This window comes from Mustela nigripes, chromosome 12 (assembly GCF_022355385.1).
Source record: "Mustela nigripes isolate SB6536 chromosome 12, MUSNIG.SB6536, whole genome shotgun sequence".
NCBI classification, from domain to species: Eukaryota; Metazoa; Chordata; class Mammalia; order Carnivora; family Mustelidae; genus Mustela; species Mustela nigripes.
Window position 1 is genome coordinate 72,865,852 of NC_081568.1, and position 143,313 is coordinate 73,009,164.

Genomic DNA, 143,313 nt, shown 5'->3' on the forward strand with positions numbered 1-143,313 from the left:
ACTTAGTGGAGTGCAAACACGTTAAAAGTTCACTTTCTCCTTTATAGGAGTCTATAAAAAGGCTCTTAAACTGGAGTCTCAGGGCTTGAGCGAGACAAATGTAGGATTGGGCCTTGGGGAGGGTGCCGTCCGTCCCCCGGCCTTCAGCACAGAGGCGTGAGCCCATTTTGGCCATTTCTTCAGCTTGGAGTCTGGAAGCCCTGGCTTGGCTGGCCCAGCCGCAGAGGACTCGTGCCCGCGGGCGCAGGGCTCCAGATGTTTGGCTTCTGGTGAGTTCCTGCGGAGGACTGGCTGCCCTCGTGGCCCACTGGGGTGTAAGAGCCAGAGAGGTGGCTTGCCCGGGGCCTGTGGGGGTGCCTGAGATCCTGGGGTCTCTAAGTGAGCACAGGAGAGGAAATGTCCCAGGTCCTCAGTGACTGGCTAAGTGAGCTTGGTGATAATTGTCCCTGGTGACTTGGATCCCAGGGATGGCCTGCTGGGGTGAGGGAGAGGGTGGAGATCCAGGATGGAGTTGTGCCTCTGGAACCACAGAGCCCATGGCACACCTGTCCATGTAAAATGTCCCCTCTAAAGAGTGACTTGGTAACCAGGTCAAAAGCCCTGGGGTCAAGCCTTGGGGGGTGATTTGCAGGCTTTGGGAAGTGACTTTTGCTTCTCAGTCCTTACAGTTTCCATCTGTCAAGTTGGGAGCCTGTCCCTGCTCCACCTGCCTGCCTCTTGGGGCGGCCGTGGGGCTGCAGTGGGAGAGGAGTGTTTGGGAATGGTGGGAGAGATCTGTAGAAGGTGGCCCTGGCGTGGGGTTCAGCACCTGGCACTCCTTTCTTCGGTGTACAGCTCATGGATGGGTCAGTGAATGATGCTGGAGCATGTACTGGTGCTCACCCCAAGAGCCTAGCTGGTCACCCTGTCTGGCTCACTGGGTCTCAGTGACTTCCATAGCCACGGCTTTGGGCAGGAACTCGGGAGCTGGTCCTGCTCACAGGCACACACCCTGGGGTGTCCCCCTGACACCTGCCGTCCCTTTGGTCCTTGCTGACCTGATCCCTGCCTAGGGCTGTGCTCACTGACGGCACTTGGTGGCACAGCTGAGGTGTCCACCCGTTATCTCCCTACCCGGTGCCTAGGCCTGGTGAGAAGGTCCCTTTGGGCACTGAGGGTGGTGAGGGTGGAGTGAGGGCAGCCCCAGTGGTCAGCAGCAGCCTTCACAGGCCTGTCCTGTGCAAGGAATTCCATACAACAACCAAGAGCGAGAATGAGCCTCGACCCAGGCTCAGAGAGGTCAGAGCTTTCCTGAGAGCAGAAAGTGTTCAAAGCCAAGGGAAAGGCAGAAGGGAGATAGAAACCTTCTGGAAAGAATAGCCAAACCTCTGGGTGCAAATCTCATCAAGGCATAGGAGGTTAGCATGGGTTCTGCCCCTGAGGGTCAGGCTGGCTTTGAAGTCCGAGCTGGTCTTGTCTCTCTACCTTGCGTCAATTCCTTAGTCTCCCTGAGACCATTTTGTCATGAGTAAATTGGGGATATGTCACTAACTGTAGAATATCTGGGGGGCTTCAATGCAAGAATGTGAGGCAGCCAGCACGAGGCCTAAAACAGAACTATCCTGTACATGGATATTACTATTTCTACCACCATGATTAGCAATCACTGTCTTTATCACTTTTGGTAGCCTAGAACCATTTGCTGGTGGCCATGCCCTGGCCATGCTTTTTGCTCCATACACTAAAATAAATGGTATGAAAAACTTGGGGTGTCTTTCTGGAGAGCTTCACAGACAGGTTCTAGAACACTGTTACCCAATACACAAGCCACCCACCATGCTGAGCACTTAAAATGTGACAAGTGAAAATGAGGAACTGAATTTTATATTTTACTTCATTTTAATTTAAACAGCCTTATGTGGTGAGTAGCTATCATATTGGATAGCACAGTTCTAGAAGGTTTCCTGCGAACTTGCCTAGCTCTTCTCTGAGCCGTGTTAGTAGCAGATGGAGAAGTGTTTATCAATAATTCCTGCACCTTCCGCTACATACAGTAAAGGCTGGGTTAGAATTGTACATGGTATCAATAACCACCTGGCCAGAGTCCTTTGAACTTGGCCCACATAGAGATCAGCTGGCTAACTCTCAAACATGGACCACAGCCCAAGTTTGGGTGTGGACCTGCCATGGCTTCTAACATTTATGGGAATCTGAGCATTAGAAAGAAGTAGTTCACATTTTTGTCCCGGACACTATGCTGCCAGCTCTCTTTTACAGACAAGGAGACCACATCTCCAAGAGGTGGGGTGACTCACATAGTCCCTGATCCCCTTCGTGTTCCTCAACCCACAGAAACAGAGGGCCAGCCAGTTTTCACACTGGTGGAATGCCATAGTACAGCTCAAGGTCATGGGTTGCGGAGCTGTTCTCCCGGGCAGAACAGGGAGTAGCTTCCCATTTTATAGCTGTGAGAATGGAGGCTCAGAGGGGCCAGAGGACCTGCCCAGAGTCCCCAGAGCCTTGGTCCGTCTGCCAGGGGCAGGGATGGTGCTCAGGGCCTGCTGGTCTCCAAGCCGGCTTCTCCCGTCACCTAAATCCTTGCCGCCGTGTTCCAACTTCCTGCGGCCGCTGCCAGAGTGGACAGTCCACACCGCAGGGCAAGTCTGCACCAATGGGAGCCCAGGCTGGGCCCTGAGTGGGGTGGTCCTGCCTCAGCAGGGCGGGTGTATTGGTAGGGGGGGTGGCTGACAGCTGACAGCCTTAATAGGCACATTGTCCCCTTGCTGCCGAGTGCCGCCCGGCCACTTCCTCACACGCGGCGCGCTGATGAGCTCATGTCTGAGGCTGCGGGCGGCACAGGGCAGCCGGGCTTGGCTACAAGGAGGCCCGGGGCTGGAGAAGCCTGCGCGGGCTGGGGCCGGCAGGGTCGTGAAGCAGAACGTTGTAATGAGCGACGCCGGCTGGATTTATGGGGCTGCGCACGTGCGCCTGGCCTTCCTGCGAGGGCCTCCGCACAGGAACAAAAACAAGTCCTGGCTCGAGCTCGGCGCGACTGGGTCTTAACAAGAGCCCACTAATTACTGGAAGGCCCCGGCCGGGTCCCCAGCCTGTGGTGGAGCAGAGCTCAGGGCTGGTTCCTGTGTCAGCGGTGGCTGTGCAGGGTCCTGGGTCTCTACTAGGGAGGCCCAGCCGGAAGCCCAAGGCCCCTACCACTTACTGACAATGGCCTTGCATAAGCCGCCGACCTCCTCCTCGCTTCTCCTCATCTATAGAATGGGGAGTGTCCCCTTGGAGGCCCCTGGGAGACAGCACTGGAGGACGAGCGAGAGCTGACGTCACAGTTTTCCATTCCTAGTTCCGAATCCTGGGTCTGCTAGCTTCTGCTGTGCGGCGTGGCCAAGTAACTTGACCTCTCTGAGCCTCGCTCCCTCACCTAGGAAACAGGGATCAGAATGCTCATTTTGTGGGGTTGTGAGGAGGATTTGACCGGTGAATGCACATTGACTCCTTAGTGAACCGGGCGCTCACGCCACTGCAGCTTCTCCGTGCATGGTCCCATCTGGCTGTGTGTTGTGTCTCTTGTTTTCTGCCCTGATCGTGGAAGCGGCAGATGGGTTCTTGAAGGCCCTTTGTTGTTGTGACTCTGCTCCTGTCCCATGGTGTCTGGGCAGCAGAGGGTCAGACCCATTCTGTCAGGGACCTGTGTGTCCCTGGTGCTCTTTCTGGTGGTACAAGGGCCCAATGATGCTTGAATCCAGGCCTTGGGCATAGCAGGCAGCAAGACTTTGCTCTCCTCTCCTGGGGCTGGAGCTGTGAGAAGAGGATTCCTGACTTGGGCTTGTGTACTGGGCCACAAATGCCGCAAGGGGCCCACCAAGGACACCTGTCCTGGGGCCAGTACTCTTGCCTGGAAATTCTATGCGTCCATGCTCACTGGCATGAAGGCAAGGAGCCCTTGGCTGCAGGAACTCAGGGGTCTCTCCTGAAAGCATTTTCTGCCATTTTCCCTGTTTATTGATATCGTGGATTTAGCATCTAGCCAGAATGTTCAAGAGCCAAAGAAAGCAGAAACACCAGATGCCATGAGATCCGGGCTGTGGTTAGCAGTGTGGCAAGAGTGTGCTGAGCTGGGGCCTGGTGCCAACATCAGACTCCACTCTGAAGCCACCGTGTGCCCACATGAAGCCAGAGAGCCTGCGGGGTGGTACCCCTGGCTGACTCGTATAGGGCTGGAGTGTCAGCAGTGATCATGTTCTCCCCAGTCTCCTCACTGCCTTCTCTGGGTCAGGCGCTCTGTCTGGTGACTGGTCTTCATGGTCCTGCGTGGTCCTTCGTGGACTCTGTTGGAGCTGTGATTCATGTAACCACTGAGAGCATGCCCCTTCCCGCCCTAGGCCCTCAGGGCAAGGAGCTGAGGGTGCCATAGAGGGCAAAGGTCCTGATCCCTAGCCTCATGGAGGGCAGGGTTTCCTTCACTTACTGCTGCGTGCCCGGGACCTTATATAGTGCTCAAGGGATCTGTGCGGATGAGTGATACTCCCTGTGTGTTGGGGAGACAGGCTTGTCAGCACAGGACAGCTGTCCAGGAGACACAGGGCTATGGCTTCTAGCCCTCCTAGAGGGCATCTAGCCCAGAGTGCGACGGGGTCCAGGAAAGCCCCCTGGAGGAGGTGGCAGGGAGGTCTAAGAGCAGAGACATGAAGGGTTGAGCAGGATTACAGATAAAAGGTGGCAGGGCTGTTTCCAGCCTGAGGAACTGGCATACACAGAGTCCTGAAAGGAAGATGAGAGTGGCCCGAAACAGAATCCGTATCGGTGGAAAGAGAGGCAGAGGTAGGCAGGTGAGGCAGGCGAGGCTGAGCTGCCTTCCTCGGAATCTAAGCCTGCAGCAACTTTGGACAGCAGCTTCTGAACTTGCATGGGTCCCTCTTCTCTTATCCATTCTGCAGATGGAGATGCTGCAGGGGATGGTGAGGACTGAGCCAACTGTGTGCACGCCCGTGTCTTGCAGGCTACAAAGGGCTGAACAGGTGAAGGCTTTGGGTGCTGGGGTGACTGGGGCCCCTTGAGGCCAGGGAGGGTTCAGGTGAGGGCCCCCTGCCAAGCGATGTCCCTCAGGTGTCACATCACCTCAAGGTAAGCTGTGAGCATCACCACAGTTATTTGGGTTTGCCCGTAATTACATTCTATATGCACTGTCCGTGGCTGTGGACAAGTGTATCCTACGCACTTTGGCCAAGGGCAAGTTCCCCACCATTGGCCCACCCCCTGCCCACGGTGGCATTGACCCTCTCCAGGATGGGCCAGAGGGCCTGGTGAGCTCTCTCTGGGGCTTGGGAGGTTGCATCAAGATGGGCACCAGAGGCAGGACCTCCGTGGGACGTAACAAGGAGCTGCCGGGGTTCAATTATGCGCCAGCCCCGGTGCTGGGCCGTGTGACTGACAGCTCATTACCCTGCTGCCATTTTGGGCGGTGGAATTTAATCTCCCAGATGGGAAGCAAATCAATTTGTCCATCCACTGCAGCTGAGCCTGCTTGAAGTCTACCCTAATTTATTCTCTTAAGCTTCAGAAGCCTGGCCGTGTTAAGGCAGAGAAATAGCGGCTTTCCCGGCCAGCCCAGGCATGGAGTGCACAGGCGGGCATGGTGAGATGCCGGAGCCTGGGGCCTGACCAGACAGCCATGGTGGCCGGCGGGGGCCGTGCCATCAGCCACGGTTCTGGTGTGGGTGGCTGGGCTCATCACTGGAAGAGGCGTATGTGGGGATGGGACTGGCATTGACAGCCAACTCATCGAGACCAAAGTCGCCTGTTCCCTGGGCTCAGGGCCAGAGGGGACTCCCACCAGCAAGGCACGTATGATGCACTTTCGTGTGTTCAAGGGCTGGGTTACCCTACACTGTGGTCATGGGTCTCATTCTAAGGCTTTGGACACAAGATTTGGCAGGTGTCATTCTGGGACTCTGAGCTTTCTGCCCTCAGTCAACTGTGGCCAGATGCTCGTAGCCACGGTGGTGACCTTCACCCTGTGAGGCTGGGACAGTTTTCAGGGCAATTGGAGGCCTCTTCCCTGGTGATTACATTACCTGTGGCATGTGCTCTGGGACCTGTCATGGTTCCCTTTCCACTTTGGGTGCAGGGCCCCAGCAGACCTCGGAGGGCAGTCTGGTGGTCCCTCCGGAAGGTACTCAAGGGGACTGTGAGCAGAGGTCTGCATTTACATGGTAAAACTGGCCTCTCTGAGGAGAAACTTTGGCAGCTTTGTGGGAGACAGATTTCGGGGTGCTCCCGTTAAAGGCGGATGTTTCTCTGCACATCCTTCAGTGCTGTATTCTGCTGACACAGGACTCTAGAATCTTCTAGATGTGTGTGAGCGTGTGAGAGAGAGTGTGGGTGTCAGGGGTGTGGGAGGGGTGATCCTCCCTTTGGTGGGAGTAGGGTGTGAGCAGGATGGTGGCTTCCACGGAGAGAGCACTTTTTTTCTGGAGTTGGACAAAGCAGCCCGGCTGAGTTGATTTTTAGAGGTCAGAGAAAGGCCAGTCTATTTACACACCTTTGCTGAGGAGCATGGCGGGGCAATGATGGGGGCCGGGATTAATGAGCAGGTTTATTACCTCCCTGTCAGGAGGGTCATGGGATATTATTTTGATATCAGGGGGCCCCCAGAAGCAAACACAACAGGTTAGATTCTCAATAGAAGAAATGCTGGAGAAAAAGGGAGCCTCACCCCTGGCCATTGAGTGTTTCCCTTTCTTCTCAGCCAGGGCTGGGCCCAGGACCCTCCTCCCACCCCAGTGCTTTCAGGGGGATCCCTCCAGGGCCGCACCAAGGCCAGCTCCCAAGATAACGTTGGACGGTGGCGCCAGGCCTGGAAAATTAAACATCACGGTTGCTAGTGAAGGAAGCAGTCACGCCAGCCCCCAGCCACTGCGGCCTCTGATGGGGGGGAGCTGGCCTGGCCAGGGGCACTGACAACACAGCCCGAGTGCCAAGTGAGGAAACTGCCTGAGGACTACCTGCCCCCAGCCCCGACGGGCCCAGGCGGGTCTTCCAGCCTCAAACCCCAGGACTGGACTGGGATTGGCGAGACTGCAGGACAGACCCAAATGACTGTGCATCTCTTGTTTTTCAGTCTTCGCTTCCCGCCTTTACTCTGCCAGGGCAGACTGTGGCTGTGACCAAAGGTAGCCGGCTAACCCCTCAACAGGAAGGAGGAATTCTGCCAGATGGACAGAGGCACAGACAGAAAGCCCCACATGCCAGGGATAGGGACGGGGAGCAGAGGCTGCATGTGCAGTTCAGGTCTGGGCTTCTCAATCCCCAGCAGACCCCATGGCTCCCCTAGCTGGGCCTGTAGACCTATGTGCCATCTGGCTACTTACCACCCATCCCCTCGCTCCCTTGGCCTAGGAGACCGTGGCCCATCCTAGGAAACCCTGGTGTCTAGGTCATCTGCTGCACAGAACCTTCCCTGCACACTGGGCCAGTGAGCACGACTCCCTCCTGAGTCCGTGCCTGTCCGGCAAGCATGGCTCCGGGTCTCCCACTCTGCTGGACAGAGGCACTGTCTAATCTGCCTTTGCAAGAGGCCTCAATTTGGGGGCTCTTTTATAGTATGTACCCAGCAAATCTCGCTGGCCCCTAGATGCTTTAATTACATATTTCTCTTCATCTGTTCTCAAACACGTCTGTTTATACTGCCAGGGCTGGCCACAAAGGACCTGTCAGTGTATAGGCAAGAAGGCCTGCCTAACCCGGGTGAAACTTCGTGGTGCATATCAAAGGAAAGGCCACCTTTAGGGGTTCAGATAACATAGAGTGGGGAGAGCTTTGTAAAGTCTGACAGCTGGGTTCGAATTCCAGCTCCAGCCCTGAGGGTTGTGTGGCTTTGGGGGAATATGCCTTGCCTGGAGAGAGGTGTGTTGTATTTCTCTCATCTATAAAATAGTGATAGTGTTACACTGTTGCGGGGTTGCGGTGGGAAGTAGCAGGTATGGGTGTAGAGGACCGGTGTGCCTGGGGTACACACACAGGAGTTATCATTTTGGGTCCCCTGGGTCCCAGTGGGAGCCCTGGAGCTGTGTGAGATCTCAGATGCGGGAGGTTGAGGGAAATGTCTGGGTTAGGCAGGGCAGAGCTCAGCTGCCGAGGGCTGGGACTGCTCCTCAGGAACAAAGTGGGGGGTGTTGTCTGGCTGGTGCCGCCACCAGATCGCAGGGCTGCGTGGCCCCCAGGTTGCAGAATAATTTCATTTTTGGTAAATTTCATAACTGCCAACCAGTCTTGTGAATAGAGGCGCATGCACACTTCGAGTTTCCCTCCCAGTCACACCAACCTCTTTTTAAAGTAATGAGCTGTTTTCTTTTTTCCCTGTAAACATGAGGCTGACATCAGAGAACAATTTTTGATCCTGGTTTTAAAAGCTAACTGGGTGGTTTGGACATGATGGGAATCCCAGGCAGTTGGCTGACCTCTTTCCTCCGTTTCACTGAAAAGAATTTCTTCAATGAGAAATGCATCTCAGGGGCGAGATGCACTTTGGATTAGTGAAAGTTTAGAAACATTTAGGTGATTATGGTAAATAATTCACGCAAATCCTGACAAATGCAACCTACTCTTTTGTGCATGTAGAAGGGCGAGCAGAAACCAGCCCCCTTCCTCTAATTGTTTCCCAGTCCTTTTAGCGCCATCTAGTGGAGGATCCCCACTAAACACAGGATTGGCTTCTGTGGTCCGTCCTTCAAAGTTGAGGAAATGCAGTTCACATCTAGAAGATTTTTAACCCTGAGTTTGTTCTGTGTTTCAGTCTCTGAGTTAGAAATACCACCCAAACTGCCAAGGAAATGTAGAAAAAGAAAAACAAAGCTTGGGGCATCACGTTGCCTGATTTCAAGCTCTATTACAAGGCCGTGATCACCAAGACAGCATGGTACTGGCACAAAAACAGACACATAGATCAATGGAACAGAGTAGAGAGCCCAGATATGGCCCCTCAACTCTGTGGTAAACTAACCTTCGACAAAGCAGGAAATAATGTTCAATGGGGAAAAAAAAATCTCTTCAATATATGGTGCTTGGAAAATTGGACAGCTATATACAGAAGAATGAAATTCGACCATTCTCTTACACTATACACAAAGATAAACTCTAAATGGATGCAAGACCTCAGTGTGAGACAGGAATCCATCAATGTCCTACAGAATATTGGCAGTAACCTCTTCAACATCGGCCACAGCAACTTTTTTCAAGACATGTCTCCAAAAGCAAGTGAAACAAAATCAAAATGAATTTTTGGGACTTCATCAAGATAAAAAGCTTTTGCACAGCAAAGGAGACAGTCAATAAAACAAAGAGGCAACCCACAGAATGGGAGAAGATACTCACAAATGACCCTATGGATAAAGGGCTGGTATCTAAGATCCATAAAGAACTCCTCAAACTCAACACTCAAAAAACAAATAATCTAGTCAAAGAAGGGGCAGAAGACATGAGCAGATACTTCTCCAAAGACACACGAATGACTAACAGACAATGAAAAAATGTTCAACATCACTAGCCATCAGAGCAATTCAAATCAAAACCACACTGAGATACCACCTTACAGCAGTTAGAATGGCCAAAATTGACAAGGCAGGAAATGGCAGGTGTTGGAGAGGATGTAGAGAAAGAGAAACCCTCTTACACTGTTGGTGGGAATGCGAGCTGGTGTAGCCCCTCTGGAAGACAGCACGGAGGTTCCTCAGGAAGTTAAAAATAGAGCTACCCTACGACCCGGCAATTGCACTACTGGGTATTTACCCTGAAGGTACAGATGTAGTAAAAAGAAGGGGCATGTGCACCCCAATATTCATAGCAACAATGTCCATAATAGTCAAACTGTAGAAGGAGCTGAGATGCCCTTCAACAGATGAATGGATAAAGAAGATGTGGTCCATATATACAATGGAGTATTATGCCTCCCAAGGATGAATACCCAACTTTTATATCAACATGGACAGGACTGGAGAACCTTATGCTGAGTGAAATAAATCAAGCAGAGAGAGTCGATTATCATATGGTTTCACTTACCTGTGGAACATACAGAATAGCATGGAGGATATTAGGAGAAGGAGGGAAAAAATGAAGGAGGGGAAATCAGAGAGGGAGAGGAACCATGAGAGACTCTGGACTCCGGGAATCCAACTGAGGGTTTGGGGGAGGGGGTATTAGGGAGGGTGCATATTGCATGGAGCACTGGGTGTTGTCTGCAAACAATGCATCACAAAACACGACATCAAAAACTGAGGTACTGTATGGTGACTAACATAACATAATGAAGGAAGAGAAGGGGGAGGGAGGAAGCAAGAAAAAGGAAAGAAAGAGAGAAAGGGAGGAAGGAGAGAAAGAAGAAAGGAAGAAAGGGAGAAAGAAAAAAGAGAAGAGAAAAGAAAAGAAATGAAATACCATCAGAGCAACCCGGATTCTCTCTAGTTGCTGATTATTACAGCGAGTCCTGGATGGCAGTGCTCGGCATCTTTGCATTTGAATCTGGTTGTGCCTTACAAGCAGTGTGATCATTGGCAGGTTCCGTAACTCCTCCCAGCCTCAGTGTTCTTAGCTGCAAAATGGCTCTGATAACAGACACTGCCCACAGAACGATCCCTAGGACAGAAAGGAATGATGCCCACATGGGCCTCAAGACGGTGCGTGGCACACGGTGAAGGACTGCTCTTTCCAGCTCCCGTTAGCCCTGCTTATTTCTCGTGCCGCTGCGCGCCGCGGGCTCTCCCTGCAGCAGTGACGCTCTTGGGTGAATGGCTGCGGTCAGGCTTGTCCACGCACTCTCATCAAGAAGTGGGAAATCTAGACTCGGTAGAGATCTTGGGGAAGAAAGGTAAAGGTTTTTTTTTTTTTTTTTTTTAAAGATTTTTAATTTTTATTTATTTATTTGAGAGAGAGACAGTGAGAGAGAGCATGAGCGAGGAGAAGGTCAGAGAGAGAAGCAGACTCCCCGTGGAGCTGGGAGCCCGATGCGGGACTCAATCCCGGGACTCCAGGATCATGACCTGAGCCGAAGGCAGTCGTCCAACCAACTGAGCCACCCAGGTGTCCCGAGGTAAAGGTTTTAATAACACCTTACTTTTAGGAGAAACTTGGGAAAAAATCATCTTTCAGGTTTTCATTAGCGGTAGTGTCTTTTCACTGAAAAGCGTGGTTCTGTGATGGCTCAGAAAGTCTATTTTGATTTCATTAGGCACAGTTTGGAAAGGAAAAATGGTCCTTTACCTCCGTCCATTATATGCGGTGTGCTGCATATTTTCTCTTGGTTAAAGTCTGTTTTAGAAGCAGGCACGTCTTTTTAAAGAGAAATAGTCTTCTGCATTGTAGGCAAATTTAGATAAAGGCAAACTTACCTTTAGAAGGAAATAGTGTCTGTGTTTTGCTGACCGAATTTAGGTAAAGTGTAGCTACTTTGGTCCAGCTGGGATCTAACTACAGCTGACCCTTGAACAAGATGGGCTTGAAGTGTGTGGGTCTAACTTAGGCAAAAAAAAATTTTTTTTTGATAAATGCAGTACAGTACTATAAATGTGGTTTCTCTTCCCTATTTTTTTTTTAAGATTTTATTTATTTATTTGACAGACAGAGATCACAGGCAGGCAGAGAGAGAGGAGGAAGCAGGCTCCCTGCCGAGCATAGAGCCCAATGCGGGGCTCGATCCCAGGATCCTGGGATCATGACCTGAGCCGAAGGCAGAGGCTTTAACCCACTGAGCCACCCAGGCGCCCCCCCTATTTTTCTACTAACATTTTTTTCTCCTGCTTTCTGTATTGTAGCAATACAGTAGATACTACATATACAGTATACGCTCATCGGCTCTGTTATCAGCAAGGCTTCTAGCCGACGGGAGGCTACTGGTAGGTAAGTCTGGGGGAACTCATAAATATGAGGATTTTTGACTGTATGGGGGTTGGTGTCCCTGACCCCCATATTGTTCAAGGATCAGCTGTCACCTGTATCACTAAACGATAACCCATGACCTTGAGAAAGCGTTACAAGGTGGCAGCACATCTTGGGGACCTTGGTGGTGGCACCTTTCCCTTAGAAGGTCCTCAACAGCAGGTCCAACACAGCCCCAGCAGAAGGCTTGAGGCTTCGGCAGCTCTATTTGGCAAGTGGCCCAGGGACACTGGGCCCATCCATGAGCTGGGGAGACCATCCATGGGGGGCGGGGGGGTGGGGGGGCAGATGGCAGGAGAAAGCCGGGCTTAGAGTTTAAAGACCTGACTCGAACACTAGTGCCATTGCTGTCCGCATGGCGTTCAGTATATCTGTTTCCTTATCCATGAACTGGGGACAATACCCCTCCCCAGGTATCACAAGGCTGGAAGGAGAGACTTCACAGGAGCTCCCCCTCCAGCCATCGGGGACTGAAGATGCCCGTGTCTGGGCAGTAGTGGCCTGTGGTGCTTCGGTGGAGGCAGGGGGAGGGGGGAGAATTAGAGAGGTGGGAGGGGGGGGAGCAGCTGCCTCGCGCTAGCCCCCCATCCTGTGATGAGAGGAGCCCACCTAGGGCTCAGGGGCACAGTAACTTGAAACAAGCCAGTCAAAACAGCAGTTTAACATTTTACTAAATCAATTCACACAAATTCCAAATTGCAAATATAATTAAGGACAACAGATTCTGTTCTGCCTTTTAAATCTTTCATTTTCAAATCCATCATTAAGACAAAAAGTAAACAAAAATTAAGTCGGCTGCAAATTCATGATTTTTCTTCTTGAGGAAAAAAAAAGAACATTATTGTAAAAAGAACGCCACTGGGTGTACAATAAAGCACCACGACACACGGTTACAAAACAGGCTTCCTGGATTCGGCCACAGATAGAAGACACTGCTCTCCCCGCTGCTCTGCGTCAAGCAGGATTTCATTAAAATAAAACTATAAAATCTCCTAGGTTACACTAAAGTCAGACACGGTCTGGAACACAGTGCTTAACAACAGTAATGCCAACTATCAGTGCTAACGTAAAAACATTTTAGAAGGTCAAAAACAATTAAACTGGAAACCAAAACCTTATTTTCCCTAGATGAGCAAAATTGGAAATTAAAGGGTCCCGCCTCCCAACAGGAGTGATGGGGAGTTTTCGTTCTTTGTTTCAGATTGGAGGCAGGGGCACGGCTCGGGCTGGCTCTGTTGCTCCTCAGCCTAGTTGGCGTCCAGCTTGGCCATTTCCTGTACGTAGATGCCTATACTCTCGCTGTCAAAAAGCACGAAATACACCGTCTTGATGGAAGAGGACATTGTTGATACGAAGTAGCTGGAGATGGCCTTCAGGATCAGCTGAGCTGCTGTCTGCTTTGGAAAACCATTCCTGCAGGAGAGAAAAGCGCTCAGCAACCAGAAAGATGATGACTGCCATGGCCCTGCCTCATGCTCCCTCCCTCCCAGAGGCCCCTGAGGCCGAGGCCATGTGCCCTGCTTTGCCTCCTGTTGCCTTAATGCCCCTGGCAGAGACAGAGGGCTGTGGGATCCTGTGGCTGCTCGTACACAGGCCTGAGAAAGGCCCATGCCTGCCACACCCCGGAGCGACAAGTGTGCAGAGAACTGTGACCTTCAGGAGGATGTCCCATGTGCCCTCAGAAGGGACACACCAGGCTTTCTGAGAGCAACCAGCTGATGGGCAGGATCTGCGTGTCAGGCATTAAGTCTCCCAAGGGTAGGTCGAGCTCCTGTTTCTCCTCGCAGCATCACCGTGACTAGCATGGGGCCTGGCGCATAGCTGTGGGTCACAGTCCGTGGGACAGTGGGACGCTGGAGCTTCTCTGGGGTGAGTGTGTGTGTGTGTGGGGGGGGACTGTTCTTCATGCCCACAGGCAGAAGGACTCCATCCCTCACATGGGCCTGAGACCTCACAGTGCCAGGGCTACTGGCCCGGAATGCCTCCCAGGACACACCAGCTCATACCACCCAAAGGCCAAGGCCCAGGGGAGCTGCAGGTGCAGGGAACAACTCCTGGCCCAGGAGGCCTCTGCATCTTGAGGGGCAGCATCCAAGTCTCCAAGCCAAATGGCTGTGAATTCACACCTATTTCCGCTTGTGACGAATGCCCAGTGGCAACTGCAGGGATAGGTGTGCAGAATTCTCAAGAATTGCAAATGAGGTCTAAAAAGACTGACACCACTTGCTCCAAGAGTGCCTTAGGCTGTTTCTGGTCAACTCTGCAGGCACAGGTCCCAGGTGACCCGGGACAGCAGCAGGAACGGAGCAGCTTGCCGAGTCTGGCAGAAATCAAGTCTGGCAGAAATCATGCAGGCTTTGGAGCCGGGGGCCCTGGGCCCAGATCCTCAGCAAAGAGTACTTGGGGTGAGTCTGGGGCCCATTTTCATGGGATTTCTTTGTTCTTTAGCAGGTCTACAACCTTCAAATGCCCCTGAGTGTGGGCACTGTTGGTAGCCTGAGTGCTGGGCCGGCCTGCCAGCTCTGGCTGCACTTCTTCAGATGAGGAACCTGCTGCCAGGTAAGAAGTTCTCTACTGCATAAGGTACGGGATCTCTTGTAGTACTCTGAGCCTTCCTCACTCAGTGTCTGGGAGTTCTGAACCACCTTAGGACCCCGAGCAGCTCAGAGCTACTGGTGAAAATCACTCTGGTGACCCACTTTGCATCAAACAGGGCTTTGCCCAGCTTTGAAGATGAATCCCCAGTAACTTCTAGATGCTTCACAATGAAGCTTGTTCTTAGCAGAGAAGGGCTGTCACCCAGGGCACGTTCCCAGCCTGTGCAGAGTGGCCTTTCGTGGTAGTGGGGTGTGAGCAATCCCTCACAGCAGGGCCCCCCTTCCTCAGCCCCACGACGCGCCCACAGGAGAGCCCGCACACGCCATCCTGCCTGCGAGGCTGAGGGAAGAGCGGCACAGGCGTGCCAGCCAGGGTGGTGCTGTCAGGCCCAGGTTGCTCTGGAGCTGACCCCGGTGCTTGGTCTACCAGCACAGGAGGAAGGGCGACCAGCAGGTGGGCGGGGATGGAGGGTGGTGGAGACCATGCGGAATGAAGGGTTTTGCTGGGAGTGGGGACAACTGGGACCCCCACGGCAGGTCATTCCCCTGCCACCCGTCATCCCCTCTCAGATCTGCAGACTCATCTGGGGAGGGAGCTGTTCTCGCACCTGACAGGCCCTGACAGTTGAGTTTTTGCAGCATAGGTTGTCCCCAACAAGGCACATGTTGGCAAGTGCTTGAGGACCTAAACTTAAGCTTCCGTTTGAGGGAGGGGGTGCTGGGGGCAGGCGTCTGCAGTGAGGACATTCCCAGGGTCCTGTGTTGACATGAGTGTTGGGGCAAGTCCACCTCGCACCTGCTGGGGGTGCATGACTGCTTACGGGCTGCCCTTCACCTGGTCCTGCCGGCTTTTGTGCAGATATAGGGTCATGGGGTCACTGGAATAAGGGCTTACCCTTCTGAGTATCTCCCAAAGAGCAAATATTTATTTTCCTGTTGTAAATTCAGCTGCTGCACAAAGGGGATGCCAAATGACAGCCCCTCCGTTCATCCCTGGTGAGAAAAGCCTGAGGCAGCGGCAGCCTGCGGCCGGTTCTGCAGGAGTGGGGAGTTCGAGGAAGCTGCGGCAGCAGCACAGGGAGGAGCCGGGCTCCAGCCAGGGGAACGCTGAGGGCTGCTGGACCATGCAGAGCTTCGTGTGTGGACATGGCTGGTGGGGGTGAACAGGGCCATGAGGAGTTGATCTCAGCCCTGGAAGTCCGGCTCCCCACAGCGAGGGCTCCCTTCTGTCTGTCTCTGCATCACAGCCGCAGGGGATGCTGGGCTCCAGTGAGGATCTGTAGAATGTCCCTGCAGTCTGCTGAGGGGCTGGATGGCTGCAGCCGCCCTCCTCTCGCGCTGGCCCAGCCTGCTGGCCCGGGGGCACAGTTCTGTCGGCTGCCCTCACCCACACTGTGGCTGCTGTGTCCGAGCTGGGTGACAGATGGGGCCGTGCAGATACTCTGGCTCCTCGGCTCTTGCTGACCAAAAGCACGTCTGTCACTCCTGCCAGACTCCCGCCCTTTCCCCTTTCAGACACAGGCCTTCTCCTCTAGCTTTCCATCCCCTTCCTCTCTAGACTCCTGAGAAGGGCTGTGTGACGGTCAGTGAGGGAACATTCTTTTTCGTCCCCCTGTATCAACCGTTCTCCATTTTTGCCGGTCTCAGCATCGCAATGGGCTTGTCCACACGCAGGGTGCTGGGCTCCCCCTGGCGAGTTCGACTCAGCAGGTCCAGGGAACGCGTTCTCCTCCTGTAGCCTGCATAGGCATTTTAATCTGAGCTCACATGGTGGGCCCCATGGTGAAGATCCTCTAAGTGGGGGAGAAAGGGGGGGGGTCCAAGTTGTCAGGCCTGGCAGGCCCTACAGCTAACAGAACAGGGGCTGCTGTCCACTCTGAAGCTCACTGCTGGGTACGGGGGAATCGCAGTTGTTTCCAGAAACACCTCCCATTGACAAGCCTGTCTCTGTCGCAGGCAGCCACAGCCTCTAGAAGGACGCTAGCCACAGGACTGCTGCTGCTCCAGACTGCACAGGGCACTGGTAAGAGCTTTCCTTATGTTCTCATAAGGTGGTGAGAACATAAGGACTTTATGCACAGTGGCTTTGCAGAGCCACAGTTCAAAGTATTTGTGGCAAAACAGAATGTCAAAGTGGGTGCTCCCACAGGACCGCCATAGGTGCCAGATCCTGTGCCCACACGTTGGGGGCAGCTGTGGCACATGCAGTGGCCCCCCACTCTTCTGGGCCGAGCAGCTGCCCAGGGTGTGAGTCCAGGCCCTGCCCCCGGAGCTCGCTGACCATCCAGGGCAGTGGGCTGGGGCATCCATGCACCTGCTGGCCCAGGAGTCTGGGAGTGGTGAGCAAGAACCACGCAGGAGATCCTCTTTCACTCCCCGTATCTAACCAGCGGGAAGTCTTGCAGGGGCTTCAGGAAGGCTCATGGTATGGGAAGCTGCCTTCCCCCCAGGCCCCGCAACAGTGCTGGTCTCTGCACCTTCCTGGGCTGATGGGGCAGCCTTAGGCCCTCAGAAAGCTGCTGGCAGGTCTGCGATGCCTAGTCATTCTAGAGAGAGGAGGGGCCGCTGGCACGCACAGTGTGGTAGGGGCCAGCTTCAGGAGACCAACAGCCTGTGGGGTCTTGTTCCTCTCCTGGCTTCCTGGCTGCTTGTGTTCCCTACTGGTTGTTTTTCTGTAATAGCCCTCCCAGCCTGGCCAAACCTTTGGCCTCCTCCCCAGCTCTGGCCTGTTGCCCCTGTTGACAATCACTTTATCTGTCTTCTGGAAAAGACCAGAGACCATCCCCCTCACCCCAAGATACAGCAGAACAAGAGGGGGTTGGGGCTTCTGTTCTGGTGTCAGATTGGGGTGTGAATCCCAGCTGCCCTGGGGCATTAACCTCTCCAAGCATTGTGGGTACTTGGGTGCCAGCTGGTGATGCCCGGGGTGCTGCTGCTCCCCACAGGCAGCTGTAGCCTCCGGGCACCACTCGAGCCCTATGGGGCCTGTTAGGGGCTGCGAGTCCAGCAAGGTCCTTAAGTTACTCTGCAGCCAGTGCTTTCGACCTGGAGCAGACTAAGGAGACGGCTGAGCTTCCCCTGAAGTCATTCCGATTGTCTCGGACAGCCCTTCCCAGGGTCCTGGGCATCAGCTTCCCTAGACTGGGGCAAGTGGACCACAGGGGCTGCTGTGATCTGGCACCCTTTGGGCCAGCCTGGTCAGGGATGGAGGGGGCTCCGTACTGGTTGTCTTTCCATCCCACCTGGATGGCAGAGGTTCTGGGCTCACCAGGGCCACATCAGAGAAGAGGGTTTATTTCTCCAGCACTGCTGAGCCCCCACCTTTGATGGGGGATCGCCAAGCATCCCTGTTATTGGGAAGCTCCCTTGTGGGGCTGGCAGGCATACAGGAGGGATTCTAGGCCAGGAGCAGTGTTGAGCAGGTTGATCAGGGACGCTGGAGACTCTTGTGCAGAGAGGCTGTGTCCTGGGAGATGGAAAAGTCCAGGCCAACTTTCTGGAGGAGACCGTCTGGGAGCTTGCCTTGGAAGGCAGGGTAGGATCAAAGGTGGATTCTAGATGGATTCTGTGCTGGACCAGTCCACCCGTCTATCTTGGCAGTCTAGAAGAGGGTAGGGCTGGATGGCACGGAAGGTTTGGTGATGCTGGGAAAGTGTGTGTGCCCACGTGTGGTCACTCTGCTGCCAGGATTAGGTCTCCTGCACCCTGTGCTACTGGGTCTTTCTAGGCATGGAGATGGGCCAGGGAGCACAGCCAGCCCGCTGTGGCCTGTTACTTCTCTCTCTCCAGGGTATTTTTTCTTGAGGCTACTAAGTAATTCTCCCCATTTGGTTTGGTTCTGTCCTATTGATCTTCTAAGGTTGGTGGTTCCTAGGGTGGAAGGAGACTGATGTGTAGGCCCAGGCAGGTCAGGGAATTCCAAAGTGGGGTTTCCAAAGTTCCCTAAAATCCAATCCTGTAGAGAGTGCTCAAGCAGTGGGACAATCATCTGCTGACCAACTGGAACAGAAGGAAGGGGTTCCATGTGCCTCATTTCAGCAGCACTGATGCAAAGAACTTCCCCTCAAATTCTGGCTCTACCCAGTCTAAGCTGTGGCACCTCAGGTACGTGTGTTAACCCCTCTCAGCTTCTGTTTTTTTCATTTGGTTTTGTTTGTATGGACTTAATGCCAGTGCTCACTGGGTTGGGTTGTGGGGAGATAATGTAGATCAGGAGTTTTGCACAGGGCCTGGGACTCAAGCAATGCCCATAAGTGGGAGCTTGAGAAAAACAAACTGGTGGTTCTTTTAAGCTCATAAACCTAAGCAGAGTTTAATCAAGGCCCCAAAGTATCTCTTCTCTTTATACTATGCCCCCCAGAGATGGGTCGCCCTCAAATGTCCAACAGAGTTGGGGTATCCATAAATACTGTGACCGCAGTGCCCAGGGACCAGATGTCCAGAGGCCAGAGGTGGTGACTCTGAGGCCAGCCATGGCCTCCAGTGGGCTCAACTGCTTGGCAGTGGGGCCAGTGGGCTGAGGGTGGGCATTCACGGCTTCAGTCATCCTGCGCAGGCTGAGAGAAAGGGCTCCTGCTGCTCTTTACCAATGTATTTACATTTCTATACTGTGGGGGTTTTTAAATGTGTCTTTCTTTTTTTAATTTTTTAAATTTATTTTCAGCGTAACAGTATTGTTTTTGCACCACACCCAGTGCTCCATGCATTCTGTGCCCTCTCCAATACCCACCACCTGGTTCCCCCAACCTCCCACCCCCTGCCTCTTGAAACCCCTCAGATTATTTTTCAGAGTCCATAGTCTCTCATGGTTCACCTCCCCTTCCAATTTCCCTCAACTCCCTTCTCCTCTGTAACTCCCCATGTCCTCCATGCTATTTGTTATGCTCCATAAATAAGTGAAAACCATATGATAATTGACTCTCTCTGCTTGACTTATTTCACTCAGCATAATCTCTTCCAGTCCCGTCCATGTTGCTACAAAAGTTGGGTATTCATCCTTTCTGATGGAGGCATAATACTCCATAGTGTGTATGGACCACATCTTCCTTATCTATTCGTCCGCTGAAGGGCATCTTGGTTCTTTCCACAGTTTGGCAACCATGGCCATTGCTGCTATAAACACTGGGGTACAGATGGCCCTTCTTTTCACTACATCTGTATCTTTGGGGTAAATACCCAGTAGTACAATTGCAGGGTCATAGGGAAGCTCTATTTTTAATTTCTTGAGGAATCTCCACACTGTTCTCCAAAGTGGCTGCACCAACTTGCATTCCCACCAACAGTGGAAGAGGGTTCCCCTTTCTCCACATCTCCTCCAACACATGTTGTTTCCTGTCTTACTAATTTTGGCCATTCTAACTGGTATAAGGTGGTATCTCAGTGTGGTTTTAATTGGAATCTCCCTGATGGCTACTGAAGATGAACATTTTTTCATGTGTCTGATAGCCATTTGTATGTCTTCATTGGAGAAGTGTCTGTTCTTATCTTCTGCCCATTTTTTGATATGATTGTGTGTGTTGAGTTTGAGGAGTTCTTTATAGATCCTGGATATCAACCTTTTGTCTGTACTGTCATTTGCAAATATCTTCTCCCATTCCATGGGTTGCCTCTTTTTTGTTGTTGTTGACTGTTTCCTTTGCTGTGCAGAAGCTTTTGATTTTGATGAAGGAGACAAAAGCGAAAATGAACTTTTGGGACTTCATCAAAATCAAAAGCTTCTGCATTTCTATACTGTTTTAATTCTGCCATGATTTTTCTGCCAGAGACTGTGAATGCCAAAAACAAAGTGTTTTATTTCCCTTCCTGAAACCCACGATTTATGGGCCAGCTCTGGTGTAATCCCAGTCTCTGTTCAGGAAAGAGAGGGCTGCCATCTATGCGGCTCCGTGGGGCCAGGGGCTGCACACACGTGTTCACCTTGGGCATTCTGCCCTCTTGAAAGCTTTCAATTGATTATTTTTAAAAACTTTTTACTCTGTGAAAATTGTAGAGAATTATTTTAGGCTTCAATTAAAAGTTCCCAATACCCACATGAAAGAACATGAAATCACTGCCTCCAATAAAGGCTCCTATTGCTGCTTTCTTCGGAAGCACCTTTCATCAGTGGAGATCCAAGTGCATCTGAAGCACTAATTGAGCCTCGGAGCTGTCTGTGAGGAAAGGCCGTCCCCAGAGCCCCCTCCCTGATAAGGCAGGCCAGAGAGGCTAACTCATTCAGCAAAGGTCCCACAGTGGCACAGTGCCCAAGAACAGACCATTTGTCAGAGGGAGACACAGGGGGTCCCAGTCTGAGAACACAGGAAGCCTGTCTCAGGCTAGCAAGCTCTGTCACTGGTGGTGTGGGACCCTGGTGAGGAGAGTGCCATTACAAGGCCTGCCCAAGGTGGAAACAGCAAACTGCTCTCTCTGTCCTCCTCGTGGGTTGGGAAGAGGAGTGCTCTGAAATGAGGAGCTTCCTAGAAAAGTGAGGAAGGAGTCTGAGGAGCAATAATCAGGCTCTCCCAGCACAGCCTGTGGGGCTCAGGGAAGTCAGCGTGGTGTCGTCACACAGTCCTGCCTTCCTGGGGCACTCGGAGGAGCTGATGGCAGACACCCAGGGAGCTGCACAGTCTGGATGGGATGCCCTAGGTGCAGCCATGGCCAAGACAGAGCCCGAGGTTGGGGTCTCTGTTGGGCCCAAGATGTCCACACTTCAGCCTCTGCAGGCCCGTTTCCCTTGGCTTCGGTGCCCAATCCAGACTGTGAGCCTTCCAGGACGACCCCGTGACAGGCTCTGCAGCCTGCTGTTACATTCCCAAAGCCCTCTCCCTTCTCAGAGTGCCTCGGATGCTACTAGTGCACACAGCATCTGTCGGGGCTTGCTCAGGGCTGGGAGGTCGGCTGGGCCCAGCCCTGTTTCATGGTTACTTAAGTGCCCACTCTAGTGCACCCCTCCTGAGCTTGACAGCAAGACGGGGAGACAGAGGCAGAGTGCGCAGGTCTGGGGGAGGGGAAGGACGCTTGGGAAAAAAGGTGAGAGGCCGAGAATAGTGCAGTGTGGGAGAGCACCCTCCGCACAAGCATCCCAGCATTCATACCTGCCCTGTCCGCCCCACTCACTCCACACCTGGGCCTCTGTCCTGCACAGTTCACTGTCTCAGCACACCCTGAGCTCGCTTCCCATGCATCTACTGTGATACTGAAAATTTTCTGCTGGCTTCAGGCTTTCTGTCTCACTGCATCTCTTCAATTGCTGTTCACCATTGCTTCACGTTCATGTTATTCCCTTCAGATCTACTCGACACATCAGGTGGCCCGAGGACAGCCTCAGCAGACCTTGCACAAGCCAGAGTTCCATGAGGATGGGCCACATATGCAAATCAGCACATCCACTAACGACATCACAAGCCAAGTGTCCTTACCTGCCACTGCCAATAGATGGGAACGCGATGGACTTGAGCTTCTTATCATCGGCCAGGGCCAAGCAGTTCTTCACTGTCTTTTCCAGAAGTTCCTCACACTTGTCTGCACCCCAGACTGGACTGTTACAGTGGATCACAAACTTGGCCGGCAGGCCATGGCCTGCGCTGACAGCAGCTGGAGAGAACGAAACAGAAACAGTGAGGTCCATCCCTCTGCAAGGCTCACGGCACCTGATGCCCAACCTAGAGCCCTCTGGAGGCTGCTCCCCAACTAGACGTTTTAGGCGAGACATTGGGCCATGGCCCACCCTTGGAAAGTTGGCGTCAGTATCCATCACCACCAGGTATTTTAGCCAAGATGACAGCGAGCTCTCTCTGTACCCTCCCAGAGACAGAGCCTGGAGCACCTCACTCAACCGAGTATGTCAGCAGCCTCAAATGTGCCTTTTGGGGTCTCCAAGCCCCAGTCAGTCAGGGGACTCATGTACAGATAATGACATCGTAGCTAGATTGCCCCGGCACAGTTTAGGAAAAAAGCAACAGGAAAGCAGCTCTGGTCCATGAACCACTAAGCACCATGACAGACAGCTCTAGAGCTGCCTCTTTTCCCTCACTGACCCCCTCAATGTGGACAGAACTCAGCTCTTCTTCCACGATGCTATTTTCCAGTCCTGCAAGAGCCACTTTGTCTACCTTTCCATGTCCACACCACAGCCAGCTCTTGCCCTCAGGCTCTCCCCCTTGTCAGATCCAGAGAGCCTGGCCTCCAGTGTGTTCCCCACCCCAGCCAGGGTGGCATGTCAGCGCGGGGTCTCCCAGAGCAGGTTCTGCAACTCCCATCCCCCAAGACACACCACAGAGCCGGTAGTTCTGGGTCCACGGGTACAGTGAGTACTGCCTGCTCTGTTTCCGCACGGGAGCAAAGGGAGGCCTCCACATGCTGAGGGACAACCGTCCTCATGGCTGATACAACCTGTCACGGTAGGTTGTGACACTACTAGAGACCAGGAGAGCATGATGTGTGGGTGGAGTCTCACAGAGCAGTAGCAACAGCCCAGCAAAGTTACAGGTCTGCATCTGAGTCTTGGCTCTGCTCCCTGACTGACGGGAGAACTCTGGGAGGAAGTGCTGATCTCTGGCAATGAGAGACTGGGGTCTGTCCCTGGGAGAAGTCACAGCCACATGTCATGCGGGAAAAGACTGAAGAAAACATCCTTACAGGGATCACCTTTGGACAGTGGGGAAGGGCTGTGTTTTATACTACCTTTCTATGTTTCAAAGTGCCTTAAAACATCTTGTAAAATAGATGCTAATACCAAGAACAAAAGGAGTTATTAAAACAGACAGACATGTTGTTAGCCTTGCTAAATGTAGTGGGTTTGCCTCTGCTGTGTGTCAGGTGTACTAGCTGACCTGGGTGAGTGGTAGCACCAGGACTGCCCCTTGTCACAGCTCTACCCAAGGGTCACCCAAGGGAAGGACCTCCAGGCTGGTGCAGAGAAGGGCCAGGAAGGGACTGAGGAGAGGCCAGGAGCCCCTGGCTGGGTAGTTAATAATGCAAGCTCCTCCCTTGTCCCATATGGCATTTTGGTGGCAATACCTAGAAGGGCTTGGAAATGCCCTGTACCCTGATGCCATCCCCCTTTGACCACCTCACGCACCAGAATCCAGGCCAGCAGCAGGAAGAAGGACCTGATTCTAGCTCTTAGCAATCCTTCTCCCTACACCAGATTCCAAGTCATTTTCTTATCCCACCTTTTCTTAGAGGTGGGACTGGCAAATGGAGAATGTCTCTTGTCTTGCCTGTCAGAAACACAGATGGCTGAATGGAAAGGACTCATTTGCATGTCTCCCTCGCACTTCTGCAGATGGCTCAGCATCACTGTCGACAAGTCTCGACTCTTAGCTTTGCCAAACTCGGCTGCTCTAATTCCTTAAAATGTGAGGTCTAGGCATCAAACATTCAAAAGCTATTTTGAGCAATAAGGAAAAAAGTGGAAGGGCACATTGTACAACCCTTAAGCTCCTCCTGACAGTTTGCATGTGCTAAGCCCAAGTCATAAAGCTGACAGGTGTCCCTGTGCCTCCGGCTCGGAGACAGGTGCCTGTGGTCATGCACTTCTCAATTCCAAGACGCCTCAGAACCCTGTTCTCCTGATGTGGCATGAACCACACCCGGATAAGTAGGGCGCTTCCCCAGCTCACCTCCAGCAACTTCCAAAGGCCCGTTCTTTTTTCGGAGCTCCAGAACCGCTTCCACAAACTCCTTGCCACCCTTCTTCTCCAGCGTGTTTCCTAGACAAGGACAGGGTGAGGTCAGACAATCATCCTTGCATCTTGGGGCACAGACAGACACTCAGCATGTCAGGTGATTACAGACTTCAAATGATCTGACCAGCTAAATCTCCATATGGCTGCAAAACACGAACTAAGCCTTGGTGAGGTTATCAAAGTGACACTTGCAAAGGACCCACCACTGGCCAATTGCCCGAGTGGTCATTGCTGTCCCACATTTTGACTTGGAGTCAACGGAGATGGGCTGGAGATGGGAGGGACGTGGGACAAGCCTGTTGCTTGCAAGCGTGCCTGTCCTACATGCTTTTCCTTGCTGTGAGAAACCAGATGGTGCTGGCTTTGGAGGCTCAGGCCTCCACTAGATTTTCCTGTCCCTGGGGAGAACCCCCAAATAGGGAGGCTATAGGGAAAGCATACCATGCTCCTATGAGGGAGCCAGGTCTGCCCTTGGCAGCAGGCCCAGAAGAAAGCATTCAGATTTGGTCACCTCTGGACCGGCATTATTACCATGCTTCGTTCCTATTTTGCAGCTTTAGCTTCATATGTGAATATAAAAAAAAAAGAAAAAAGAAAAAAGAAAAAAAAAGAAAAGGAAAAAAAATGGCCTCAGACAGTATTTCCTTCATCACACTCATGACTCAGAATCACTTTAGGTAAAGGAAGGCAACATCAGAAGCAGAGCTTAAAGGCGAGCTTGTACCCCATGGAAGGTGACCGACTGTTCGGGGCCAGATTGCCAGGATTAAATCCAGTGGAGGTAGGCAGCCCCTCTTCTTGAGCTGGGGGTCCTGCTGAGCGTTCAGTTCCTGCTGCGAAGGCGGGTGCCCACATGAGATGGCCAGCGTCTACGTGGCCTGCAGCTTATAGGCCCACAGCATTCTGAACGAGTGACCACATCCTCCTCTCAGGTTTGGCCAGAATGGGGTCTCAGTCTTCCTTAAGCTCTGATTCGTCAGTTTTGCACATTTTAAAGTACTTTTCCTCACAAGAGGATGAAATACTCCCCTTAAGATTCACCGTTTATCTTGGTAAATTCTCAGTTGCACTTGGCACGCTGTGATACGTGTCACTCAGCACATCAGAGCACACCAGCCCAAATTCTCTTTGGATTCTTCACCCTCTCGTGACTAGGTCTGTTTATCTGAGACGGACCTGCCTCCCAGGCAGACTGGCCATGGAGGAGCGAACTAATCCCAGGAAGTATTGGGAAGGGAGAGCACGCAGCCTGGGCACCATCCCCCATCAGCACCGGGGCCAATGGCAGGCACTGACCAGCTGGCAGCAGGTCTGGGGGTTGTGAATGCATATGACCAGCAGGCCGTCACCACCCCACCCCGCCCAGAGCACTCTCAGATGTCCAGAAGAAGGGAGAGATTAGCATGTGGGATACTGGGGAGGGGGCCAGCATCCCACATTAGCTAAGATGATACCCTCACACCTGCACTGGTCTTGGAAAGCAGTCACGGACACTTTAAATGGCAGAGGAATCAGGAAGGAAAATACATCCATTCCAAAGATTTCCATCCTCTGGCTGCGGCAGCTGCTGCGCATTTCTGACCAAGACCAGCATCACGGAAGGTGGAGCAACAGGCATGAGGGAGCAGGGTCGGGCCTCACAGTCCCATCCACCCTGCAGGAAGTGCAGGCTCTGAGGATACCCCCAGGGAAGTGAGGCCCAATTAGGGGGTCACTCAGAAGATCATGCAACAGAGAAAAAGGAATCTTTAAGTCTGAATCTGCTGGGTCCCAAACACTGCTGCCCACTGCACCTGGTCTGGCCTTCCCTGCTGACCTGTTCTCCAGCTCCAGGGAGGGAAAACAAAGCTGCTCCAAGCGGAGCTATGTTAGGTCTGCATTCTCTATCAGACATACTCTTTGGGGGAAAACTGAGAAATTTGGAAGGTAAAATAAAATCCGTTCTATGTTCAAACTAACAACTCCTTTCTAAAGCATATAGTATTAAGAAAATGGGCTGATGTATTATTAAAGGTGCTGTATCTTAGGAAGAGCGTTTACTTTAAAATTTTTACTTGTAATTAAATCTGGCTTTAATTAGAAGTGAAACTTGCAAGTTAAAAATACACTCAATGCAATTCCCAAACTTAAAGATTGAAACCCTAGGTTGCAGGCATTCACCGCGGTCAGGACCGGACCCCTACACACACATAGGTATGCACATGTTCATGTAGACACACGTGTACTTTGTAACAAGAAACAGGCCCATTTCAAGTGTATTGTCAACACTCATCATGGAAGACTCTTGCTTTTTTAGGCTCCACTTCAGGGTTAATCATAGTAAAGCAATTGGTTTCTTTGCCCCCAAGCATAAACATGTGTTACTCCCATGAGAACAAGAACATTATTTCATGCTCAGAAAGCAGGCATAAGTATCAGTGTTCAAAACAGCCTAAGCGAAAATTTAGGCTTGGACAAATGTCAGGCTAAGCCTGTGGTCTATTTCACTGTTAGAAAGAACTGTGATGGGTAAGAGTTAATCACGGGGCTAAGCATTCCTGCACTGGCATTCCTTCTTCCAGCAGTCTCGGGTCTCAGGAATTCACACCCAGGGAAGAAATGGAGCGACCGTGTCCTAGCTTCTGCTTTTCCCCTCTCACACATCAAAGTGGGAGCTGGTACCAATTGAGACCATGGATGAATCTGGTTTGTCATTATTTTTGGAAATGTCAAAGGTAGATGGGTTCAATACTAGTCTGGACTGGTTCACTAGAAACAGCACTGAGATGGGCTTTGGAAGACCTGGGTTCTGGCACAGTCACTTGGGGTCCTCCTCAGCCAGTAAAGCTGTCTGGACCTGGTGAGGTGCCTGCCAGCTGTGACAGTGTTCATGAGTGATGTGCCACATGACCTTGGCTGAGCTCTGGGGGCCAGGTGACGGATAGGTCACCGAGGCTAACAGTGCCTCCCCTGCCCGTCTCAGTGGGCTGACGGCAAGTACCTCACAGGGCAAAGTATTAGCACGGTCACGATTCCAAAGACACCAGTTGTGATCACGGTTCTGGCAGGATTAGGTTCCTTGCATGTTACCCCAGAACTGGCTCCTGCCCCCACCTCAAAGCCTCCAGCTGTACCTCTGGGCATCATGAATCTTGCTGACCACACAACTTCCACATCAAAGAAAGTCCCTTTCCCTTCTCCTTGGGACTGGGGGAGATACTTTTGCAGGGGAAGCTTGCTTATTTCCATCTCGTCCCAAGTCCTGGATGGCAGGGTGAACCCAGGTCTTAGTCACTCCTGGCAGAAAGATAAGCTCTTCTCTTTACTGTTTATTTTCCTCCAAATAAGTACTTCCCTCCCATCGAGTTTTCATTTGGTTAAGAAAAGGAGTATCTTTCTCTTAAGCTGCTTGACTTAGGAGCTCTTAAACTCCTCCAACATCTTATGAAAGTGGAGTTTATTGCCTGCAGCCTGATTTCATTTTGGCCTGGAGGCCTTGGCGAATCCCGACTTCCCGGCCAGTGTGTCTTTTCCATCCATGTTCCAGATCCAAAATGCCCAGGAGAGTAATCAGCCCAAATCACAGAGGCTAGGGCAGACCGGGAACGGCAGGCTTTGCTCGTGACGCTTAACAGAGCTGGACAGCCTCAGGCTGCTAACACTGTTTGCACTTCAGTGTCTGGGACACTCGGGAAAATCCCGGGAGCCTCAGCCTGCAGGCTGACTGCACTTTTGCCCTGTATTAGAAAGGGCACTGCTTTAGGAAGTGATGTTCAAATCTACCACCAGCATGCTGTGCTCTGCTGGGAACAAGCACAGCTAGCTACTGGCCAAATCCTAGGTGCATGTGAGGGTGAGACCAGACAGGAAGCACCCATCATAGGGCAGGCACAGACCCAGGTGCCTCTCATCGTGATCACTGTTTCATCAATAGGGAAACTGAGGCACTGAGGACTTAAGTTCCTTGCCCAGTCCTCCTAACCACGAAACGGCAAGGCTGGGATTCAAGCCCCTTCCACCTAGCTCTAACCCTGTGCCTTCCTGCCAAAACATCCAGATGCCCGGACCTCACCAAAGTAGGCTTGGCAGCCGCTCGGCCCATCCCCCTGGCAGCTGAAATCCAGGGTGAACCCAGTCTCCAACAAAGCTGCGCCTCGTGAAGCAAATGCAGAAAGGACGCTGCTGAACCAGTTTCCAAACCAGAAGTGTGCCCATCTGTCTGGGAGCTGTGGGAGGCACCCTGGCGGACAGCTAGCTGTCGATTTCTCGTGGTCACAGCCCAGGGACAGGAGACCTCGGGAAGGTCAGGACGGCTGGAAGTGTGAAATGAATGCAGCCCTGCATAGCTGTCAAAGGATCAAGCTGTCTGCGGCGGCCGACTGACCATGCACACACACACTCGGCAGCACCCGGCTAGGCATTACCTACTTCACCACCGGTGTAGAAGTCAGTGTTTGTCGGGTGAACGACAGCATCACTGTCGATCGAGGCAATGTCAGCCTGTACAACTTGCAACTATAACAGGTAAACAAATGTATATCAACTGTGTTGGACCGAGACCCACGCACAGGCACATTTACTAAGGCCCAATGGCAGGGCTGGCCTACCTGGTCGATTCCAACATATGAGCCCAAGGGGCAATCAGTCCACGAAGTGTGCGCACATGTGGATGGGGGTGAGGAAGAGGAGGAGGAGGAGGAGGAATATCAAATGTGACATGTTTAAATTAAACATTTGAATGACATGTCCAAAAAAAGAGAAACACACACATGAGATCATTTCCAAAGATTAAAAGAAAGAACAAAACAACGAATGCCCCATTTCACTTCGCAAAAGCCTCTAAAACTGGCACCCCATTGAGAAGACTACTAAAAACATGGCATCTGTTTTAAAAAAAATGTGGACTATCAGGCCAACCACAATGACAAGTTTCTCCATTTTGTCGGCAGCAACATTCAGAGCAGGGGTTTTAGTCTTAGGGCACGCATAGTTTTATCCGCCTTTGAGGGCCATCTCTTGAAAACCAAGAAAACAGTATGTGTGCATAGAAAACTGCCTTTATCTTCCCCCTCAATGGGTAAAAATATTTTTTCAGGTTTGCCATTTATTCTAGCCAATCTTATTTTCATGTATTTTACACATAAAAACATACTTTAGGTTTGATCCCTGCCTTTTCTAGTTTATGGCCTTTTTTTTTTTTCCTTAAAGAAAATATCTGCATGAAGAAAGTATATGGGTGGAAAATAAGTTTGGGCAGGGCATTCTTGAGTCCCTGTTCCCATGTTTCCAGCCCACAATTATATCTGGTTTGCGAGGATTGGGCCCAGGCTCTAGAATGAGCATCTCTGCTGGTAAGAGATGCTGCTACCTGACACAGTGGAAACTGGAAACAAGGTGGAAACAAAAGGCTTCAAAAAGATACCTAGGTCAGCATCAGGCAAGAGGCTGCCTCAGTGGGCATTAGCTCATCTGCTGCGCCTGGCAAGGCTCACAGCTAGGAAGACAGGAGCCTTCACTGAGCCCCTGAGTGGAAAGTTCCTCTGTGCAAACATCAAGCCACAGACTGGGACACCTGAGCAGTACCTCTTCCCTTGCCCTGAGCTGGGCAGACACCATAGCTCTGGGACAGAGCTTTCCTCCATTGGAACTCCCTCAGAGATGTTCAATATTATCCTCTAATCAAATAATTCACGAAGTTGGCATGTAGTCATATACTGTTTTCGGTCATAGGAAACGCTGAGTAGGTGGTAAATTTGGGGGAAACCAATTTGCTGGTGGATTAAAGCCAATGATGAACCAATGCAGTTTAATTGGCTCTTCAAGTACGTCTAAGCTTTGTCATTTCTAATTAAGGCTTAAATGGAGAAACTATCATTTTGTAGCAACCTGAGATTTTTCAGTTCTAAAAAAAAAAAAAAAAAAACAAACACATTTTTTAAAAATCCCTCCCAGGTAACCAGCAGTCAGTATGATCATTATGGAAGAGAATTTAGATAGCAGTATATTGACCAACCAGGGAAAGTAGCCAATTGCACTTAATGAAACATCATCAGATCACTTCCATTTGAAATGGCTTGGTGTGAGTAAACATTTGGGGTTTACCCTCAAATGTCCATCTTGGATTTGGGAATTTGGCTTGCCCCCCTGAAGTTTGAGAAGATGAAAAGCCTAAATTCTGGGCTCCATAACTTTTCATCTGACAGCTGGCGGTGCCAAACCCCATCCCCAATTACCTAGGTCATCTTTAAGGTCAATGTCAGCATTGGTAGGATTGATTATGGCCTCCACCTCAAAGCCGGCTAAATTACTGATTTCACTGTGAATAAGGTTCAGCTGAAAAGAAAAGCATGAGGTGGGAAATAACAGGACAGCCGGGAAGTCACAGAGAAGTGAGCCTTGGGATACAGATGGAGGACAGGGAACACTCCAGCTGTCTTGGGTACAGAGGGGAATGGGGAGTCGCTGGCTAAAACGAATCCGTTTCAGACAAGACTCAAGTGCTGCTCAGGATGCTGGAAGGAAGCAAGCTAGGCTGAGGGTCCAGGACCCGCTGGGTGAGGCTCGGGGTAAAAGGGAGGCATAAGCCATGTGGACTGGTAGATCCACTTCCCCTTGAAGAAACAAAGTAACAGCAGCTATCAGGACCCAGAATCAGAGTGTTCACTGCCGGGGGTGGGAGGGCGGTATATGTGACCTCCTCTTTGAGCCCCAGGATGGTACACAAGTCCTAGCTGGTTTGGGAAAGCCCTAGGAGCTCTGCCATTCTCCTCCAAGTGGTCATGGTCTTTCAGTGTGTCTCCCTCACCCTGCCTCCTGGCCGGCCCGTGCCCTGCTCAGAGGTGGCCAAGAGCGAGATGGTCTATGGTTTAGTAACATCTAATTTTACGTGTCTATTAGTCACGTAATACCGAAGTTCTAGTAAAGGACAGGACGAGAAAGAGCTGCTCTCCTGCGAGACAGTGGCCCTTCAAGAGTTGCACTTTGCTGAGCCCCTCTGGGTCAAGTATTTCCTCTAGTTTCATGAGCACAAAACCAACTGGTTTTTTTTTTTTGAAAAGCCACTGAATGGGTTCCCTCCTCACAGATAGCCCATTGCTATAGGAACCCTCTGGCTGAAGAGAAGCCCTGAATTCTAGATTCAGCTGTCAGAAGGGGAAGAGGACTTAGCTGGCCCAGGACCACTGTGCAAGGTCCTACTCTCTCCCCTCCTGTTCTTACATACCAGTGCCTGAAGCAAAGTGCGCTCGCTGGCTTGCTCTCTCTCTCTCTGTAACGATGCTTATCTTTCAGTGACATGAATTCCCCTCAGCTGCAGCAAAGAGCGATGCCTAAGCAGCCCCCAGAGGAGCCGGCGCCTGGGATCAACTGTGCCTAGGGCTGGACGAGCAGCCCGCAGCCGCAGGGCCCAGCAGGGCAGGAGCTGAGGCGCACACTTGGACGAGAGGGCCATATGCAGACGCTTGGCAGGGAGGCTCCTGGCAACTTCGCTTCAAGGCACTGAACTGCTGGGGCCAAATGTTTTGTTGAAAACAAAACCAAACAGAAAACCTGACACTCTCTAAGCACCAGAAATATAAACCCACATTTCTCATTCCCAGAAGCACTCAGTAGATTATCAAAAAAAAAAAAAAAAAAAAAAAAAGGACCCACTTAAGCCAAAACTCGTCCTCTGTGAGAAAGCACTTGGGGAAATAAATCTAGTCCTACGCTGGGCTGGGGAAAGACTCAGCCAGGCCCTGCCACAGGGCAATCGGCTCCCTTTCTAGTTAGGCCTGGAAGGTAGAAGAGGAACAGGTTTTCTCCACAGGGACTTCCTGGGGTCTGGGGGCTTTAGTGGACTGCCAACATCCCCAAAGCTGGAGGAAGCCCACCGGTGGGGGGGAGGTCTCACAGAGCACAGCTGTCTGCACTACAGGCTCTGGGGCTGGGACAGTGGCAGAGAAGAGACCAGCATCAGGGTGAGGGCTAAGTGCTGTGTTCAGGAAGAAGGTGTGTGGGTGGGCACAGACAGAAGAGGGAGGGGGCGCTCCAGGAAGGCAAGTGAATGGGTCAGGATTCAGGATAAGTTAGAGGGTTTGATCATGATATGTAAGTACTGCATCTTTGTATCTAACTTTAAGCAAATGCTGTTTACAAAAACTCAAGCTAATATTCCCTGCCTCCCACCCAAAAAAATCCCACCCCAAAATCCTACACTATGAAGTAGCAGGAGGTTGTTGAGGATGAAGGGAAAGGAGGAAAAAGGGAAAGCAACACTTGATTTGGTGTGGTATGGAGGAGGATACTTGGAAAGGATCTATCAGTTTGCTTTCCTGTTTGTTTAAAAATATGTATGTTCAAATCCTTAAAATTCACACTACTTTTTCCCAACTGTGTAGATGCTCCTGAACTTAATTTGTAATCACCTCATTGGAAAACCAGCTATTTCCATGGGCTCTGATTCAGCTAGCAGAGAAGACCCCAGAAGACTATCTCTGACTCTGCCTGGGGAATGGGATCTCTGGAGAAACTTGGGGGGGTGGGGGGAGAGGGGTGGCAGGGAGCTTCCGAACAAATTCCTTGGAGAATCCCCAGTTCTCTCTGGACTCCTCACCTTCCTGACAAGAGGGGCCCCACTCTTGGAAGTCCAGACCGCTGCACCACAGGGAGCCACTACCACCAGCCAGGAGAACTCATGGCTAAGGGAGTACTGTCTCACTCTCCCCTATGCCTGACTCTTGCTTTTCTGCCTATGCTGGGCACCAGGCTCAGCACTGGTCCAGGCTGAGGGTCTGAGTCGCAGAACAGTTTTGTTGCGGTTAAATATATTGAAGTATTTGTTAAAAACCACCTCTGGACTATAAAGCATGTGTTTCGGGTGGGGGGATTTCTCTGTGTATATCTGCGAGAGGAAGGGGGTGGGGAAAGGACAAGCCGGGGCAGGCACTCTGGAAAGACAAATGGGTAACCAGCTTGGCTTGGGCAGGCAGGCCCATGGACAGAAGCCAACAGTGAAATGGTCAAGAACAAAGGCCACAGCTCCCATGGACAGGAGAAGAAACCCCATGAGCATGACATACAAATAGGCCATGCGTGCAGCGGACTGACAAGGATCCTGTGGCTATGCACAGATCGGCCTGGCAGGACCAGGAAAGATGGCCTGTCCTAGGAAGTCCTATCCCCTCCTCCCCTAGAGACAAGATCTCTGCACAGCTGCGCATATTCTCATATTAAGTCTGATTCTCTGAGAGGTGGGGCGTGGGGAGGAGGGTTACTGATGATTTCAGAATTTGAATAAGGTCACTACTTCCCTGTCTCATCACTGGAAATTATGGAAAAACAAGTTTTAATCCACAGTATGGGGAATTTAAAATATCCGAAGATTACTGGCCACTGTTGAGAGTGACCAAGGGGGACTTCCAGTTACAGAGCAGGAGAGGGTCCTACGTGACTGTGGGACTGGAAGAAGGGGACTTAGCCCGTGTCCTACAAGACCCTTCCACTTCTGGGCCCTGATTACTCTCCACTGGCTCTACTACAGCCAGTGTCCCCCTCTATTATGCCCACTTCTTCCCTCTACTGCTTATGTCCATGTCAGTCCTTGTTTTCTACTCATGACTGAACTCATTACTAGAAGCTCCTAGAAGGCAGAGTGTGGCTGACTCTTAGCCCCGAGTGCCACACAATGCCTGAGATGGTGCTCAGGTTGCTAGAGGGACACGGAGTTGAACTTGAATGTCAAGCCTCCCAACAACTCTGAGGTGAAATGGCCATCTCCCTTCTCTTAAAGTAGGGCTAACAGAAATGTCAGAGCTCGGGACCTGGGCCCTTGGACTGGCTTGGACCTGAGGTAGCTCAGGGCCAACCTAGCCTTCTGGAAGGGAAGGCTGGCCCCCATCACTTACAGCAGGTCAGGTGGCCTGCCAGTGATAGGGAAGGAGCCATGGCTTGGAACTACTAGACAGACATGTGGGCTATGCCTTGACATGACCTACTTGGCTACAGGAACCCTATTTATATATACATATATTGTCAAAAACTCAATTTTAGGAAATGAAGGTATTTGATAAACAGTATCTGAGTGACACGTTGGATCTAGCCTATAATTTTCAATTTTGGTGTCTCTCATGGCCTCATGATGGGCAAGGAAGGGAGAAGAATGACCAGCTGCATTTCCTTGTGCTAGCCTACAAAATGTCACTCTTGTCTTGTCCCCAAAGTCCATTTCAACCAAGGTAGATGGAAAGGGTGAGGTGTTCCACAAAACTCTTTGTAGCCCCTGATGGAGAACAATGTTTTCTCCATGGCCCACGCCTGACCTGCCTCTGGGATGAAGGGGCTTCTTTATCTGTGCTCTGCTGCCTACCCTGCACACATCCCCAGCTTCAGGTCTCTCAAAGGCCTCAGGTCTGGAGGTGGCATCTGGTGCGTCTCTGGCTAGAACCTGTCACACAAAGAGAAGGACAGAGGCAGGCCCTGCTGGAGGCCCAGGAGCTAAGCCAGCACTGTTCAGCCATAGGGTAGAAAGAGCATGTCAACCCCTCCGTCCTCACTGCTGCTTTCTTCGCTCCCTCTCTCTTGACACTGTGCCAGCCCCTGCGAGTCAGGTGTATATGTCTGGGAGGAAGAACACCCATGGTACCCCGCCCCCCACCTTCAGTGGCCTACGGGGCTGTGGCTCCGATCCTAACGGTCTGGGGGTGCCTGGAGACTCACTTGTAGCCTCCTCATGCTGCCTTCCCTACTCCTTCAAATAATAATGACCCTTCCAAGAAAGCCTTACATCATTTACTGCCACTGACCCAGATTTCTAGAAGTACACCCTGGAAGAAAATTTGGCAATAAAACCGCAGGTTTTTAAATCTCTGAAAGGAAGCTGTGAATCTCTGTTGAACCACAAAGCAAAAACATGTGGTGGATTCAGATTCACAGAACCATCTCCTTTTTTAAAACAACTCAGCAACAATGTGTGTGAACATTGGATAAAAGCAGAGTCACGAGGATGATTACTCCTGAGACTTGATCATCAACAATAACAAGATCCCAGCCTCCTCAGCCCTGGGCTGGCTTCTCCTGAGAGTAGCTTAGCAACCGGGCCGGCAGGGCCATGCAGGGCACCCTATTACCTTTCTCTACTGTCACTTGCTTGCAAGAGTCAAGCCTTGGTTTCACTGTCACAGATGGAAAAACAAGATTCAAAGAATACCGGGCACTCTATGGTCTTCGTTCTGGGGTACCCTTCTTAGGACATTTCCAAAAGTCTAAGTCAAAACTGTCATCTGTAAGAATGATATTTTAAAATGTGCTTTGTGGGAAAAGTCACGTCAGTTTTAGGACTCTTGCCCCTGTTGCATTATATGCCATGACTTTCACCCCATGGTAACAGCCAATCAAGGGCCAGAAAGTACTGCTTGCAAAAAGCACTCCGGACAACCAACACTAGCTGCATGTCACCCCTCAGGCGCCAGGGTTCTAGGAAGGGCCGCCGGCACACTGCTGATGCTGGGGCCCAGGCTGACCTGAAGTGCCACCTTATTCTGCAATGCCACAATTGGGGAGAAGGGCATGTGCGGCCCTGGATTTGGGGGTGCCCTGTCCTGGATGTGTGGATCTCAGGTCATTAATCTGGAAGCACACTAACGTGGAGTGCAGCCTTGTGGGAGCTGGTGCCCCTTTTCCCTGCTGACCTCTGACTGTGGGACGTGGGAAAGCCGGTCGGTAGTCTTTCTAGGTCTGCACTCTGCTCCCTCTCTGACAGCAGGCCATTCTACCCTGTGTTCAGCTCAACCCGTCCTCTCAGATCTCCCTTCCAAAGCCAGGACATCAGTAATGGGCACATGAGTTTCTCAGTCAAGTCTCCTCTTCCATTTTCCTGTTCTTAAAAAACACTAAAGGACCCCCTCCCCCGCCCCCATAAGTTATTAGACAGTATCAGTACTTCTCCAGAGCTGTCTAGTCCCCCCGCCCTGGAATGGAGTACTGTCAGTATTTGTGGAACTGGCGTGGCTGAGTGTGGCTATTCTGGAAACACCTGACTTCATCCGGTCAGGGGGTGCGAGGAGGTCTGAGAGGAGGTGGCTTTGGAGAAGGCAGCAAGAACCAAGAGGGAAGGGAGAGGCCAGGGTCGGGGCACCCAAAGGTGGGGTGGACGAAAGGGTGAGGGATGGTGGGGACGGCGGGAGGGACTGAACGGCTCTACCGGCATAGCAGGCTTGCCAGCCCAGCAGACGGTCTACACTGGGGATCTAAAGCACACCGGAGTGCCTCCTGAGCAGCACCAAACCCCAGCAAATGGGACGACGGTTCACGTTAACGTCCAATATATGACCCAAAGGACACATTAAAGGGCGTGAAAGCAGACCCAGGTGCCTTCGCTGCTGAGTTGAAACTTTTAAAATAAATAAAAAATATCTTAAACGAAAACTTGCAAAGCCCCAGACCTTAAGATGATAAGCGCTGCTGCTTTTTTTTTTCCTTTGAAAAATGCATACAAAATACAGATAATGGTTATAAAATGTCAGCGGCGATGGTTATTTGCTGGAACACAGGGTCCACCACCGGAAATGCATCATGAGAGCCTGAGTGCAATCAGGACAGGAAGGAGGGGGAAGGGGAGGAGGAGCACTTGCAAGGCAGGAGCAGGAGGGCTGTGTCACTTGAGATGCGAAAGAAAATTGACAGTGAGGTTGTAAAAATGATGCAGCTTCAGAACCAAACTGTTAGCCACAAAGCAATTTACACGGAAGGTCAAATTCATGCCTTTCATTTTCTTTCATGAAGGATTAAAAAAATTAAGAGAAGTGGAATTCCCTCTCTCTCCACCCCCCCCCTTTTTTGGGTGTTAATAGAGAAATATTAATTAACTCTTACTCTCAGGTCTTAAAAGCCTTTGCATCATTTTTATTTTCAACAAAAGTGAATCATCTTTTTACAAAACCATGGCGTCCTGGCAAAGCTGCATCACTGGGATGGCTGAAAATACAGTGCCCACGGTTAAAACAAACAAAAGATTGGCTTGAGGAAAGTCGAGAGGTGGCTCAGTGTCCCGTTACCTAAGGACCTCTAGAAACAATCCCGCCCCTATCGGAGGCTCTGCCTGCAGGGCCCTCCACAGCAAGCGAGGGAGCCAGCAGGCTGCCTGCTAGACCTTTCCTTTTCCAAGACCCAACTTTGACTTCAGGCTGTTTTTCTGGCCGGAGCTACATGACCCATTTATCCCACATTAGCAGCTCCTTCCACAGACTAATCCCAGGCTGTCACTGTCCCCCTCCCCTCCCAACTCCCACCACAGGAGCGGCCTTCCCTCTTTTTAGCCCTATCTCCTCTTCCCACCCTGGAGACAGTCTCCCCCAGCGCTCCTGCGGAGGCCCTCCCTGAGACCATCCCGCAAGTCCCCGCCGCCCGCTCTTCCACCCACACCCACCAGGCCAGGAGCGGCCTTCGGGAATCCCCAGGCCTTCCTGCAGCAGAGGTGGCCTCCACCTGAATGTCCCAGGGCCACGAGCCAACTGAGGCCGCGCATCTGCCTACCTTCTGTCCGAGGAAGAGGCTCTTCGTGGAGAGGACCGTGAAGCCGTCGGCCGGCGTACCCTCGGTGGTGCTATCAGCGCTGGCGGCCTTGCTGACTTCCCCCTGCTTCTTCTTGCACAAATACAAGAGTCACTGTGAGGCCCCACAGCAGATACCCAAGGAATCTGGGCTTCTCTAACAGGGAGGTGGCTCCCAGGCCCTGCCCATCATCCTGCAGAAAACAGGCAACTACAGCACCACGTTTCTGGCCTTTCTCAAAGTAGGAGCCACAGGCTCTGTGAAGTCCAGTAGTTCTACCAAGAGTAGTTTCATCACTGTGTAATCTCAAAATATTGCTAATTGAAGGCACAACTGTATTGCAGAGTGATCATCTACAACAATTACTTTCATTAACTCAGACCAATTAAAAGTCTCTTAAATAAGGGTCTTCATTTTCTAGATGTGGACACACTGTGCAAGTTTGAGAGGGGAAAGCGAATTGTTTCTGATCATGAGTTCTCAAAGAGCCAAATGTCAGACCGAGGACCATAACTCTCCACCTTTTCCCAGCCCAGGAGGTAAGACACTCCCTGACTGTCCTTTGAGAAACCAGCTGTGGAGAAGGATCCCTGAGGTGGGGTGTTGGTGAGCCCTGCTATTCCCAGGGATTCCCTGCCCTCCTGGTAGGCACAGCTATCAGCACGCTCATGGTGGGTGACACTAGTCCCCATCCCAACTAGACTTAAGTATGTATACCCTGGGGTTCCCAAGAGCCCTGTAAGCTACGTTGTACCCAGAGGTTTAATTTCAAGACCCTCAACTTTCTAATGGACTTTTCCTGAAACTCATAGGCCCTGAGTGATATGCACTTATGAGAGAAGTCTCATGCCCCATCTCCTTGTACCACCACCCTGGTCCCACTTCCCATTACTGGCCTGGCAGCCCCCATCCCCAGAAGTAGGGATACAGGGCTTTACAGAGTCTTTCATGCATTTCTGTTAAGTAGGAGGACAGTATCAGAAATGGGTATTTTGTCTCACTGGAGGATATCCGCCTTCAGATATATCATGGACTGAGGATGGTGGGAACCATAGTAGTTTGTGTTTAGACACTCCACCTTTTCCCTTCCCCCCAGTTGCTATGAAAAAGTACATCATTTGGGGTGCCTGGGTGGCTCAGTGGGTTAAAGCCTCTGCTTTCAGCTCAGGTCATGATCTCAGGGTCCTGGGATTGAGCCTCACATCAGGCTCTCTGCTCAGCAGGGAGCCTGCTTCCCCCTCTCTCTCTGCCTGCCTCTCTGCCTAATGTGATCTCTCTGTGTCAAATAAATAAATAAATAAAATCTTTAAAAAAAAAAAAAAGTACATCAGGGGCACCTGTGTGGCTCAGTGGGTTAAAGCCTCTGCCTTCAGCTCAGGTCATGATCCCAGGGTCCTGGGATCAAGCCCCACATCGGGCTCTCTGCTCAGCAGGGAGGAGCCTGCTTCCTCCTCTCTGCCTGCTTCTCTGTGATCTCCGTCTGTCAAATAAATAAATAAAATCTTACAAAAAACAAAAACAAAAACAAGTACATCACTCTTAAGGGGATGCTCCTGTGCGAGCACACCAAGAAGGCAGAGGCTGAGAGGTATACCAGAGCCTTCCTAAAGGAAGGCTCTGGACCCACAAACTCAGGGCAAAGTCTGTGCCTGTTTAGGAATTCACATTCATTCACACATTAACATTTTTGCTTACACTGAAAAAATAGTCTAGTTTTATGGTCTGCTTTAACAAGAAGGGCTGCTTTAACATTTAAGGTCTACAGCCAAGCTGGAACATGTTCTGTGAATTCAGTGAGCTAAATCTAAAGCTCCAAGGTTTGGATATAAATGCTGAGACAAAAGACATCTTATCAAGAAACAGGGCATTAACAAAGCTAGGTTAAAATGATAGCATTCTGGTTGTCCTAATTCTTTCAGCATACCAGATCTGACCAGTAAAAGGGAACCCAAGAGTGCAAGGTATAACCTACAGGGACGTTGTAAGTCTTAGTAAGCCTTTGTTGATACACTTTCCAGGAAACAAGAAAGGGAAAGGCTGGATGACAAATGCTTTTGCTACTCAGATGTTTCTAATTCTGTACTTTCACCAAAATGGGAGAAATACCAAACTGACTGAACAGCTGAGAGACCATTAAAGAAAAGGCCGATGGACCTCACAGTAATGGACCACGGCCAATTTCTTAGTTGTGACCAGTGTACTGGGGCGATGGAAGATGTTATGATGGGGAACGTGGTGAGGGGTATTGAGGAACTCTCTGTACTGTCTGTACTGTCTCTGTAACTTTTCTGTCAATCTAAAACAACTGTAAAATAAAACATGCATTAAAATGAATTGGTGACAGATTACTAGGTGACTGTTGGCACTTAAGAGCTCAGAGGATGGAGCGATGTTGCTTTAACAGAATCCTTTCCATTTCCACTTACTTTTGGTGAACAAGATGTTCCCAGTACTTATGCCTATAAATTTACAAATATGGGATGCTAAACACTGCCTCATTTTAACAGTAAGTCACTATCTTATAAACTTGAGTTAATTGTAAAAATGCTATCTCGATCTCCATCTATCCCATAGAAGGGATACAGTTCCCAAAATACAGTATCCATAGATACAGTTCCAAGAACACTTTCTCCTTAATAGTTATTAAATTTGTAAAATATTTATTGGTTTGATCAACTATATATTAATAAGTGTGATAACTGTCCAATCCTGTAAAATCCATAACATTTAGTCCCTTTATAAAGATCACAAGAAATTTTTTCCAAGAACATTTAAATTTATATACATTATTTTTGTTGGGAAGATCATTATAATATCAACACCAGCATTAAATGTGTGGCATTAGGATAAAATTTTGTGGGACAAGTGAAAGGGACATACAGGGTCAGGGAGAAAAGTGATGTAAATTTTCTACTTGTTAAAAAAGAGCTTATCTACATTTTTTAAATAATGATGACAGTATTCCAAATCAATGCAGGGTTTTGATTTCTTTGGATACATTTAAATGAGTGATGAAACAATTTTTATACAAATTCTAAATGTGTGAGATACAAAGATTTTCAAAATTCTTATAAGAGGTAGGCAAGCAAAAAAGTTTGAGAATCACTACTCTACCCAGTGAATACCATGCATACAGGAGGTGCTCAATAAATGCTTGGGAATGGGATGCAGTTTTTAAGTAGATAAGGATTTAGTGCTTATGCCAAAAACACTTAGACTTTTTTTTAAAGGTAGAATAGCCTTAACTAACAGAATTTCAAGGATTCAACAAATGGAGCTGGTTGTATTGGGAGGAGGGGGCTGTGACAGCTTCCCTGTGCCCCTGGTACAAGTCAGCAGCTGCCTATGAATCCAAGCTATAAGGCTTAGCCTGTGTTGTTTAATACTGGAGATTTTCAGCAATGGCTCATTTGCTCATGGCCTCCTCCATTAAAGCTGATGCCCACACTGTAAACTGGTACAACCACTATGAAAAACAGTATGAAGCTTCCTCAAACATTTAAAAAAGTAGAATCCAAATGATCCAGCAGTTCCACTTCTAGGAATATAATCAAAGGAAACAAAAAGCACTATGTCAAAGAGGTAACTGCACCTCAGGATCCCAGCAGCCTTATTTATGACAGCCAACACAAACAATCTATGTTTCCACAGTCAGATGAATGGATAAAGAACTGTGGAAACATTCAGCCATAAAAACATCAGTAAATCCTGACAGGAAACCCACAGAGATCCAAAAAAGATGAACCTAAAGAGAGCCATGGCAAGACACATTATAATTAAAATGTCAAAAATTAAAGAAAAGGAGAGAATCTTAAAAGCAGCAAGAGAAAAACAACTTGTTAAGTACAAGGGAACTCCCATTAGACTATCAGCAGATTTTTCAGCAGAAATTTGCAGGCCATAAGAGAGTGGCACAATATATTCGAAGTACTGAAAGTAAAAAAAACGTCCAACCAAGAATATTCTACCTGGCAACAGTGTTCTTTGAAATTGAGAGAGAAACATTTTTCCAGACACACAAAAAGCCAAAGGCTTCTAAACTGGCCATACCAGAAATGTTAAAGGGACTTGTTTATTCTAAAAACAAGGAGTGCTATTTAGTAATAGGAAAACATATGAAAGTATAATTCTCACTAGTAAAGGTAAGTGTATACTAAAGGTAGTGACTTAATCCCTTATAAAGCTAATATGACGGTTAAAAGACAAAGGTGGAATAAAAATTAGTACAATAATTAATTAATGGACACATGAGATTAAAAGACAAAGTGCGACACCAATAACATGAGGGGAGGGTAAAAATGCAGAGTTTTAGAATGTGTTCAAACTTGCACTATCAACTTGAAACAAACTGAATAGGTTGTTATAAATCAACCTCACAAACTGAATTCAACAATACATTAAAAGGATCATATACCATGATCAGGTGGGATTTATTCTGGGGATGTAAGGGTAGTTTAATAACCATCAGAGTGATATACTATATCAACAGATGAAAGATAAAAAGCATATGATCACTCCAACAAATGCAGAAAAAGCATATGACAAAATTCAACATCCATTTATGATAAAAAGCTCTCAAAAACTGGGTATAGAAGGCACATAACTAAACATAATAAAGGCCATAAAAGCTAACATTATACTCATTAGTAAAAAGTTCAAAGTGTTTCCTCTAAGATCATGAACAACACAACAATACCCATTCTTGACACTTTTATTCAATAGTATTAGAAGTCCTAGCCAGAGCAATTAGGTAATAAAAAGAAATAAAAGGCATCAAAATCAGAAGGGAAGTAAAGCTGTCACTATTTGCAAACAGCATGATATTATATAAACAAAACCCTACACTCCTCCAAAAACCTGTTAGAATAACTGAATTCAATAAAGTTGCTGGATATCAGATTAGTATATAGAAATCTGTTGCCTTTGTATATGCTAATAACAAGTTGTAAGAGAGAAATTAAGAAAATCCCATCTACAATGGCATCAAAGAAATAAAATGCTTAGGAATTTAACCATAAAGGCAAAAAAACCACACATTGAAAACTATATATTGTACACTGAAAACTATAATACATTAATGAAAGAAACTTAAGAAGACACAAATAAATGGAGAGAGCTCCTTTGCTCATGGATTGGAAAGATTAAAATTGTAAAAATGTCCAGACCAACCAAAGCACTCTAAAGATTCAATATAATCTCTATTAAAATTCCAATGGCATTTCTCAAGGAAATAGAACACTCCTAAGATTTATATGACATCACAAGAGACTCTGAAAGCCAAAGCAATCCTGGCAAAAAATGAAGGAGAACGCATCATGCTCCCTGATTTCAAATTATATTACAAAGATATAATAATCCAAACAGTATGGTATCAACATGAAAACAGACACATAGACCAATGGAACAGAACAGAGAGCCCAGAAATGAACCCACATATATATTATCAATTCCTGACAAAAGAGCTAAGAATATACAATGGGGAAAGAACAGTCTCTTCAATTAAATGGGAAAATGGGACAGCCATATGCAAATGAATAAAGCTGTACCAACATTTTACATCTTATACAAAAATTAACTTAAAATGGATTACACATATGAATGTAAGTCCTGAACCCAGAAACTCCTAGGAAAACAGATGGACCTTGTTATTGGTCTCGGTAATGATTTTTTGGATATGGTATCACAAAAAGGCAACAAAAGCAAAATAAACAGTGGGACTACACCAAACTGAAAAAAATTCTGCAGAGCAAAGGAACCATCAACAAAATGAAAAGTCAACCTTTAGAGAAACTTGCAAATCATATACAGATAGTCCCTGACATCCAATGATTTGACTTTGAATTTTTCAGCTTTCCAATGGTGCAAAAGCTACACACACGTCAGCAGAATCCATACTTTGAGTTTAAATTTTGACTTTTTCCCCTAGGATAGCAAAGTGATGCTAGGCAGCAAGAGCTAGTCACAGCACCCAATCAGCCACACAACCATGAGGATAAATGATTAATATACTTATAAAACCATTCTGTACCCTCAGAATCATTCTGTTTTTCACTTTCAGTAAAGTATTCAATAAGTTACTTGAAATATTCCAAACTTTCTTACAAAATAAGTGAAATGGCTTTGTGTGTGATGATTTTGTCCAACAGTAAGCAAATTAGTGTTCTCAGCACATTTACAGTAGGCTAAGCTATGATGTTTGGTAGGTTAGGTGTATTAAATGTTGTTTTCAACTTAATAATATTTTCAACTTACAGTGGGTTTACCAGGACACAACCCGATCATAAGGCAAAGATGATCTATATCTGATAAGGGGTTAATATCTAAAATATATAAAGAACTCATACAACTCCTACAACTCAATAGCAAAAGGAAAAATTTCTTGATTAAAAAATGGTCAGAAGAGAGAAGGACAGAAGGTATATTGCAGCAAATTATAACAGAGAATTTCCCTAATATGGCAAACAAGCATCAAAATCCAGTAGGCAGAGAGAACTCCCCCTCAAAATCAATAAAAATAGGTCCACACTTCATCATCTAATAATAACACTTACAATCTTAGAGAAAAAGAGAAAATCCTGAAAGCTGCTTGGGACAAGAGGTCTATAACATACAATGGTAGAAATACTAGATTGGCAGCAGACTTATCCACAGAGACCTGGCAGGCCAGAAAGGACTGGCATGATATATTCAGAGCACTAAACAAGAAAAATATGCAGTCAAGAATACTACACCCAGCTAGGCTTTCATTGAAAATGGAAGGAGAAATAAAAAGCTTCCAGAACAAACAAAAATTAAAAGAATTTGCAAACACCAAACCATCCCTACAGGAAATGTTGAAAGGGGGTCATCTAAGCAAAGAGAAAGCCTAAAAGTAACAGGTCAGAAAGGAACAGAGACAATATACAGTAACAGTCACTTTATAGGCAATACAATGGCACTAAATTCATACCTTTCAATAGTTACCCTGAATGTAAGTGGGCTAAATGCCCCATTCAAAAGACACAGCGTATCAGAATGGATTAAAAACACAAGACCCAACAATATGCTGTCTACAAGAAACTCATTTTAGACCCAAAGACATCTCCAGATTTAAAGTGAGGGAGTAGAAAAAAATTTACCATGCTAATGGAAATCAAAAGAAAGCTGGGGTGGCAATCCTTATATCAGTTACATTAGATTTTAAGCTAAAGACTATAATAAGAGATGAGGAAGGCCACTATATCATACTTAAAGGATCTGTCCAACAAGAAGATATAACAATTATAAATATCTATGCCCCTAGCATGGGAGCAGTCAATTATATAAATAAATTAATAACAAAATCAAAGAAACACATTGACAATAAAACTTAAAACTTTAACACACCCTCACTGAAATGGACAGATCAGCTAAGCAAAAGATCAACAAGGAAATAAAGGCTTTAAATGACACACTGGAAAAGAAGGACATCACAGATATATTCAGAACATTCCATCCCAAAGCAATAGAATACACATTCTTCTCGAGTGCACATGCAACATTCTCCAAAAGAGATCACATCCTGGGTCACAAATCAGGTCTCAACCAGTACCCAAAGAGTGGGATCATTCCCTGCATATTTTCAGATTACAATGCTTTGAAACTAGAACTCAACCACAAAAGGAAAGATGGAAAGAAAAATACATGGAGGCTAAAGAGCATCCTACTAAAGAATGAATGGGCCTACCAGGAAATTAAAGAAGAATTGAAAAAAATTCATAGAAACAAATGAAAATGAAAACACAATTGTTCAAATCTTTAGGACACAGCAAAGGCGGCCCTGAAAGAAAAGTATATAGCTACACAAGAGTTTCTCAAGAAACAAGAAAGGTCTCAAGTACACAACCTAACCCTATACCTAATGGGGTTAGAGGAAGAACAGCAAACAAAGCCTAAACCCAGCAGGAGAAGAGAAATCATAAACATCAGAGCAGAAATCAATGAAATAGAAACCAAAAGAACAGTAGAACAGATCAATGAAACTATGAGCTGGTTCTTGGAAAGAATTAATAAGCTGGATAAACCCCTGGCCAGACTTACCAAAAAGAAAAGAGAGAGGACCCAAATTATTAAAATCATGAATGAAAGAGGAGAGATCACAACCAACACCAAATAAATACAATTATTAGAACATATTATGAGCAACAACACACCAGCAAATTTGACAATCTGGAAGAAATGGATGCATTCCTAGAGACATAAAAACGACCAAAACTGAACCAGGAAGAAACAGAAAACCTGAACAGACCCATAAACAGTAAGGAGATTGAAGCAGTCATCAAAAATCTCCCAACAAGAACCCAGGGCCAGACGGCTTCCCAGGAGAATTCTACCAAACATTTAAAGAAGAATTAATACCTATTCTTCTAAAACTGTTCCAAAAAATAGAAATGGGAGGAAAACTTCCAAACTCACTTTAGGAGGCCAGCATTACCTTGATCCCCAAACCAGACAAAGACCCCTCAAAAAGGAGAAGTACAGACCAATATCCTTGATGAACATGGATGCAAGGATTCTCACCAAAAAACTAGCCAATAGGATCCAACGGTACATTAAAAGGATTATTCACCACAATCAAGTGGGATTTATTCCTGGGCTACAAGGATGTTTCAATATCCACAAATCAATCAATGTGATGCAATACATTAATAAAAGAAAGAACAAGAACCATACAATACTCTCAAACAGTGATGAAAAAGAATTTGACAAAGTACAGCATCCTTTCTTGATCAAAACTCTTCAAAGTGCAGGGATAGAGGGTACAAACCTCTATGAAAAACCCACAGCAAAGATCAGTCTCAACGGGGAAAAACTGAGAGCTTTTCCACTAAGGTCAGGAACACAGTTAGGGCTATCCACTAACACCACTGCTATTCAACGTAGTACTAGAAGTTCTAGCCTCAGCAATCAGACAACAAAAAGAAATAAAAGGCATCCTAATAGGCAAAGAAGAAGTCAAACCCTCCCTCTTTGCAGATGATAGTTTATGTGGAAAACCCAAAAGACTCCATTCTAAAAATGCTAGAACTCACACAAGAATTCAGTTAAGTGTCAGGATATAAAATCAATGCTCAGAAATCAGTTGCATTTCCAAACACCAACACGAAGACAGAAGAAAGAGAAATTAAGGAGCTGATCCCATTTACAATTGCACCCAAAACCATAAGATACCTAGAAATAAACATAACCAAAGAGGCAAAAAAATACGTACTCAGAAACTATAAAATACTCACAAAAGAAACTGAGGAAGACACAAAGAAATGGAAAAATGTTCCATGCTCAAGGATTGGAAGAACAAATATTGTGAAAATGTCTATGCTACCTAAAGCAATCTACACATTTAATGCAATCCCTATCAAAATACCATCAATTTTTTTCAGAGCAATATAACAAATAATCCTAAAATTTATATGGAACCAGAGAAGAACCCGAATAGCCAGAGGAATGTTGAAAAAGAAAGCTATAGTTGGTGGCATCACAATTCCAGACTTCAACCTCTATTGCAAAGCTGTAATCAAAAACACACACATAGATCAATGGAACAGAATAGAGAGCCCAGAAATAGACTCTCAACTCTATGGTCAACCGATCTTTGACAAAGCAGGAAAGAATGTCCAATGGAAAAAAGACAGTCTCTTCAACAACTGACACTGAGAAAGTTGGACAGCCACATGCAGAAGAATGAAACTGAACCACTTCCTTACATCACACACAAAAATAGACTCAAAATGGATGAAAGACCTCAATATGAGACAGGAATCCATCAAAATCCTTGAGAAGAACAGCACCCTCTTCAACCTCAGCTGCAGTAACTTCTTCCCAGAAACATCACCAAAGGCAAGGGATGCAAGGGCAAAAATGAACTATTGGGACTTCATCAAGATCAAAAGCTTTTGCACAGCAAAGGAAACAGTCAACAAAACCAAAAGACAACTGACAGAATGGGCAAAGATATTCACAAACGACATATCAGATAAAGGGCTAGTATCCAAAATCTATTAAGAACTTATCAAGCTCAATACCCAAAGAATAATCCAATCAAGAAATGGGCAGAAGACATGAAGAGACATTTCTGCAAAGAAGACATGGCAAACACACACAAGAAAAAGTGCTCAACATCACTCGGCATCATGGAAATACAAATCAAAATCACAGTGAGATACCACCTCACACCAATCAGAATGGTTAAAGTAAATCAGGAAATGGCAGATGTTGGCAAGGATGTGGAGAAAGGGGAACTCTCCTTCACTGTTGGTGGGAATGCAAGCTGATGCATACACTCTGGAAAACAGTATGGAGGTTCCTCAAAAAGTCGAAAACAGAGCTACCCTACAACCCAGCAATTGCACTACTGGGTATTTACCCTAAAGATACAAATGTAGTGGGACACCTGGGTGGCTCAGTCAGTTAAGTCCCTGCCTTCAGCTTGGGTCATGATCCCAGGGTCCTGGGATCGAGTCCTGTGTCAGGCTCCTTGCTCGGCGGGGAGCGTGCTTCTCTCTCCACCTCTGCCTGCCACTCTGTCATAAAATCTTTAAAAAAAAAAATGTAGTGATCCGAAGGGGCACATGCACCCGAATACTTATAACAGCAATGTCCACAACAGCCAAACTATGGAAAGAAACTCCATGTCCATCAACAGATGAATGGATAAAGAAGATGTGATACACACACACACACACACACACACACACACACACACACACACACACACCATGGAATACTATGCAGCTATCAAAAAAGAAAGCTTGCCATTTGCAACAACATGGATGGAACTAGAAGGTATGCTAAGCGAAATAAATCAATCAGAGAAAGCCAATTATCATATGATCTCTCTGATATGAGGAATTTGAGAGGCAGGGCAGGGGGTCATGGGGGATAGGGAGGGAAAATAATGAAACAAGATGGGACCGGGGAGGGAGACAAATCATAAGAGACTCTTAATCTCAGGAAACAAATAGAGTTGCTGGAGGGTAGGGTGGGTGGGAGGGATAGAGTGGTTGGGTGATGGGACACTGGGGAGGGTATGTGCTTGGTGAGTACTGGGAATTGTGTAAGACTGATGATTCAGCCTGTGCCCCTCAAGCAAATAATACATATATGCTAATAAAAAATACAGTTACCATATGATCCAGTAATTCCACCACTCGTTATGTACCCAAAGAAAAGGAAAACGCTAATTTGGAAAGATGTATGCACCTCTATGTTTATTTCAGTATTATTTATAATACCCAAGACAGAGAAGCAACCCAAGTGTCCATCAAGAGATGAACACACACAGAAGTGGCATATGCATATATTATACACATGCACACATGATGGAATATTACTCAGTCATATAGAAGGATGAGATCTTATCATATGCAACATGGATGGACTTAGAGGATATTACGCTAAGTGCAATATGTCAGAGAAGATAAATACCGTATGATTTCACTTACACGTGCAATCTAAAACTCAGAAGAGATGAAGAAAACAAAAAGCAGAAACTGAATCATAAATACAGAGAACATCAGGCTGCCAGAGGAGAGGTGGGCAGCATGGTGGGCAAAATGGGTGAAGAGGTGTAGGAGGTTTAGGCTTCTAGTTATAGAGTGAGGCACAAGGATAAAGGTTTAGCACAGGGAATAAAATCCATGATATTATAGTAAGGTTGCAGGGTGACAGATGGTAGCTACATTGGCACTGAGTGCCTTGAAATATACAGAAAAAACAAACTGCTATGTTGTATGCCCTGAAACTAACATTGTAGGTCAACTATACTTTTAAAAAATACTACGAAAATAGATACAAGCTTCCAGTTATGAGATAAGGAAGTAGAGGGGATGTAATTCACAGCTCCCAGCTACAGTTAATGATGCTGCATGGTATATCTGAAAGTTATTAAGAGTAAATCCTAAGAGTTCTCATCATGAAGAGAAATGAACTTTTTTTTCCTAGTCACATGAGATAATGAATGATCTGAATTTACTGTGGTAACCACTTCACAACTGATCTAAGTCCTTGTGCCGTACACCTTAAATATATGTAGTGCTGTATGTCAAAGATATCTGGATAAAACTGGGAAACAGTGCTAGAGAGGAGAGGAGGTGGAAATTTTAAGCAGAGTATGTATCAGGAATGCACAAATCTATTCAATGAGAGTCCAGGATGTGTTATTTAAAACAAAAATGTTTGTAAGCTGTTGGCCCCACTTGCCTCCAGCAGAGAGCTGTCGGCCCTCCACCTACAGAACAGGGGGGCTCTGCCAAGGTAAGTAAAGGGTCTGTGGTCACAGGACACATGAGGGGCCTGAAGTCTGGGCTCTGAAATTCTGCATGTGATTTTTGGTTCTACTACTGACTACTAGAGCATGCTGCTTAACTTCCTCTCCCTTCGATTCCTTGTGGGAAAACGGAGTCTAAGCTGGGAGATCTGATAAACCAGTGGCCTTGAGAGAAAGCTGCCAAAACCTGTCTGTATAAGACAAGCCATTCCTTCCCAGTTCTCTCCAGTCTGACTACTTGGCACACAAGCTGTCTCTTGCATGCGAGGATCCCAGCCCGCGACAGGGTAGCTGAGGTGTACTCAGATGCCTCCTGAGAAGTCACTACATTCAAATCACAGTAACTGTTCCCCTAAGCTTTACATAAAGCCTGTAGTCAGGGATTACTTCCCTGCCCAGCCTTTCAGATTCAAATACCATTTTATGAAATGGTGGCAGCAGGTGGTAGATTTTTTTTCAGATCCTGGTAGGAGGGGGAAAAGCTAACAAGCAATACTCTTTGTCAGTCTCCAAAAGGATTGACTTTGGGGAATTTCATACTGTTGAACAAATCCACAAGCTCACATATATCATCCCTGCACCTAGCTTCATTCTGAACAGCACACACCTATTCAATCAGAGTCAGGGGGAGACCTATTTAAGAACACGCAGGGCTGAGTGTGCAAAGAGGCTTATCTGAAATCATCAACCTGAGATGACCTCTGCCCAAGCTCTTGTACCCAGATGTCTGACCTGCTAGGAATCTCATTAAAAGGCCAGTAAGATTTTGCAAGGATGGCAGCTTCTCACAAGAACCAATGTCTTTCTTTAGCATCCCTTTCCCAAACATTCATCATTCAATTTTCAGTTTAAATATTCATTTCTCAAAAAAGAAACGGGTGCCCTACTAAACTCATCATGGGCTTCTTGCCAGGCAGTGAGGAGCAAGCCTATCTTCACAATTCAGGGGGTGATTTCCACATGGGGGTGGAGTTCAGTTGGGGGGTTTTGCGAGTTTGTTTGAAAAGTCCTAGGTAAGACTGAATCACTATATTGTACACCTGAGACTGCGACAATGCCATATGTTAACCAACTGGGATTAAAATAAAAACTTAAAAAAAAAAAAAAGGAAACAAAGAATTCGGGTGAGAGAATTTTTTAATCCAGATTTTTGGCAAAAACAGTCTTCTTGGAGATTATCCTATGGCTCTCAGTGATCTTTCTGACAAGGGGTCTTAACCTGGAAGACTGAAGCCTAAATGGCTTCCTTCGAATCTTCAGGATTTTATGCATTGGAAAACCTAATCTTAAGAAGGGTTCCTAGACCCTCCAGCTGCCAGAGGTGTGCGTGTTATGGAAACGTCAGGAACCTCATATCCAAATCCTGTCGGGTGCTGTCTGGGAGGAGGCAGGCAGCTGGCTGGTCCTCTGCCACAAGCAGTCTCCCATCAGTCACTTGAACCCCCAATACCCTCCTCTCACAGGCCTCTCTTCCAGTGCCACCTGACCAGAGAAGCCTCATCCAACGGCCTCTGAGGGTAACGCCACCTCTGGCGTCCCTGCAGTGTTTCTGTCACAGCACTCTCCTCCCCACACCTCTGTAAGGACTCTGACCCCCTCACTAGACCAAAGCTCAGCAAGGGCCTGTGTTCACTGCCGTACCCTCAGGAGTAAGAGGAACAAGGAGCATGTGCAGGGGCAATGACTGTCGATCGAACGGAGGCATCTTCTTTCAACAACTTTAGTGTTTGCTATTAAGAGGAGGCGGCAGAATCTGAAATTTCTGAATGGGCTCAGACGCTCTCTAGGTGAGCAACAGTCACCAGAAATCTGTCTGCCTCAGCATGTTCCCGTGGGGGACTTTGTCCTGCAGACCTGTGAGCACAGACACCTACAGAAGATCCGGTTGGAATGCTCAGAACAACGGCAAGTCCATTCACAGAGACCTGTGAGGATGGTGGTGCATCCTGTCTAGGGCACTAGAAACACACCATGGAATATTCCAGAGCCAGCTCTCTACCGAGTGCCGCGGAAGAGCAAGGGAGTAAGAGCAGTGGCAAAGCTGTGCGCCAGGCACCACTGTAAGGACACCACGGTGTTCTCTCCTCAGGCTCCCAAGCCCCATGTTCGAGCTCCATTCCACTGATGAGGAGACTGTGACACCAGAGAAACTCAGTCACTTCCTAAGGTCATGCGGCCAGAAAATGGCTGAATTAGAACACAAAGCCCAGCAAGCCGGCACCCCTCACCACTGTGCCACCCTGCCAAAATGGGGGGTAACATATTTTATGTGTATTTATATTTAAAGGCAGGGACAATGAGGAGGGCTTTACAGATCTCTACGTTTTTCCATGCACAGACTTTCTGAAAGGAACATCAACATTACAGAGACTGCTCTGGGGAGGCGACGTGGCGGGGGCCTATGGTGAGAGCTCTTACAGCATCCTCCTTTGAACCATCCCCACCCTTACTCATGCTACCTAGTCAGAAACACGGTGAACATATTCAGGCATGGAAATGAGGTTGGAATGGATGCCATCATCTTATGGGAGGGGGTAAACTGAGGCACAGACTTGCCTGAGGCCACCCAGGCAGGCAGGAAGAGCCCCATGGCACCATCAGGGCCCCGGACTCCCAATCCCAGTGGGTTTCGTGGCCTCCTCTCACTGGATCCATGATAGCTGACTCAGCTGTCACAACTGGAGACTTTCAAAACCTCCCAATTACATCGAATTGGGGGGAAAATTATGATTTGGAATTCAAGTGTTGACACTTGAAAAATACCAACTCCCTTTTCCTCCAAGTGCTTTAGCATGTTACTAAGGCTTTCTCTGCATGCCTCTGGAAAGGTTATTTTCAGAACATTCCACTTAAACCTAGGGATGCAGGTTTTCTGCTGTTTCTGGGAGCTGACACCACAATTTACATTAAACAAATGTTTTGAAAATTAGCTGTTCACGGTTCCAATTTCGGCTTCCCCCAGGGTTTAATGTTAGCCAAATACTGGTACAGTAAGCAGACAATGTGTTTTATTGTGTGGAAGAAAAACAGACCACCATAACAGACTTCCTGCTTTTGTAATCAAGGGGAAAGCTGAGTGTTTGAGTGATTATTGGCATATGGTTATTAGAAACAGTGAGTTCCAAATATAGCTACTAGAGCTAAAGACACACGCGCGCACGCACACACACACACACACACCCTTCATTTCCAGTCCAAAAAGAAAGAAACAGCCTTCCTAGTGTTTGGTAAAGTGGGAAGGCCAGAGAGCCGTCAGGCAGTAACTACTAGGGGAAGACTGGGGTGACAGGAGCAGGGTTCAGCCCAGGGATGCCCAGGTTTGCCCAGGGCACACAGTTAGAGGGGCTGCTCTGAAGTCAACGAGCAGTGGGTCCACACAAACAAGGGCCACGCGTGGGTCACAGCTGGAGGAATGCTAAGCCAACCACCAGCTCCCCGGGGCCCGTGATCCAGAGATGATTGTCTTGGCATCTTCATCATCTCTTTTAACATTTAGAAAGGCGTGCACAGGCGCTTTGCCCCTGCCTTCCCTGTCCTCCTGTTCCTCCCCGCAAATGTGAATGTTCAAATGGGAGACAGAAACAGTTCGAACTGCTAATTCTATACTCGGCAAGAACAAGTAATGGAACATTCTGCGACATCCCCGCCTGACCAGGAGCCTCCCCTAGGACTTGGGAGCTGAGTGGAGCATAAGTGCCTGGAAAAGCTTCCAGGACGCTCTTCACTGACGGGTTTCCCTCTCAGAGAGCTGGCCCTGATTCTCAGCTATGTGGGGTGGGTCAGGGCAGTGGCCTGCGGACAAGATGAATTCAGATTTTTTTGTTTTGGGGGAAGCATTTGTTCATACCCACCAGCATGGACAAAAAGTACAGCCACGTCCACCTCAACTACCAAAGGATGGGCAACAATGTAGACAGAAGTTGGGGGCCAGAGGCCTGCTCTGCGGACCCACTCGAAGCAGGGTACGTGCTGGGAGGGTGGACAGGAGAGGGGTGCAGGGGCAGTGTTCCTGCAGCCTGGCCTGGTGGGTGTCCTCCCCATCTCATCAGGCCAAAGGCTTTGGGTTCTGGTGGGAAGAATGTGCCAACATGGCATCTGACCCACAAGGCTTCTCCAAGGAACTACTACTGAGGGTTTCACAAAACAGGCAGGTCACCTTCTGCCAGAGGAAATTTCCTCCTACTCTGGCTGGAGACCAGAAGGCTCACACCCTGAGGGGGTGCCCCAGGGCAGAGCAGGACAGCTTAAGATTCCATTTTGTTAAAGAGGCGCTCTGACTGCCCAGTCACTAGCTGGTTGGCCCCGAAGCTGTGACAAGAAGCCCAGAGGCCGGGACCAGGGAGGAAGAAATACAGAACATGTGTTTCAGGTGCTTTGGGGCCTCCTGCTGATGCTGAGACAAGGAGAGTGCAAACTCCCACAGGCCCAGACCTCCTGAGGGTGGGCGGTGGCTCCTCCACTGTGAGGATTGGGGCTGGGGATTAGCTGATCTGTCCCCCCCACCCCCATGAAGATGTTAGGTCCCACCCTAAGAACACTTCACTTGCCACAAAAACATCAGCACCTGGGACCTCATCTCGGGCCAAGCTGGGTCTGGCAGGAGCATCTGAATAACGCATCTGTTTTCTTCCTTAACAAGGCAACCATTCTGAAGAGCGAACTGTCTGAACCATCCTCCCTCAAAGATGTTCAGAGGAGGACATGCAGCCATGGCAACACAGTGAGAGTTCTGAGAGCATCGGGGGCAAGGAGGCAGCCAGTGCCTTAAGGTAGGACTCAATGGCAGCTGCCTCAGCACAGGAAAGCTCTCACATATCCAGTTCCTTCTGCAGAGGTGTGAGCCTCTCCCTTGCAGGCCAGGAATGGGGTCCTTGCAGCCTGGGGCTATCTGTCCCCGCCTCTTCCCCACATCCCCCTTGCCTACAGGAATGTGGGGTTTTGCTCTGATTCTGGCTGCTGGAGCTGGGCTAGCCTCTCTGCCAGAGGTCCCATGCAGTTTCCCTTTGTCCCCGGATAAGCCCTCAGCAGGAGGGAGCTACTCTGGACCTCACCTGCACGCACTTGTCCTGACCCAAAGCACACAGCCCCACCCCATTGTGTACCTTGGATTTCCGGGCCCCTTTCTTGCCTCCTGCTTTCTTAGACACGGGCTTCTTCTGGGATGGAGACTTGGCCTTTTTGGCTGGGGGTGGTGTGATGATGGCTTCCAACTTCCCTTTGGATCCTCGTTTCTTTGCTAGCAACTCTGGGTGGATGTTTGGTAACACTCCCCCGCTGGCTATGGTGACTCCTTTTAGCAGCTTGCAGGAAAATCAAAGTAGCAGATGGTTAGCCCGTCCACCAGGCCCCTGGCCTTCAAGAAGTCTGCCCTCCCCATTCACATTCTTGCTTTGCTCCGTCAAGGTCTTTCCTCCAGGGCATCTCCAAGGATGCTGATGGGACCCAGGCTCACTATACAAGGGAGAAGGGCCTCAGAGTAACCTCACTCCGGTGGAACTTCACTACCTTTCTTCCAGGGAGAGCCAAATACCTTGATCCATTCCCTCCTGTCCCCAAATAAAGCCTCAAGGAAAAACTGGCACGGGGCACGTGGGGGAGGGGAGAATTTAGAGAAGCTACTAGTAGTCCAAAATGCAGAGCACACCTCTGGCAGCCCGCCAAACACCAACCTGTGTTTCTCGGGCAGAGGGACTGCCTGCCCAAGCGTCTGGCAGGAGAGGGAGAGAAGCACCCATACCTGATTCAGCTCCTCGTCGTTGGCCACAGCCAGCAGGATGTGCCGGGGTGTGACCCGTCCCTTCTTGTTGTCTCTTGCAGCATTGCCCGCCAGTTCCAGAATCTCAGCTGTGGGGAGCAGAGGGGGAGAGCACTGGTCATATTAGAATGTCAGGGGACCTCAGGCGTCCTCCCAGGCCCCACGTTCATGGCCCTGGGCATGGCCAGCGGCCTCAAGAAACAGCTACCCCAAGGCATGAAGCTGCAGGCGCTCTGCCCTGCCACACCGAGAGCTGAGTTGGCTAATTGCAGATGTACTCAGTGGAACCAGGAGACCTCTCCACTCCGTCCCCTTTGTTTAGGATATGAAAACATGGAGGTGGAGAGAAGGGACCCGCTGAAGGTACCCCAGTAAGAAGTGGGGGAGTGGACAGGAGACCCTGTTCCCCAGAACGGGCACCCTGCAGTGCGGCCCTAGAGGGAGCTCTGCTTTCTGAGTACTGGGTCCTGTCGGGGTTCAACACTGACCACCTACACATTCAGACTCAGAACTAAAAGGGTAGGACGGGATTCCATGAAGTCAACATCCCAAGAACAGAAACCAAAAGAGGTAGGATGCAGCAGAAGAGGCCAAAGAGGCCTCACAACCAAATGCAGTGTGTCAAACCTATCAGTGCTTGATGGGATGCTGATTACCAAAAAAAAAAAAAAAAAAAGGAGAGAGAGAGACAGAATGAGAGAGAGCTATACAAGTCATTCTGGACAAAACTGAGATCTGAACACAGACTGGTATTAGATACTAAAGGATTATTGATCTTATTGGGAGTGACTGTAATGTCACTACTCTGAAGAGAACTGCAATTTACTCTCAAATAATCACAACCAACTCCACGGAGAAAATGTGGTGATGCACTAAATGCTAAATCTAGGTGTGCAATCAGAGTGTTCCTCTTTCAGCATCGTGTATGCTTGACACTGTGAACTTTAAGATTTTACTTTTTTGAGAGAGAAAAAGAGAGAGAGAGAGCGAGCACACACACAAGCAGGGGTGGGGCAGAGGGAGAAGCAAACTCCCTACTGAGCAGGGAGCCAACTCAATCCCAGGACCCTGGGATCATGACTTGAGCCAAAGGAAGAGGCTTAACCGACTGAGCTACCCAGGCGCCCCAGCACTGTAAAACATTTTACATACTAGACAGCTAGAAGCCCGGACCCTCGTTGGTGCTCGGGTTCATGTGCCTGTCTTTCAGGACAGACCCTTGCCGGACAGGATGATGGTGCTTCCATTGCACCTAACATGGGCCAAAATCGCTAGTGCCCTTAGCAAGAGTTTTTTCTCCTCCACAGCACAGTTCTCTTGGACAATGTCAACATCATCCCTTCCTCATTTTCTAAACCCAGACTGTCCTGGAACGTATCTTACACTCCCCTCCCCCATGTCTGCAATTCTGCCCAGGCCACAGCCCTGCCTATGACCCTGGCTCAGGCCGGACCCCCTCTGGGTACTGAAGAATTTCTAGTATTCTGGGTTATGTTATCAATACTAGAGATCTCCAGCAAAGTCAGAACTCAGAGTCATTGTAAAATAAGAGGAGAACAGGTCCTGTGCTTAAACTTTATGATATTCCATGGTCCACATGAAGGAGAGCTAGCTGCTGGACCCAGGGCGGTAACTAGGGCATAAAATGCTGAAAAAAGGCCTGGCTCCTCACACAAACTCTCCTCCTGGAAGTGGTGGAGAACTAGCCACAGCCTGAACAAGTTTCCACCTGGAACCCAAGGCATGAACTCAGAAACTCGGTAATCGCGTCACTGAAGATACGTCCTCCCACACCCAGAGACACCATGAGACCCCTACCTACTTGATGCTCCCAGGCATCTCACCTTGAATTTCCCATTTGAGAATCACTACAATGAGGCCCCATGAGGACCTGATGAGAACCAGCACATTTCCCACCCTTAAGCATTAATCTCAACGGGGCTGTTCCCCCCACAGCCTGAGGGCGGATGGTAGGGGAGAGAGCCCACCTTCAAATTTAGCTGAGGCTTCCCTGTACATGATGGTGGCAGTGGGCTCCAATGCCCAACAGAGATGGACCTATCTCAGCCAAGCAGGAAAAGGGGCCCGGGAGGCCCAAGGGACCCTAAGCCCCACGTGCAATGATACAGAAATGGGCCCAAGTTTGAGCTTCTTCCTCCTCCACTCCTGGAGGCGGCACCACACCTGCAACACTCTGGTCCTGCCCGTGGCTGGGGAGGAAGCTCCCGTAGGAGCCTCAGCTGATGCAAGCACAGACTCTAGGATAAACAAAGGAGAGCTAGCCAGAGCTGTCTCTGGGGGGAGCCCAAGCAGCGAGAAGCTCAAAGAGGAACAGCTGGTACCAGAGCAGTCCTTAGCCGGCACTCCTCCTGGTCCCCACTATCCCCGCACCGCCTCACCGTGCCCTGCTTTCTGGGGCCACAGGGAAACATGGGGCAAACAGTACCTGCAGGGCCAGAATGTACAGAAGGAGTCTGGTGGATTACAACCTTTCCCCCAGAAGGTGCTAAGAACGCTTTACGCTGCCTGCATTAGGCAGAGACCCACCATGGTGCCCTAAGCCCACCCCTGTGAAATTATGGCTTCTCAGGCAAGGAGTGGTACTGAGTGGCTCTTCTCAAGAGAAGGGGCGGTGGCCACCATGGGGAGACCTGTGGTCTTATTTTAGGGACTGCTCCTTTAACTTCTGGGTGTGCAAGTGAGGATGTGATGATGGACAGGGAGACCGGGGAGGTCGGGAGGGGTCACCATAACTCTTAGTCGCCTTGGGCCACTCCTTTGGGTGAGACACAGGCAGCCTGTGACACAAGGATATAAAGCACAGCAGTGGCCTGTAAGTAGCTCCCACGGCTCAGAGATCTGGAGATCAATTCTCCAGCAGCTCCCCCTCACTTCCAAGAGCTTTTCTTCCCCCAGAACTGACCCAGCCCCAGGGCTCATACTCTGTGGCTGAAAGCTCCATGGGCAGAGTGACTCCACTTGGGAATATCAAGGGGTGCGCTCACCTACTGTTCATTCAGCCTGGATCCATGTGGGAGTGACCCTGAGGGGCAGGTGTGTCCAGTGGGATGAGGAACACTGCAGCTCCTTGCTGAAGAGCTGGCATGTGTATTGGGGGGGCAGGTGTCTCATTCCTCTGTCTCACCAAGGAGCAAGAAAATTCACGGCTCTTCTCTCCCCACAAATCCCAGCGTGCCTTCCATCTGCGCATGCCCAGAGGACTGGCCCTCCCACCCTCTACCGCCCAAGGGTGGGCCCTCAGTTCCACCTGTGGGGAGGGGTTGTCAGGTGGGGACAACTAAGCACAGATTCACGCTGCAGCTAGTTGAGCAAGAGCTTGATCTTGTTTACTCCTGCATGTTTTCCAGAGGGTAGTTACCATAGCAACTCATTTGTCAAGGGACAGGTGGAGACGAAGCACCTCAGAGGTGAGATGAGAAGCATGTTCCACTCCCATCTGTCCCCCGGGTACATGGCAGCCGGCAGAAAACTGGGGCCGTTTAAGCAGCCTCGAAAGATGTAGACCTCATCTGACAGCAAACAAAGGCAGGAAGCCAGAGCACTAACTGAGCGCTGGCCAAGTCTTCATGAGTGCCCACCCTATCGTCCTCGGGCCCATTTCGGCATCAGCCATCACAAGGGGCTTTCCTGGCCAGGAGAGGGCTGCCTGCTGCTGGGGGAGAGGGGAGGCAGGCAACACCAGCTGCTCGTCAGGTTGGAACAGATCCCCTCGACTCTGTAGGGGCAGAGGGTGCTGGCTTTGAGGAACAGGGGTAGGGCACAGGCCCCCCAAGGAACTTCCTCATTCACTTCCCTTCCTTGTAACTGATCCTCACCCTTGCGAGTGACAGCAACAGCAGGATCATGGAAGACCAGGCTCAGGGCTGTACACCATTCTGGCCATGGCCCTGGGGAACCAGAGCCAGCTTCAGCTCTGCCTCAGCTTACATGGAACCCATGCCTTCCCACAAGGGAAGGTTTCCTGCACCTGATTCATCTTGAATTTTGGAAGGACTTATGCATCTCTTAAAAAAAAAAAAATTAAAAAAAAAATATATATATGTTTTTTTTGTTACCCCCCTCACCACCTGGGTTAAAGGGAAAAGGATTCTGGGAAAGAGAAGAATCGGGAAAGCACCACACCTACAGATGCAAGTCCTTTTCACGATTTCCAGAGCTCACTGCTTGGACCCTCCCTTGGAGGGAGTTTTCAGGAGCCATGGCCCTGGGGGCTATAACCAAAACAAATGGAATCTGCAAGAAACCACAGGAGGAGATTGGGCAAGAGCAGTTACAAAGAGAAGAAACAGACCCCTCACCAGGTTCTCCACCAGCTCAAGGCAGGACTTCCTGGCCAGCAAAAGGAACAGCTTTGTTACCAATGACCAAAAATGGACAGGTGTGGGACCCCAAGCACGTGGGCTCAGCTCTTGAAAGGACTGCAGGTGTGCTAAGGTTCCCCATGATAAGCATTGCATGGGGCCAAGTTAAATGGTGAGCAACACTGGCCAGCTTATGAGCTATGTTTTCATTTTAAAGATCTCTTTTAAGATCTAACTTGCAAGACACCCCAATATCTCCTGTTCCCACTCTTGACTACTTCCCACATCAGGCAAGTAGTGAGCCCCCAGATACATCATCTCTAGTGGCCGGGCCCAGCAAGGAGACCTTATTCTCTAATCTGAGCAGCAGGCACTGCACAGACAGCCCTGGGCCCACCATTCCCCAGGCTCACGGAGCATGACTGCTTTAAGGCTGTTTGACAAAATTCCCACAGCTGTGAATAATGGCATTATTTGGCAGCCTTTCAGCTACAGACCAGCTGTCTGAACGTGAATACCTTTGACAGGTCTCCTTTCCAAGTTCACCCAGAGACCAAAGGCTTAGTCTTCCTTCCCTCCCCTCCCCCACAACCCCAAACATCTTGAACTGAACCATATCTGTTGGAGGGAAGCATTCCCGTCTATCTTCCTTGAGGGAGATGAAGTCATGGCTTACAGAATTAGAGTCCTAACAGCTAACAGGTGACGTGTGCAGGCTGCGCCAAACTCTAAACACAAACCTTGCAAAGGCAAAAGGCGGGGGCTTCCCCGGAGCTGTTTGAAGCATCTCCCCTAACAAAAGAGATTGAAAAGAACAACCAAAAATCAAAGGAAAGCAAATGTTCACATAATCCCAAGGAGAAAACAGCTATTTGCTACAAAGCCAACAACATGACAGGCAATCTGTTTATTGTATTTCTTTCAGTTCCTCGGGCTTCCATCAGCAGTTCACGGAGTTCAGAACTGTTTTACACCATTCTGGAAAGCCTTAACCCAATCAACCCCAATTGGGGAGTGATTGCTCAGAGTTTCCTGCATCCTGACTGCACCGTACTTTCCTCTATTTCCTCCGGGGACCTAGAATCCAGCGGCCCCCACATCTCACCTTTTCAGATGAGCGGCAGAGTCTGAAACCCGCCGACCTGTCAACCCAAGGCTTCAGGGCCTCACTCATGGGCCACAGCAAAGCTCTCCAGTCTGCTCATCCTGGGCCTCAAAAGAGCCAGGGATTCCAAAGAGAAAAAAAAACAGCAATAACAGAAAGTAGCAATTGTGTGTATATGTGCAGGATACAAGGTATTTGCTAACAATAAGCCATTCTGTTGCTTTTCTGCAGATGTTCCGAGTCTGACAAACACTTGTCCCTTGCTGTTAAGCCCACATTGCAGACCCTCATAAGAATCCAGGAGCATCTGCTCCAGTCTCCCGCCTTCACCACGTCTCGAAGTAAGATAGAAACGCAATGTAATTTGGGAGTTTCTAAAGTAAGCTGTTTTTCTGATTTCAAAGTAGAAAATAAGTAATTCTACATTCTACACATTAACCAAAAAGAGGGAGGATTCTTGAGACCAATACTACCTTCCTCTTACCCAGCACCCCAGCCCCATACTCGAGTCCCTTCCCTTTCTGCAAAGCCTTCCCGTGTCTTCCCGAGTCTTCTGCACTTCTCTGTCAGCTCACCTTCTTGGTATGTCTTTGGGGGCGGGGGGTGGGGGTGGGGGGAGGAGGGTGGCAGTCCCCTGGGGTGCCATGGCAGAGCTGGGGTCTGCGGTCAGACAGGCCAGTGTGAATCCCAGCCCATGCACTTGGCTGAAGACGTGCCGGTACACACCGCAGGTGTGCATGCCCTTTCTATGGAAGGGGGATGATTGCGAGGTCACTTTCCGGGAGGTGAGGATTCCTGACTTGACAAGCTGCGGCGTGGTTACCACGGTGGTTAGGTGTCAGCTGCTGTTTCAGGGACTACGATCACACACTTCGTCTTTTGCAAAGCCCACCAGGCTTGATATCTAGGGGAAGAAAACTATCCTTTCTTTTCCTTGGGTTCCTCCATCAAAATAATGGGCTGGCTAAGTGCATAGATGCTCTCACGTGTGTAAGAGCCAGGAGAAGGAAAGCAACACAGAAAACCTGGTGTTTCCTCATCGACAGTCTACTCTGTGCTGTTACACTTAACAGTTTACATATGTTTGAAAAATGCACTTGAACCCGATTAACCTTGGGACTGCCAGACTTACCTTGATAGAATGCAGCACCCGGAGCGGCCCCACAGGCAGTCTTTGCCTCGGGATGGGGCCGGGGGCTTTCGTCTGACCCCCATGGCGCGTGTGCCAGGGCAGAGGCAAAACCAAAGCCAGCTGCCCAGACAGCACGAGCCAAGGCCCAGGACAGAAGGTGGAAGGACGCCACGCTGGGGTAGCCCCAGAGAAACCTGCTCTCCCCCAGGCCCTGGTTGACAGCTGGGCAGGACCCTCTGCCCCGCCACTCACTCCTTCTCAAAGACTGTTAATTTACAAAGAAATGGTTAGTATAGTATGTGTGTTTGTCTGGATACAGAAAATCACAGCCATTTGCTCTTAACTCCTCTCAGGAAGAGATGGACATTCAGAGAGATCTGATGAAATGAAATGATTTGAAAAGTGTCATGTAAAGAGGAAACTCATTTAGAGAGCCCTGACAGTGCCATTTCCCAGACAGACTTTTACAGAGGGAAATGAGGAAGGCATGTATGGTGGACAGCCCTGGTATGGGGGGTGGAGGCAACGCCTATCCCTGCACTCACGACCATGTTCCCCAAGATGGGGCGCCCTGGTGCCTCCTCTGGGTGGAATCGGGGACTCCATCAGAGGGAGACACTTGACCCTCTTTGGTGCTGTTTCCTTTGTGCACAACTGTCTTTTCAAAATGTAAGAAATGAAAACGCGGTGTGAATGAGAAGAGGCAACTACGGTGTGTGCACCCCCTCACCTTTGAGACACTATGTCACCCTCCTACCCAGATATCTGTCCCTGCCTGCTTAATCCTGCTTCTCACAAGGGTTCTGAGCATGTGGAGTTTTCAGGTTCTTTTCATGACTGCTTTAAGAGCATTACGAGTGTGTAACAGCAGAGGAGGCGCTGGCCCTGTCTGCCCAGGTGGATTCCCAAAGCTGAGGGCCACGAGTCCACTGTAAGCTTTGTCCCCCTCTTTCCTAAATGGAAGATGAAGGGACATCGGGCAAAAAGCTATCAACCCTCCAGTCTCTCCTCCATGCCGCTGAGCCATATAATCTCCTCATGGCGGATAGGCGCTACCCTCCCCTCTCCGAGGACTCTGTGGCTCCCCTTTCCCCCAGAACCTCACTTGTCCTGCTGCTGATGCAGCCAGCGCTCCCAGCACTGACCAGACTGCCCCTTCTCTATGGCCCAGCACATGTCATGCCAACAGCCACCAGCCCTCATGTGCTCAAACCCATCTCCTTCCTGTCAGTGACCCCTTGTCCCTCCAGGCCCATCCCTGCAGGACCCCTGTCCCCTCTGCCCAGGCCAGACCCCAAGACTGTCTCCAGCCCTCGCACATCACCTGCAACTGCTCGGGGTTTGCCCCTCTCAGGAGGCTTTGTCGCCTCAGCCAGGCTTTGGCTCCACTGAGGACCCGAGCCAGCCCTCCAGGACTGGGCACCTAGCATCCTCCCGCAATGTCCACAGGAGACACAGGAGATGCAAAGTGGACCTAGGGACCCTGAGCACCTGCAAACCACCCCCCCCACCTGGCCCGCCAGCTCTCCTGGTAATGGCTAAGGCCTGCACTCCTGAGGCGAGCCTGCAGGAGGTGGTCTTCTCAAGATGGGTTATTACACAAAATGGCCTTGCAGAGAGAGGTTTCTTAGGCCCTAAACCCCAGTCTCCTTCTAGGCCAGACAGGCAGTTTGAGGACTCCATGTGTTACCACATGTAAAGCAGCGAGCCAGTGCCTGACACATGGTAAGTGCTCACTAATAAGGAAGACGTTTCATTACTTATACTGGCCGGCCTCTGCCTAGTACTCAAAGCACTGGCCCCCATGCCCCTCAAATGAACATAACCACAAGCCACATTCTCCATCTGGAATAGGGACCACCAGGGCCTGGCGGGGAGGTGGGAGGGCAAGGAAACCGACCCTGCTCAAGGTAAGTGTCCTCATTTTCTGATGCTGACTTCCAGCAGTCAACCCCCAGATTTACAGAAGCTGCGCACAAATGTGGACCACAGACTACCTCAGTCACCAGTTACCATGAAGGACATCTCTCAGGAGAGCCATGGCAAGGGAGGCCTATGATTAGTCTTTCCCAGAGGCCCTGCGTTCCCACACGGTTCCCACTGTCCTACAGACAAGAAATGTGAGCTCTGGCAAAACAAGAGCCTCCTTCTAATGCGGGCGACCTCTCTAAACGTCTTCTATAAAGGCTACTCTACACAGCGTACGCGGGGATGACAGCAGTCCCACAACAGGACCCCTGGGCATCAGGAGCCACCACAGGCCTCTGAGGTACCAGGGAGACATGCTTCCAGGCCATCAGTTGGAAGGCACATGCCTCAAAAGGAAGGTGGGATGTGAAATGAAGGAGGAAAGACATTGAAGAAGGGGGGATGGGAGGCAGGGTCAGAGCTGTAGGCGGGACGAGCAGCCCAGCAAATGGCAAATCCCAGGCCCAGTTATCTTCTTGGCAACCAGCATGGGAGGGGGTAGTGGGGAGAGGCATACAGGGAGACTGGGGGTGGGGAGGCTGACTGTGGTTACTACCCTTTGGGTCTGTCTTCTTGCTACAGTGTATTTATAGCTCTGAGGAGTGACTTTGTGCTTTCACCATGTTTTATTCTGGGTTGACTAGACCTAGAGAAGCCTTCAGGCAAGCAAAGAAAGCAAGAGAACTATAAATATGTTCTATTAGTTGGTATCTTTCTGTTCAAATATCAGCAAGAGAGAAGACGCCTGTAGAATTCTTATCACTTCCTTCTCCTCTCAGTAGGTGAGAGGTGCTTTAAAACCATTCTTGCAAGCCATCCACAGAGAGACCCTGGGGTGCGGCTAGCACCCCTCCTGGGATGTTGCTATTTAAATCAGGTGGCTGGCTCCTGGCTTCCTCTCCTTTTCAAGGTACAGCTGAAACATCCTCAGTGGCTTTCGCATCAGAGGTGACAGATCAGTCCTTGATAAAGTTCCCATGCCTTCCCATTTGCCACATACGTGGCCTGCCCACACGTGCCCTGCCACTTCCCTCTTCTCCACCTGGTCCGGCTGTGCCCTGGTGTCATTAGCACAACCCGAATCCGGCTTCATTTACAAATCCAGGGGGCAGGTTTGGCTCCCATCTCATCAACATCTGGCAGCATCTGCCATTACCAACATTCTGTCCTCCTGAAATTCATCATCCTTTAACTGAGCTTCTGATCCTTCAGCGAAAAACTACTTACGAAGCAGCTGCACAACGTGAGCCTTTGTGCTAGTAGCTGAGCTCATGGTGTTGAGGGAGAAGAGGGGAAGGCACGTTCCCAGCCCTGGGGTCGGGAGTATGGCCTCCGATAGGTCTGACCCACCACAGACCCTCACTACAGATCTGTTGAAATGAACACTGATCCCTTCGACCCTCAGCAGCCCACATGGCACCTTGCACCTGGCCAGAGCCTGGTACCTCTTTCACACATAGGTCATTGCAAATGGATCGCTAAAGGAGTACACTAGGCCCTGCAGCATTCAGATCATGATTCTGGGTGGAAGTGTGGGCACGCTCTCCAAGGCACTGGCCTGGTTTCATGTATTAGAGCCGATGCTCAGGCTCCATGGCAGGCAGTGTGAACTATAAAGCAGTCATCCTAGGGGACGGCAGCCCCAAGAGGGCCCAGGGTCCAGGCAAGCTTCCGCTCACAGTCTCAAGTCAGGTCTCAGGGTTGGCAGAGAGGCCTGGGGGTTCTGGGGAGATGTTCGAGGCAGAGCAGCAATCCCCAGATCCTCCCAACCAAGATTTGGGCTCAAATATAAATGTCAGTCACTGAGATCACATGTACCCATTAACCTGATTCATTAATCCTTGGCATTTCATTTTTAAGATTTATTTTGAAATGAAAAGGGAGAAGAAAAGTATCTTCAGAAAGATACAGAACACACATAAGAAATTAATGCTGTCTCCTGGGAGGAGAATTAGGTAAGGAAAAAGAGCAGAAAGGGAAATGAAGGTCTTACTGTGTGTCCTGTGGGGAGGTTTTACCGTTGGTATACATCACTTACTAAAGAAAACAAAGACAATGAAAGACCCACCAAATATGAGAAACATAAAGTATGTAACTAGACAGACCAATCAAACAGAAAATAAAGCCCAGAAATAGCCCTAAATATATCTAGAAATTTCATGTGTGGTGAAGGTAGCATCTCAGATCACCAGGGAAAAGATGGGATATTGAATTGATTGTGTTGAGATAACCGGGTAACCATCTGGAACAAAAGGAAGTCAATCCCTAACTCATACAATGTATCAGGATTAATTTCAAATGGATCAAAATAAAAATGTAAAAAATTTAAACCATAAAAAGACTAAGGAAGAGCATGAAGAAGTTCCTTTGTAACCCTGGAGAGAAGGAGACTTTCTGAACAATGATTCAAAATCTGGCAGAAATAGATGATAAGAGACTGCCACTATTAGGATTATTCAGATAAACCTGGTAATTCCACAATGTATAGGGATATAAAATCATCAGGTTGTACACCTTAAATATATACAATTACAGGTGTCATTTATTCCTTAATAAAACTGAAAAAACCCAAATTATTCAAGTAGATGTTATTACGTATAATAGAATTAAAGAAAAGTTTGAAAATGAAGAGAAAACAAATTATCAAGAACAACCAAGCAGATTAAAAAAAAAAATCCCAACAGGACTTCTAGAAATAAAAGTTTCAAAGCTGAAATTAAAAATTCATTGCGGGACCCAAGTGGCTCAGTTGGTTAAGTGTCCGATTCTTGATTTTGGCTCAGGTCATGATCCCAGGGTCGGGAGATTGAGCACCAAGTTGGGCTCTGTGCTGGGTGTAGAGCCTGCTTAATATTTTCTCTCCCTCTCTTTCTGCCCCTCCCTGCTACAACTCAGGGGCCTGCACAGCATTCTCTCTCAAAATAATAATCATCATCATCATCAGTGACTGAATTAAATAGTATATAAGATATAGCTGAAGAGAGAATTAGTAAATGGGGAGATAGTCCTAGAAGACAGAGCAGAAATAATTATCTACAGATAAGTTCTGCAAGACAGAAATGAAAATTATTACTGAGATGAAGAGATAGGGAAAAAAGAATGAGACACTGATGTGTTTGGCTTGTGTTTTATAAGTAGAAAGAGCCTAGAATAGAGATATTGAAGAAATAGCAGCTAAAAACTTCATGGATGTGGTAGAAGCATGTTCACGGACGCCTGGGTGGCTCAGTCTTCTGAGCATCTGCCTTCGGTTCAGCATCTGCCTTTGATCTCGGGGCCAGCATTGCCTTCCCTGCTCAGCAGGGAGTCTGCTTCTCCCCCTCCTTCTGCCTGTCCCCTGCTTCTACCCTCTCTCTCAAATAAATACAAGAAATCTTAAAAAAATAATAATAATAAAAGGAGCATGTTCAAAACCACAGCCTGAGAAAAATTATCACAAAAGGACTCACAAAATGGAATTCTGAACGATGTACTTCAATCACAAATAAAGTGATCCCAGACGGAAGACCTGAGAAGAAAGAGGCACACTCAGTTTGGGGCATACCTTTTCCCTGCCTGAATCCAGAAACAAGTTTGGTTTTGCTATGGGCTTTTCCACTGGCCCCAGCGAAAACAGAATCCTTGCTAGGGAACTTGTCTCTGCATCTATAGACCCAGTGGCAAAAATGAAAGTAATATGTGACCCTTCATGGGGAAATAGTGAAGCAAGAAGGAGCCTCCCTGACCACTGGGCATTTCCAGGCAATGCAGCGCATCTTCAAGGAAACAGAGAGGAACAGCTGCACACCCACATGCAAAGAATAGACACAGACCTCACATCCTTAGCAAAAATTAACTCAAAATGGATCACAGACCTGAATGTAAAACACTAAACTATAAAACTCCTAGAAGATAACATAGGGGAAAATCTGCACGACCTCGGGTTTGGCGACGAGGTTTTAGATACAACGCCAAAGGAGCAAAACACAAAAAAAGAAATGATACGCTAGCCTTCATTACAATCACAGACTTCAGCTCCGTGAAAGATGCTGTTAGAAAGATAAGACTGGGGCGCCTGGGTGGCTCAGTGGATTAAGCCGCTGCCTTCGGCTCAGGTCATGATCTCAAGATCCTGGGATCGAGTCCCACATCGGGCTCTCTGCTCGGTGGGGAGCCTGCTTCCCTTCCTCTCTCTCTGTCTACTTGTGATCTCTCTCTGTCAAATCAATCAATCAATCAATCTTTTAAAAAAAATAAGACCAGTCACAGACTGGGATTGCAAAAGATTGCAAAAGAAAGAAAATGATTGCAAAAGAAAGCGCAATGAGGCCTTTCCTTTCTCTGAGCCCAGTGCCAGAGTCCATGCCCCGGCTCTGAGAAAGCAGGGGAAGCAGGGCCGCTGTTCCACGAACAGGTCACGCTGACACTGTCGTGGACCCCCTCAGGGACTCCTCAGAAGGACTGGGTGGTGGACAGATAAGAACTCCATGTTTGTGCTCTGTGGCAGGTGCACAAGCTTCTGGGATCCCTGTGCTGTCCTGCCGCCCTCCACATCTGTGGCAGGGGTAGCAAAACTCTGGGAAGGCCACCCCTCCCCTCGGAGGTTTCTGAGCTCTCTCCTCCAGCCTGAGACCTGTCCCACCTAGCCATCGGACACCACGTGATGAAGGAAGTATCAAAGGTGTGTTGTGATAAACCGCTTCTCCGAGCACTCCTCCTATGTCTCCCACCATGGAATCATCTCCTCCCCTGGGAGGCAGAGGGAGGACTGCCCGTGCAGCATCTCCTGAATTACCTCGCAATTTGCTTTGTGAGATCAATGGTGATGATTTTCTGTGACTGGCTATCAGTGAAGCTCATCAGTAGCGGATATTAATAAAAACAAATAATTGGGCTAAAATCTAACTCCCTTTCCTGCATGTATGCATGAAAGGCATCCAGTACCGCAGCTATCTCTGGACAGTGGAATTATGAATGAGTTTCAACTTCTTACATTTTTAAACACAAGTTGCTCCTATAACCCGTAATGGGAATAGGCATTTAAGCACTGTCTGCATGCACTGGGTACATAGCACATTAGTTTCAACTTCGGTGTTTCCCACTTTTTCTAGCTGCAGCCCTCTGGCTCATTAAAATCCCCAGTCCTCCCTTGCGTGTGTGCACACATGTGCACGGGTGGGGGTGTGTGTGTGTGTGTGTGTGTGTGTGTGTGTGTGTGGTTTGTTCAGGGCTATGAAGCTAGTAAAGCGCTTTGCAGAACAGGGAGCACTGTGGGGGGCTGAGAGCCCCAGAGCAGCAGGAACGCCCAAGAAGGTGCTCATGAGAGCTAGCTGGGCCCTGGCCTGAAGTGAGTCTAAGGTAGAGGTGGTCCGGCTAACACACCAGAGACTCATGAGGAACTCAGGGTGCATCGAGGCATCAGGAGTCAGTCTGGCTGTCCTCCTCTTCCTGCCCTATTTTTAGCTGCATGAGTACAGGACACACTTGGGTGTCCTGGATAGGAAAGTGCTAGGCAGTCCAGGTAAGTGACAGAGCCAAGTGCAGGTTCTGCCTACCTCAATGTGCCAAGCCTGTCAGGTCCTTTCCCAGGCCAGAAACACTGAATGTGATGGATGTTTGCTGAAACGAGTATGTGTATCAGGGCGTGCTGTGGACAGGGAGGGCTCCCCCTCCTGCACTTGGAGGACACAAGGTGGGGCCGGAATGCAGCCCAACCCCTAATACCAAAGGGATATGCAACACCTGACCCACTTACGGATCAGAAATCAAGCAAGCTGAAACCTGGGCAGAAGATAATCATTTCATCAGCCAAGTCAGACAGCAAGGTATATTTTTAAGAGCCATCCCTCTTCCTTGGGTTTTTGCCGTAGGACGCAGTCAGGTACAAGGGCGGGACCCCATTTAGTCTGCAAAGTAGCTGTAAGGTCACCCAGGGGACCCTGCTTATTCCCCAGGTCAAGGGCTGGCCCTGTGAATATCACCACAGCAGCTACCCATGACAGCATCTGCCAGAAGAAGGTGCCAGGGGCTGACTGGACAAAGGGGAGGCTCTGGTCCCTGACAAGACAGGAGAGGGATGACCAGGTCTAAAACATGGACTCTGGGGGGACAGGGCTTGGGAAAATGAAAGGAGTAAGGGATTAAGAATACAAAAATCTGGGGTGCCTGGGTGGCTCACTTTGTTAAGGGACTGACTCTTGGTTTCAGCTCAGGTCATGATCTCAGGGTCATGAGATTGAGTCCTGCATCAGGTTCTGTGCTTAGGGCACAGTCTGCTTGGGACTCTTTCTCCCTCTGCCCCTCCCCATGGACCCCCGACTCTGTCTCCCTTTCTCTCTCTCTCAAAAAAATAGATCTTTAAAGAGAGAGAGAGAGAAGAAAAGAATATAGAAATCCAGAGGTCTTCATCATTTTGTAGATTAGATCCAAAGAAGACAGAAAAAAAAAAAAAATTCTAGCCACAGCCTTATATAGAAATGCAATCCTGCTTTGTAGCAGGATTTCGTAGCAGGATCCTTATGTAGAAATGCAATCCAAAGCCCTGCTTTGGCTGGTTCATGCTCCCCATGGGTTTTTAAACTGGATTTAAACTGGGTTTTTAAACGGAACACAATTTAGGAACCCACATCAGTGGCTATCTTGGGAAGATCCATACTTATCACAAGGTATCCACATTCAGTCTCGAGAGCTTTCCATCCTCCTTAATATTGAGAAACCCTCTGAGAGTAGACTGGATTTTTGTGGCAAGCCTGAGTACTAGGAGGGAAGCTAAAGCACAAGGTTTGTAATCAGGCTATGGGATAGGGCTCCTGCACCAAAGAAAGAAAGATAAAGGGAAAGGAAAGGGAAAAAAAGAAGAAAGAAGGAAGAATAAAAATAAAAAGATGTCACTGCCTATCTTTTTGGATCTGATAAACAGGAGCCAGGCCTGTTCTCTCAGGGGTTGGTTGGGTAAAATGGCTCCAAAGGTGCTTCCCTTCTAGGGAGTCAGTTCCTTGGGCCAGACTTTTGGGGGTACATCACTGTCTGGCACAGGGCCTGGGGTCTAGCAAACTGTCACCAAGTTAATATCTGAGCAATTCAGCTTAGTGAAATATATGCTACGGGCTTCCCAAGACACCACCTTACCTAGCGAACGCTGATGCACTGCTGCTGGTGCATCGGGCCCCTCTGAGCCAAGCATTGCACCCCAACGGAACAAACCAAAGCCTGCTCTTGGGGAGGCTTTCGCTTTTGTTTCTTCACTTAGCCTGCCACACGGTGCTGCTGTCATGGGGGTAAGCCATACCAGGGTCCCCCACACTGCACCATGCAGGGTGTTGTAAGGTATCCCTTGAGATACTTCTGTGACAAAAGTTTGGGAACGAATGTGGATGACAGTTCTTTCCCATGGAGATTCACAGGGACACCCACATGGTAAAGGCTCTGAAAAGTCCTGCAGTAAACACAGCTGCTTCTTGGTGGTTTCCAAACTAAAACAAATTCCTTCACTGAGAAACTCCTCTGAGGTTATTCATATAGCCATCTCAGAGGAGGAGATGTGAATCAAGCCGTCTTCCTATCTCGGCCATGGAGCTGTGTTTTTTGGTAGAATACCTCTTAAATTTCATCACTTAGGTTCTGCTACACACAGCTGGAGCAATGCTGACCCACAGCGCCTTGACCCATGATTTAAGACCAACAAATCAGGGATGCTTGGGTGGCTCAGTTGGTTAGGCATCCGATTCTTGGTTTTGGCTCAGGTCATGATCTCAGGGTTGGGATACTGAGCCCCATGTCAGGCTCCATGCCGAGGGTGGAGTCCCCTTGTGATTCTTTCTTCCTCCCTCTCCCTCCCTATCTGCTCCTCAGCCCCTCCTTGTGCTCTCTCTCTAAAATAAATAAATAAATGAAATCTGAGGGGGAATAAAAGAGCAACAAATCACAGGGTGCTTGCTCTCTGATCTTCCATGCACTTTTCAGTTACCACACCTTCCCCTACCCCCAACAGTAGGACTCAAGCACCTTTTACACTTCTCCCTTTTTCTGCCCTGTTCCTTTATTGGTCTCTGGGATGATGTGTCCCAAAATCACTGGATATCTCACTGGGGCAAAAGCCATGCCACAAGTTGCTCATTTCACATCTCACATCTATACCTTCCAGCAGTGCTATGCTGGGCACAGGGGAGAGATTCCAGAGGCTTTCAGAACTGATCCAAGTCAATTTCCCTATTCCCTTAAATGTTATCATTTAAATGTCATGGAAGGGACAAGCACCACAGTACCATGGGGTAGAGGTGATGGTTGGACAAGGGCTTCCCCAATGGTCAGTGTCACATTTCTTGGGAAGAACTCTGGAGAGCCCAGCAGGGAAGTAGAGCCAGGCACCCACGGATCTGGGGAAGGAGCTGTCTGGTGGCTGTTCTAGAGGTTGCCTTTGCCTTTTAAGTACGACAGATGATTGGGCTCTGGACTCAAGAGGAGAAACAGAGGCCAGCTTCACATTTCAGAGCAAGATGCAAGGCTACAACCTCCTCCCACACCCACTCCAGCCTGGAGCAGGCCATAAGGAGGAAAATTGGGTCACTTACCCAAGAAAACATGCTCTGCATGGTTGGGGGGTGTCACTGGGCTCTGATGGCTCCCAGGCTGAAGGTCCACTCTTGGCTCAGACATTCTGAATGCCAGTGGGCCTCTGCTCTGGCATGCCCAGCTCCTGGCTAACTAAAAAATCCTTCAGGTAGATGTCCATGCATGTGCCAGGTGCCCAGGATGGAAGGGGCCTCCAACATCAGACAGATGAGTTTGCTAACAGGACATCTTGGTGTTGAGGCTGGCACAGGCTTTAGGGGGAGGACTTAAGTGCTGCTTGAAACAAATGAGAGAGAGCAGGACTGAGGCCTCCAAGGCATCCTCTGCAGGTGCCGGTGAGGCTCAGTGGGCTCTCAGCAGCTGAAGGACCACATGCATGAGTGGGCAGTGACAGCCCCATCACCATCATAAAGGAAGGTACGTCAACTGCCAGAGTTGGAGTATTAAGGACTTCCTCTCTCTGCCTTAACCCCAATGCTAAGGGTCAGATGTGGGCCCTTACACTGTGTGTGGGGGGGGATGAGCCCTTCCCCTGCGTCCCCTCACTACAGCATCTAGGACAGTCCCCGCTAGCCCCAGGGTACAGATAATCAAACCACAGCCCAGAAATGTGAGCAACCGGCCTGAAATTGTGGACACCTAGGTCCACATCTTAACCATCCAGCTCTACTGCTTCTATGTGACATCCACTGAACATTGTGGTGTCCCATCTGGTCCCCAGGGCTGGATACCAGGGAGACATCAGCTCCCTGGTCTGCAACCACCTAGTCTCAGCAGGACCCTGGTAGGTCAGCTGTCCTATTAGCAACCTCATCCAGACCCCTCATCTCTCCACTGGGGCCTGATGAATGCTGGAGGCCTGGCCCAGCCATGCCGAAGGGCATCAGCCATGCACTTCCCTTGCTAGGCCTGCAGCTCTGTGCACTACCTAGAAGAGTCTGGGCCACACAGAGAACACAGCCCCTCTAGAGGGCCCTTTGGGTGACAGCTAGACCAGCAGAGGGGCTTTGGTTAATAAGCCTCCTCCATCTAACACAAACCCACAGCACTGCCTTCTTCTTGCCTGTACCTGTCTATGGACAAAAAGCTCTGTCGGGGGAAGAAGCTCCAGCTTCAATACTAGGGCCAGAGACACATTCAGCAAGTTCCTGCTGATTGGCTGGGACTTAGCTCACACGCCTCATGCTGGAGCACCACGTCTGGGCCATACCCTGGTCAAGGCCCTGAGCTGCTCGAGGGCTGGCACATGGGCTCCTCCTCATCCTCGATCTTCCCTGAGCTCTGGGTTGAGGCTGGCACCCAGTAGGCACCTGGAGCACAGGTGAGTGGGTGGCACAGCCCCACTGCCAGCTCTCATGGGGCTGATGGGCCCCACCTCCTTCTCCAGGTGTCTGCTGAGAGCTCCTCGTCCCAGAAGCCTTCCTGAGCCAGTTCCCCAGGTGCCTGAGCCCTGCTTTGGCTGGCTCATGCTCTCCATGGCGTCTATCCCAGGTGATAACCATCTGGGCTGCTTGGTTCTTTCTTCAGCTTTGACCATGAGCGGCACAGAACAGAGACAATTTCTGCCGCAGTCACTCCTGTGTTCTCACACAGAGCCTAGCATGGGGCCTGATACACGGAAGGTGCTCAACAGGTTGTAGAATGAATGAGATAGTGTCTGGAGGGAAGCAAAATAAAAAAGCAGAGCATCTGCTTTCCCATCCCACTCATGGAACAAAACCAAAGTTCTGAGGGGGCAAACAATCAGGACTTCCAATATGCACATGCTGTCACATCGCAGGCCAAGGTGCTCAGCACCAGTCTGTCAGTGCAGGCATGCAGTGCTTTTCCGAGGCCTGGAACAGTGTTTTCATTGGATGTGGCCCCAGAGCTCAGCTACTACTCCATCTGGCAACAGGGCACAAGTGACCACTACAAGACTAAGCACAGCACTAATATCTCAGGAGGTCTCCCGAAGTGTTTGTCATGTGGGCCAGGCACCACGGTGGGACAGGCATAGGGCAATGGTCAAGCCAGTGACTCAGCACTGTATACAGCCAGAAAAAAAAAATGGCTCAGATTCAGTGAACTAGCCAGAAGGACTTGGTAAAATGTAAAAATATATATTATTCTTAATATACAGGGGTTAACATGGCTGACACCTGAGTAAAACTTGCCTTGAGTTACTGTCCAGTGCTAGTGATGGGCATCCCTGGCCATTCCCACACCCCTCTGTGACCACTGCCACATACCCATGAGAGCTGGGGAGAGGCACAGCGGGTGTGGGTGCAAACAGAAGCAAAGGGCCCACTGACCTCAAAGTCAGGAGCACTGTGCTCGGCTCCAGAGCCGGCCAGCCACAGATGAGGAAGACATCCAGACTTTCTGTGCAGCACAAACAGTACTGCCTCGGATATGCTGGAGCGATGGTAACCCCTCACCCCTGCCCCACACCCTGCCAACTAAAAAACAGAAGCTTGAAGGAAGAAATGAAACTGATCTGATACTTGACTTAATGACAGCATCTGTGGACATCGCAGTGACAGGGACATCATGGCCTTCGGGACCCAGGAACCACCGCCTGACTGGGTATGCCAAGCACGTCAGCTTTCCCATCATACTCAAACAAAGCCCTCTGGCTGTCACAGCAGTCTGGAGTTGGAGCACGGGCTGTTGTCAACATCTGAGTTGTAAGGAAACCGGGGTCTAGAGAGGTTAAGTGAATCACTCTCGGTCACACAGCATGTAAACTGACAAGCCAGAACGAAACAATGTCCTCTGCCTCCTATCTAGTAACTTCTCCCCTGACTGCCAACATTCCACATGGCTTTTCTGGGCATGTTGCAAGCTCTGGGCCTCTGGTTCCTCATGTCTAGAATGCGAAGAACCACACCTAGCTCATGCGACCAAGCATGCTGCCTCTGAGAGTCTGAGAAGCAGAGGGTTAAATGTCCCAGAAGTGCAGACGCCTCCCAACTATAACCCACCAGTGATTTCTCATGCCTTGGTGCTTTGAGAAGAACACAACAACTTCATGACCATGTTTTTAGGGAGGAACCCTTGGTGTCGCCTCACTGAGAGATGGGAGAATCAAGAAGTGATCCAGTGTTCCTGCTGCGTGTTATCACTTTGGAAGGGGCACCATGTCTTGCTAAGTCCCCTTGTCTGGCTGTGGGAGAGGTGGCTGCAAGATCGCAGGTGCCCTTCCTGACACACATCCCGAGGAGCATGGAGCACTAAGCAGTAAAAGCGTTACAATGACCCAGCAGGATCTGGGTCCCTTCTCAGCTCCTTACTTGCTCTATGAGGCCCCTGGCAAGCTCTTTTACGCTCTGAGGCTGGTTTTCGAGTCACTACAGATGGGGGTGATATCCCTCCTCAGCTGATTTCCCGCAGTGGCCATGGAGCCACCAGTGAGACCAATAAAGTTATTTTCGGTAAAAGGACCACCCCTGACCCCTGATAGAGATAGCTGATTTTGAGACTGGGGCTGGGGAAATTCAGGGTGAGACTAGAACATCTCGTTGTGGGGGAAAGCAAGAAAATGTGTAAGAATGGAAGAGGCAGCAGAAATGGCCTGAATGTCAAATGTGAGACTGTGAGACAATGAGACAAGAGACAAGACACCCATCCTGGGAGATAATGTGTAGAGTGTAACCCAATAAAGATGTCCATGAAGCAACGCTGTGAGTCCAAAGAAAAGAAAGAGGGAAAGGCAGAAGGAAAATAAGTTCTTTACAGAAGAATGCCAACTAATACAAGCAGAAGAAATGACAGAAACAGAAACAACATTATTTCATAACCACTACAGCAATAACCGATTCAGGTAAGAACATCCAGGAATGCCAAAGCCATTGGGGGAAGACCGTGATTCAGGCTGTGCAGAAATCCTTAACCATAGGACCCCAGTGAATCACCAACAGCAGGACAAACTCAGGTGCCTCCTGACACAATACTAGACATGGACACAAGAGCTCTTAGGCCATCCCCCTGTCAAAAGTGCTCAACCCAAATGCAAGCATGAAACCAACCCAGACTGATGGATATTCTGCAACACAACTGGCTGCACTCTTCAAAAAACATCCATATCATGGAAAATTTAAAGGAAAAAAAAAAAAAAGTAAGGAATTGTTTCAACTTAAATAAGTCTAAAGAAACCTGACAACTAAAAGAAATGTAGGATCCTGAAATGGATCTTGGATAGGGAAAGAAAACAACAACAAAAAAAATCACACACACAAAAAAACTACAAAGACCAATGTTGGAGATTAAAGAAATTTCCAAATGGACGGCTAACGGCAGAATGTAAACAACTGGGGCATCTGGGTGGAAAGGTCCATTGTACTACTCCTGTAGCTTCTCTGCAGGTTTGAAAAGTCTCAAGAGAAAAGGAGCCCCATGGTCGGCTCAATTCCTACAGGGTGTCCGGACCGCCACGACGCAAATCCAGGGGTGCCCCTAGGGGGACTCAGGTGTACTCACCCGTCAGGTACTCCAGGACAGCGGCCATGTACACGGGCGCCCCCACTCCGATCCGGTACTTGGGGTGGCCTTTCTTGATGTACCTCAGCATCCGCCCCACCGGGAAGATGACTCCTGCCTTGGCGGACCTGGAGGTTTTGGTAGACTTCTTCTTCCCACCCCGGCTCGACATGGTGGCAGCCCTGGAGGTGGATCAGTAAAGCACACTGTGGAGGCAAGAGGCACAGACGTCAGGACCATGGGAACGGTGTCTGCCCCCCGGCCCAGGCTCCCCGGCCCCTAGGGGACGGGCTACTGCCTGCAGCCACCGAGCCCCCACCGAGCCCAACTGGGGCCCTCTGCTGGAGCACCTCACCCCTGAAAAGAGAACAGCAATGCTTTTCACCTTTAATACCGTAACATCCATTTCAGCGGCCATTTCTGCTCCAACACTACTCTGACAATGAGTGCTCTTAAGTACCTTGCCTTTATGCCCCATGATGTAAAAGGCAATGGGATTTCTTAGCGATGTCTACACACTTGTTCAATAATTGCATTTTTCATATCCTTGAGACCAAGATGGACACACGCGGAAGCCTTCGTGAAGGAAAACTATGACACCCGCCCCCAGCAATGATGGAAAGCCTGCTACCTAGGTTGTCTGATGAAAGCAGCATCTCTACCTCATGATCCTTTCTCCGTGGGGCCAAGAACAGCTCACCAGAGTTCAGCAGGATGCTGGGCTGTAATCACAGGCCCTCAGAACACTTCCAGTCTGCTAGCTGGGCCTGTCCTTAGAGAAGACGGAGAAGTGCTTATCTTTCCTTGCTCCTCCTCCCCATCTCCATCCAAAATGCCACTCGAGTCCAGAGGATACTCTGTCTCCATCAACTCTCAGAAGGCCTCTCCTGTCCACCCGACTGTGACTGAATCCAGGCCATCACGAACATCTCCTGAAGAGGTCTCTCCACAGCGGGCCATACTCTCCAATCACCCTGCCCTCCGGGCTGGTACAGAAACACCTGAATGGTTAAGGGCTCTGATCTGAAAGACTTCTCTGGCTGCCACATTCCTGAGGAAGAATCAACACCCTTGGCCCGTCATGGAAATGTCCTAGAAATCAAGGCCTGGCACATCCATCGGCTTCACCCTATACCTCTGGTGCTCCAAACTTGGGCACAGGGGGAGTCATACACAGCTCCCCACAAATGCCCTCCCCTGCAGGGGCCCTGCCCTTTGGCCAGGACTGCCACTATCCCTCTCACTTGAGTTCTGCCAACCCTTCCCCAAGTGCTCAGATCCAGCCGCTCCATCCCTGGGCTGCCTTGCACACGACAACACGATGATGTGGCTATGCCCCCATTTCTCCCATCAGAAGGTAGGCTCTCAGAGGGCAGCCCCTGGCTGCACTCCTAGCAGAGCATCAGTAAGGTCTACCCGTGTGCTAAGAGGATTCAAGGTCTCAAATGTTCAATGACAGCATTCAAGTCATTCATGCACTCGCTTCAAGAACTGTGCTGGGGAATGGAGACAGCAAGGCACAAGGCAGGTGGGATCTTCTCTGCTCTCCTGGAGCTCATGGGGCAGAGAGAGATGCAATAACCCTACAGTTATTTAAGTTATAACCATGAAAGGCAGCGAGGGTGCTGGGAGAGGGGTTGTGAAGAGGCCTCAGCCTATCCTTAGGTACCAGGCAAGCATTTCCCAGAGGACATCTATGTTCAACTGAACATTTGTTCACTGAATTTGTTCACAAATGGGCAGGACTCTCTACTGGTAAACTGAGGTCAGGCTGTGGGCTATGTAGGTCACTCCAGCTCCAACAGGCCATGCCACAACACCAGCAGAGGCCACAGAGTTAGGAGTCCTTGTTACTGATGCCCAACCCTATATTTGGAACACACTGTGGTCCATATAACATCAGGGTGACGAATAAGGTCATCTCAAGACTTCTGCCTGACACAGATAGCCAAAACAGCAGACAGCAGATTCTTGGGCACTCTAACGGGGCAGTGGAGGTGGTGGCTGGACAATTCTGATGAGAACCTTACATTTCTCATCAAGGGGCACCGAGTCTTAACTGATCACTGCGAGCTAAAGAGAACCCCAGAGGGGCCTGAGTTTCTCTGAAAAATTTAAATGGCCCCATTTCTTCTTGCAATGGGCTCCATTTTGAAAGAGTCCCTGCAAACAGGTGTCCATGCGGACTCTGAGCAGGAAGTAGTATACATACACACATGTGCACATGTGTGTCTGCAGGGAAAATTGTCATGGGGCTTCCCAGCAGTCTTTTCCTATAGTACAAATGTGTTTCACGGACCAACCCCACACCTCTGGACTAGGAGTTTTCAGATCTGAACATTTCCCTTCCTTTAGCAGGAGAGGCCTACGGTCAGTGATGATTAATGCAGCTCAGCCCTGTTCTTCCCAGAGCCCTGGTGTCAGCTCCCATCCCCAGGCAGAGCTGTCTGGGTATGTTTGGGGCTGCCACTGTGGCAAATAGTCAATGTCCTGTCCCAGAGAGAAGCCATTAGCATTCACGAGCCTGATGGGTCCTCGAAATGCTCCTGGTGTTTCCCTTCCACTCCAGCCTTTACATGGACATGCTGGAGCCTCCCAAGTACATACCTAGCTGTGGCCCCAGGGCTCTGTTCTGACTGCCTGTGGCAAGGACCCACTTGAAAGTCCCATGGGCACCTGGAACTCCCTCCTCTGGGTTTCTCAGCCCCAGCAGTGACCTCATTCCCAAGTCACCAAGCAGCAGTCAACCTGGGCCCTACTTCTCTGCCCATCTTCACAGTGCCCAGCCATGAGCCAAGCTCTGTTGAACCCACCTCGTAACTTCTCGGGCCTCTTCTCTTCTCTTCGGCCTCCCTGCCTTGATTCAGCTCTCTCTCCTCACCTATCATCCTCAGCTCCAGGCTCTCTCCATGGAGGCCAGAGGATGTGTGTCCCCCCTGCACGTTCCCCGTCGCCCTGAGCCGGCCACAAACAGCATCCTTCGCCTGTTTCTGAGGCACTGCTTCCTGCCGCCCTGACTTCCTGCCCTGCGATGCAGGGTCCAGAATAACTCCCCCGCCTCTGACGCCTTTTGTGCTCTTTCCGACCCACTGCGCTGGCGCTCATGCCATTCCTGTCCTCAGACCCGACCGCTGACTGGCGTCACTTGCTGCTCCCTGTTTCCGAAGCTCACCTTCTGGAATGTATCGGTGCACCTGCCTCCCCTGCCGGACTGCACTGCAAGCGACTTGGTGCCAGGTGGTTAGCTCGTCCCTAAGTCCCTGGGTCCCAGGCAGGACCTTCAACATCATGGATCCCCAAGTGTCACTCTGCTGAGAGGAGAACATCTTCACACCTAACTTTTGGTCAGGCTCCTGATAACACAGCCCCACGTCTTCATCCCCCAGGGCTGACCCTGCAGCTCCTGCTCCTCACCCCTCCCCATGTTCTTCCCGCATTTCTAACTGTAGGTCCCCAAGCTGCAGCCACAGCTCAGAGAGATTCTGGTGAAGCCATGCAGCCTCTGACATCCAGTGATACGTGCTAACTTTAAAAATATCTTTCAGAAAATCGCCTTGTAGCTGGGCAGTCTCCAGATAAATCCGCAAGTCTGCCCAGTTCATTCCACTCTTCAGGGGTCTGTGGAGACATGGGCGGCCATGGCCAGGCACCCCTATGGGGAGAGAGTGGCTGTGATGGACGTGGACATTGAGCACTAGGGTTAATGACAAATTCCAAAGTCAGACTGGCTTCATTCGGGTTGTGGCTCTGCTCCTTCCTGCCTATGTGTCCTTGGGCATGTGACATAATGTCACCCTCAGAGCTTATCTTACCATCAAGCGGGGATGAAGACAGAATGGACGCCGAGCAGTTGGTGGGAGAACAGAACAAAAACATGCATATACAGGGCCTGACAAGCACTGATGGAGTGAGTGCTCAGGACAGTCAATAAAAATAACAACAACGTGTATAATTTGAAAAGAGGCCGCCTCCTGGAAAGATGATGTGGGCTATTCATACTGGCAAGGATGGCACCAGCTGCTCTAACAAACAAGCCCCTACAGCTTGTTTCTCCCTCGTGAAAGTCCAAAGTGGGTTTCCATGATTGGCTGGTGCTACTGCACATGAGTCATAGGCCCAGACCCCTCCCATCCCTCACAGCGCAATTCTCAGGGTTACCACAGAAGGGGAAAGGGCATGGAGGATAATGCATGGAGGCCCTCAAGGGCCACGCCTGAGGGGGAAGGGGGTATACCACTACTAACCATGATTCACTGACTGGAACTTGGTCATACAGTCTCACCTAACCCCAAGAGCAGCTGAGAAATGTCCTTTAGCTATCCAGTGAGCAGAGCAAACAGCCAGCTCCATCACACAACAAACCTAGGTAAAAATTGACCATGAAACCAGGGTGTGAGCAGCCAGCCAAAGCCCGTTGGGTCCTATGTGACCAATGTCCTGCATCCAGCCTCGTCTGAGAGTTGGATGGTCCCCTGTGACAGAAAAAGTGGCTTCTAACACACTTGGCTTCTCAAGGCACTGATGTTGCTCAAAAGAGAAACAGCTCTACTATCTTGTCAAACCGACAAAACTGTGTGCTTCCTTCCTGGACTAATCATCCAGGAGGGCACCCCATTCAAGAAACTGGAAGTCCTCACCCCTAGAGAGGGCCCCCATGTGCTTTGACGATGGTTACATGGCTTCAGGCAACCTTGGCATTCATTCATCATGGCACATTATCTTAGCTGGGTCTTTTTTGACTGGAAATGAAGGTTCTGTGGTTGATCCTGAAGGGATCTCTGTGGTCTTTACCTCTGCAACCCCTCTGACTACAAGTCAATCACAATAGACGCAAACCTTGCTTGCAGAAGCCCAAAGCTTACCCAGAGTCACACAGTGGTGGAGAACGGCTGTATGGAGAAGTTAGCCAGGCTTGAGTGAGCGGCAAGTCTCTGACCACAGGCCTCCCACAAACCGAGATGGGACAGGGCATGTGATCTCTCCTCATGGCACAGGATTAGGAAGAAGGCTGGCTGTGAAACCAACCTCCTCGACCTTAGCAGTTGCTACACTGTATCATCAACGCCAGTTCCCTTGTCTGTTGTGAAGGGATACACCAGTGGGCTCTGCTTACCAGGCCCCCAACAATCTGTGATCTGGTAGGTTCTAAAATACTGGCTGGATGGTGACTGATCAGTTGGCATTTACAGTAGATGGGGTGCTCTTGACAAAGATGAGGACAGCATTTCCAAAGGTCATAGGCCACAGGACTCAGAGACATGGCAAGTGGGACATCAGTCAGGTACCTTCAGTGAGACCATTCATGGACACATACCTGGCCAGTCCCTGTGGGAACTCATATCCTCAAAATTCTGGGAGCTTGTGGAGTCACCTTAGGGACTCCCAGGAAGGGAATACCACAACTGCACCAACAGCTAAAGTGGGAGCCACGAAGGGGCCTTCCCACTCCCTGATAATTCTATGGTTCCTGCCTCCTCTCTTGCCATGAGACTAGCTCGGTAAAAGATGAAAGAGACCAGAGGGAAATACTTAGCTTCCGCGCATCTGTAAATGACTGACCTCCGCTAAGGCTACAGCATAGACAACTCTTTATCAGGGCACTTACAAAACCACTGTAACCAGCGGTTGTGAAGTCTTTTATTATCCAAGCAATGAAATTCGTGCATATTGATCCCGAATGAAATATTGACCAGAACTGCTGGGGAGCTGCTAGTCAAACGGCCCTACTTCCAGCACCCGAGGATGGAGGAATCTGAGCAATCAGTGGTTCAAGTCACTGCTGCCGAGAGGACCGCACCATCCACTCCCTGCAGCTGGATAAATGCCCACGAGTCCGCATGCATTTGTCACTTCCCATCAACTCCAATCTTGACAGCCAACCTGAGGCCCTTAATTGTGAAGTGTGGGACACTAATCCTGTTGACGGCATTCTCTTCCATTTACTCCCATCATACCAGATGATTAACAGTGTCACTGCTGTCATGTCCCCAGAGGCACAAGGATCTACTCCACAACTATCACTCACAGAGCCGGGCTTCAGAAACAGCCCTCTGATTGGCCGAGAAGAGAGACTTGCTCTGGTACACTAGCCAATCAGAAGAAACATCTCTCTCCATTCATAAAACACTACATCATCAAGTGAGCTGGATGATTAAAGGGCTTACGGTCCACCTTCAGTGAGCCAAGGGATTACAAACAAGGAGAGAAGGACAAACTGGGATAATAAATAAATCCTAAACTGCAAATTTTGTTCCAGCACATGTATCTTTCTTGTGTGTCAGGTTTTTGTAGTGGGGTTAAAAACAGAAGCCAAACACAAGTATTATTTAGGAAAGAGTTTCCAGAAGGCTAGTCTGGAATTAAAACTTCACCTAAGCCCCCAAGCTTGTGATCTGCGCTAAAGGAATCGCACTAACTTTCAATAGCAAGGCACTGTCTCCCTGCTTCAAGAGGAAACTTTCCTTCCCACCTCCTCTCCCTTTTAAAGGTTTGTGCCATATTTAAGATAGCCATTTCAATGGAAGACTATCAAAGGAAAAGTTTAATGTGAGCTTCAATAGAGAAGGACCCTGGTTGGATGTGGTTGGCATCTAGAAGCCATTCAGTATTTGCTGAATGGTTGAAGTATTCCCAGTAAGAATAAAGAACATCTAGCCACGTCTCTCTCCTGCTCAGAGCCTTTGATGGTTTCTTCTAGCTTTACCTGACTCCCTCTAGGATTCAGCCATTCTGAGCCCCTGGCAGTTCCCCCATATGACCTCTATTCTCACTGTTCTAAGACTCAACACATGGGGCTCCCCAGGCCTCAAACACTTATCCACATCTGCCTTCCTCTGCCCAGTCAATTCCTACTTGGCTTTTCTATACCCAGGAAGGGCTTGCCCCTGCTTATGTCACTGTTCTGGGGACTACCATGAGAGTTACTGTGGCCTTCTGCACCAACCTTACAACAGCCACTTGCCTATCTTCTCTTTGCATTACCTTCCCAATGATGAGGACTGGGCATCTCTTGATCATGCTCCTGACCCCAGCGCCTGACTCAGAGGTGATTCTCAGGAATTATTTATTGAAAGACAGTTAGATATGAATCTGGCAGGCTTGATCCAAGCAAACAAACTATACAACTCTTCAGAACCCACTTAGGCTCTCTTGTAAGAGCTGGGATGGCCTCCAATGTGCTTCTAGAACTATAGAATGTGGGGGAGGACCCACAGGATTGGCATGGGCCTCCCAAACCCTGCTGCTTCCCAGCATATGTGCCAAGAACGGAGCTGTGAAAAACCTAACATGAACCCAAAGACACAATCCAACAAAAAGCAGAAGCTGCTGTAATTCTGATCAATAACATATATAGGTTCTTACTGTGTTTTGACAGCTTGGGGTTTGCACTTTGGTTTATTTTAATAAATCACCTTGAAATGACCAGGGACAGCATTAGCTCTGAACATATTAGAGGCAGGTCCCAGAGTGCAGAATACATGTACTCCAAGCCTCTCTATGGGAAAAGGATAAGGGGTCTCGGAGTTCTACTGTCACCAGGACCAGAAGAAATGGCAGACAAAGATGTCCCACTCCCTGCCCCTGGTCCCTTGGGTACGGACCACGCCAGTGACTTGGGGCTGTGTGTTAGAGTGTCACAAGTGGTAGTCCAGACCACTCCTCATTCTAAAGACCCTACCTCAAGTAATTTTCGCTTAAACTCTTCCCTCCTTCTTAATACCTTCATCTAGCTATCAGCATTGGTAGGCTAAAACAAAGTAACAGAATGAAGAGATTTCCTGCTCTCCTCCTAAAACTAGAGGGGGGAAGAATTTAAAGACTCAAGGGTCTTCTGGTTTGGGTTGGCTTTTTGTTTGTTTTTTTTTTTTAAGAAAAAATTTAAATTTTTAAAGCAAATCTATCCCCACTGGAGAGGCTTTTGTGCAAGACTGGGATGACACTGTCCGACTCTAGTCCATTTGTACAAGGGGTCTAATTTCCAGTTGCAGGCATAAGGTGGGCATTTCAGAGTCAATAAGTGCTCTGAGGGCACCTGCAGCAGGTGGATTCCACCTAACTTACACCTAGAGTCTCCCATTCAAACTTAAAGCTCTTTGAAACTCCCCTAGTCTGCTGAGCAGGAAGCCTGGGACAAGGTACTTTGCCCCCTCTTTAACGGTAAAACCTCAAAACCACAAAGGTGGAAGAAAGAGAAGCCAGCAGGAAGGCCCCTCTAATTGTCTATTTTTATATGCTGTTTATTGGATCATTAAAATCTTACAAGGATTTCATGGTAATTGTAATTGCTGAATTCAAAGTTTGCCTTAGCTGTTTGTACAGATGTTTCTCGCTTTCAAACTGTGCAGTATTTTCCCTAACATCTTGTCTGAAAGTATCTTCCAATCTACTGACCAGATCCCTGAGCGATCCGTGGTCCCAGGAGTGGAGGCGGGGCGCGCCACTCCGCACACCTGTTGTCAGGTGACACCGTCCGCAGCATCCAGTGCTCTCACCTCCCCACCCCTCCCCACCCCCAGCGAGTCCCTACCCTCCCGGCCTTCTCCACCCTGGGAGCCTACAGCCTTCCGGAGTTACCTTTTAAAAAAACTCCCAGCCACGAAGCAAACAAAAGGCCGATCAGAAGATGAACGAGGGCAACCGGGGTGGGGGGTGGGGTGGGGGGGGAGGAGTGTTCCCGCGTTCCCTCTCCAGCCACTCCCTGGACAACCCCCTCCCGGGCCCTGCCTGGCTCTGATCCCACGAGTGTATCCCCCCAGCCGCCAACCCTCCCCTCTGCGCAGAGACCGAGCCAGACGCCTACACCGCCACCACCTGGCTCTCGGGCCTGACTTATTGTGCAGGGGGCCGGCAACTCGCGGGCCGGCGGGGGCCTCACCAAGTACAACTCCGCGCACCGCAGCTCCCGGCCGCCCAGGCCCAGGCTGGCCGGCCAGCGCCGCGGGGCCTCCGCGGGCCTCGGGCTCAGCCCGCTCGCGCGCCCCGGGAAGGGTCGCCGGGAGAGGGGCCAGCACTGTTGCCTTCCCACAAAAGCGCCCAGGCGCGGGCAGGAGGACGCGGTTTGGAGAGAAGTTGGCTTCCGGGTTTGCTGTTTGAACAAAACCAGAGAGAATCCCGCGCGGCCCGGCAGGGCCTGGGAGGGCGCCGAGCGCGCGCGAGGCCCCGCATGGGCCACGACGCGGAGCGTGGCGACCCGAGCCCGGCGGAGCGCCGCCCGTGCGCGCCAGGCTCGGCCGCTCCCGGGTCCCCGCGGCCGGAAGAGCGGCGACCGGACCGGGCGGCGGGGACCAGGCGCGCGGCGAGGGGGCCCGCGCGGCACTTACGGGGCGGCTCGGCGGCGGCGGCGGCAGCAGCTAGGTGTCCGGCCCGTGCCCTCTCGGCCGCTCGCGCCTTTTCTTTCCGCGCTTCCTCGCTGGCCCGCCCGCCCGCCTCCTCGCTTCCCGCCCGCGCGCCGCGCGCTCGCCCCCTCCGCCCGGCTCCGCTGCCGAGTGAACTGGAACCAGTCGCCGCGGCCCCGGGATTCCCACAATGCACAGCGCGCCGCTCGTCACATCCCATGCCGCCCCGCGCGTCCGGCCACCCCTCCCGCGCCACCCGGGCGCCCCGGCCTTGACCCCGGTCCCGCGGCTGCGCGCGCCGCGGCCTCCGCGCTCTGTCGCCGGCACGTCGGCCGGTCTGTCCGCATGCCGCCCCGAGGCCCCGCCGACAACCCGGCTGGAGACTGGACGCCGGACGCAGGGCCGAGCCCCGGGCGTGCCCTGAGCACAGTGCTGGGAAAGGCTCCGGTCCCCAGCAGAGAAGTTTCTCCCGCGCGCCTCCCAGCCTCTGTGTCTCCAGCGACACTTCCTTAGCACCTACTGTGTGCCTGAGCACGACACTGTAGCAGACTCAACCCTAGAAGCTTTCCCGTTAGCCCGGGGAAGGGGAGGCATAACTGCTGTTACCAGCCAGCAGTGTACATCGCCCGCACACCTCAGAACTTGCAGCTGTCTTTTGGTGCAAGGCCCCGCCGAGCCCTCTTTGGCTCCCTTGGGCTTCTTTACAGTGACCCCCGGAAGTTGGACCTGCTTTGTCCATGGAAGCGGTTAACTACTTTGAGTCATCCAACCTTCACTATTGGACCCAAATGGATCTACTGCCTTCAAAAGTGATTATCACACACACACATTTTTTTTTTTTTTTAACCGCAGACAAGCAGAAAGAGAAGGAACCACTACAAAGCCCATCTATATAGTCCTAAATTGGTTTCTTGCTCGAAGGCGTTAGTGCCCCATCCAAGGTACCTAAATAGGGCCTTTTCTCTGCTTCCTTCCCTTTCTTGGCCAAATCGCGATGGTGGAAGCCACCTCGGCACCCAGCTGTGGACCGAATTTAAATAATAATACACACCCGCCAGGAAGAATGTGAAGTTTAGTGTATCTTGCCGAAGGTGATGGGAAGAGATTAGAGAACTAATTCAAAACCACTCCCGGATTTCAGGCTGTAGCGGTAGCAGCAGTGGTAACCTCCTCCCCTCGATGTGCTGCTTTCACATCACATCTTAAAAATTTGCAAAGCGGGCGCTCCTGGGTGGCTCAGTAGATTAAACCTCCAACTCTTGATTTGGGCTCAGGTCATGATGTCAGGGTCCTGAGATGGAACCCTGCTTTGTGGGCTCTGGATTGGGTATGGAGCCTGCTTAAGAGTCTTTCCCTCTAAGTCTGTTCCCCACCCCGGAGTTCGCTCGCTCTCTCCTAAAATAAATAAATAAATTAATAAATTAATTAATTAAAATAAAAATTGAGATATAAAACTGACATATAACAATGTGTAAATTTAAGGAATGGGTTGACTAGATACATTTATATGTTGCAATATGATTACCACTTCTATTACATCACCTAATTACTTCTTTCTGTAGTCAAAACATACTAGTCCTTGACCACCTCACAGACACTTCTGCCTCAGGGCCTTTGCACTTCCTCTTCTTCATCTTGGAACACTTCCTCCTTTCCCCATCTGCATGGCTTACTCCCTCAGGTCTTTGCTTAAATGTCACCCGCTCAGGGAGGTCTTCTCTAAAATTTGAAATGCCACCCCATCTTACACTCTCCCCCTTGCCTGCCTTATTTTTCTTCATAGCAGTTACACTATCTGACAGGTCAACTCTTTAGCCTCTTGTCTTTATTTCCCTACTAGATTTCAAACTCCCAGAGGTCAAGGATTTTTGCCTGTTTTTTTAACTGCTTAATCTTCATCACCCACATTGGTGTGTGGCACAAAGTATGGCCTCAGTACTTAATTGGATTACTGAATACATAAATGGCTTGTAGTGAATACTGTTTTGCAATTTTTTTTCATTTAAAAAATTTTTCAACCCTGAAATCATGACCTGAGCTGAAATCAAGAGTCAGACAATCGACTGAGCCACTTAGGTGCCCCATATCTCAATTTTTTAAAAAAGGGAATAATGAGTGCAGAGTTGGAGTGAAATGAGTGAAGGGGCGAGTAACAACAGATGAAACTGGAGAAATGATGATTCTTTGGGCTCCCCATAAAAGCATTAAGGATGTGTGAGACTCCCTCAGGGAAGCTACAGATGGGTGTCAGGGAAGGTGCAGAGACTGCCCCCCTTGTCCTTTTGTCCTTCCCGGGATCCTTGGGCAGGCCCCTCGGTTTTGCAGAGGTCAGGCAACAGGTAAGGTTTCTGTGGGCCGCAACAAGTCAGAAGGATACCAGACTTTGTTTATTCAATCAACAAACACTTGCTGAGCAACTACTTTGTGCCAGGCCCATGCCGGTGTGTTGCCACGCTTTCCAGACCCTGGTCCAAAATGTAGGAGGTACTCCTGGAAACCTTAACAAGAGGCAACACTGCAGCTGAAGGGAAGGCCAGGCCTGTGTGAAGAGGGGGAGGCTCCTATAGCCTGCTGGTGTCCTGGCAGCAGACAGACTTGGGGGTTTTTCTTCCCCGGGTCCACAGCTATGGCCAAGGTCAGACACAGAAGATGACTGTCTAACAGATGTCAGTCTGCAACCCTAGAAGGCCAAGAAGTAATTCAGAAGTAATTCTGCAACCCTAGGTGGCCAAGAACCGTCCACCCCAGCATCGGCTCTGTCTTAGTGAAGAACATGTATATCCCATAATTTGACCCTCACCATAGGCAGGCTCTTTCTCATACATTTCTGTTCCCATTTTACAGATAAGGACAATATACATTTGGAGGGGGGGGGCAAGAAATCTGCCTGAGATCACAGAGAGGACAGGCAGTGAGGTTCAAATCCAGGTTCATCCAGAACCTGAGGTTTTGTAACTTGCACCTGAAGCATACTTCTTAGGGGTTGGTTTCCTCTCGGTGCTCATCCAGGCTTCCATGCCCCCTCCCAGGGCAGAGTGGGTTTTTTGTCCCCACTCAGTCCCACACCACCATCCATGAGTTAGAGTCTATACCCCACCCCCAAGAGGTAATCTCAGCCATCTCATCCCCAATACTTCTCTACAGTGCACTGTTTTCGTAGAACTCACCAGCAATATTGTTCCCCACAGCTGTTCAGGCAGAGGCCCTCTCTCTTTCTCTCTCCAGAAAGCTCCACCTTCTCTCTCTTTCTCTTCTCTCCTCCTTATTTCATATGCCTTGTTCTTTCACCTCCTCGGTGACCTGTCCCCTCACCTAATCTGGCTCGGGGGTTTCACCAGCTTTTTTTCCCTCCAATTGCAAAAGAAATGCGTGTCTGCAATGTGGAACTTGGAAAATCAAAATGCACAAAATATGAAAATCTCCTTAGTATCCCACTGGCAGAGAACCACCACTCTTCTTCCAGCTCTTGTATCCGTATCCACTTGATAGTAAATATATTTGGATTTCCACTGCATTTACTCCTTGTCACCAGCTTTTCAAGCTTAATGGTCTTTTTTGATCATTTTACCAGGTAGTTATTCTACAATAGCAGCTCTCAAACTATTTGGATTTAAAACCCTTTTATCCTCTTAAAACATAGTGAGGACTTTAAAGAGATTTTGTTTATGTAGGTTGTATCTATCAAATTTTGCTGTATTAGAAATCAAAACAGGACAATTTTTAATATTTATTAATTTATTCATTTTTAAATATACAAAAATATATGATTATTTGTATGAAAAACTATTATATGCTCTAAACAAAAAAAGGAATGAGTAGCATTGTTTTGCAATTTTGCACATTTCTTTACTGTCTGATTTGATAGACAATAACTAGATTCTGATAGTCCCTGTATTTAATCAGCTACCACATGTATTGAAGTATTCTAAAAAAAGAAAAAAAAATCCAGCCATAGACAGATACGTATTTGGGGGGAAAAGCAGAGGATTTTAGGGGCACCTGGGTGGCTCAGTCGTTAGGTGTCTGCCTTCAGCTCAGGTCATGATCCCAAGGTCCTGCATCAGACTCTCTGCTCAGCAGGGAGCCAGCTTCCCTCTCTCTGCCTGGCGCTCTGCCTACTTGTGATCTGTCTGTCAAATAAATAAATAAATCTTTAAAAAAAAAAAGAAAAAGAAAAGCAGAGGATTTTAATAGCCTCCTAAGATTCTTTTGCATGTTCTTCTTTGATATTACACCAAAATCAAGAAGCAGTAGTTTCTTAAAGGTTAATTGCAATGCAGAATCTAAAACTAAACAATAAACTCGGTAACATAAAAGTCCATTAATCTGTCTTATACCTTGAATGGATGTTTTAGCCATGCATGATTTAGTAAAGTCATACCTTGGTCATTTAGAAAATAGTTGTTTCAACGGGGTTATATAGCTCTTCTTATCTTCCAAATATGAGCACCTTTCATTGTACAATATCAGAAAATTACATTCCTTTTTTTAAAAAAAAGGTTTTATTTATTTATTTGACACATGAGAGATCACATGCAGGCAGAGAGAGGGGGGCAAGCAGTATCCCTTCTGAGCAGAGAGCCTGATGCGGGGCTCGATCCCAGGACCCTGAGATCATGACCTGAGCCGAAGGCAGAGGCTTAATCCACTGAGCAACCCAGGCACCCCAGAAAATTACATTCCTTAATAGCAACAGTTTTCTGATACCATCAAAAGACTCTAAAGTATTGTTAAGTTGTAAAGCTTATAGCAGCAAAGTCCAAGTATCCCAAAACTGTAATTTTTGCTTGAAAGTTCAAATTTAACATTGGCAACATAATGTTAGTTACTTTCCTTGAAGTGACAGGTTCATTTCATGCATTTTCAAGAAAATGCCTACCGTATATGCAAGACTGTATTATGATCTCTGTGGGTGTTGGGCATTTTGCATTCATTGGGCCCTTCCTCTGTTAAAACAAAACATAAACCAAAAACTTAAAAAAAAAAAAACCTTCCATTGATATAAATACAAATATATTAACGCTAGATATTTAAATTGTGCCTTATGGAGAATTCGGCCCTGCACATAACCAGGTCTGAACAAACATAGTTTGCCAGTCAGGCCCAACTTCTCCAACAGGAACATTGCTAAGGCTCACAGGACTTTATGGGTCCACAGAAAAATTTTCTTTTAAAATCAGAAAAAAGAAAAATCAAGTTAATTCTTTTAGATAGAAGAAAAAATATTTTGATTAATAATATTAATTTATCTCTCTTATAGCAGTGTGGTCATAAAATGTAATTTTTATATCTTCTATACAGAGAAAAGGATTCACAAAGGCAAAAGTGTTCCAGGCCCATGAAAATATAAACAGAACCCTGTGGTTGGTCAGTCATTGTTTCAAGTACAAATGATGTTTGGTGGGGTGCTTGGGTGGCTCAGTCGTTAAGCGTCTGCCTTCAGCTCAGATCATAATCCAAGGGTCTCGAGATCAAGCCCCGCATTGGGCTCCCTGCCCAGCGGGAAGCCTGCTTCTCCTCTCCCACTTCCCCTGTTTGTGTTCCCTCTCTCGTTCTCTCTGTCAAATAAATGAATAAAATCTTTTAAAAAAAAATGTTTCATGTTAAAAACAGCTAGGTTAGCTCACAACTCTATCACACAAAGACTCTTTCTCAAGGCAACCGTCTTGGTTTGTAATATAGTAGAAGTGTTTTATCCACACTTCTCACTTGGTCACCTAGAATGTTTAGAAATGTATTCGAAAGGATCAAGATTCAACTAATACTTTTTATTGCCTCATCAAGGACGTTCTTAAGTGAAACTTTTTTTTTTCTTTTCCTGCAAGTGCTTGGCAATAAAGAACGAAACGATTATCAGTGCAGTTCGGCTCCCTTGCCGATTTCTACTAAGTCACCAACAGTTCTACCCCCCACCGTGTTTGCATTATTGGTGCAAAGATCAAGGCTGTGAAATGTCTAAATAACGTCTTAGTATTATCATGAGAAACTTTGATTTTGCGGACCCCCTAGGAAGGGTGTCAGTGACCTTCAGGGCCCTGCGGACCCCATTTTCTGAACCACTGTTCCAAACATCCTGGGGTTGTTCCATCAACCATTTAACCCCTTTCCTTACTGTCCCCCCACCCCCACCCCCGCCAGGGTGTTTCTAACTCTATTACAAAGACACAATGAATCCCCTTAGAGATACACCTGTCGTGCACATCTGACGGCTGAGGATAAGTTCTCACAAGCCGACTGCTGCATCAAGGAAATCGTAGCTTGGAGCTTTAACACAGGGAGCCCAATGGCCCTCCAGGGAAGGTGGGATAGGATGTCCTAGTGCGCAGGCCTGAACAGTCTTGCATTGCCCAGGGCCTCTTTGCCCCACCCTGAATGTTCTCCAAGACCTCTGATGATCTGAGGGTCAAACAGTGAGGGTCACTCTTTCCCTTGGTTTCCCCTTGATCTTGTTTGTGGAAGGCCAGCCAGGGAGTCTCCAGTTCATTCCTAAGGAGTTTTTTTGTTTTTTGTTTTGTTGTTGTTGTTGTTTGTTTGTTTGTTTAAGATTTTTTATTTATTTATTTGACAGACAGAGATCACAAGTAGGCAGAGAGGCAGGCAGAGAGACAGGAGGAAGCAGGCTCCCCGCTGAGCAGAGAGCCAGATGCGGGGCTTGATCCCAGGATTCTAGGATCATGACCTGAGCTGTAGGCAGAGGCTTTAACCCACTGAGCCACCCAGGGCGCCCCCATTCCTAAGGTTTTGTTCAACACATATCACGCTAAGGACAGTGCGTGTGTGCGCTCAAGGGAGTTGGGTTGGGCGGCATCCCCAGAAAGAAAACCTCTGGCAAACCCTCCCCCACCGTCGCCTGCCCCGCAAACGGACAGATGGGCTCTTTTCCATTGAACAGGTGTATTTGTCATCTCTGCTGGCTGGAGCCTTTCTTCCTTGCTCGATTACTTCTGAGATAAGTCCTCTCTTTGATCTGCTGTCGGCGGCAACATCTGACACTTTCCCTTGTTTGCAGCAACCCACACCCCATCTCATCTTTGTTAAGCATTTAATGTCCTTCTCCAAGAGGGGTACAGGTGAACGTTTACCCTCGGTGATGCTATTGCAAAGGGGCTGAGGGAAACCATTGTAGGGTGTACATCAGAAGGAAGAAGGGCTATATTCCCTCTTTCTGGGCATCTCTAGATTTAATATAGTTTCCTTGAAGTTAGTGCTGAATTGAAAATGCAATGTGAAAAATTTAGGCAACCTGTAAGAGCGGTGGTCTTCCAAGTGCAGCCTATGGACCCCCGAGGAGTATGTGAGACATTTTAACAGCATCTGCACATCACAAGTACTTCCATAATAGCACTAAGACCCTGGGGCGCCTTGGTGGCTCAGTCGGTTAAGTTTCTGCTTTTGGCTCAGGTAGTGATCCCAGAATCCTGGGATTGAGCCCCATATCGGGCTCCCTGCCCACTTCTCCCTCTCCCTCTGGCCCTCTAGCCTTCTCCCCCATTCACATTCTCTCTCTCTCTCACATAAATAAATAAAACTTTAAACAAAAATTAATGCTAAGGCTTTACTTGCCTTTTCCAACATGCTGTCTTTGCACTGATGATTAAAAAAAAAAATTTGTGGGTCAACTATTGGCACCTCGGTTGCATCCAGGCAGTGGCCCCAAATTGCTAGCAGTCGTGGGAGTCTTCAACACACACACACACACATGCATGCAGTGAGCTCATTTCACTTATTTAAAAATCTCCCAAAAGAAGCAGATTTAAACATTTTTGTAACTGCCACCATGATTTGACAGCTTCCCAATACTTAAAAACTTTCTGATGAGATTGGTGATGGTATTGACAAGTATGATTTTCTGATATTGTATAGTAAAATCTGCACACATTTGGAAAGGTCTTATATATCTGCTATATGAGAGTACAACTTAGTGAATTAGCATTTTCCAAATGACTAATGTATGATACTACAGCATCATGAGTAGGTTAAAAAGAAAATCCACTCAAAGCACAATGTCACAGAGTATGAACAGCTCACTGATGTTTTAATAATCTATGCAACTTTAAGAAACTACCACTTGTAAAGTTTGGGTACAGAATTTAGAGAATGACTGCACAATTATTGGAAAGGTTATTATAATACTCCTCCTTTGACTACATAAAAAATAAAATAAAACTTCCACATGGAAAAAATCCAACATAAAATCAAAAGATAAATGACACACCGAAAGAAAATATTGGGAAAATTTAACACAGGTTTAAAAGTATTGTTCCTGCCTTAATCTGTCTGGGCTGCCATAAGAAAATGCCATCGACTGGGGGGCTTAAAAAATAGAATTTTCTCCGAGCTCTAGAGGCTGTCAAATCCAAGGTCAAGGCTCTGGTTCAGTTCAGTTTCTCTTCCAAAGCAAAGTGACTTGTCCTCACATGACCTTTCCTCTGTGTGCCTGTGCTGGGGGTGAGGGTGAGGGCAAGGGTGCAGATGGGGGTTAGGGGTTCTCTCTGGTCTCCTATTGGATTAGGGCCCCATCCTTCTGATCTCATTCAATGTCCATTACCTCCTAAAGGCCCTATTCCCAAATATATTCACAATGAGGATTAGGGCTTTGATATGAACTGTGAGTGAACATAATTCAGTCCCTAGAGGTCATATATATCAGATATATATGACCCATATATATGTGTATATATATATCTCTTGTGAAAATTGTGGGGGAGGGGCACCTGGGTGGCTCAGTGGGTTAAGCCTCTGCCTTTGGCTCAGGTTATGATCCCGGGGTCCTGGGATCGAGCCCCACATCGGGCTCTCTGCTGGGCGGGGAGTCTGCTTCCCCCTCTTTCTCTGCGGGCCTCTTTGCCTACTTGTGATCTATCTGTCATATAAATAGATAAAAATATTAAAAGAAAAAGAAAATTGTGGGGGAAATTAAAACTATTGAAAAAGTGCTCAGAAGTTGGGAATAATTAATAAAAATATATAAAAATGGTGCTTACAATATGAAAAGATGTTCAACTTCACTCATAAGGAAGTGCTTATAAAACTATATCAAGGTATCGCAAAAGTTCAAAAGCTGGAAACGGTGCTCTGTCAGCAGAGCTGTAGGAAACAGGCTCTCATATATTCCTGGTAGGGATACAAAGTGCCACAGCTCTACGGAGGGGACTTCCACGTTATTTGATAAGCTATCTCTGAGTTTACCCCTAACCAAGCAATACTGCTTGTAGATTTTACTCTGAAAATACACCCCAGTGACAGGAAAATACAAACCCACAGGATTATTCATTGCTTCATTATTTGTAATTGCAAAATATTGCAAACACTTATATATCCAAGCGTAGGAGATAGGATGTGTTTACACACATATGTGTGATACAACGTGTATACACAGTAAGGACTACACACGGTAAAAATGAGTGATGAAGATCTTTATGAACTGATTATGGAGTGATTTCCAGGAGATAACATTAAGTGAAAAATGCGGAGGATGAACATATATGGGATGCTGTGTTTTATGTAGGAATATAAGGAAAAGAAGAACACATACATATTCTCTCTACAGAGGACAATGCGGGGGGTTGGGGTAGGGTAAACCAGAAAACACTGAGGACAGTGACCTATAAAGGGTGAGGGACAGAAAGAAAAAGATACAGAACTATTTCTCTGAGTATATTGTTTTGCATACCTCTGGTTTTCGGAAGCAGGTTAGTGCTCTACACATTCAAAAACTAGCCTTTCATCTGTACTAACAGACAAGGAGAAAATTTTTAGAACTGAAGTCAGACTAAAACCAATGAACCCAAGCACATCTCTGGTGAATGTCATAACCCTCCTGAGGGCAAGGATAAAGAAGTAATCTGCTTTATTTTTTAATACAGTATTTGCTACTTTCAGTTGGTGATGAGAAAGGGCATCAGGGAACAATTACAAACAAATCCTGAACCACTTTTACTGATTTTGTTTTTCGTAGTGGCATGGGAAAATCAATTCTAAGACATCTCTAGGTCTATTATGGTTTTAGCAAATGAGTAAATATTGTTATTAGGAGTCCGATTATCAGTAGGGAAGAAGGGACATATATATATATGGAATGGAGGAGGGGTGTCTGCATGGCTCAGGACTTTGAGTGACCAACTCTTGCTTTCAGCTTGGCTCATGGTCTTAGGGGATGGAGCTCTGTGTCAGGCTCCAGGCTTCAACAGCTCTGGCTTCAGCTGGGGGTCCGTTTGGGATTCTCTCCCTCTGCCTCTAAAATAAATAAACGAATCTTTAGAAAATATGGAATGGAGGAAGGTAAGATGGAGCTGTGTGAGAGTGAACTGGGGTTGGAGGTGTGAACTCACTTCTAAAAATACCAAAATATGAAACTTGGTCCATTAAGCATCTGACTCTTGGTTTCAGCGTGGGTCATGATTTCAGGGTTCCGAGATCGAGCCCCTTCTCAGACTCCTCGCTCAGGGCAGAGTCTCCTTGTTTCTCTTCCTCTGCACCTCCCCCTCCTCTCTCTCCCTCTCTCTCTCTCTCTGGAATAAATAAATAAAATCTTATTTTAAAAAATTAAAAAATAAAATACACATAAATGTGTATGTATCTGGGTGTGCATACATGTATATGTGTGTGTGTGTGTGTGTGTGTGTGTACATACATCCATATGTTTCCTAGCTCTGGCTGCTGAAAGGGCCAAGAAGCAAAGACCTCCCTTGCAGCAATAAGCACATCTAGGACCCTACTTCCTACTAAAAGAAGGCAGAAATGCCTGAGCCTAAGGCTGGAACAGAAAGTATACAAGATGAGGCTGAGATATCTTATTAAGCCGGAAAGTAAGAAAAATACACACACACACACACACACACACACACACACACACACGAAGGGGTCAAGTCACAAAAGCAAAACAGCCAGTTAGAAAAGCACCCATGAGCCAAATCTGGGGCAATGTGAGCGATTCTTGAGTTCATACTGAAAATAAAAAGATCTCATAATACACATATGCACACCTATGCATATATACTTATATATAACACGTATGTTTAAAAATACATACTTACAAAGATGAGGGGAAGAAGTTCTCCTGCTTTAGTAGAATGCTGAAATAACAAGCAAACATTGAGAGAAGGTTGGAGTTGGAAAATCAGCATTTCACAACCGTGATTATAAAGATTGGTTTTGGCAAACACTCTCAGTGGATACTATATTAGTTTCTGATTACTGTTACAACAAATTGCCACATATTACAAGATGTGTCCTTGACATTTTACCAACAATTTGTTTTTTTCTATCTTCCCAATAATAACACGATCCTAGACTATTTTCACCTAGAATACTTTAGCTCTCAACTTCTCATTATTCTCATAAATCTCCTACATATATTTTAAACTCCACTCCATTTCTAGGATTACTTTGTATGGTTTTATGCATTGATGTTTACCCACATATTTATCCTTCGTGATGCTCTTCATTCTCCCCTGCCTATCTGTGTTACCACGTGGGTCGTTTTTATTTTTCCCGAAAAGTCTGCCATTCGTGCTGGCAACCACTTCTCTGCTTTTTCTACTTGAAAGAAGTCTCAAAACCTTATTGCGGCTTCATTAACAAGAAATTCCGTTATGGGAAAATTCAAACATTTACAAAGTAAGGAGAGTGTAACGAAGTCCCGCGGACAATTATCAAATTTGGCCATTCTTGCATCTTCTCCCAACCACACTTCACCTTGATGGTCATGATGATGATGATGATTTTTTTTTTAAATGAGGAATTTTGCACAACGGTCTTCAATGTTTTTTCTTTAAAAATAAGAAAAGAGAAAAAAAAAAAATAAGAAAAGAGAGACCCATGGGTAGCACAGTCGGTTAAGCATCTGACTCTTGATTTCGGCTCAGGTCATGATCTCAGGGTTGTGAGATTGAACCCGTATGGAGCTCTATACTCAGCACAGAGTCTGCTTGTCCCTTGCCCTCTGCCCTCCCACACCAGATGTATAGAGATAGATATAGATATAGATATAAATAAAGACGGCGTGGCTACAGAGAAAACGGTATTAAAGGAAATGCACAGGAAGGAAAACTTTCATTAATCATGGAAAGCACGAGCCTGACAGCTTGACTTGTCAGTGCTTCTCAGAAGATGGAACGTGCAAACCAGAATGACTGTTTTGTCTAGATTGGTTGGAAAAGGGGGCAAAGGCCACCTGATGCTTCAGAATCTCTCGTACAAAATCAAACATGGAAGAATCCAAACCTCTAAAAGTAAGTATCAGGATATGTAGAAAGACAAGTGTTTCGACAAGCAAAATGTGTTTTCTGTTGGTGAAATTAGTTGTTTTTCCTCAGCTGCTTCTTTCTGGTGTAGACGAATCTGACTGTTTTCTAAGGAAGGAAGTTAGGAGGTACAATTTCAACGGCTGTGTAGAATACTCCACTCCGATCAGATGTAATCTGGGAACTCAGAGCTCTTGACTTGAAGTTTTGGTTGGTGTAGATGTCCAGTTTACACCAATTTTTAAAAGATGGGCAGTGGGGTGTGGCCTGACCCAACAATTGATGAGGATAATAATTTTTAATAGTTCTTTTATTTTAAGGTAGGTAAAATGTATGTATATGGAGGTACACACATTTTACCTGTGTCATTGTGACAAATGGATATCTCACAGATTATCTCCTTTATCACAATCACAACAGTTTTATCACCCTTGAGTTTCTTCCCAGTGAATCTCTACCCCCAGAAACAACTAACGTTTCAATGTTTTTTCACCTCACATTGGTTTTGCCTGTCTTAGAACTTCATACAAAGGAATTATTGAGTATACCACTTTCATGCTCCATTGTTTTTGTTCCTGGATCAATACATTTTACTGTGTGGGCTAATACTTCATGAATTTTTATTGTTGAATAGCAATCAGTACATTGTATAAATGTATCACGACTTGTTTATTCATTCTCCTATGAATGGATGTTTGGTTTGGCAGGTTTTTTGTGAGTAAAGGTGTGATGAGCATTTTTTAATAAGCTGGGTCACAAACATGTTTTATATCTCTTGAGTAAACCCCTCAGATTGGAATTGTTGGGTTCAAATGTAAGTGTACATTTAACATGCAAAAAAATTGGTGGAGTTTTTCCAAAACAGTTGTACCTTTTTTTGTGCCTGCCAGCAACAGAAGAATTTTCATTGCTCCCCACCCTTGCTACTTTCCATTCAAATATTTCTTTTGTGAAATGTCTGTCAAGTCTTTTGCTTGTTTTTGTGGGACTGTTCGTTCTTTTAACTGTTAAGTCGTATATATATTTGTGTATATATTCTGGACACTATTTCTTATATATCTTGCAAATATTTTCTTCCAGTCTGTGGCTTGCCCGCTTATTTTATTTATAGTCTTTTGATGAACAGATGTTTTTACTTTCAATAAATTCCATTTTATCAATGATTTCTTTTATAGGTTTGTCTTTCCAGTTTTATCTAAGAAATCTTTGGCCCCAGAGTATGAGGATATTTTCCTGAATATCTTTATGGTTTTAGCTTTTATGTTTAGGTCTACTATCTGTGGCAAATTAAATCGATGTCTAGTGTAAGGTGGGGAAGTAAAGCTTTGCTTTCCCTCATCTGGACCTTCAGTAGTTCCATTGCCAGTTGATGAGAAAATGTGTTTGGTTTGTTTTGGCATCTTTACTGAAAATGAATTGACCATATATACATCTTTCAAAAGGAATGTATATCCTGCAGTCTTTTGTGGAAAGATCGCTCCTCAGTGAAATCTTACTTCCTGTAATTGCCTCTGTAGTTCTCTGAAACTTTTGAATATATGATTTTTATAAGTTCTCTGAATTTTCTAGGTTTTCTCAGTGGGGGCATTGCCTTGCCACAAACTACCTCATTTACCTGGAGGGGGAACTCTTTGAGCTGAATTTGCTGTCATTATTCTAACTTCCTGCGCACAGATGCTCTTTCCTTTCATCACTTATGTGATTTTCAGGGTACAGATTTTCGTCTAAGCCCAGACTGACCATATTCCACAGTGTCTCAGCCAGCTCGGGTGGCTATAAGAAAATTCCATAAATGTGGGTGGTTTAGACAACAAACATTTACTGTTTATAGTTCTGGAAGCTGGGAATTCCAAGATCAAGGTGCTAGGTAAGGACTTGTTTCCTGGTCTGCGCATAGCCACCTTCTTGCTCTAGCTTCACATGGTAGAGAGAGAGAGAGGAGTCTGGTCCCTTCCTCTTCTCAGAAGGACATTATTCTCATCATGGGAATCCCACCAGAGTCACCTCAACTAAATCTAATGACTTCCGAAGGGTCCCTCTTCCGAATGCTGTCCCATTGGAGATTAGTGTTCCAACATAGGAATATGGGGGGAGGATCAAGTCCTCCATTCCATTGCACATAAGTTTTAGCGGGTTGTGTCTTCAATGCTATTGAGTAGGTTTCTCCTCTCTATTGAGATTTCTTCTTTGATCTGTGACTTATTTACAAGTACATCACTTACTCTCGGAATAGTCAACTGTTCTTCTAGTAATTTTACTGTTCCTGATTTCTAACTTAACTCCACTGTGGTTGGAGACTATCTTCTGTAGGATTTCGGTTCTGTGACATTTCTTGAGATTTGCCTATGACTCCATGTGTGTTCAATTTGGGCCAATGGTCAAGTGCCCTTGAAAAGAACATATATTCATTCTCTCATGTTGGGAGGTAGTAGTCTATGTATGTTAGTTAGATCAACATTTTTTATTGTATAGTTTAATTCTGTTCAGTCCTTACTTATTTTATTCTGCTCGTTCTGTTACCAAGAGAAGTGTATTGGTGCCTCCCACTATAGTTGTACGTTTGTCTCTTTCCCTTTTAGTTTTTTCAAGTTTTGCTTTTTATATTTTGAGCCTCTTTTGTGAAGTGTCTACAGATTTGGAATTGTTACATATTTCCAGCTGATTGACCCTTTTAATATACACGATCCTTCTTTATCTCTAGTAATGCTCTGTTTTAAAGTCCACTGAGCTACACCAGCATCCTTTTGATTACTGTTTGAATTGAATGTCTCTTCCATCCCATTACTTTTATTTTCAGATTTTTATTTTATGTCACTTTATTATCATTTAATTTAAATTTTTGTAGGATCCACACCCAACATGGGGCTTGAACTCATGACTTTAGACCGAGAGTCACACATTCTACTGACAGAGCCAGGCGGGACCCCCCATCCCATTAATTTTTAATAATGCTGTATCCTTCTAGTAAAAGTGTATATTTAAAGTAGCACTTGGTTAATGCTGTTTCTAAGTATGCTCTTAGACATCTGATTTTTCATCATTTATACTTAATGTTACAACTGATATTTGGGGCTAAGCATTGCAATTTACCATTTATTTTCTATTTGTCCCACCTCTTTAAGTTCCACTTCCTTTCTTACTCTCTTTTGTATCATATACTTTTATTATTCTGTTTTTTCTCTGTTAGTTTTGAGTTCCATATTCAACAGCTATTCTGTTAGTGATGAACCTAGAGATTATAATACGCATTTCTTATTTATTAAAATCCAGTATAAATGAATATTTTTACAATTTCCTGGACAATACTAGGATTTTAGAACTTTTTAACTTCACTTATCTCCTTCCTCCTGCTTTTTCTGCTATCGCTGTCTGTACCTAATAAAATATAATTATGTGTGTTTATGTTTATTAATATTTAATATGTGTATGATTTAATTACAAGCAATGTTAAATACATATTTACAATCCCACAAGACATTATTATGGGTGTTTTCAAAGTGAAAATTCATTTGGTTTAAACTACTTGTTTTAAAAAAAAAAGAAAAAAGAAACTATTGTTTACTCTTTTTTTAAAATACAATTTTGTGTTAGTTTTAGGGTGACAGAAAAGTTGCAAAGATAGTGAAGAAAGTTCCACATACTTTGCACCCATTTCCCCTATTATTAAGGGTTTACATGACCGTGGGGCATTTACGACCAAAGAGCCCACACTGGTACGTGACTCTTCCCTAAACTCTGTACTTAGTTTGGATTTCATTAGTTTTACCCTAACATACGTTTTCTGTTCCAGGGAACCACTTCGTGTTCAGTCATTTTGTCTCCTCCTGCTCTGGTCTGTTATGGGCTCCAATTTTCCCTGACTTTGAGGTGAGTGCTGAGGAGCACTGGTGTTCTTCGGGGCTCAGAGTGCCCTCCCCTGCACATGTGCATGTGTTCCCTTCTGCTCCGCCTCACTTCCCTTTTTCCCTCACTCCAGACTCCCTGCAAGTGCCTTTCTTAGTAAAGTGTCCACACGCAAGCTTTTGCTTCTGGCTCTCTGTTCTAGGAAATCTGCAGTAAGACTCTTTTATTCCAGGGTATCAATCTTTGGGACCCCGACGGAAGACCTGATGGCTCATCACACCCTCTCCTGATTGGCAGGTCTCCAACTTCAGCCCTCGCTCCTGCAGAATGATGAGATGCTGTCGTAAGTTCTACTCAGCTTCTCAGCTGCCACTTTTTGATAGCGTTTCAACCTGAAAACCTGAGTTAGCTAATATCTCAAAAGGAAAAAAAAAAAAAAAAAAAAAACCACACCATATATCCGGTTCAGATTCCTGGGCTCCCCTTCTCTCTGAGATCTTGCTTCTAGAAATCCTGTTTTGCTCTTTACTGCCATTAAACCGTTTAAAAGATATATATTTTTGTCTTTTTTTTTTCCCCCCTATCTATTTTCAGCTAGAAGCTTGGTCTGGGCAAAAGCTAGTTCTCCATTCCAAGAAGCAGAACTCAAGCCTGGGTTTTCATAGGAAACCACAGGCTCCTGCTAGAGAAACTGGTGTTTCCTTACAGAGTCTGGTGGGCCCCCAGCCCAGCAGAGACCAGAGTGGGCTTGCCCCTCACATGCCTCTTGTTTTATTTCTATTTTTATTCAGTGTCTTTGTTTTCTAACTGCTTTCCACAATTGAGTGCGCTGGTGGAAGTTACCTTTAGTACAATTTTCCTTGTTACCTGCAGTTTATCTTTCAGCTGGAGAATCTTATTTTATTTTATTTTTTGCTAATATATGTTTTCCTAGAAAATTGTCAAGGTTTTGAAAAATCTTGATGGAGGATCAGACATAATATTCACTTATAATTTTATTTTTTATTAAGTTTATAATTTTAATTCCAGTATAGTTAACATACAGTGTTGTATTAGTTTCAGATGTACAATGTACTGATTTGACACTTCCATGCATGACCCGGGGCTCTTCACAAGTGTCCTCCTTAACCCCATCACCTATGTCACCTGTCCCCCTACCCATCCACCCACCTCTCCTCTGGGACCCATCTGTTTGTTCTCTATAGTTAAAAGTCTGTTTCTTGTATTATCTCTCTCTCTCTCTTTTTTTTTTCTTTCTTTTTTTTTTTTTTTCTTAAGTTCTGTATATAAGTGAAGTCATTTGGTAGTCTGGAAAACTTTAATACATGTGGGAAAAATACAGAGAGCTAGTCCTTGGAACAGTTGCAAGGGAGATAGAAGTGTGGGGGGTGTATCTCAAAAATGTTTTCCTCACTGTGCCGCATTCCATCAACCAGGGACCTTTCCATGATTGTGGTATCTGCCTCTTGCCCTTTCCATAGATGTAGACTCAAAAAAAAAAAAAAAAAAAAAAGCTCGGAGATGCCTGAGTGGCTCAGTGGCTGGGCGGTCCACTCCTGATCTCGGACTCCTGGGATGGAGCCCTGAAACGAGCTCCAAGGTCAGCAGTGGGGGTTGCTTCGGATTCTCTCTTCCTCTCCCTTTCCTTTTGCCCCCCTCCCTTCCTCACTAACAGGCGCCCTCTAGCTCTCTCAAATAAGTAAATAAATCTTAAAAAAAAAAAAAAAAAAAAAGTCTGACTCTTACTCTCCCTTTCACGATGGTTCAGTTATCATGGTGTGCACCAGCTGTTCTAGCATTGCCCCCTGGTGGTATGGAGCCGTTAGCCCCTGAGTTGAACGGCCTGGAGAATGCTGCCATTTTGAACTCTGTCAGCGAAGGAGACAAAACGATTAGAAGCAAAACAAGACTGCCACCTCTCCCACCTTGCTACAATGAGTCTTTTCCTCTGGTCTCCCGCCCTAAACTCACCTGGAACTGGCGAATTGTACCTGTGAAAACTGTTTCTGCACTAAGAATCCGTAAGTAACAAGCAAGACTCCACTTTGGCTTCTCGGATTTTAAAAAATACTCTGGAGCTGGCTCAAGGTTGCGAAGGTAGGGGTGATTTGGAGAATTGGATTTGCTGAATTTCAAAATGACGCGTGTATTTTTCAGGGTAAGTTAACTGGGGAAACAAATAAGCAGCACGTTTCACTATACAATAAAGTGTATCTGTTGCTTGTGCAGTGTCCTAGCAAAGGTTTTTCTGGTCAGGGGACTCTCCTACATGACTCGCCTCCTCCTGATGTCACAGGAACTCAAGTTCCTTTTGTCATGACTCCACCCTCTTCTAGGGCCTCAGAGAACTCTCGAATTAGCCAGTAGCTGGGAAAACGTAGTCAATGGTTACACATAAGAAAGTTTATGGACCCGACTTGGAATTTATATCTATCACTTATACCAATTTCGGGTATTTCATTGGCCAGCATCCAGTCAAATGGCTGCACCTGCTTGCAAAGGAGGCTGGGAAGTGTAGCCTGGGGGTTTCCCAGGATGAATAGGTAAATGGTTGTGAACAGCTCTCAAGTCTCTGCCACAGGTCTCATCCGTTTCTGCCTTCCAAAGGAAAATAAAAAGAATGTCTCTGCTTTTGCAAAGAGCCCCCCAAACCTCCTTGGATCATTCACCTCTTCAGGTTATTCAAATCCTGAGTTGACAGCCACACTGCATATGATTTTTTCAGCCTCTTAAGATGAAAGGAAACTTGCTTTTCAACTAAAATGTGGAATATTTTCTTGGTCCTGGGGGAGATCTAATTGGCCAATAATATTTTTAAGTGACCTTTTTATTGAAGTTTGACATTATCTAGAAAAGTAAAAACGAAAACAAACAAAAAACCCCCATAAGTAAACCGCTCAATGGACTTTCACAAGGTCGGTGTAGTCATGTGACTACAACCCACATCAAGAAATAACACATTATCACTATCTTAGAAACCAACAAGTAAGGGTGGGGCAGGGGAGTTCTTGGTGCTGAGGGAGGATATTCTGAGGGTACTGAGTTGCTAGTATATCACTTGGGTTCTCCTTTAAGTGTTAGCTCCAAAGGTGAGGAAACACCAAAGTGATCTGGGATTCGCCCTCCCCTTGATTCCAGCATCTGAATTAGCCCTGGCAAGTTGCTTCCTCTTTTAGAATCTCTGTTTCTCTGTGCATACAATGGGAGGTTTGGAACAGCAAGCCACCAGGGTTTGTCAACTTGGAACAACTTGGTTTTAGGAATTGCCCCCAATCCTACAGGATGGGGTGCAGTGGGGATAATACTTAATGGGCTTGGAAAGAATCCCTTGTGTAGAGAGTTGCCCTAGCCCCAGCTTGTGCCCAGGCCTAGGTCTGTCTTCAAAGAGTTCTCCAGATTGGGGTACCAGGCGTCATTCCCCAGTACTGTGTCACAGGTAGCATTCACCTAACTGATGTTCCGTTGTTTTGGCTTAATCCAGCTCTGTGCATGCTATGAAGGGCTGCCAGAACTTGTAGACTCAATAGGGTATATGCATAGCCAGGGGCGAAGGACGTAACATATGGACTTGGGCAGACTTGAATGCCAATTCTGACTTAGTCACAAACTGGCTGTATGACCTTGAGTTGGCCATTTAACCTCTCTGAGACTCAGCCTCTGTGCCTATGAAATCCAAAGGAGGCAGTCACCTATCTACATTACAACTTTTCATGTGGATGCAGTGAGCTAATCCTCGGTGCCTGGCATCTAATTGTGAGTAAGCAGTTGTGAGTATTGCCTTTCTGTGCTAATCCTTTAACAACAGTGCCACAGGGCTCTTCCAGGCGGCCCACGGCAGGGGACAAGGACCTGTAGCTTGGAATGGGAATCTCGAGGGGAAACAGGTTTACTCTGCAAATAAGTCCCGACTAAGTCCCGACTTTTTCTTCCACACACACTTTCTTTATCCTCTCTCCTCTGAAACTGAAATGCTTCATTTCTCACAATTGCCAGTATCATTACCTTTGTACAGTTCAGAGTAATCTCCTGGCAATCTAATCTGAAACCTAATATTAGCTCCCAGTGTAATTATAATTAATAAAAATGCTTAGAATATGTAGAGTGCTTTTCCCCCTAATTGCTCAGAAATCTTTGGGTAAGGATGGACTTCACCGTCCCGCGAACTTGAGCTCCGGTCATGGTTCAACTACCCACTAGCTGCGTAACCCCATATGAGGGATTTAACCTGTCGGGATGCAACTGAGTGATGGGAACAGGAGGTGCTTTCATTCTTCATCCCACGCACCTCCTTCAGGGAGCCCGGAAAACCCCCAGACTCACTCGTACCTGGAGTTCTGGATGACAACTAAGTTCTACCAGTTGATGGTGCTCATGGGAGGTCTGGAAGGTGAAGCTGGGGAAAGCGTTCCTCCTTCTGCTGAGGCTGCTGGCACGCTTGGCCTTGGTGAGTTGAGGAGCGGACAAGGATGAGGTCACCAGCCTTAGGCTGGGGGAGGCAGTTGTGACGGTGGCTATGGTGGCAGCTCTAAGAGCCTCCAGAAGTCTCAGCTAGGTGATGGGTCCTTCTAGCGGACAGCTGGCTGTCTCTTCCTTGCATGTGCTCCTCCAGCCCTTACCAGAATCTTGGAAGCATTTGATTCCCGGTACAAAAACCCCCTTTTGCCGGAAATATCTAGTATGACTTCTGTTCCTCACACTGAACCAAATTGACAGAGGATGATGGGTACTGCTAATTTTTTAGAATCATGGGATTAGGCAAGCTATTAAGTATAAAATGCCTGTCACGGAAGAAGCCCTCAGCCCATGGCAGTCACTAATGATTGCAAGAAGGGTAACTACATAGCTGTTGGAAACTCGGGCAAACCAGTTCTGTAAATTGCATCTTGCCGCCCACTGTTGCTAGCAGGATTTTTTTCCCACTTTGGTTTTTCCAAGCAGTCAGCAGGCATCTATAACAAGAGGAAAATGATCCTTGGCTAATGTTGCTTTCCCCTTATGTTCTCGCCAACAATTCATGTTGCCTTAAGAGATTAGGCCTTTTTATTGCTTGCCTCATTGCCCTGCTGTCTGCACCGGAGTTATGTCTTGGCTGGCTGGGCGTGTCCTTCTGATGGAGTCCAGGCCTGTTGCACGGAGAGCAAGGGGGTTATTTGATCTCTTGAGTGTGGCTCTTACAAGTCCCATTGAGAGCGAGCTTACCCACAGAGCTCTGCTATGCTAATTGGGCCGGGGTTGCCGAAGAAGCAAAATTCTACCTAAAGCAGCTTGACATTTGGGAGAAGGCAGCCTCTGCAGGGGCTCGGGGGTCAGCCCTGGGTCCCACCCCATCCTTGCCAGATACTCAGCTAATGGGCAGCTGTCTCTTGATCAGGATGATGGAGGGCCATCAGGGTCATCCCCAGCCTCCGGAGAGATTTTCACTCAGCCTGGACTTAAATCCTGGAATGCAAGAAAACCCCTCTGATTGTCAGCCCCAAAGCCTGGTTCCTTGCCCACCAAGTTCTATTCCACAGATGTCTCAGGGAGAAGGTGGAGAAGTTTGTCACCCCACCCCTGACTCACGTGGCTTTTTATTAAAAGCTGCGTGGCGCTTTTCCCGCTGTGCCTTCTCATGGCAGCTCTTCCTAAAAGGCAGAGTGATCCTACAGAGCCAACAAATAAAATCATCAGACCCTGGAGAGAGAGGCTCGGACTCAATCCCTTCCCCTGGCAAAAGCTTATTAAAAGTGGATCCCCGGCGGTGAGCTTCCACAGCTCCCTGGTCACAAAGCCCATGGCTCCGCCCCCAGCTGGGTCATTCTTATCTGTCCAGTCTTCCCAGGGTTACCCCCACCCTGGCAACCCCCAAACCCTTCAAATTCTCTTCAGGACTCTGAGGTGCCCTTGATGGGTCACGGAGCTGAGCTCAGCCTGAGGAGACAGTGTTCATTTGCAAAAGAAAAAGAAGACTCATTCTTTGAAAGGTGACCCAGATTCCCCTTCCCTTTATTGTGAGTCCCTGTCTCTCTCTATTGAATGTTGAGCAGAATTACCTGAAGGGAAACCGTGTCACACCTACGAGGATGGTTATAATAAAAAACACGAGGATGGTTATAATAAAAAACACGGAGGGGGAGGCACCTGGGTGGCTCAGTGGGTTAAAGCCTCTGCCTTCCACTCAGGCTTCTGGGATCGAGCCCTGCATCAGGCTCTGTGCTCAGCAAGGAATCTGCTTGCAGATTTCTCTCCTTCTTCATCTGCTCCTCCCCCTGCTTGTGTCTGCTCTCTCTTTTGCTAAAATAAGTAAGTAAACCTTAAAAAAAGAAGAAAATAACAAGCTTTAATGAGGACGGGCATGGAATCCTCATGCACACATTATTGGTGAGATATAAGATGCTGCAGCTTCTGGGGAAGATAGCTTGACATCCCTTGAAAAGTTAAATATAGAATCATGTGACCCAGCATTTCCATTCCTGGGTACATCCACCAAAAAAAAAAAAAAAAAAAAAAAAAAAAAAAGGAAACCAGGGGCTTGAGCTGATACCAGCCCACCAATAGTCACAGCAGCATTATTCACAATAGCCAAAAGGTGGAAGAATCTCAAGTGTCTACCAACAAAAGAACGGGTACACAGAATGTGGTACATCCATACAATGGGATGGTCTTCTGCCGTAAGAAGGAATGGAATTCTGATACATGCTACAATATATATGCCAAGTGAAATAAGTCAGACACAAAAGTACGATTCCACTTACGCATACCATCTAGAATAGGCAAAGTCATAGAGTCAGAAAGTGGATTAGGGGTTTCCAGAGGCTTGGAGGAGTTACTGGTTCCTGGGGACAAAGCTTCTGTTTGGGGTGATGAAAAAGTCTGGGGAGCAGTGGAGAGGATTATACAACAGTGTGCAGGTATTTAATGCCTGCCACTGAATTGAGCATTGGAGAACTGTTAAAATGGCACATCTTGTGTTGTATATATTTTACCAGAATTAAAAAGAATTACCGGAAGAGCTTGCCACAGTGCGAGCTCCAAGGACCCACTCCTTGACTTGTTGAATCAGTAAGACTGGGGTGGGGCTCTGCAATGTGCCTTTCTAGCAGGCTTGCCAAGGGTCTCCGATGTGGGTGATCCAAGGGCCTCCTTTAGCATGCAGCTGTGCAGCCGGTCCTGCCACCTGCCTTGCTTGGGAAACTCAAGGAAGCAAAAGAGAAGGGCCTGCTGCACTTTCCTGAGGCAGGACACTCAAACCTTACACTTTGGGCGGAAGGAAGGTAGCACCAGCTGAGTGAGGACGGGCACACAGGTCTCCCCAGGCTGTACATGAAGGTGGCAGTCTTGGGAGCAGAAGACTGACAGGGACCCCCGCAAGTAAGCCTGTGGCTTGTGGTGGGAATCTGCCCACCTCCGTGCCAGCCCTCAGAGCCCTGGCCCACACCCTTCTCCAGCCTGCCCCTTCCCAGCCAAGCTTGTCTGTTGGCTACAGCAAAGGCCAGAGGCAGGAAGTGGCTTGGGGTTCTGGCCCCTTCTGGAGTTGGTCCTTCTGTCTGTCTTCTTTGTCTTTGTCTCTGATTCTCCCAGGACCAGGGTCAGGATTGCTCTTTTTTCATCAGAGGGACATGATCTTGGTTATGGCATCTTCTCCCAGTGGCCGATGCGATTTACTCTTATTTATTGTCTCCGCCTTTCCATGCATGTAAGTAATCAGATTACTAGCCAAGAGAACCACCCTGAGCAATTACAAAACATCTCTGGGCTGATATTTGAGAGTTTGTGCTTGTGTCCTTATGTTGCCTGGCAACTCAAGTATTCTTTGAGATTGGTTTGCACTTCTACTCTGAGTTCCTGAAACTCATTTTCAGAAACGATTCTAGTCATGTCCCAGGCAGAGAACAGCACAGAAAAAACCTAGCCTAAAAAACTCAAATGTAATTTTTGTTCATCTCCAGGAGGGAACGAGGAAGAAGGAAAGAGGCTCACTCATTCACTCCTCTGACTTCCACTGAATCCCAACCAAGTTCTGGGAACACACCAGTCTCGGAAAGTGGGAGTGAGCAAGACACAGCTCTCCCCCACAGGGAGCTCAGTCCCCAGAAGGGTGAGGTTGGGATGGGGAACATAGGACAAGAAGCCGCTATGAAATAGTTGATCAGTGGACAGGGCAAGGTCTTGAGACTTGGCCTGAAGGGTCAGAGACTGGAGGACACCGGGAAGATCGGAAATGACAGGACGTTTTGAAGAGATGCTTGGAAATGAGTAGTTTTGTAGGCAGAGCAGATGGGGTTAGTTCCCGTGTTCTCCACGCAGTGAAAGGGAGCATCTGTCAATGTGGGGACAGAAGAGGCGACAGGGAGCTGGAGAATGGAAAGTGGCCTGACCCCTCAGGCTGGCGTGACACATTTAAAAGTCTGGACTGGATCTTCTAGGATCTACTCTAGAGATTCCTGGAATATTCTGAGCAGGAGAGTGCTGTGATCAGGTTTGTGGGGGTTTTTGAATGTATGACAAGTTCCGTAAAAAGTGGAGAGCAGAGTATAGTGAACCTCCATGAGCCCATACTTAAAGTGAGCAATTATTAATGTTTTTCCAAATTTTCTTAATGTATTTCTTCTTTGCTAAAATATTTTAAGGCAAATCAAGTCACACTCTTTAGAGGGAACATCTTTTATAAATTAGTTTTGTTTGATTGGTTTTCGTTTTGTTTTGTTTTGTTTTATAGAACTACACTACCATTGTTATCCCCCCTCACATAATTAACAGAAATTTCTTAAAATCTGAAACAAGGTTCATAGCCAAATTACCCAGTCTCTGCAAAATGTGTTTGTTTCCAGGTTGATTTGTATGAATCAGGATTCAAAGCCAATCTACATATTACAGTTGTGATTTTTATTTTAGAAAGCTCACCCAGAGAAGGTGCGATTTGGAAGGCTCAAGTCTTCTAGCTCCAGAATGAGGCCAAGTTACATTGTTTCCATTGGAAAAAAGGGTCTGGAGTTCAGGAGAGCAGGCTGGGCTGGAATTCCCTCTGCCCCTGGGTGAGAAAGGGTGATGTCTGAGCCCTGGGATGATGGACCCTGAGAGGTGGCGGGCTTGGGAATTTCTGGCAATCTTCTCAGAGAGTTGGGGAGTGGGGAGCTCGCTGATGGCTGATGGGCTGACAATTGGGTGCACTGAGCGTGGAAAATCCACCTTGACATTTGGCTCAAGGGGGGCCTGTGGTACTCTGAGGACAGTGGTGGTGGAGTGGGGGGGTGGTCAGAGGCTTCTGTGATGCCCCAAGGGGTGGATAGGGACAAGGGTGAGGGGAGAGGGATGGGGACTGCTTTCTTAGCTTAAGCTTTAAGAGAAAGCAAATGGGCCACAGTGAGAGAGGGCAGCCCAGCAAAGACAGGTAGGGGAGGTCTGTGAGTTTCTAAAAGACGAAAAGTCTCTAGTTTGTCACTAAAGGCAAAGAGGAAGGGCCAGGTGTTGAGTGTAAACTGAGGCTGATTTCGGGAAGATAGCCCAGAAGGATAGATCAAGCTCTTTCAAGTGGCCATAGCCTTGAGCTTGCCCACAGAAATGGACACGAAGGAGAAAGATATGCACAGAATGGTTTATATGGGAGGTGTGCTATTGCTTCATTCATGTCAGGAAAAGCTGAAAGCAGCCTGTAGGTATGACAATAAGGACAGGATTATCCAGGGATTCTCAGCCTCAGCTGTGGACATTGGAGGTCAGATAATTCTTTGTTGTAGGAGCTGTCCTGGGCATTATAGGATGTCTAGTGGTACGAAGGGCAAATCTAGATGACTAGATGCCAGTAGTCACCACCCGCCGCCACGCTGTGACCACCAATATTGTCTGCAGACTGTGCAAAATGTCTACCCCAGAGGGAGTGGCAACTTCGACCACATTTGGGAACCAATGGGTGAACACATGACGTGCCCACACAGTGACACAAGATAGCGTCCTAGAGATCGCTTACAGGAGCGATTAAGAATGCATGCAAGAATCCGTACAATATGATAATAAGGGGGAAAAGTTGTACAAATAATTTCCTATACAAGAATAATGCTACATGTATAAATAAGCATGCCTCATACCTGGGAAGAGGTAGGAAGGGAAAAAAAAAAATACTGAAATATTAGAGGAATTAACCCTGGATGGTAAGATAGGTGAGCTCTTTCCAAGTTTTCCCTCTTTAGGAAAGAAAACCACTACATTTTCTACCCTGATCATGAGTGTTTTCTATCTATTTATTTGTACACCCAGTGTCGCCACTGACCCACTAATTTATTTTCAGGAAATCTATTATTGATATAACATACATGCAGTAAAGTTTATAGGCATATGTAGCTCAGTGGAGTTTCACTAAGTGAACATACTTGTGTAAACCAGAGCTCTGATCAAGAAACAGAACATCAGCAGACCTCTTAGAGGTCCCCCTGTGTCCCCTTCCAGTCACCACCACCCCCAGGATGACCCATTTTCTGACTTAAACACCAGTTTCCATTTGCCTGTTTTAAAGCTTTGTGCCGATGGACTCATGCATGCAGCGTGAACTCTTTCGTATCTGGGTTCTTTGGCGCAACGCTATTGGTGAGATTCACTTATGCTATGGTGTGTAGCTGTAGTATATTATAATGAGCCTATATTATTTTTAAAACCATAAAGCTATTTTAAAAAAAGATGGCAGATGGCGGCTATTAAAAAGCTGGGATGCTTTCCACTTCCCTAGGAACATTCTGCAGTTCTCTGCCAGGGAGACAGTCATGGCCTACAGCCCCTGGCGGCTTGCCCTAGAGGTTGCTTCTCCAGATCTAGGAAGGATTTGTGCTGATCTCCCCATCCCCCGGCTCACCGGCCCTCACCAGTGATGCATCTTCTTGTCTGACCTCCTTGATGTGGAGACCATTCAGACGAGATGGAAAGGGGGATCTGTGCATCTTGCACATGGGGCTGAATGGGAGGTAGGGCCTGGGGTGTCCAGAATGCGGCCAGGTGCTCCTGAAGAGAGGGTCTTCACCTCTGTTCCCCTGGTGACTATCGCTGATCTGCCACTGGCAGAGAGAGAATCAGACGAAGTTTGCCTTATCACATTCTGGGAGCTTGAAGCACCTCCCGGGTGCTCCTTTCAGGCTCACAGTCTTACAAGGAGGGGCTGTCGGGATTCCCTGCTTGAGGCAACAAGTCCCTGATGCTGGGAGAAGTAACTTGTTAAAGGCAAATGCTGGACTAGGAGACCAGGCCTTCGTGACCTCCGTGCTGCCTCTCCAGGCCACTCTCCGGCCCCTCCCATCACTGGCTGAGACAGGGGATAGAGAGTCAGGACTCCATCGGGGCATCCTTCTCAGTCCGCTGACCTGTTTGCAGCCGGCCATGCGGCTGGGAAGTCCTGATCTCAGACACTGCCTGGGTTAGTTTAACCATAAAACGGGCAGCTCAACACCGCCCTTCTACTTGCCCCAAGCCGCCCTCCTCTCTTCAGCAGGAATCACTGGGAAAATGTTCTGGAAAAACGGAGGCATTTTTACGACTCTCTCCTCACCTAAACCTGCTGGGCCAGGACAGAGAGCAGACCCTCAGGCTCTGACCGTTATCCTACACTCCGGCCCCGGGCACCTTGGGCTTTGATGTTGTCTTGGTAAATGTCCCCGAGTCACCGATGGCCTCTGATCTTCCCAGCACCTAATAACTCAAACAGCCCCGGGGCAGTGAGCCGCTAATCAGCTGGGCAGCCTTTGCAGCTGCACAATGAGGTTGAGGGGAAAGGGGGTCCCTTTCATTCTTAGGGTCTCATTCCACAACCTGAGGGCCAAGGCAGACGCCACCGTCCGGGCCCAGGGGGGAGGTGAATTCCTGCAAGGACCTAGCGGGCATCTGCCTGGCCAAGGCGGCCAGTTGCCCGGTTTGAATCATGGCTGGCCTGGCCAGGCCATCAGGTGGGAATTAAAATTTAATTTAGAAAGTCCTGTCTCTGCGGCTCTGGTGGCCGTCGTCTGGGTGATTGACTGGCTGGTTTCTTTCACCTTTGCATGCCTTGGGTTTTTACTGGCGGAGGAAATGAAGGCTGAACTGGGGCAGGAAATTCCATGTACACAGGTGTTTCTGGTTAGCCCCGTGCACCTCACCCAGGGGCACAACTGGGGGCCAGGGATGCCTGTGAGTCCGGGGCTTCTGTGGCCCAGAAGCTGCTGTGGTTTCGCCTATAGGGAAGGCTGGACAGGGCACTCAGGCCACGGCAGGGCAGAGGGGGGACCCGGCGAACAGTCCCGCGGGCTGGCCCTTGGAGCCCCATGACTGCCCAGCTGTGCCACAGGATCACGCAGGGGACTTGGCGGGAGGTACCCCAGCCCCTAATGCCTGCAGTGGGTGCCCGGCGGCACCAGGACCTGACCTGAAAGATTAGCAGGGCGCCCAAGGTGGGTTTACACATTGTCGCCAGCGCTTCATGTGGCTGACCCACCCCCATTTGCACATCTTCTGAAGGGCTTATGGATCCACAAAGCACTCCCTCCCTTGCTTAAAAGGTCTCTGGAGGGGTTGGGGAAGTAGCCTGGGGCTTGGTCAGAGACAGCCATCTGCAGGGTTTGTTCCAGAGCCTAAAGAAGCAGCCTTCCTCCTTCCATAATACCTTCATGCTGCCATCGGGGCATTTCCATGGGTCGCTCAGTGCGCGGTGGAGGCACTTGGGGTCCTGCTCCCACGGCACGGGGAGATACCCTGGGGGGCTCTGGGCAAATGCTCACTCCCACCCCTCCCACCTCAGGGCTCTGATGTACATCACAGGAATGAACTCTGCTGTGTTGGCGCACAGGTTAATAAGATACCCATGGTCCGCGATGGGCACACAGAAAACCTTCACGCGGCTCTCAACTGAGCTTCCAGCTCCTGGCAACATCCCCAACAGATGTCTCAAAAGGAAAATTGTTTCTTTGGACAGTGTAGAGTAATTTAGACATAACAAAAAAATTGCAACCAATGAAAGTGCCCATCAATTGGTTGTAGACTGAGGCATGTCATTGATGCAATAAGGAATAGCTCATAAGATCATGATGACAGGTTTGAAGCCATGTAAAAGGCCCAGGAAGCAAGCAAAGACAAGAAGCCCACGCTCCCTGAGTACAACAGTTGGAAGATGTGTACTTTGGGGAAGATCAGAGGGCGATGCAAGTTGTTGCTTATGTAAATATATTTAAGTCATTTGATATATACATGCATAATTTCAAATGAAAATGAAATAACAGAGAGAGAGAGGCTAATGCGTGTCAGTTATCAAGGTCCTACTAGGATGAGACCTTGCATCATCAGTCCAGGACGAGATGTATGTGATCTCGAAGAATGGAGAAAAGCCTGTGGTTAGGGCTCAGCCCCTGCGGGGATCATAGGTGCGGGGTCATCAGAGTGAGTGCTGGTACCCTCTGGAGGCTCTGGCATTGGGTAGGGTGTCCTGGGCAACTTGGGGGAAATGGGGCTAAGTCTTTGTCAAGACACCATGTGGGCCTGGGCCCCCTGAGGAGGGTGGGGAGGTTCCTCAGGGATGTCCTCAGGGCTCTAACTGGCACAGGGCTGCCCCTAGCTGTAGGGGGTGAAAAACGCGCTTTCATGGCGGTGAGGAGCTCTACGGCTGGGCACCTGAGCAGCACTGGAGACAGGAATCTCTTGTTCTTCATGAAACACAAATGAATGGCTGCCCCAAGAAACTGTGTAGGTTGAGGGCTAGAGGGAGCCTAAACTGAGAGCCCTGAGAGCCAGCTGCCTTGTCCTGGGACCCCTGCCGGGTGCACTGCAAAGCACGGAAGGTGGCCATCTCTCTCGTTCAGTGTACTTCCCATCCCTTAAGGCGTTAGGTAGCTCCATCCTCCGCCTCCTAGGAAACTGTTCTGACCAGCTTCGCCCTTGCCAGTCCCTGCTCAGCACACTTCTAGAAACTGGATGTGACCCTGAGTCCCCGGAGGGCAGGAGCTGGGCCTCCCCCTTTCTGGGCACCTCCCTCTCCCCTGGGGCTTTCAGAATGGCTCTCCATTCCTTCTCATTGAGTTGTCCCAGGTGCAAAACAACAGTTGGAATGGCATCAATAACTGTGAATTTCGATTCCTCTTTTAAAACCACTTGCAGATATTTCTGCTGCTTTCCTCCACTCTCCTATCCCACTTCTTCCTTCCCCCCAAGACTAGAGTTATGAAACGATAACCCCCATCCCCTCCCTTTTCATCTCTGTCTCCTCCTGTGGTTATCACTGTGGCTACTTTGTGGGTAAGCCTGATTGTGACCCACCTCCCGGCGCCCTGGGCCCCGGCGAGAACCATCACACAGGGGGCTGGTGATCTTGGGAGGGAACAGCAAAAACAGGTAAGTTCCAAACCCTGAGCATTCACTGTAAGTCAAGCTCTGCGTTCTGCAACCTGCATGCGTCATCCGGTTTCATTCTCCCGAACACCCCACAAGACGGGCAGTGTTCCCGCTCATGTATGGGGGACACTGAGGCTGAGAAAGGTTGGTCTCTTGCCCAAGGTCATGGAGCTAGTAAGAAGTAGAGCCGGATCCAGACTTTGGCTGTCTGATTCCAAAGTCTAGGCTTTTCTTTGCTCTAAATCCCTCCACTCGACCTTCTCTTTTGTCTGCAGAATTCTAGGAAGTGTTGGTTCTGTTTCTCATCAGCAGGGCCTTGTGCTCCCCGTGGAGCAGGGTCTCAGGGCATTTGCACATCATCCCTAGAGCCAAATGTTGGGTGTGCAGAGCCTCATCTCCAGGTCCAGGATGTGCAGAACTAGCTGGAATCGGAGGCATTCTGGCCCTTTTCCCCGACCACATGGAAATGTCATTTGCAATCAGCCGGCTATAGTTGGAGAGCTGCCTTGTAGGTACAGTGAGTAAAAGGACCACATGGAAACACTCAGTGCCTGAGCCAGCACCGGAGAAGCCCTGGCTCACAGCCATGAATGGCGGCAGGTCCAATAATGTTGAGCTCCAGGCATGCATGTTGCCAAGAAGCCAGAGGGGTTTTGGAGACTGACCAGCTCCTCCAGCACGTGAAAAGGCTGTGCATGGTGCCGGGTGTAAGGGTGCTGGAGAATGTAGGTTCATGTTCTATGACAGAGGGACCGTGGTCCTGTGAGCTGAGTGTCCTGGTGATAAAATGTTCCTTGCCATGGTTATCTTGGGGGTAGGGGGCAGTCTAAATCAGGGGACCCTGGGCTTCTGAGGTCCTATGCAAGTTTGAGCACGTTCCTGGGTCCAACAATTAGCCATAGCTTTTTCTGCATTTTCAGAGGTGTCCAAGACCCACAAAAGGCCAAAGACCCTATTATCCAAGAGACTGCAGTGGGGGCCAAGGGTTTTACTCCAGTCGGCATGTTTAACTACACCATCTTCCACAGGACTAGGCTGGGGGAGAGGTGCCAGACGGGCCCAAGTGTGTGAGGACAGGGAATGGGTACCCAAGTCAGGTTGACTCTCTTCGGACTCCCTTCCCACTCTGACCACACAGGCTGCAGGGAGCAGAGCGCCCCACCCCCCAGGCCTTTGGGGAAGATGGCCTCCCCCTCCATCATCTGTGAACCTCATCTCCAAGTTTAGAGCTTCCTCCCCAGGTGGGGTTGCCCCCTCTCTGAGCTCCAATTTCCCCATCAGCCTGTGGCCGTATATCTTCTCCTCTTTTGTCTTGGCTGCTTTATAGCTTGCTGGAAACACCTTCCCTTAGCACTTAGAAATGTATCACTCGAAAGCATCTTAACGTTAACCAATGTGATTCTTTTTTAATTTGAAGGGGCTTATTTCTCTGAACGGCTTTCCTGATCATATAGGAGGGCATGCTCCCTAATATTAAACTTTTTCTTTAAAAAGAGCAAAAAATGACTCACATCTGTTTGATATTTAATTCAAATTGAATGGCAGGACAGGAACAGAATTACACAGCAAGCAGCCATAAAGCGCCAAGCATACCAAACCTACATGCTAGAAAATGTGAAATGAGAAAGCATCGAAGGGATGTGGCCTGGACAATGGGGCATTTCCTACCCAGAAGCCAGAGCTGTAGTAGCCAAGCGAGAGAAGGTGGGAGAGGGGCTCACTTGGCACTGGAAGATTTTGCAGGCACTGGTTTCCAGCCACATGTGAGTTTGGCTCCGGGATCCAAGCCTTAAACAAAGGTCTTGATCTCACCGGGGATCCAGTGCCAGTTGCTCTGTGTTGTCGGGCAGAGGGAGTGGCCTGTCTGGCCACTACCCCCAAAGGATGCCAGGTAATGCTCACACACAGCCTGGGTGGTCAAGCAGATATTGCCTTGCTCTCGGGGTCCTGAACACCCTGGGGTTTGGCTACAGCTCAGAGATTGAGCTGGAAGTCTCCCTGCTCTCAGCTGATCAGTTTACCAGTGTCTCCAACATCCGGTGTCTAAGAGGGCAGGGAGATGAGGTGGGGCCCAGAGAAATACTGTTCCTTCCTTCTGAGAAAGAAGGTGACCTCAAAATGCCAGGCGACCTGTACTGCCCTGAGCTCTGAGAGTGAGAGATTCTGGGAAAGAAGAGAGCATGGCCTCTTAGCTAATACTCGCTGGCATGTTCTGAAGCCAAGGGGTGGGTGGGTTCCATGGTCCTGGCACAGCATTTCCATTGTGAACCGAGTCTGGTTACAACGGCTAGGCGGGCATTGACAGTGGGGATCAGCCAGAGCTTGTGGGCTACCCCTCACCAGGTGTGCATGGACGGAGGAGGTGAGGGGAAGAGCAAGAATCCCCCACGTACCAGCTCCGTGGGTTTGGGCACCTCTCCCCTCGGTGCATCTTACTTCCCTCATCTGTAACATGGGATGTTTTAAGATCCTCTTAAGATTATTTTAAGTATCTAACGTTATAAATATAAACGTATTCACTTCTAAATGGCAAAACATCGTACAGTTTCTTAGAAGGTTCACCTTGACCTCTCCAGTCCTTCTGGTAGGCACCACAATCAATTCAAGACATTGCCATGTTGTTTTTTTTGCTCCTCGAGCCTACTGTTCTCAGGGGCTGCAACTTTCTCTGATTGTGCTAAAAGCTGCCTCAAATTGTCTTCTAAGAGCTGATTATTAAACAGCCCCTCTGGAAAACAGTACGGAGTTTCCTCAGAAAGTTAGAAGTAGACCCAGCCATGGCATCACTAAGTATTTATTCAAAGGATACAAACATAGTGACCCAAAGGGTCACGTGCACCTCAGCGTTTCTAGCGGCAATGTCCACAATAGCCAAACTATAGAAAGAACCTAGATGTCCATCAACAGATGAACGGATAAAGAAGATATGGTAGGTAAATACAACACAATACTACTCACCATTAAATCTTACCATTTGCAATGACCTGGATGAACCTAGAGGGTATTATGCTAAGCGAAATAAGTCAATCAGAGAAAGACAGATACCACAAGATTTCACTCATATGTGGAATTTAAGAAACAAAATGGAGGAACACAGGGGAAGGGAAGGAAAAAATAAAACAAGATGAAGTCAGAGAGGGAGACAAGCCTCTTCACTATAGGAAACAATCTGAGGGCTGCTGTGAGGGAGGTCGGTGGGGGGATGTAGTAACTGGGTGACGGGCATAACGGAGAGCACTGGGTGTTCTATGATGAATCACTGAATTCTACCTCTGAAACTAAAAATATACCATGTGTTAATTCCTTGAATTTAGAAATTTAAAAAAAAAACAAGTCTTTATTAAAAATTAAATTACATGAACTTACAGCCAAATAAATTATATTAAAAACATAGTTAACAAATACTAAAGAAAACTCACTGTTCCCTAAGCATTTTACTGTATCTTGCTATATCTGTGCTCTGGAGGGATTGGCAGTTACTGTATCTGTGTGTGGAAATGCGACCCGACCGTGTGCTCACCATGCATCTCCTTCCAGTTCCTGTCATCCTGATAAGTTGCAACTGACCACGGTGTGAGAATTTTCATCAGGGAAATCAGAAATTGTCAAGCATTGCAATCAGAGCTCCCCCATCCCCAGGGAGCTGGGGGTTAACCATTTCCCAGCATTAGAGATTGACATTAGAGATTGGCAAAGGGAGGGCTGCTGAGCCTTTGGTGAGTTTCTCCACGTCTTTCCGCCCATGCCCAATGGAAGCCCTCGACACGCTGCTTTCTCCATCAGACTTAACTGTTCCCGCATCCCCAGGACCCTGTGTCCAGGGTGGATGCTATTTCTTCATTCAGAACACTCTGGCCTCCCCAGAATGGCCCCTACCGTTCTTATAATGAGGTCACTCCTCAGCTTCTGTGTTTCCTCTGAGCCGAGCCAAAACATTCACCTTGGTTTTGTAAAGCCTGCTGAGAATCTCAGGTAGAGGTATTTTCTCTTTCTTTAACTGAAGAGCCAAACTCCCAGCTCCTAATTGCCCTGTGGATTTCTAACCAACACATTACCCGGGGTGTTCGACAGAGACCAGAGGCAGGCAAATGCACGAGTCTGTATGTGTAGCGGGGGGTGGAATAGGGAAGAAGTCCAAGGACAGGAGGCTTTCCTGACATTTCAACTTGAAATCTGCGCGGCAACCGCAGGCCCCGGGGAAGAGGAACGTAGAAGTGAAAGATGAAGCTTCCTGATTATTCACTTCCCTCATTGGCCTCCAACGAGTGTCCATAGGGGACCACGTGTTCTTCAGTAATGAGGCCCAGGACTGATTCTGGAAACCTCTGACACCAAGCATCCAGTCTGCTTGTTTCCAGGGCTCCCCGGGGCAGAGGTTCAAGTCTGGGAGCTCTGCACCTCACACGTGTGTTTCTGGATGCTGCCACGCTGGGCACTTGCGGTGAGCCACGGAGACAGGACTCATCTGCAAACGGGAAATTCTATTGGCACAGAGCAGAACAATCAGGGGTATGCATCTTGCCTCGCCTTATGGGGATTTGTCCTTGCTTCATGGGCTCAGCATCCAGTAGATACAGTGAATCCATTCACTGAGCAAACCACTTGCCCTGGCCTCTTCCCCTCCTGGAGTCATTAATTGTTTAAAGTGCATTTTGCCCTGTTCAGCCGGCTGGTTTGCTGTGATTTGAGGTTCTTCTCAAAGCCTCATTCCTTAAAGGTCTGCTTTCACCCCACCCAAATTCCTTCTCCCAGCTCACTTTCTTGTCATTCAGGCGATAGACCCTTCCTGAGGACATACCGTGTGCTAGACGTGTCCACACGCTTGTGCCTTGCTCTGGGCTGTGTTGGCGGGGAGGTTCCTGGTGTGGGAATGAGCACACAGCAAGAACGCGTGTTCCTTGCTAAGGAAATACCCCTTGTGGTTGATACTGTGGATTGCTGCCTGAAAACCCCTCTGAGTGTCCCCCAAACAGGCTTGGAGCTAGGAGGGAGGTGATTCTTTTGTGGAAAGAGGCAGGAGGGCTTTCCGGAGGAAGAAACATCTGGAGAGAGGGGGCCATCAGCATTGATGGCTGGCATGGGTGGAGGCTTCCAAGGTATGCATACTAAGTTCCATTATCCACATATGTGTGCTTCAGCCTCCACGGAGGGGCGGGGGTGGGGATGGCATTCCCATTTCATACATGAATATCAGAGGCTTGGGGGATGACGTGAGTTTTAGAGTCAGTACCTGGATGTGAGGTTATGTGGCTGGGGTGACCTGTGGGAGGATCTGTGTTTGCCTTTGGCCTCCAGGAGCCCTCCAGGCGGTGGAACCCTCTTTGCTCTCCCTCTCTGGTGGCCCAGGACCCTAGGCAGGCGGGGGCTGAGGCACACTGCCGTGGGCATAGTCACTGTGCTGGTCTTGCAGTCAAATGCTCTTCCACTGAGCTATACCCCCCACGGTGCTGGTCTTCATTGTTGGTCCTCAGACCTGTCTCTCTCCCTTCTCTCCTCTGCTTCATACTGCGGGGAATCACCCTGCAGGGTGCTTTCCCCAGGCTTCCTCATCAGCTGCCTTCTGGCTGCCTTCTGCCCACGAGGAGGGGGCAAGGGGAGAAGCCAGGACATCTCACCTTCTCTCTCAGCCCCTCGCCTTGGGAGAGGGGCACATTATCCCGCAGCAGGTGTGTCTCCTCATCGGCTCCAGCTCCCTCCGGGTGGCCTCTGCCTCTGAGATCCCAGCTTCTGCAGAGAAAATTCACAGTTGCTCTAGCTCTGTGCCAGGCAATGCCCACTCTGGCTCTGGCAATACCAACTCTCGGTCACCTCTGTAGCCCGAGGAGCGGGAGTGAGCCGTGGGAGCAACTCCTGCCTTGGTTGATTTCTGAGATTACATCGCCTGCGTACCCCATACCCTGAGTCACATTTTAAAAATACTTAGAGTCGTTTTTGTTTTCTTGACTGGATCCTGATACACACCGTCGTCCCCTCCCCACTGTCCCTTCCCTCAAGCAGGGCGACCTAATAGGGTCCATCTTCTCAGCCCACGTGCAGCAAGCAGCAGATGAATAGAAGAATGATATCATGGCGTCCTGGTTCCTCAGAGAAGCAATTATGGAAACCCCATGGCAGACTGCCTGACAGAGCTCTCCCTTGGAAGGCCCCTGTCTCTGCTTTATTGGGAAGATCCCCCACCCCTACCCCCTCCTCTGCATCTTTAAAGGCAAGGGAGGCAGATGTCTCCGCTGGGGCTCCTTCCAGCAGTTAGAATGCTTGGCTCCGAGCCTGGGCGTCATGATGGTTTTGCTCAGTACCTGCTCTGTGTAATTTCTGTGTTAGCGAACCCAGAGGATCAGAGAAAGCACAGAGGAGGAAAGAAAGCCCCCTTCAGAACTCCAAACCCCACGAGCCTTTCCGTCCTTCCAGGAGTGTGATTTGATCTTTATTCAAATCTGCCCTTTCTCAGACTCCTTCCTGGTTCCCAAAGGTCTGGAGCCGAGCATGGTGGTGAGTTGGTGGTGACCTGCCCCTGGAAAGAAGAGGCAGAAAATAGTAGGAGCTCGGGGAGCGCTGGCATCATCCGAGGCGTGCACATTTTTGTGGAGCAAACCCCGTGCCAAACGGCACTTAAAAGCCTTTTCAGCTCACATGCTTAGAGAAGAAAGTAATTAAACTCTTCTGTCGGGGATCACCTGGCTTCCCACATCCCTTCACTTAGGATGTTTCGTTCCCACTGGAGCGTGTGATTGGAAAACAAAGGTAGATGAGAGCAATTTATTCCCGGATCATTTTTTTTTCCCCAGCAGGATTAAAGCTGCCTCAGCCATAAAGAGTTTACAAACTCTAAAGAAAAATAATAACTTCCCTTCTCGCAGCCCGGTCATGGGGAGGTAATGCATGTTTCCAATCAGCTGAGAATGTAACTCAAATGGTAGGTTTTAGTTCAGTTTAATCCGCCTATGAGTTCATGTTCAAGGTAAAAGGGATCACAGCCCTGCAGTGTGAATCGAGTTCATTAACTTGGCATCTCTTCTTAGAGGCGGAGGAGCTCCGTCTGTTTGCTGCTCTCCTGAAGGCTTACATGGGCTCGGACCTGGCGTGCCGGCCAGCAACCCAAACCCCAGGAGGTGGGCAGGGCTGCCACTGTGACAGAAAGCTGGAGGGTCCGGTTTGGGGACCAGGTGACCTCATGGCAACGTCAGCGCCACCAGCTGTCAGAGGCTGGAAGCTGAGAGGGAAGAACTGAGCTCACACAGAAGATACAGTGGGAAGTGGGGCATCCCCCAACCCCCGCCCCGCACAACCCAGTTGAGGGGGTGTGTAGGGGAGTCCTGGAGGAGGCGATGAACCGTCCACACAACCACCACCGCTATCTTTGTTGACAGCAGCCTGGCCTTTCGGTGGGCTGTTAGGGAAAGAATCTGTTCTTTGCTCTTAAAATCCTGTCTCAGCTCTACTCAGTCACAGACAGACCTTGGGCCAGCAGGACTGCATCCTGCTTTATACTTTGATGAAGTGACTGTCCATTTGAGGGGAAAGGGAAATGTTTCCTTTACTGGCCTCCTGTGAAACCTTTAATGCCCCTCTTTCTACAACCAAAACCACTCCTTCAGAGCAGACATCACCCTCTCCAGTCCTTTGTAAATGCGGATGCCTCTGGCAGTGTGATGTCTTAGCTTCCTGTACCAGAGGGTATCTCTTTATGGGACAGCTCTGGTCTGAGCAGGCAGGCAGGCAGGGTGTCAGCTTAGGGAGGCAGCTTGTTCCTAGTGTGTGTTTGGGGGAGGAGGTTCTGTGGAGGGTGGCCTCCATTGTATGGGGCTGGGGCAGAAGGGTCAGACCAAATCCTATGGAGATGTGGTGAGCCTCGGGGGCCCTGACTCAATCCTGCCAGTCCAACTTGTGACTATTTGGGCTTGGAGCCCCTTCTGGGGTCTCCTGGGGGGTGTCTCTGTGCCTCTTCTTGGGACAGGAAGTGCTGCCTGAGAGCTATCCTCAGTGACTTGGGGACCTGTCAAATCTATCAACCTTCCACAGCGGTTGTTGGACAGAATTCTGAAAACCCAGATTCTTGGTTGGTTTGGGCTGCAGAAGCCCCAGCACCAGGGAGAAGCACCGGTCACCTTCTATCCCAGCTAGAGGATCTGGGCTCTCCTCACTGGGGCCAAGAGCAGCCAGAGACTTACTGTCTGCCCATGGCTTTGAGGGCTTGCTGTCCCAGCTGGCTGGCCCATCTCCTGTCCCATCACTACAAGCCTCAGCCATGCCCTCGCCTGCCTGGCTCATGCATTCACACAGCCGAGGTGACTGCTTCCTCGCCCGTCTGTCTGTCCATCCATTCTCTGGCGAGCTCCCTGATGGCCACCAGGAACCCAGCCACAGACAACCTGTAGTCCCTATCTGTGCAGAGCCTGAAGCCTAATAGGGCGACAGACACAGAAACGATGGCTGCAGCATTCTGAGGTCCTGTGTGGACTGCGGGTGTGCAGCTGTGGTCTTTCTTGCTCAAGGTCACAGCCAGGACCATGCTGAGTGATGTGTCTTCTGTCACAGCCCTGCCTGTTTACCGGGTCTTCTCGGTCTCCCTCGAAATGGGGCTGGAGGGGATGCAATGTCTCGCAGACAGGTTGGAAGACTCCTATTCTTGGAAAAGCAGAGGACTGGGAGGGTTGAAATGCCTTAAAAGGCACAGAGGATGATTTCTGCATTTCCAGACGTGGTCTCAGAGAATTGTAGTGCTCTGGGGGGTGCCTGAGGGGAACTGGTGTAGCTCTGCGGAGCGGATGTGTGTGTGTGCGTGCATGCGTGTGTGTGTGTGTGTGTGTGTGTGTGTGTGTGTGTGTAAGCTGAGATGATGTGCCTGCCTGTGTTCAAGTCATTCCCTTGAACTTGACAATGAAACAAACTCGATGGAGCACTTACTATGTGCCAGGTGCTGTCCTAGGTGCTTTATATGCAGGGTTTCATTTTATCACCATGGCCAGCCATTACTTTTCACGGTTTCCAGAAGCAACTGAGGAACAGGGAAATTCACTCATCCAAGATCACAGAATGAGTATGCAGTTGAGCAGAAATTCCAACCCAGGTAGCCCACTGCTTGCAGAGCCCTGGCTGGGGGCCATCCCAGTGGGCACAGACAGCTCATTTCAGCGCAGGCGTGCACACGTGCACACGTACCCCCTCACCTGCCCTCACACGTGCACTGCCCTGCGTGTGGGAGCGAGAGAATGCAGAGGATGTCGTTGGCAGTTTCCCTCCAGTCTGCTCGAGCTGTCTTTGCAGGCCAAGGAGGGAGGTATCAGGTGTGCCAATGGGAGTGGGTTCAGGGATGATTCTCTATTTCAAGAATAATGGGATCTAGCCTGGAGCAGAGCTTCCCTGCTGGTGTGAGGCAAGCAAGGAGTTTTGCAAGGAGAGTTTGTGAATTAAGAGAGTCTGGCTCCCTCCAGTCCTGTCTCTGGCATGTATGTGTCCTTGAACCTACCCTGTGATTCATTATGTGCTCCTGGAGGGACCCCCAGATGCTTGACTCGGAATTCCTCATCAGGAGGACTCAGATTCCTCATCAGGAGGCAGCTAATTTCCCCCTTGGAGACCCCCAGCTGGGAGGGTTTGCTGCTTCCTGGAAGGGAGAGGACCCCTCTCAGTGGCAGAAGTTCCCTGGTGGAGGCGGGGAGCTGCCTCCTGCGACTCTGGGGTGCATGGCCCCAGACGGCTTCCTCTGTTCCATGTTCAAAGACCAGGTGCAGTCTCCAGGATGTGGCTTCCCAGTTCTGTAGGTGCACTCCTGCTCCCTAGCAAGGTAGGGGGAACATTCTGGTCTTTGGAGAGATCATCGCTGCATTTAGAATCTGTGTGTGAAATAGAAAGGCTGTTCCAAAACAGTGGGCTTCTTCTGATTGCCAACCCTCGCGGGGTGTCTCCCATCCTACTGACTCTAAATACTGGGCCTTCTGGTGCAAGCAACAGGTTAAAGCCTGCTCCCGACTGCCCACCAGTTCTCTGGCCAAAACAAAATCCTTTATCAGGTGATCACAGAGTGCAGAAGAGCTCTTGGTCTCTGCAGCCAGTCTGTCAGGCTTCCATCCTTCTCTAGCTCTATATATGCATCCCAGGTGAGCCCTTGGATATGGATCTATTATGTACCATCTCTCTGGTCTCACAACAGTAGATATCTAACCTGTACTGAGTGCCTACTGTATGACAAATCGTTCCCTATGAGCTTTACACCTGCCCCCTCCTAAGACTGTCATAACATCCCGGGTGGATGGGTACCATTATCTTACCCACTTTCCAGAGGGAGAAATGGAGGCAAGAGAAGACTAAGTCATTTGCCCAAGATCACAAGCTAGTGAGTGATGTGATATTGGGCAAGATGCCCTTTCTTTTTTTTTTTTTTAATGAACATATAATATATTATTTGCCCCAGGGGTACAAGTCTGTGAATCATCAGGCTTACACATTTCACAGCACTCACCATAGCACATACCCTCCCCAATGTCCAGAACCCAGCCACCCTCTCCCTCCCCCTCCAGACCCCCAGCAACCCTCAGTTTGTTTCCTGAGATTAAGAGTCTCTTATGGTTTGTCTCCCTCCTGATCCCATCTTGTCTCACTTTTTCCCTCCCTGCCTCCCATGACTCCCCTGTCCTGCCTCTCAAATTCCTCATATCAGAAAGATCATAGGATAATTGTCTTTCTCTGATTGTCTCATTTTGCTTAGCATAATACACTCTAGTTCCATCCACATTGTTGCAAATAGCAAGATTTCATCTTTTTGGTGGCTGCATACTATGATCTGTCTGGATGTTTTTAGGATTCAGCCGAGCAAGTCATGTGGCACCTGGCAGAGCGCTGAGCACGCAGTAAGCACTCATCAGACATGGCCACTTAATGGTACCGTGAATATTAACCCCAGCTTGAAGACAGAGAAAACACAGCATTTACAGCACCAGTAATAGTGGTGATCAAGTAATGAAGTGATTAGCTCCTCCACAGGTGTCTTTCGTGAGCCTACATAAACTCTCTGAGGGCAAGGCGTTTGCCTGACCAGTTCACTGTGGTTCCTGGGGCTTTGCATAGCATCTGGTGAAAGTTTGTTGAATGACTGAGTGAAGGACTACTTGGGGGACCTGAAGGGCCATTCGTTGTATTAGATAGCCCCCTCTCCTCGTAGCCCTTGCCCTCCTATGCCTTGTGTCTGTAACCTCGGGGTCCTTGCCTTATTCCCTCTTAAAAGGGAAGCTTCCCCAGCCAGAACAGGCCTGGGTCCTGCCCACTGCTATCTTCCCCCGGGAGACAATGCTCAGGGAGGAATGGGCAGAGCAGCTGAATGTCCGGGCAAGGCTTGGGTGCAAATGGGTTTTTCTTCATGGGTGGGAAGTAGAGAGTGTTGAAATACTTGTTGGAGGTGGTTAGAGGCCAGAGGATGTGAGCCACCCTGTAGGCAGCCCCATGGCCTCAGTGTCTCAGATACCCTAGAGCAGGATCTAGGATGATGATGACCCCTCTGGTTTGTAGGTTCCTCACTTCCTTACACAGGTGAATGCTGTTCTTAAATGACACTTCCAATCCTCCACTGCCACTAGAATGACATGAAGAGTGAGTGCCTGTGCTCAGCTCCCCTGTTCACTGAGAAAGGTGTCCCACCCTTGGTCTGCCTGGCTCACTACTTGTCCCTATTTTTGAAAGACAACCCCACCTCTAATGGCCATTTTTGAGTCAAATGATGGCTGAGTTGAATTCCACCACAACCTCCCTCCCCACCTTCTGAAAGAGCCCATTGCTCTGGGAAGCTACCTTTCCCTGAAGACCTTGCCTTCTGATCAGCCAAGGCTTTGATCCAGAAATGACACAGGAGGGAGCCTGAGGATGACCGGGACACTGAATTTCCAGGCAGGCTCAGCCCCCAGCTCACCACCCTACAGGAAAACCCTAAGCTCTGCCCGCATCCTTTCCAGAAATGTGAGCCCCCACCTTTCCAATTTCCTCTTACACCTCTTCTCTACTTCCCGCCCCCGCCTCTGCATGACAACACGGCGAGCATGCAGCCCATCTGGGGGCCAGGGGATCCTATTGGGTATGCCAGCTTAATGAAATACTTGCAGTTTATTAAACACAGGCTTCCCTAAGCCCCGAGTGCCTGTGAGTATTCGAAAGCCCAAGGTAACCCCGAGCTACCACAAACGTAATTGTTACATGTGTCCATGCATTCCTGGCGCAACCTCAAACTCTAGCTCTTAAGCAACACACGAAATTAGCAACATAAAGTAACTCCTAGGCAGACCAGAGGAGGGAAAGGTGGGGAAAGGCTTGAGAGAGGCTCTCCGAACCCCTCAGGGCCTCTAAAAGTATAGGAAGCTCCCATTACCTTACAGAGCTGTAACCACGGAGGATGTGCCATGCCCCCGCCCCCGCAACCCCCGCCCCATGCTGTGCATGTTCGCAGAATCAGTTCATTGTTACCCAGCAGGTCTTGCTGGTCAACCTCCGCGTGGTGTCACTGCAAGAGTTCAAGTCCTCATAGGGGCGAGGCTTGCTCTGGGCAGCCGGTGGGGCTAGCACAACACGTTATCTGAGATCTCCTTCTGGAGCTGTGTTTCTGCTCCTCCTCCAGGGCTAGGCAGGGAAGGGCCATGGAGAAGCCCCTGGTGACCTGGAGCCCGTGGCCCAGAACCTGGGGGAGGCTGCCCCTGGAAGGTGCTCTCCCATTCGTCGGTCTCCTCAGCCTGCGGCCTGTGAATCAGAGGTGAGGGGCTGAGATGGAAGCAGCAGACAAAGCCCTCCAGCGAGGTGCCCCCTTCTATGCGGACCACCATCTGGATGCCGGAGAAGGCGACCCTGTTGACTGGGCTCAGAGGAAGCTGCTCCAGGAACCTCAAAGTCAACCCGTTAACCCACACACAGCCCCTGCGGCTCAGGGCCTTCAGGCAGAAGGTCAGCAGAGCGCTACCCTTCTCCCGGTAGGGCTCCAGGGACAGGTGTCGGCGGGAGAGGCAGGGGAGCTGCAGCTGGAGGTGGGCGTCCGGGGCCTGCCCCACCAGCAGTGGGCTGGTACCGTGCTGCAGCTGTGGTGGGACCTTGGCAAAGGTGGCCGGGTCCTGCTTGGGATGGTACAGGCTCACATGCAGGACCGTGAGGGCTCTCTCCATGGACGGGAGGCTGGGAAGGAGGGAACACAGACAGAAAGATGTGATTGGAGCCTAGACTTGCTTGCCCACCTCAGGGACCCTGAACCAGCTCCAGCCAAACACAGCAGAGCCCTGAGTGTGGATATGGTGATTCTGTCCAAACCAGGATGGTGCCAAGACTAGGGCTGGGGTGGGATGTCAGCCCTGCTGGGTCTAGCCTCAGCTTCATCTTTAGCACGCTCTGGGAGTAGGACTCAACCACTCATCCACTCTGAGCTTTACCTTTCTTTTCTGTAATATAAGGATGCCTATCCTTATCTTTGCGAGGGATAAGGCATTTCAGCTTGCATGGTGTGGTTTTGGTGGCCTACTGTCATTTGGAGGCAATCTGGCTCTGTTTCGTGGAAGAGAAGGACAGGCAGACAGGACACACCTTCCTTGTAGCCAACAGTCCCCCAAAACACCCTTGCTGAGCCCTTGCCTGAGCCAGGCACTGACTAGCTGCTGGGAATGAGCACAGGCAACAGGAGAAACTGTTGATCTCCAGAATACCCAGCTGATGGAGGAGACAGATGCTTCTAGCAGCAGGAATTGTGGACAGACACAGAATCGGGAAGCCCAGCTGGCTCCTGGGGGGGGCAGAAAGGCTGCCTGGAGACCCAGAGAAAATATAAAAACAGCTAACATGTTCCAAGGGCTTCCATGGACCGGGCACCACGCCAAGCACGTTTGGGGCATGAATGTTTTATTATATGGGCAGAAGGCAGATCCTGAGGAAGAAGGTGGAGAGCATGGAGAGATCTCACTCAAGAACTGATGGGGACCCTGCAGAGGCCGAGTAACACAGTAACACAGAGGCCGAGAGCACTTCTCTCTGCCACAGTGAGAAGTGTGCACCTCCTTTGTCCCAGCCACTCCACCTCTGGTAATCTGTCCTTTAGAATCTCACTGGCACATATGCAAGAAAGCTACTTCCAACAGTCGGCTTTGCTCCCGCATGGATTTGAGGAATCTAAACTCTCTAGCACAGCCACCAATGCCATATGGTGCAAAGCCTGCCACCGCCTGCACTGGGAACCGAAGGATGAGTGGGTTTGAATAACTAATCCTACACTTTCCCGGCTCCAGGTTTCGGCCTACATTATTTTCTCTGCTACAGAGTCATCTTCCGTCCCAAACTCTACCCGAATACTACTCATCTTTAAAGTCCTAGTTCAAAGGTGGCCTCTTCTATGAAGCTCTTTTCCTCTTTCTGCCCTGCAACCCCCTCCAGAGACCCCCATTCAGCCCATCTTCTCATTCCACACCAGAGTCATGTGGGCCCTTGTCTTGTCTTCCCTGAACTCTGCTCCTCCTGTGGTCCCTGAGGCCACCCAGGGGCAGGCTATGGTCTGAGCTGCTGGCCTGTGTCCCACTGCCCTGTGCTCACCGGGCCCGACCACAACATCCGTCTGGGGGCACATTTGCTAGATGGCTAAATGTGGAGGTGCACACACACACACACACACACACACACACACGAAAATCCTGTGAAATCCGTTTTGGTATACTGCAAATGAAAGCCTGGTCCTCAAGGGCTGTGGGACTAGAAACCTGTCACAGGTAGCCTCAGTCCCAGATCCTTGGACACTTCTACCTTCTGGGTGAAGCAGGCAAATGGTGAGGACCTTGCACTTTGATAGTGAGGGGTCAGCCTCCTCAGGACCCTCCCTCTTCCCTAAAGCACAGACAAACACGTGTCTCCATCCACATCCCAGGACCCCACCTGCAGGACACCTCCTCCTGATGTTCGGAAGGTAAGCCGGGCCCAGGACAGCCGAAATGGGTACCCAAGTCCTCAGGCCTGGCCAGAAACTCAAGAGTTCCCTTCCAGGACCTGATCCCATGGCACAGGGATCCTGAGAGAAACCCCCAGAAATTATAATTCACCACTGCTCGCGAGACGTGACTCGCTGCTCCACTGAGCGCTCCAGAGCTGACAGAAATCCTCCGCCAGGACAGAGCCCCGATGAGGCCCTCTCATGTCTCTAGGACATCCCCCCCCCCCAGTTTTTCTAGGGAAGCAGAAAGCCACCCTAGCAGTGCCGTCTCTGGGATGAGACAGTAGGATGAGACACTCTGAGAGGAACCTGACGAGGAGCCAGCAGGGCCCCTGCTCCCGGTCCCACCAGACCCTCTCCCCTGGCTGTGGCTCCAGTCCCCCTGACCTTCACCTACCTTACTGCCAGGGGCCCCTCGAAGTCTGACATTGCAGCTGTGAGCTCTCAGGAGCATGTGGGGCTGAGCCGGGTTGGGTCTGGGGCTGGCAGTTACAGCTCTGCTGCCGGGCTGTGATGCATCACGTCATCCCTCCATGTCACCGCTTTCTTCCCTTTTCCCTTTAGGAAAGAAAGTGGGAGCGTAATTTCCCATTGTAGAAGTGCAACCCCAGCGCTGAGAGGTTGAGAAACTCCAGCCTGGGATCCTTGCCAGCAGAGGCCCCTGAGAAGTGGGGTTCCCCACTGGGTTTCTGCGCTGCCTGTGTCTGTGGCCCATCCCTGGGGACCTGGAGAGCTGAGTTCAATGCTGGTAACTGGTAGAGTTCCTCTTTTCTGCTGCCAATCACGTGGGGGTGGGGGTAGGGGAAGCATCCCAGGCCTCTTAGAAAGGAGAAGCTTTTAGAATAGAGGGTCAATGAGGGGAACCCCCATACATGAGCGACTGTGAGGAGAGCATTATAGCTGGACCGGAGTGACCAAGGGAGCTGTGGGCAACAGAACCATCCACAGAGTGTCATGGAAGGACAGGGACCCAGGGGACGGGGGCTAATGGCTGATTATGGCAGGCAGTCTCTCTTGTAGGACAGCAGAGAGGCCATCTTTTATGCCCACCCCTCCTGGGCTCTGCTGGCCTTCCAGGGCAGCCTAGAAGAGACTGCGATGGGTGCTGGCCCAGCACTGTGGGCCCTGGCCATCCTGGGAGTGACCCAGTGTCACCTTGGTGCTAAACTTTCACGTGGCCCAAGTCTTCACAGCCCACCTGTGTATTCATACTGGCTTCACTGTGTCCACCAAGCTGGCAAGAGACATACGCCCATCTTATACAGGGGATACTTGAGGCCCTAAGGAGGGGCAGTGCCTGCCCCAAGGCCCGGGAATGAAGCAGTTTATAATCCTTCCTCCTTTGCCTGTCAAACCCAGGCTATCCCGGGGACTCTTGGAGGGTGTGCAGGTGGGTGATGCCATGCACAGTAACCCCCGATCTGCCCCACGGTCCCAGAGTCCCTGCTTACCCACTTCTCATGGGTGATCCTTGTAGCCCCAGATATCTCAGCAGGCCCCACCCTGGGGACTAAGCCCCTTTGGGCAGTATTCAGGGTCTAGCCTGCTTTCTCTCTTCTGAGCCTGTAGACTCTAGTTAGTGGCTTAGTAACTAAAAAGAACAAAAGAAAGATCTGGAAAACAGTCATCCATCCCTGTGTACCCTAGCCAGTGCGAGACCACCACTGGGGTTCCCCCAGGAAACTGGCTACCCAGAGCTGGGAAGTATATCTGCTCCTGGAGGGAACCAAGCATCAGCTACCAGCTGCCTCCCCCTAGTCCATCTTCTCCACTGTGTGTCTAAGCTCTAACACACACAGAACTAGGCCAGGTGTGTGTGGGAGGCCTGTCCCCATCAGGGTCCACACAGGATGTCAGCATTCTCCTGAGGAGCCCAAGGCAGGGAGCAATAGGAGCTAGGCAAGGGCTTTGGTGCCTCTTGGTCTGTGACCTTGGGTGAGTCCTATCCCCTCTCTGGACCTTAGTTTTCCTCCGGTAGGGATGGGACACTGCGTCCCCCACTATACCCTGCACCCATGATTCCGTGAGAGGAAGGCTAGGTCCCCATTCCCAGCCCTGGCGTAGGAGAGGAGGTGGTTAGAAAAGATGTGTTCATGACCCCTGTGCTCTCAGTAAATTCAGAGCAGTTCCAGGAAGGGAGAACTGAAACAGCCAAGCAATTCATCTGGTACGAGGAAGTCCTGCCTGAGCTGTACCTTCTAAAGGTGAGCCAGAAGTCCTGCTCAAATCCTGTGGGTCACTGGCTGGCAGTCCCCTGAGGGGAGAGGGAGTTGAGGGTCTGGTTTCACCTGGACCCTGGGCCAGGAGGCCCTTCTCTGGTTGATGTTGGGACCCTAAGGAGTATACATCAGTGAGTTAATGTCCCTGTCATGTGCTGCTTAGGGGAACTCAGGGACAGAATAGCTTCTAGAGCTTTCTACAATGGTGGGCAGGAGAGGAATCTGGTGTCAGACAGACTCTGGTGTGAGGCTTGGTTCCTTCTTCTAGCAAGCACATGACCTCAAACAAGTTACTCAGCCTCTCTGAATCAGATCTTTGCTCTGTGAAAAATCACGGTGATTTGTTGTTGTGTTCTGGCTAAATGAGATACACGCCACGTGCTGAGAACGGCCTTAAGAAGTCGGTGCGTGGGGCGCCTGGGTGGCTCAGTGGGTTAAGCCGCTGCCTTCAGCTCAGGTCATGATCTCAGGGTCCTGGGATCGAGTCCCGCATTGGCCTCTCTGCTCAGCGGGGAGCCTGCTTCCCTCTCTCTCTCTCTCTGCCTGCCTCTCTGCCTACTTGTGATCTCTCTCCATCAAATAAATAAATAAAATCTTTAAAAAAATAAATAAAAAATAAATAAAACTTTGGAAAAATAAATAAATAAAAAAATAAAAAGAAGCCGATGCGTGAGTGCTGCTGGTAGTCGAACCCTTAACAGCAGAAGAGCTGAAGACGCACCTGGCGAGAGGGGCTGGCGGAGCAGCCTGGCAGTTTGCGCACACCCCGAATTCTCCAAAGGCCACATGTTTTGCTTAAAATGAACATAATTTGGAGTTGAATACCTCATTTACATGAATTTAACAGAAATTCCATTTTAAATGTAATGAACTTAAGGGGATGCCCTGGGAAGAATCTCCAGGTGATGGCTGGGTCACGTGGCCCCAACACAGAAAAACAAAGTTACCTATTTGACCCATGAAAAAGCAGAAGCTCACAGCGATCAGTCGTCCGGCCCAAGGTCCCGTATGTGAGAAGCGGCAGAACTAGGATTCGAACCCATTCTGCCGCGCGCTTGGGTCTAATCACGAAGCTGTCATGCCTTCTAGATGGCAGTCTCTGGAGCCTAGCTGTCCTGCGTCCTGCAAACGTGCGCTGGGCGGAGAGAGGGGCCCGTTTGCAGCCTGCCAAGCCTGCGGCAGCCACCCCGCTATGTGCCGGCGCCCTGTGACCACCAGGTGGCAGCACCCGTAAACCTAGTGGCCCACGCTCATCGGGAAGGGCAGGGTGATGAAAGGATGGAAGCTTCAGGCCTGGGACCCAGGGGTAGCTGGGGAGGACAGCATGAGGGATGCCCAGCACTTGAGGGTGGCACGGGGACAGAGTCCTTGCTTCTCTGACTCCAAATGGCCTGAAATGGCCCCAGGTGACTCCGCCGCAAATGTCACCAGAGAACACCAAGCCATGGAGCGCGGGGGTAAAGCAGGAAGCAGGAGCGGGAGGCCCTATGGAGCAGCGCTTCCAAGCGTGGTGGCCGGGATGGACAGGCTCTGAAGGGGTAAGTGGCCTGCGCAGGAACACAGCCCTGGGTGCCCAGCACCACCAGGACAAGAAGCGGAGCTTCCTTATCTGGAAAGCAGAGCAACCTTGGGGCTCTCTGGAGAGGAGCCCCCAGAGAAGAAATGCATGCACAGTACGCAGCCTAGACCGAGGCCTCACGCATGTGTGGTAAGAGGAATATGGATGGAGTTGCTATTTGCTGTGGTTGTGACTCTGTCCATACTGTATACACAGTACGATTGTTGCTTTGATCGTGACTGATTGCTCCCTGTCCCCACTGAGCTCTCAGGTAAGGAAAAGAGCACCTGTAACTCATAGATACAGATGCTGTGGGGGGTGGGGGGAGCGCACAAAACCGTGAACCCCAGGAGGAGAGTCTAACCTATGGGGGGGAGGGGGACACCAGGAAGGGCCTCCCGGAGGAGGGGACACTTGGGCTGACTCTGCAGGGTGGGATGTGGGAGGAAGCCTGGTGGAGGAAGTGGGAGTCAGTACCCAGTTTCTGGAAATGACTCTGTCTCACCCAGGCCCATGCTTTGGGCTAGTAAAAATGATAACCGCAAGGTAACTGTGGGTCTGAAACGTTACCGTTAACTGAGCCTCCTCAGGGTGATCTCTCAACCTTTGGCCAGCTCTGCTGAGCCCTGGGGGAAGCAAATGGCAATCAGGGGTCCGCAATTACATGTTCCCTCTCTGTTCCCTCCCAGAGTGCTGGCGGGGCCTCCAGATGGAGGGTGGGCTGGTCAGCATGACTGTGGTAGCCCCCACTTGCAGAAGGAGCCAGAAATGGTGAGAAGGCGGCTCTCAGGAGCTGCTTCAGGCCCACGCTCCCGCCCCTCTTCCGGGAGTCACTGCTAAGCCTAATTTCATAATTGTGCTCAATGCTTAATATATGTCAATTTTACTTACTGCTAAATCTGATAATAAGGATTTACTTAAGGGGTAAGTCCTGGAGCCCCGACCAATGCCTGAGGCAGGCGCCTGGAGTTCTGAGGCCTTCCTGGCTCTTACCATCTGGTGAGGTGGTCAGGCCACATGGAGCTGGTACCAGTAAGCCCAGAAGTTACTTGATGCTTTTGACCTCCTTTTTCTCCACTGAGCCAAAGGGCCATCCCTTAGGTTGCCTGGGGAGCAGGGGCTTGGTGAAGGAGGGGATGGCCTGGTTTGGGTCAGCATGCATTCCCTCTACCATCCCTCACAGCACCCAGAGGGAGCCCTTATCCTGAGGCAGCCATGCCTTTGCTGTGGACAGACTTGGGGGCAAGTCACCTTTTCTTTCCTTTCCTTTCCCTTCTGGTGTCCTCATTGTCCTCATCTGGAGAAAGGGGATTATCATTCGTGCCCTATAGCCATCATCTTCATTTAACACTTTAAGAGGGGGCAGCTTTCACCTGGTCAGAGGGATTTGACTGGGGCTGCTTTCTGTTTCAGTCAAGAACCCGGATGGAAGAAACACAGCTTGCTTTATTTAGAGGATACATCTGGCTAGGAAAGATGGCCTCAGACACAGTGTAACACACATCAAACATGAGCTCTTTGTTTTTAATTAAGTGAGGTAAAAGCCTAGCATAAATAAAATACTTTTAACTACAGTTTAGGAATAAAGTGTATTTTGAAATTAGCGTGCCTTCAAAGGCAGACTTTTAACATACCATGAAAAAACCTCCGTGTGGGAATTTAGGTGGTTCCTGGTGCCTAGAAATTCTCTGGGCAGATCTGATAGCAACAGGAGGGAGGAAAAAAAAACAGCTCTCCCTCTGCAAATAGTTATCTGTCTTTAAACTGTGGTAAGATGTCCAATATATAAAATTTACCATTTTAGCCATCTTAAACGTACGATTCACCATGTTAAGTATATTCACATTGTTGTGCAACTCATCTCAGAACCTTTTCATCTTGCAGAACTGAAACTCTAAACCAATTAAAAAACTCCCCATTTCCCCCCTCCTTCCAGCCCCTGGCAACCATCTCTCTTCTTGTTTCTATGACTACTCTAGATATCTCATATGCGGAATCAAACAGTATTTGTCCTTGGGTCACTAGTTTATTTCCCTTAACATAATCTCCCTAAGTTTCATCCATGTTACAGTATGTGTCTGAATTTCATTCCTTTTTAAGGCTGGACAGTATAACTGCTGGACACTGTATTTCTTCATTGTACATACCCCATTTTGTTTATCCGTTCATCTGTCAATGGACCCTTGGGTTTCTCCATCTACCTTCTGGCTGTAGAGAATAATGCTACCATGAATATGCTATAGAAATAACTGTCTGATTCCTCACTTTCAGTTCCTTTGCATATATACTCAGAAGTGGAATTGCTGTCACATGGTCATTTTCTGTTTAATATTTTGAGCAACCACCATTGTGGCCATAGTGAGTGGCTGCGCCATTTTACATTCCACACCCACCCTCCTCCCCCGCCAGCAACACACAAGTGTCTGATTTCTCCATATTGTTGCCAACATTTGTTATTTTTATGTTGGTTTTTTTTTTTAATTTTTAAAAGTTTTTATTTATTTATTTGAGAGAAAAAGCACAAGAAGGGGGAGGGTCAGAGAGAGACTTGGGACTTGATCCCTGGACTCCAGGATCATGACCTGAGCTGAAGGCAGTTGCCTAACCAACCAAACCACCCAGGTTCCCTGTTTTTGTTTTTGTTTTTGTTTTAAACAGCCGTCCTAATGAATGTGAAGTGATACTCATTGTGGTTTTGATGTGCATCTCCCTGATGATGAGTGATATTGAATATCTTTTTCGGTGCTGTTGACCATTTGTATATCTTCTTTAAAGAAATGGGTACTTAAGTCTTTTGCCCATTCTTTTTTTTTTTTAAAGATTTTATTTATTTATTCGACAGACAGAGAGAGATCACAAGTAGGCAGAGAGACAGGCAGAGAGAGAGAGAGACAGACAGAGGGAAGCAGGCTCCCTGCTAAGCAGAGAGCCCGATGTGGGACTCGATCCCAGGACCCTGAGATCATGACCTGAGCCGAAGTCAGCAGCTTAACCCACTGAGCCACCCAGGTGCCCTCTTTTGCCCATTCTTAAATTGAGTTGTTTTCCTATTGTTAAGCTAGCTGTAGGCACTCTTTATATATTCTGGATATTAGCCCCTTATCAGACACAGGATTTACAAATACTGTCTCCTATTCCATAGGTTGCCATTTCTCCCTGTTGATCGATCCTTTGATGCACAGTTTTAAATTTTGGTGTAACCCAATGTACCTGTTTTTACTCTTTGCCTGTGTTTTTAGTGTCCTATATAAGTCATCATTGCAAAATCCAGTATCAGAATGCTTTTCCTGTAAGAGTTGTCGACTTTTAGTTCTTACATTTTAGATCTTTAATCCATTTTGAGATTATTTTCCTCTACCATCTAAGGTCAGGGTCTACATTCATGTGGATACACAATTTTCCTGCAAAGAGTTATTTAAAGATAAGATTTATGATTAATGGTGACAATGTACCATATTCTGACCGTATCAGGTTGAATAAAGTATTTATTAAGTAAGAAAGCACTCAGATTCACCTTGTAGTTTTTTTTAGTATCCTGTTTCCATCTTTATATTGTTGCACAAAATTACTCTTTGTTGGAAATACCACAGCACCCTGCCAGCAGTACGGGTTTGTTTCTAACAATATGAATCTCATGGAGGTGTTAGTGGGAAGATCGATGACTCATCCAGGCTGTGAGCTGCCAGGTGCCCGACTTCATCATTTCCTGCCCTCCTGCCCATGAACTGGATCCTAGGCCCTTGCTCTTGGTTCTTTCCTGATGTTCCTGGCATCACAGATTTTAAGGGCAAGGGTTAGTGCGAGCACTCTGTGTCTGTTAATGGGCTTCTAAACAAAGCTGTAGCCAGAGAGCCTACACTGTGTACCTGTTTTCATGGGTTTGGGCCCCAGAATCAGAGCCCGGGAGCCAAATTCCGAGCCCTCAGTACCGCAGACGTATAAAACCGAGAAGGTCACGGCATTTCAAAACTTTTGCATTTGGTCTTTTATATATATATATATATATATATATATATATATATATATATATATATATATATATTTACTTATTTAAGAGAGAGGCAGTGAGAAAAAAAGCATGAGAGGGGAGAAGGTCAGAGGGAGACGCAGACTCCCTGGAGCTGGGAGCCCGGGCGCCATCCCAAGGGCTCCATCCCGGGACTCTGGGATCATGACCTGAGCCGAAAGCAGTCATCTAACCAACTGAGCCACCCAGGCGTCCCACATTTGGTCTTTTAAACTCTTTCTAGATTCTTTAAACTGTTGGCTCATGGCCACAAGGAAAATGAATCCCCTCTGTGTAGAGTGCTACAGGAAGTGGGACTTGGAAGGGTCTTGTGCTGCCCACACTGGATGTCCGTTCACTCCCACCAGCCCTCACACCTCAAGTCACCTCCTGCATTTAGAATGGTCATCATGAGCTGGAGGAGGACCCACATTTCCTGAGAAGAATGCTATGTCACAGAGGCTTCTGGTGCCAAGAAAAATCGGCTGGGCTAGTTCTGCAGCTGTGAGCCTCAGAAGCTACTTCCGGAAGCTGCCATCACCATGGCTAGGGCAATCTGGCCGGATTTTGCCCAAACAAAGGAAAGGCCCTCCTGTAATTTCTGTGGATTTGTTTTGCAAAATTAAATTGTCTGCTTTTAATTCTCCTTTACCAGTTTAATATCTATTGGAATTTCAAAACCAGTGACGTTCAGAAAACCCATTGAATAGGTGACAGATCCCATATGACCTGCATTTCAGTCTGGGACCCAAAAAAATGAGACTCTGGAAACTTCCATGGAGCGGGGGTCTTGGCAGTAGGATCTCTAGACTTTGGAGCTCCTGGACCACCTTCTGTGGTCATGCACTCTGAATCTGTAGGAACTAATAGCTGTTTCCACACGCAGAACAGCACAGAAGCTTAGCACGCTTGCCCACTTCAGGACCCGACCCCAGCATGGCTCCACAGCCACGTTTCAGCTTGTTTGTGTATCCAAGCAGGACCCTTGGACCTCTTCCAAAGTAAGAGGCTGAGCCTAAGGACAACTGGGCTCTTTTTCTCCCAGCCCTCGATGGTCTCTGCACTAGCCAAGCACAGGAGACAACCTCCCACCATGAAGATCCAGGCTAATGCAGAAGACAGGCTCTCAGACAAGGAACAGCCAGGCAGACCCAGAAGCATGAGACCAAGGGAGTTCCAGCAAGGTCCAAGAACCATCCTGGGGGTATAAGCAGATGACACCAAGGATGTGTCTTGAAGAAACAGGAGGAGTTGACTGAGTTAATAAGGAGGAGTGGATTTCCCAAGAGGGGGCTGCACACAAACAAAGGCTCGCTCAGAAGTTTCAGAGAGCCAGATGTCAGGAGAACCACAGGAGAAGGAGGCAGGCTGCTACCTCCTCAGCTGTCCGCATAAGCTCCCAGGGTTCTGCTGTCATCATTGCTCACCGATCCTCCTGGCTCTTCCCCGGACCCCATCAAAGCCCCAAGGGCTGGTTGATGCCGCATGTTGGCCTTCATCACTCAACTTGTTTTCCTGTCTCTGCTGTCCTGTTGACTGTCCTATTTATCAGGGTACAACCACAGGCCCTCATAAAACACATGCAGTCACTGCCCCCGGGGCCATCGGAGAAACAGGCTGCAGTGTCCAGCTGTAAAGTCTGGTTGGTTCCAAACCCAGAGGACTTGCGTGGCTAGAGGGAGGAAGTTGCATATCAGAAAATTTTTTTCCCTAGACAAAATGTGCAATATTTCTCTGAATGTTCTAGTTCTGTTTCTGAGATGCAGGGTCACAGAGTGAAAGGCTTTTTTTTTTTTTTTTTTTTTTTTTTTTTTGGTCTTTGTTTTAGGTAATGCTTTGAAAAAGCAATGGATTTGCATAGTCCTTGATTTCTGAAAAGAAAAAAAGAAGCGGAGTTCAAAAATCTCTCACCAGGGTCCTGTGCTTCTGTCCAGATATTCTTTGTGCAGGTACAAGGCAACATGAACACACAGCCTAGCCCCACCTCCTCTTTCCCCAACACCGTCTGGTACCTTGCTTTGCGAAGGTGTCCTTAAGACCAGCAGCTCACGTTCTCCCCAGGGGTTTCTCACTCTTAAAATTGTTCTCCCTGTCCTATGATATTTCACCAAACTAGCCCAGCCACGACAACAAATATTTCATACCCTTCATGCATGACATTTTTCACATATGCTTTACAAATGTGCGTCTTCATTCTGAACCGAATGTCGTGGGAAATATGCCTTTTCCACATGGCCCCTCATATAATATAAAAAGCATTTTCCCTTTCCCTTGGCCCCAGGGGGGCACTCTATCATGAAAATGGAAAAGTGATGAGAAAATGAGAAATCCTGACAACAGAGCTCTCTCTCCAAGTGGTTTTCCAGAGGCTCCCTGGGACCGTGTCACCTTGTGAAGTGTAAATCACTGAGGCCTGGCGAAGTTGTGACCCAGTGGCCTAGTGCGCGGTGGCCAGTGACTCTGAGCGCCCATGCTGCATAAACAATTGTTCTCTGCCTGTCCACCTCTCTGCCTGCTGCCTACATACCTGTCCCTGGGGTGGGTGCCGACCCCTCCTCTAGGCCCAGCTGCACAAAGACCTGGGTTTCTACTTGAGGCCCAGGACAACTGTGGTTGTCACAGCTCCTCCTGGCTCTTCCCTCCAGTCTTGGGACACCCGCTCCTCCTTATTAACTCAGCCAACTCCTCCTGTTTCTTCAAGACCCGCCCTTGGTGTCATCTGCTTGAGGAAGCCCTCCTTACACTCTCAGGCTGGTCTTGGACCATCCTGGAACTCCCTTGGTCATTCAGAGGCAAACCTGACTGCTAACAGGCTTGCCACAGACTGCGGGATGCCTCTAACACTAAACAAAGCCCAGGAGCTGCCCCCTCAACATTGGCAGACCTTTGCGAGCACTAGGTTCTGGCCTGCCTGGAAACCTGGCTACCTGGCTACCACCCCAGGGTCAGGGCTTGCCACATGCCAGCCTCAACCTACCTTTCCTTCCCTCCCTTACCTGTCCTTCTAACTCCCATAGACACAAGTTATGGATAAGCGTGGTTCACAGGAGCAAAACTTAACCCCAATCTTTTGCTCTCTGATACTTAACCTCCAAGCCCTATTCTAAGCAAGTTTATAGTTTGTGGGTGCTAGGGGGCCCTGTTGGGCAACTTCTGTGTGTTCCGAAGGTATTGTCTGTATATATATTTTTAATGGACTTACATGTTTACAGTGGTTTTAGGTTCACAGCAAAATTCAGCAGGGAGTACAGAGAGTTCCCACATACCCGCTGACCTGTGCCGACACACAGCCTCCTCCCCTATCAACATTTGCACCAGAGTGGTACATGAATTATAATCTCTGAACGTGCACAGACACGTCAGTATCACTCAAAGCCCGCAGGTTACATGGGGTTCATGGCTGGTGCTGTACAACCTATGGGCTTGGACAAATGTATAACGACCAAAATCACTATTGTAATATACATTACAGTTTCACTGCCCTAAAAATTCTCTGTGCTCTGCCAATTCACGCCTCCCTCCCCCGTAAACCCTGGCAACCAGGGATCTTTTTACTGTCTCTGTAGTTTTGCCTTTTCCAGAATGGCATATAG

The 143,313-nt window shown here is 48.7% G+C and overlaps 2 protein-coding genes across 6 annotated transcripts; both read right to left on the minus strand.

Moving 5' to 3' along the window:
• Positions 1–12,572: 12,572 nt before the first annotated feature.
• LOC132028532 (core histone macro-H2A.1) lies at positions 12,573–86,746 on the minus strand. 5 transcript variants are annotated; one of them, XM_059417609.1, is made up of 9 exons: positions 86,590–86,746; positions 77,270–77,475; positions 55,714–55,820; positions 55,079–55,276; positions 37,676–37,786; positions 28,591–28,681; positions 24,122–24,211; positions 21,917–22,091; positions 12,573–13,332 (listed from the first exon to the last, which is right to left on the minus strand). In XM_059417609.1, exons 2-9 carry the CDS (start codon positions 77,439–77,441, stop codon positions 13,167–13,169), a joined length of 1,110 nt encoding a protein of 369 aa, XP_059273592.1. In that variant the 5' UTR covers positions 77,442–77,475; positions 86,590–86,746; the 3' UTR covers positions 12,573–13,166. The 5 variants fall into 5 exon arrangements, with proteins under 5 accessions (XP_059273592.1, XP_059273593.1, XP_059273589.1 ...); XM_059417610.1 differs by having other exon boundaries at positions 37,676–37,783; positions 86,590–86,745; XM_059417606.1 differs by lacking the exon at positions 28,591–28,681 and adding an exon at positions 30,400–30,499 and having other exon boundaries at positions 86,590–86,745.
• Positions 86,747–127,427: 40,681 nt separating this feature from the next.
• TIFAB (TIFA inhibitor) lies at positions 127,428–132,644 on the minus strand. Its single transcript, XM_059416598.1, has 2 exons — positions 132,335–132,644; positions 127,428–130,148 (listed from the first exon to the last, which is right to left on the minus strand). Exons 1-2 carry the CDS (start codon positions 132,364–132,366, stop codon positions 129,545–129,547), a joined length of 636 nt encoding a protein of 211 aa, XP_059272581.1. The 5' UTR covers positions 132,367–132,644; the 3' UTR covers positions 127,428–129,544.
• Positions 132,645–143,313: the final 10,669 nt, after the last annotated feature.

What these genes read in the sequence shown, in the direction of transcription:
- LOC132028532 (XM_059417606.1), bottom strand. Translation starts at nt 77,441, where the DNA reads ATGTCGAGCCGGGGTGGGAAGAAGAAGTCTACCAAAACCTCCAGGTCC. An exon ending in ACGACGAGGAGCTGAATCAG is followed by an intron (nt 55,277 to 55,713) that starts GTATGGGTGCTT and finishes TTTTCCTGCAAG; the next exon opens with CTGCTAAAAGGAGTCACCAT. An exon ending in GCCTTTGGAAGTTGCTGGAG is followed by an intron (nt 22,092 to 24,121) that starts GTGAGCTGGGGA and finishes CGTTCTCTCCAG; the next exon opens with CTGCTGTCAGCGCAGGCCAT.
- TIFAB (XM_059416598.1), bottom strand. Translation starts at nt 132,366, where the DNA reads ATGTCAGACTTCGAGGGGCCCCTGGCAGTAAG. An exon ending in GAGGGGCCCCTGGCAGTAAG is followed by an intron (nt 130,149 to 132,334) that starts GTAGGTGAAGGT and finishes CCTCCTTCCCAG; the next exon opens with CCTCCCGTCCATGGAGAGAG.